Genomic DNA, 141,393 nt, shown 5'->3' on the forward strand with positions numbered 1-141,393 from the left:
CAAGCCTAGCTTAGTAGCCAGATCGTTCTCTACCCTCGTCAAGTCTGAACCCTCGTCTAGAAAAGCAAACGTTTCAATTGACACGTTGTTCCCGTGTAGCATCACAGGAATGATACGGGGAGGTTGAGTGGTGGTAAGCATGGTGATCTGGCATTTGAACCTTGGGAACCGACGAATCTCTCCTAGAGTGCAAAAGTTGATGATGCCGAAACTGACACCCTTCAATGTCGCAGGCTTTTCGTCCTCGACATGCCCGTCGTCCATGGTTGAATAAACAGTTTTGGCATAACTGTAGTGAACGAACACGCCTCCAGCGCTCGTCGACGCTCATTCTTGTGAAGGCTTCACAGTTACGAACTCGGTGTCCAATCTTATTACAGTGCAGGCAGTCGAGCTGCTTGGACGATTCTTTCAGCTCGCTCGAGGAACCTTTTGATTTTCCTGTTTTATCAATCGCATGAGTGTTCACGAATCCTCTAGCTTTTGGACGGTCACGAGTGGCAATTCTTTTCACTTCCGGTTTAAAGGTCACCACACTGGTTGCATCTTGTACAACTGACGCCATATAATCACCGAAAGTTTTCAGGTCGACGAACTGGAATCCTCTTTTGTATCCCGCACACATCATTCATTGATCTGCGGGGAGCTTTGTGGCGAGTTCTTGAAGAAGAGCCGGGTTGGATAAATGAGCGCGTTCATTCGCCGCTTCGATATGGTCACAATAAGCTTGTACAACCATTCCAAAGTCGATCAGTTCTTCCAATCTATCTGATTTCGGAGCCGGAGTCTTGATCTCTTGGGGAATCGAAGCTGGTAACACCAATCTGCTATGCACTGTTTCCAACGCTGGCCCAGTCAAACATCGCTGTAGGCGGAGCATGTTCTCCCCATTGGAATATCCGCAGGCCTCAGTTGTGTACCAGTAACTAGAAATGATAATTGGCCAGTCTGCAGGGTCGCCGGAAAAACGAGGTAATTCCTTAGCCAGGGACTGCCTTGCTGCTAGCTGCTGTTGTGTGGGAGCGCCGGGTGTTATTGAGGGAGGGACCACTTGGTTTGTGTGCACTTGTTTTGACAGACGAAGGGGCAGAGACGAATCAACCATACGCGATAAGTTTTCGAATCTTTGATTACCGATTGACTGAAATTCAGGTTGATATTTTGTCGAAAAAATCATGTCATTCGGGCGCGCGTTTGCTACTCGCTGCTACTCACGGAAATTAATAATAGGCATATTGTGTACACCCGGGCGCGCATCAATTCGCGTCTGCTCAAGGAAAATTGGTACTTCATTGGTCGTGGGGCAATTATATGAGATATATTCGTTTGTTATATTTATTAAAGGCTTAATGCTTACCTGTGACATTGTCGATATTCGGACGCATTTCAGACGTTGAGATTTCTTGACTTACCGAAACTGGACCTACTTGTCTTATCGGTTTCCTTAATGGCCATAGGTTATTACTCTGGATGGTTTCTTCCAATGTACCAACCCTACACCGCCGATTGGAATAAGGCGGTAAGGCTTGACTCTGCTTCGGTACTGATCCAGTTCGCTTCTCCAAGCGTGATTCGTTCGTCGCTGTCTTTGATTGCTGTACTCCCATCGGATCACTTACGCCTAGCTGATGAATTAGGCCACCAACTGCACCGCTGCACTGAAATGCATCTAGCATGCTTCGGCACGTCTCTAACTGGTCGTGTAGAGCCGTCAAATCTTCTGGGGTTAGAACGTTCTTAGAACGACTAGTCGATTTCATGCTACTGTGACCATCTGGGTAATCGCCAAGCACTTGATCAATAAGCCATTGTTGCTCGTCGAGATGGTGACGTTGTAGTGCTAGCGCTGCGCGAGCACGTTCAGCTTGCTGCCTCTCCATCAATTGGCTGAGACAAACTGAAAAAGCCGACGTTGAACTGGAACGGCTACTTCTGCTTCGAACGGAGATCACATCTTCTTTTTGCTGATGACTAGTGCACCCGACGCATACGTATGATCGGTTGACAATACTGTCGTCCACTCCGGCACATGTATACTGCCGCTAACCGCAAGTCGAGCACATCTGTATATGGGGCTCCATAAACAGATGTGCTCGACTTGCGGTTAGCGGCAGTATAGTGCTGCCACTTATCGCATCGGTCGCATTGGACCATACTTTCTGCCTGGTCCGGTCGTTGGCAGTTTTCCAATCTGCCTCTTCTCCATTCTCAGGTCCCATGGAAGCTTCAGTCACCCTTTTGTCCATTCCGTAAGTTCTTCGAGGAACTATTCCAACGAATTTTGAAGTTTGTTCGAAGAGTAGTAGGGTGGAAATTAGAACACCGCCGTTTTGATAGCGCAATATATTATGTTTGGCTTCAACTGCAAATAATTCACGGGTAAGTACATAGCGTTCAACTTACATACGCATTTAGCTCACAATTCGGTGGGCCTTCAGTTTTGGCGCACCCTACTGACTGACTTCACTGTCTTGTACTGTCAGCACCTAAATTCAAATTTAACTTCATTTTCATACTAATTGTAATTATCGATTCCTTACTTGGCTCTTATTCCAGGTATATGCAGGCGGATAGGACTCTTGTGGTAACCACTTCTCGGAAAACCGTTATAGCCTATTCAGATTGGGCTATTTATGACTTTGTTAAGTGAGAGGGTATCCAATTATTACGAGGTGTTCAGACTGCAGCAAGATAATATATCTTGACGTTTCCATGTTTCCTCATTTGCACGCTAATACAGGGTTGAATTCAAGGAGAGTTTTAAAATTTAATTTGCGAAATTAAGCATTTGTGTGGCGACAATCGAACTTTTTTTTCTGAATATGAATATGAATATATGAAAAGGGATTTTCGAAGAATATTTGAAGCTCTCATTAAGGATAATGAGCGAAGCTACATTCATTAGTTTTGTGCGCCATTCTTCGGGGAATCAGACTATTCCTCAATTTATGTTTAAGTTTAAAAAGTATTTTGATTCTGTACTATGATCGAACGGAGATTTGATAGAAAAATTTAGATACTTTTGGGAATTCTCACAAATAAATAAAAAAAGGACGATTGGACCAATTTTCAAGAAATATTATCGAACTAAAATGTATTTCCACCAGTATCTCCATGTATGAAGGGCAACTCAGCAATTTAATTTTTTTTCAAAAATTGAAACTGAACCATTGCGTTCTACTCGACAATCAATGATACAGCTTCTAACAAAATCGAATCGTGTGGATGTGATATAATTTAAACTGGATGTTGGATGAATTAATGCATTACCAATCCATGTTTTATTTAATGTTATTCTACTATTATATGTATATACCCATTCAAATCGTAAAGTTGTCCCACGTGAAAAATGTTGAAATCCAAAGTATATTAAGCCATTCAAGGAGCAGAATTGAAACAATTTATGAAATCATGTTTATCCATCAAATATATTCGTTTTACAACCATTCCTACGTTTTAAATTGTCTTCCGCATTGGCCCTTAAACTTAGAAAATTTATTCGATTTGTTCTATTAAATCTAGGTTTAAGTTAAATACTTCATGTTAATTCTAGAGAGCATCTGTTTTTTAAACAATTCATGCTGAATAAGTGGAGAATAAATAATTATCATCATTATTTTTCATCATATAAAATGCTTTCCACAAAACCATCACAATCCGAGTTATTCTTCAGCGCTCAGAAGATTTCCATCTAACATGCATTCGACCCTGGTGCGACAGAAAGAGCATGACTGTCAACTACGAAACGAAATGAAAACAGAGAGAATTTTCTCTCTGGCAAAGAGAGCGTGACGCTTGTCAGTTTTGTTTTGTTGAATTTCTCCCTGCACCCAGTTAGAACGAAAGCTCTCTCGTAATAATTGTTCGTAATAAATTCTTTTTAGAGGGTATCTTTTGACAGCGCAAAATGTATGGAATATTACGTAAATAATGACATCATAAAGCGTATTTACCCTGAAACGCCAATTATTATGTCATTAATGGCGTAATCTGAATAGGCTATTACTGTTAACTACAAACAACTTTAATACAATTGCATGTTTTTTAGCTGTGGAACAAATTGACCTGAACTAACCTCAATCAATAGAAACCCAGTCTCATGGGTTCTTACTAATTTAATTCCATACTGCATCAACTAAGCAAAGAACAATTTAGCGTCCGTACTCCGTGCAATATCTGACCACTTGCGAATAAAAATTACTAATAAATTTATTCGAATGTAATAACTAGACTGGCCCAGGAACCAAAAAGTTGTCGAATTTCACGGGGCACCCCCCAGGATTGTGTCTTTGGGTGAGAAAATCAATCTCTCAAAATTTCAGCTCAATCGCTTGTTGCATAAGCTGGCGCAATTGATTTGAAGTTTGTATGGGGATTTCAGTCAAAATATATAGGAAAATACACCTCCGTCACTCATTCGATCTGGAAATTGGTTCCGATTGCTCAATTGAGCTCAGAATTGCAAAAACGGCAGTTGGTATGCTACAGAACAACTTCGCAGAACATTGTATGATGATTAAATGAACTTCTGAAATCAATGTGAACTCGACTCGTGGAAAACTTATTCCAGGTTATCCGAGGCTTATGATAGACCCTTTGTCACAACGGACCTTTCCATCCACTGACTGGTATGCTTGAGCGTCCCGTCCTCTGCTTCAGACCCATAAGGGGTCCGAAACAGTTCAGTTTCAGGGTATTAAGCTTGTGAGAGAATAGAAGATAGAGGAGGAGAATGTGGAGCGGCTTGTTGTCCGCTTCCAGCTCTAGCGACTGCTATGGAACCTATTTGAACCGTTTGTTTGAGAAACTGCATATGTGACATTTTTGGCCAAAATGAGATTTTTATATATTCTGAATCCTCGTCCAAAAATACGTATTCTGGCAAAAAATACGAAAAAAAAAATTTTGTTCAGGAATGTATGAAATTTTTTTCGTTTGTTTGAGAAACTACATATGTCCACGTACTTTGAAGATCAATTGTGGAATACTGCTTAGATGTTTTGCACTGAAAATGCCCCAGGGTGTTGAGTTTTGCCAAAAACTATTGATCTGTATCGAAGAAATCGAAAGATTCGGTGCAAATTTGTTCAGAAAACTATTGTTGTTTTCTCGAAATAGTGTAAAATGGACTTACGCAGTTTCTCAAACAAATGATTCATTTATTAAAAAATTGTTTGTAGAGATAGAAACGGTTGTGTTTATATACATGATGGATGTTTAGACAGTTCGAGATCGCTACGGTAGAGTTCGTTATAGTTTAGAAACTTTTCAGATGATTTAGAAGGGAAGAGGTAGAAGGGAAATGATTGAAATCCGTTTTCTGGTGATTACCAAAGAAGCTGTGTAGATTGATATGATAGAGGTACGTGCAGTTTGGGATTAGTATAATCCTGTTGGTTTTAAATTAGTAAAATAAAATAGAACGGGGCAGGCTGGAGAGGTAATGAGTCCGGATTGAAGAATAGAGGAGAAAAGTGTGAACGGCTTGTTGTCCACTTCGGACTCTAGTGACTGCTATAGAACCCATTTATTAGAGAATAGTTGATTGTAGAAAGATAAACGGCTGTATTTGTAGACATAATAGATGGTCAGGCAGTTTGGAATTAATATGATAGAGTCTATAATTGTTTGGAAACTTTTGAGATGAGTTCGTGGTACGTGCAGTTTGGGATTAGTATGATCACGTTGGCCCTCCTTAGCCGTGCGGTAAGACGCGCGGCTACAAAGCAAGACCATGCTGAGGGTGGCTGGGTTCGAATCCCGGTGCCGGTCTAGACAATTTTCGGATTGGAAATTATCTCGACATCCCTGGGCATAAAAGTATCATCGTGTTAGCCTCATGATATACGAATGCAAAAATGGTATCTTGGCTTAGAAACCTTGCAGTTAATAACTGTGGAAGTGCTTAATGAACACTAAGCTGCGAGGCGGCTCTGTCCCAGTGTGGGGATGTAATGCCAATAAGAAGAAGAAGAAGAAGAAGAAGATCACGTTGGCTTAAGTTTGGAAACATGAAATAGAAAAGGAGGGAGCATGAGGGGTGGGGAAACAAATACCTACCTAACCATTTGACGCAGAAAAATTAAAATTATTAAACTGAATTAAAATAAATCAATGAAATTTTACACTTATGGTCAAACTTGAGTTAAAAGTGTGTTCCAAGCGTGCCTACCGAATTAAGTAATATTACGAGTACTGATCACCTATGCTACTAAGTATAGATCGTGATTAAAATGGAGGCTGCCATTGTTATTGCTCATCAAAATATAATATTATTCTAGATATTCTCTTAAGGTGAAGGTGGCTTGAGTACCAAAACAAAGCTTTGGAAGTATTGATACAATAAAAACTGTCATATACTGTAGTAGTATTGATGTCGTATTTATAAAAAAAAACATAAAATATTAGTAGGATGGTTAAAAAAACGACCCAGCTCCAACACGCTCACTCGATTCCGTCCCATGCTCCGAGTGTCCTTCAAAAACCGAATTGAACAAAAACTGGTAGAGCACAAGCCTGTTCAAATTTGTATGAAAACTAGTATGGGAAACTAAACCTTTCGTTACACTGGCTACAGCGCCTCCCCTCCAAACGCTGGCGAAAAGAGAACCCACATAGTTGAAAGCAACATTTCAGAGACTTCACTGGACGAAAATCGCACCGCAGGAAAGATCCATTGATTACGTAACGAAAAAATAACATTTTATACTCCGCTTACCCCCATGTCACACTTTTTGTATGAAGTATCTGCCCCTGGTGTGATAGATATCACAGACAAATTCTGGCTATTTTGTTGAATTACACGTTTCACTGATGCCTTCTGCGAAGAATTGTCATGCTAAATACTCGCAACCTCGATTAAAATCGACTTCCAGCTATTGGAACGACCATTCAATATGCATTGTCTATGGAGTTAAAGCTCTTGAATATATCATCCAGTGATATGGTCTCCCCCCTCGCCAGCGCCCAATGACGGAGTGCCACAATCAGAATAATGTAAAATTCAACCTCGCCATATCAACTGTCATACACACCTGAGACGACCTACGCACGATACGCCCTTATTCAAACTGACCCAAACCATCGGACGACACCCAAAATATGAAACATAATCGACTGAGCCTGGCGGAGCAAAATCATTTTTGAGCCACCCTAGTTATTAGTTTGCTGCTGTCGGTACCGGTGTTTACAAATATAGCAAAAATAGCAGTTTATATAAAGTTTTTGGTTCAAACAAGTGACTGATTTCAAAAAGTGATGTTTAATTTGCATTCCATCAACATTTCGGGCTGCTCATGTGCGGAGAAGTGAGTAAAAACTTGATTTTTCCAATGCCCTTTGAGAAGAAGTGAAGTGCAGTGATAACCCCACCAAATCGCGAACAGCTAATAAATTGGCACGAAACTGCTGATTTATGATATAATTCGAGCCGAAATACATAGGACATTTTGGAGAAACATGTTCGATATCACGGGAAGTGAGTAAATATGCTGTGAACAGGTTAGTAATTTGAATATTAAACTTTTGTTCGATGCTGTTCGATGCATTCGAATGTTGGTGGGAGAGGAGTGTGGGAGGTGTGGGGTTTACCCGTGGAAGGTCCGGCGCCATATTGACTACCATCGTGGTACTCTTCCAACTATGTCCTTAAGTATGAAAACTCAATCCTAAGGGTAAAATCAGCAGTGATTCAAATCGTTCGGGGCTGTCAGTTTGAATATGAATCTGAAACATTCATTTTCCCAGCAGCTGTTCTAGATTCATTTTTTATACCAGTCACATGTCAAAAAATTAAAACTGGTATAACGCTCCGTTCTATTTTCTGCAGATTTGAACCACGATTGAATCACGAGATTCAAATATTTTGCAATTGTTTTGGTGAATGAATGCGTCATTTTATCTACGGATCAATCCACTTTGCAATTACGGCGCCTTTCTGGCGCCAACATGATGATTTCATTTAATTGAAAATTTGAAAAACATGAATAGAACACTGCTGGGGAAACCAGCGAGTTTGGTCTATTTGACTCCAGATTCAAACTAGAATAGTGGACGAAAATTTGGAATGAAACTGAATCACTCCTGATTTCACTCTAATAGTAAAATCAGCAGTGATTCAAATCGTTCGGGGCTGTCATTTTGAATATGAATCTGAAACATTCATTTTCTCAGCAGCTGTTCTAGATTCATTTTTTATACCAGTCAAATGTCAAAAAAATAAAACTGGTTCTATTTTCTGCAGATTTGAACCACGAGATTCAAATATTTTTCAATTGTTTTGGTGTATGAATGCGTCATTTTATCTACGGATCAATCCACTTTGCAATTACAACGCCTTTCATGGCAGCAACATAATGATTTCATTTAATTGAAAATTTGAAAAACATGATTTCACTCTAACTGTCCCGAAACTGCTTTCACCATACTGCCGCCCCTGGCACAGCCGCCACTGCCACTCATAGGCAATGTCCTACCACCTTGACAGCCTCCAGAAGTATCTACCAAAAGACTTGTGAACTAGAATGAATTATGAACATGTCGAGCCTTTACATTTGGGCTTATTCTACGAGTGGAATGACGTGAGATTGCTCGAATGACGTGAGAAGAGTTGTATAGGCCCATTTGAATAACATGGTCACCTCACTTGAGAATTGCGAAAATCGACTCACCTCACGTCACTCGACTCGTAGAATAAGCCCAAAAATGATTTGTTCAAGCAAAGGCGTCATAGATGCGGGAACGACATCGCAATAAATGACACGGGACAACTATGCTCCACACGACAGTGCAACAATGCACCGAATCGGGGACCTCCTAAACTGTTCTATACAACGCAGAGTTTTTACCCTCTCTTGCATTATGTGATGCTGAAAATAAGCTCCTAATCATTTGATGGCAAAAAATAAAAATAAAATAAAAACAATCAAACAAAATTAAAATATTCAAGCCTAATTTACTATTTTGGTCGAGCATGGGTCAGCCGTCTGACACCCGCGTTGAAAAATGTGTTCCATGCGTGCCCCCCCACATAAAATAATAACGTGTCGATTGTTTAGCATAAGTAAGGAAACGATCTACGAATGTTTCGACCCTATGGGCGTTGTGGTTCTCTCAATTCGTGCTCTGGAAAAGACACTAGAAAAAGCACGTGGTTTCCAAGATGGCCGATTTGTGGCTTTGTTGTATAACCACCTTAACTCCTGCTGGCTATTTGTGCATATACCATAGCGCATGGATGTGACAGCGGCGGGTAGAAAATCAGCCACTGCCAATAATTCATTATTTGTTTTTACTTGTACAGTGCTCGACCGGCTTGGCCCTCCAACATCAATTTGATTTTTTTTGTTTACATTGCTATTTAAGTTTTAAGATATGATATAACATGACGGCCTTCAGGAGGCGCTAGCGTGTTTTTAAAATTTGATAACCTAACTACTATGTACACTAATATTTACAAAAAAAAATTATAACCTAGATTGGAACTAGCGCCCTAATTGGAGCCTGATCCGAATGCAAGCGACGGACCCTAAACTTTTCTTAACACTCACCAAAGCGTTCATGTAAGGTTTTTATTCCGGCCAGACGATGGACCTCGGATGTTCTTGTCCTGGGAGGGGTGTTGAGGATCATCCTCAGGAATTTGTTTTGGACCCGTTGAAGTTTGAGGTGGTGGGTTTCAGCGCAGCTCTCCCAGACCGGCATACCGTATTCGATCACAGGGAGAATGATTTGCTTGTAGACAGCAAGCTTATTTTTCAGGGTCAATGACGACCGGCGGTTGATCAAAGTGTACAGTAGTTTCAACAAAACGTTACACTTTGTAACCGTTTTGTCAATCTGTTGCCTGAAAATAAGCTTGCTGTCGAGGGTCAAACCAAGGTAGTCGGCTTCATTGGCCCATTCCACAGTCGTGCCATTGAGGATGATTTTACAGTCCCCAGGCGGAACAAGTTTAGGTGATTTAGAGTGGGGGAGAATGATGACCTGGGTCTTCGCCGCGTTTATACAGATCTTCCAGCTGGTGAGGTACTCTGTCAGGGCATCCAGGCCTCGTTGGAGTTTTGCCACTAGCGTTCACTCTACCGTTGTAGACGATGGAGGTGTCATCTGCGAACAGAGACAGAATGCCGCCTTCTGGAGGCTCTGACATGTCGGAGGTGAACAGATTGAAAAGCAGGGGCCCGAGGATCAGAACGTCGGCCGAGGATACTGCCCTGGGGGACGCCTGCGACGCTGTTGGGCGCATTGGAACTCGTTCCGCTGATTGAGACCCGGAATGTTCTTGCCGACAGGTAATTGTTGATGATTTTCACCAGGTAGCTGGGAAGATTGTAGCGTTGTAGTTTGTACATCAGGCCATCATGCCATACATTGTCAAATGCTTTCTCGACATCGAGTAAGGCCATGGCGGATGTTTTTGAGACAAACTTGTTCCGTCTGAGGACGTTGGTAACTCGAGTTCTGCAGGAGTTAACATGCGATCCTTAGAGCCATTATTGTCTAGTGGGATCAAAGGTGGAATGGGCCGAGGCTTGGATTTTAGAATTTTGGTCATTTTCCAGAACGGCTTAGCATAATCTGGGAAAGTGCTGATCTTATTCGAGAAGTCGTTATTTTTGAGGTCCACTATTCTGGCTTTGATAATTTTTGTGATTCGATTGCAGGGCTGGTAGCGATAAATGCCGTTCAAAATAGTGACTTAGTGACCAACGATGACGAAAAAAGTGACCAAATAGTGACTTTCAGAAGCAGAAAAAGTGACCAAATAGTGACTTTTGTATGAGCTGAGGTGCATTCGTATTGTCATTGTGTAACTCGTAGTAGATCGGAAACTAGGGATATCATGTTTTTTTTAATCCTTATTAGAATGCTATCAGAAATCAAGAAAAGACAAAAATTACAAAAGCATGAGGGATTACTACTGCTGGCCTTGTGCATCTTTACCGTAACTAGGGAGAGGATGGATCTTAGCAGTGAGCAACCGATTTGGCGACACCATCATAAATACCACGAAGCTGGATATTGAGGAAGGTATAAGTTGGGACATCCAGAGGCTAGCAATATGACCATGGTAAACCATATTCCGTAACACACCACATAATGGTATTTAGCCAGCGTCACGGGAAAAGCAAGTTCTACAGCATTGTGGTAATGAAGTTTAACATGAGCTCGAAGTTTTTCGTGAAACTGCAGTTTGTGTATGAAAAAGGCAGAATGAAATATAACAAATTTTGCGGTGTCTTTTTTAAAAACATTAACCAGAACTCATTTTTTTTCAGAAATTGTGCGGAAAATTCTTGTGAAAGCTTTCTCCAGGAGTTCAAACGGAAATTCCTACAGAAATCCGATGGCGAATATCAGCACAAAAACTTCCGGAATTTTTTTCATACCATAAATTTAAGGCAGAATATGTTGTAGACATTCCTGCTGTCTTTTAGGAATTTCCGCGGGAGCTGCAGGTTAATTATTGTAAAAACTTCTCCGCGAATCCCGGTAGAAATCCTTTTGGGAATTCTTGTAGATATTGTTTGATGAATTCCTAAGTAAAACCTTCCGAAAATTATTTACCAAATTCAAGGCGGAATTTTTACGTAATTTTACACAAAGATTTTTTAGAGAAATTACAGTGAAAATTCCTCCAATAGAAACAAAGTTAGGAAACTTTTTATAACGAAGGTGGATTTTTCTCCAGATACATGCAACATACCCAACATAGGAAGTAGTACGCTGGATTCGCCTAATAATGCGCTAAACAACACATCAATTAGTTTGGCAGATAAAACTTCGGAAGAAAGTTCTGTTCGGAAGTCCCGACTTCCGAATTCTAGTGTGCCGACAATATCATGCTGCGTGGTTCGTCGTAGAGGGGTTAATCAAACAGAAACTAAGAAATATCTCGGAATTATGTCAAAATTGACGTGAGAATAAATTGATAATCATAACCGATGAAAAATGACAGCAAGTGAAGTTCTTAGCCTTATAATGCTTGTTAAACTAGTGCTCAAGAGTATAATGCATTCAATGGCTTGGAAATATCCAAAAAATTGGGTAAGCATATCCATCAAATATGGAGTCCCTTCTCAACGACATTTTGCTATCGGAAACAAAAGCCTACGCTCCTTATTTATTAAATTTTCACCCAAAACTAAACCCGCGCGAAGCCTCAAAACCGTCATGTAAATCCGCGAAAACAGCAAAACCGCGAAAATCGCGCAATCCACGTAGTAGTAACAATCCTGCGCTTTATAAAAGGAGTTGCCTAAACGTAAGCCCAAGCTCTGCTGTGTGGTCTGCATACAGGCCTCTCGATCCCGAAGTCAATGGTTCGAACCCACTCTGCCTTTCATAAGACGGCGTTGGAGCAATTTCTCAAACTTTATATTTTTTGCTAACAGATTTATATTTGATTTGGTTGATGATAATGGTAGGTACATATGATTTTATTTTGGACCTTTTTTTTTTGCAAACGGTGGAGTGAAAATAGTGACTTTAGTGACCATTTTCCGAAAAATAGTGACTTTAGTGACTTTTGGATGCAAATAGTGACTTTTTAGTGACTAGGCTCAAAATAGTGACCAAGTCACTAAAAAGTGACTTGCTACCAGCCCTGCGATTGCAGCGTGCCTTAAGCTCAGGCAGTCCAGTACGCTGGAACTGCCTGCGAGTGACATTCCGCAATCGAATCAAATCTTTGGTGAGTGTATCGATGTTTAAGGAGTTGCTTACCTGCCGAGCGGTCGGGACATGCTGCTCTCTGGCCACCGAGTTTGCCTCTTCGATGGTGCACAGCTGGCGGTCGATACTTTCCGGCGTCTCCGGACGCACCTCGTAGAGTAGAGTGGGGCAAGAGTGCGCGTGGGGTAAGAGTACGTTTTCGATTTTTTGAAGTAATAAAAAAAAGATAAACTAGCAGCACTGCATCAGTTTGACAGGTATTCTGGCCAACTATTATCATGTGTAATTGTAAACGATTTGAATAAACAACAAGGGAGATATGGAGTTAGATAACTTTTTAGTCATTTTGCTAAAAATAATTGGATTTCCGCAACTAGTATTTCATTACCATATATACGTTCAATCAGGTGAACATTATACCATTTCGATAACCTATTGTATAGAGTACTTTATGGTACAGAACACCAATCCGGTTGGTTTTCCAAGAAGTCAAAACCATTGCTTGAATCATTTTTGGGACTGTGGGGTAAAAGTACGCAGGAACCGGTGGGGCAAGAGTACGCATATGAATCTTCAAGTTATGGTGTCAAACCCGTATCTCCGGGCGAAATAAGACTTCTTCCAAAGCGTAAAGATCCACAACTAAGAAAAAAGGGACAGAATTTGAAATTATCACAAGTTTCTAGGATAAGTTGAAGTAATTCGGTGTTAGAAAGGACTTAGCGAACAAAGCACTGAAGCGAAATAATGAAATTGTATTAGGACTTGTTGTACACCTAAACATAGTACAAAAACACAATTTCATCTAAATGATAATTTCATTTAATCAAAAGAAACATTCATAAAGTACGCAACGTTTAGCTGGGAGGGGTTGTGAGATGTGTGACGATCCATATAATTTTTAGAGATTCATACAAATAGTGTAAGATAGGAGGGAAGGGGTGATGAAATAGCCAAATTTTACGTTACGTGATTGGTGGACTTTCTTTAAGGAAAATGCCTTTGTATACGCCACGCTAAACGTGATATATATTTTTACCTCTGTAGTTTTTTGTATATATAAAAAACAATGGTTTTTCGTATGAAAGTGCACATTTTTAGGACCCCCTCCCCCTTTAAGAGTTACGTAATCTTTAAACATTCCCTAATATATGCTCTTTAAACATCAATTAAATGTTATTAACTCTTATTTGTGTTAATATATACTTAAAGCACATGATTGGATAAATGCGTACTCTTACCCCACCCGATGCGCACTTTTACCCCACCGGTGGGGTAAGAGTGCGTTTTTAACTTGTCTTGCAATAAGGGTTCTACTAAAACGAATCTCAATAATTTCAATATTTTTTCCACTGGGTAACATAAAGGAAGAGTATATGAATCATCGACACTGATTTGATATGCAGAAGCTTGCTTCATAAGCGCCACATGATCGATTGAAAACTAAGTGCGTACTCTTGCCCCACTCTACTCTAATCGACGGAGTTGTTGACGCACTGCTGGAACCGCTGCCAGTTCACTCGATGATAGTTTCGCCGGAACTGCTGGTGCCGATTGACCGAGGAGCCCACTTCCGCCACCACCGGATAGTGATCCGAGCTGAGCTCCTGGTAGACGACCGGCTGCGAGACGTGGTCGTTCATGTTTGTTATGTAGAGGTCGAGGGGTGCGTGGACACCGGAACGACTCAGCCGAGTGGGGGAATCCGGGCTCAAGATCGTGTAGTGACCTTCCTCCATGTATGTCGTTGCTCCAGATGGTGCCGTTTCGATTGCCGCGACTGTTGTCCCAGGCTTGATGTTTGGCATTTAGGTCGCCGGCAATGATATACTGACCTTGCCTCCGCGTAAGCTTGGCGATGTCCCTCCGAAGGGCAGCCGATGATCCATCGCCGGCTTTGGCTTGTGTTGTCAGTACGCCGCGATGAGCACGATTGTGCCGACAGAAGTGGTGATTTCGACACCGATGGCCTCGATGACACTGAGCTGGAAGCTTGGAAGCAGACGACAGTTGATGTTGTAGCGGAGAGCGATAGCCACACCGCCTCCCCTGGTCGGTCGGTCAAGTCGCACGATGCGGAAGTCCGGGATGTTGACGTTCACCTCCGGTTTTAGGTGCGTTTCGGTGATGAACGCCACGTCTATTTCCTTCTCCTCAAGGAAATCCTTCAGCTCAATTATTTTGCTCTTTAGCGAGCAAGCGTTCCAGTTGACCAGGCCCACCCTAATAGCCATTTTCATTGATGAACATGCCAAGAGTGAAGACCTGGTCGAAGCGGGTTTTGCAGCAGCGCAGCCGAGTGGCGAGCTGCGCGAAGGTCGGCATCAGTTGCACTTGTTGCAGCGTGGCTTCATGCGGCAGTTCATGGTGCCGTGCCCGAAATTGAAGCAGTTGGTGCATTGCGTGACATCGCGGTGCACTGGCCGATATCGCTCCCAGTCAACGACGGTGTAATTTATAACGCCAACCAGCTTCAGGTCCTTCCAGGTAGTGGAGCCGTGCTCCAGATGGATCAGGTAAAGCTGGTCGCGATATCTCCTCGCCTTGTCGTGACGAGCAATCTTGTGGACGGCTACTGGCTTCAGTCCGCAACTTTCAAGCTCTGCTTGGAGCTCTTCCTCCTTCATGTCGTGAAGTCCTCGCAGCAAAGCCTTGAGCGACTTCGTGCCGGGGTGGTCATGAGTGTAGTACTCATACTTGTGGACCTCGAGGTACTCCACGACGGATTGATGATGGTCCTTGTTTGCCGGCATCACTTTAACGCCCTCGCTGCAGAGCCGAAAAGTACATTTCAGCCCCTTAGCGATCAGCTGGCGAATTTTTGGGCGTAAATTCGGCGGATCGCCCTTCACAAACACGGGCGGGCACTTCTCCTTCCGCTCCGGTTGCACCTGCGGCAGCTGCGATTGCTGCTTCTTCCTCTTTTTCGGCGGATTGCCGGCGTCCTCAAGCGGCAACGGCGAAAACACGTTGCTCTGCAAAAGCTGCTTGGAGGGGTTACCCGCGCCTCCAAGAGCAGTGCGCTTAGGCACTTTTCCAGCGACCGAATCGGCCACCGAGTCTCCCATGACGAGTCCGGGAGAAAATAACGCCAACGCGACGAAGCGAAAACGTAAACAGCGAACGAACGAGGAAAAACTCTTGGAATAAATGCGCGAGCTAAAAACACGTCTGTACGTGCTGCTGTCTCGAGCTAGACTGGATGAGATGGATGACTGACTGGATGAGATGAATGGCCCAGAGTAGTTATACTCTTAGTTTTATATGTATGAAATTAAGAATGAAGGCTCCGCTCCTTTTAGAATGTTTCCCTATGCAAGGTGAATTTGTCGATGCAAGCGAACAAGATTGTTAAAAGAAGAAGAAGAAACATTGTTTAAAGAGACGACTTTCTAAATCAGAGGGATTTTCACTACCAATAAGTACAAGGCGATTTGATGGGCTTCTAATTGAACTATTTATTTAATTTTATCTTCCAATATCTACATATACCGCTCGTTATTACTACACTAATGATACTTAAAGGTTTAAATGGAATTAGGTATTGTTCCCGCTCATCATTTTAGCACCGCCAGGGGGAACTTGGCCGGTACCCACTGCACTTTTCTTTCCCTTTCTACAAACAATTACCATCATTTGTGATATTTCAACGGAATCTTATTGGGAATTTTGAAAAGGCAGACAATCAATGCAGTTAGATTGCCAGGTAATACGTGCACATCGTAACACTGGTGATGCATCACAATCGTGTATATAAAGGAGTATATGCACTTTATGATGACATTCACCGGAAGATTAGATAAGCACTCAACCCCCCCCCCCTTTAGCTCCTTGTATTCTTAGTATAAATTAGGTTAAGTTGGAAACATTGTAATTCCTATAAGGTTCAATTCAACCAGAGGAAAAATCTTAACTGCCAGAGGCAATTGAAATGTATTAATTATAACTAAAAATGTAGTATGGAGAAGATCGATGCGACTCTCCGGTATCAGCAGGCCGGATTCCGTGCCGGAAGATCATGTGTTGAGTATATTGTCACGCTCCGCATCATTCTGGAGCAGGTCAACGAATTCCAAGAGTCCCTTTACTTGGTATCCATTGACTACGAAAAAGCTTTCGACCGTCTCAATCACGAGAATATGTGGGGCGCCCTGAGACGCAAGGGTGTTCCTGAGAAAATCATCGGCCTCATCGAAGCACAGTACGAGGCCTTTTCGTGTAGAGTGCTGCGCAATGGGGTCCTGTCCGACCCTATCCGGGTCGTAGCTGGTGTGAGGCAAGGATGTATTCTATCACCGTTACTGTTCCTCAACGTAATCGACAAGATTCTGTTAGATGCGATTGACCGTGAACCAAACCACGGGATGTTATGGTAGCCTATAACCATGGAGCACCTAAACGACTTCGAATTGGCTGATGACGTTGCACTCCTCGCGCAACGGCGCTCTGATATGCAGAGTAAGCTCAACGACCTTGCCGAGCGCTCCTCTTCGGCAGGTTTAGTCATCAACGTCAACAAAACCAAATCGTTGGATGTAAACACGGTGACTCCTTCCAGTTTCACAGTAGCCGGGCAACCAGTGGAGAATGTTGAAAGCCTCCAATATCTTGGTAGCTAAATGGCGTCAGACGGCGGTACCAAGATCGACATAGGCGCACGGATCAAGAAAGCAAGGGCTGCTTTTGCGAGTTTAAGAAATATCTGGAAAAACAGGCAGATAAGTGAACGCACCAAAACACGAATTTTCAACTCTAACGTGAAATCTGTGCTGTTATACGCTAGCGAAACATGGTGTGTATCAGTGGAGAACACTCAACGGCTGCAGGTGTCCATAAATAGATGCCTGCGCTATATTATTCGGGCCTGGTGGCCTCACAACTGGATCTCAAACAACGAGCTCCATCGTCGTTGTCACCAGAGGCCGATAGCAACAGAAATTCGGGATCGGAAAAGGGGCTGGGTCGGCCACACTTTACGTAGGGGCGGAAACGAAATCTGTAAACAAGCATTAGACTGGAATCCAGCGGGACATCGCAGCAGAGGCAGACCCAGAGGCTCATGGCGGCGAAGATCCATAAAGTACGTCACGCAAAAGTTGGTGATTTTTGGACCCCCCTCCCCCCCTCGTCACACTTTTTGTATTAAACCTCTAAAATTTTTGTATGAGTCGTCACGCTGCTTGGAACCCCCCTCCCCCTAGGAGCATGACGTACTTTGTGGACGGCCCCTATAAAGAAATAAAAGAAGTTGACCGAAATCTAACCTGGCAACAGGTTAAAGCGATAGCCGGGCAATGCTCAGAATGGAGATTTTCAAGTCGGCCCTTTGCACCACCGGAGGTGTACAGGATCCATACAGGGGATGGACAAAATAATTAGGATAGGCAAATTTTAGGTAAAATTAGATGTGTTGTAACTACCTTAGTTATTATCCGATTTTGACAATTCAGGCATGCCTGAACTAGAAAATTAATGCAGTTTGACGGTATGTCCATGGAACCGACTATGGCCACCGGATTCCGGAGATATTCCGGGTTTTTCGGAGGTAGGTTCAAAACCGTAAATTTGAGGTGGATATTAGGAGAAGTTGTGGTTGAAAAATGAATAATATTAGTAACCACAAATGAAGTAGAACTTTTGCTGATTGGAACCATATATTGAGATTTGGAATCGGACCAGAATCAAGTGAGATATTGCCATTTCTTTAAAATCGGTTCCGATCGATACTTATCAAAGGGGTCAGGCCACAACTTCATTTGAATCTCGCTTTTTGATAGATTGTCCACTATGATTTTATTCTAGAAGGCCTCTAATGTGTCTAGAATGACAAGCCAATTGAATAAACGGATCCTGGAGTCGCTGAGATGTCCCCGGGGAACCTGTGAATGGGGACATTAAAGTTTTAGCACCAAAATCAGTCATTCGACGGCTCTTTTTTCATGGTTTTTGATCAGGAAGCGAAATATAAATATAAAATGGTCCATTGGCGGCTCTGACCGCTTCCAGGATCTACGGATTGGCCCCGGGGAACCTGTTGAAGGGGACATTTTAGTTTTACCACAAAAACCAGTCATTCGACGGCTCTTTTTTCATGGTTTTCGATCAGGAAGCGAAGCATGAATATAAAATAATCCATTGACGGCCCTGGCCGCTTTCAAGACCTACGGATTGGCCCCGGGGAACCTGTGGAAGGGGACATTTTAGTTTTACCACCAAGACCAGTCATTCGACGGCTCTTTTTTCATGGTTTTCGATCAGGAAGCGAAGTATGAATAAAAAATGGTCCATTGACGGCTCTGACCGCTTCCAGGATCTACGGATTGGCCCCGAGGAACCTGTGGAAGGGGACATTTTAGTTTTACCAAAAAAACAGTCGTTCGACGGCTCTTTTTTCATGGTTTTCGATCAGGAAGCGACGTATGAATATAAAATGGTCCATTGATGGCTCTGACCGCTTCCAGGACCTACGGATTGGCCCCAGGGAACCTGTGGAAGGAGTCATTTTAGTTTTAGCACCAAAACCAGTCATTCGAAGGCTCTTTTTTCATGGTTTTCGATCAGGAAGCGAAGTATGAATGAAAAATGGTCCATTGACGGCTCTGACCGCTTCCAGGATCTACGGATTGGCCCCGAGGAACCTGTGGAAGGGGACATTTTAGTTTTACCAAAAAAACAGTCGTTCGACGGCTCTTTTTTCATGGTTTTAGATCAGGAAGCGAAGTATAAATATAAAATGGTCCATTGACGGCTCTGACCGCTTCCAGGATCTACGGATTGGCCCCAGGGAACCTGTGGAAGGAGTCATTTTAGTTTTAGCACCAAAACCAGTCATTCGAAGGCTCTTTTTTCATGGTTTTCGATCAGGAAGCGAAGCATGAATATAAAATAATCCATTGACGGCCCTGGCCGCTTTCAAGACCTACGGATTGGCCCCGGGGAACCTGTGGAAGGGGACATTTTAGTTTTACCACCAAAACCAGTCATTTGACGGCTCTTTTTCATGGTTTTCGATCAGGAAGCGAAGTATGAATATAAAGTGGTCCATTGACGGCTCTGATTGCTTCCAGGACCTACGGATTGGCCCCGGGGAGCCTGTTGAAGGGGACATTTTAGTTTTAGTATCACACCCAGTCATTCGAAGGCTCTTTTTTCATGGATTTCGACCAGGAAGCGAAATATGAATTAAAAATGACCATTAACGGCTCTGACCGCTTCCAGGACCTACTGATTGCCTTCGAGGATTCTGTGAATGAGGACATTTAGCACTAAAACCAGTCATTCGATTTTTGATCAGGAAGCGAGGTTTGAATATAAAATGGTCCATTGACGGATCTGACCGCTTCCAAGACCCACGGATTGCTCCTGGAGAATCTGTGTAAGGGGACATCTTATTTTAAGCATCATAACCAGTCATTCGACGTCTCTTTTCATATTTTTATTTTTGTGTTACTTTTAGCTTATTACAAGGACAGTAAAAACTTGGTTTTGGAACGCATTTTACTTCGCCTTGCTGTTCAGGATGATACCGTCGTACTTCTGCTGGAACCACTTCATGGCATCCTCCTTAGTCAGGCGATGAATGAAACCGATCTTGCCGGTCTTACGCCGTCTCTGAGCAACGTTGTATCCTGGGCGTCCCAGCACAACATAGAAGTCCAGACCGTAAATACCGAATGAGGGATCGTACTTGATACCCAGATCGATGTGTTCCTGAATACCGAATCCGAAATTGCCGGTTTGGGAGAAGTTATCACGTCACAACTCGTATTCACGGACCTTCAAACCACGCTCCAAAATTTCCTCAGCCTTTGCACCGCGAACCGTGCAGTGAACGGCGATCTTTTCGTTACGGCGGATACCAAAGGACCGCACAGTATAACGAGCCTTCGAGTAGACTGGGGTCTGGCCAGTCAGCTGTTCCAACACCTTGGCAGCACGGGTCAGCCTGTCACCGGATTCACCGACGCAAATATTTAGGCAGAGTTTACGGATCCGCAGATCGCGCATAATATTCTTGGATTTATCCTTCGCAGCGGTTTTGGTGGCCATTTTGGAAATTGTCCGCAGAACGATGAAAATGTGTTCATCAAACAACACAAGTTACTTTTCTAGTGGTTTCGATTAGGAATCGAGTAATGAATATAAAAGGGACCATTGAGGGCTCTGACCGCTTTCTGGACCTACAGATTGGCCCAGGAAGCCAGTGGAAGGGGACATTTTAGTTTTAGCACCAAAACTAGTCATACAACGGCTCTGTTTTCATGGCTTTGGATCAGGAAGCGAAGTCCTGGATGCGGTCAGATCCATTAATGGTCCAATTTATACTCAATATTGGTTTTTGTGCTAAAAATTAAAATGTCCCCTTCCACAGGTTCCTCAGAGCCAATCCGTAGATCCTGGAAGCGGTCAGAGTCGTCAATGGACCATTTTATATTCATACTTCGCTTCCTGATCGAAAACCATGAAAAAAGAGCCGTCGAACGACCGGTTTTGGTTTTTGGTGGTAAAACTAAAATATCCCCTTCCACAGGTTCCCCGGGGGCAATCCTTGGGTCCTGGAAGCGGTCAGAGCCGTCTATGATCCATTTTATTTTCCTACTTCGCTTCCTGATCGATAACCATGAATGAAGAGCTGTCGAATGGCTGGTTTTGGTGCTAAAACTAAAATGTCCCCTTCCACAGGTTCCTCGGGGCCAATCCGTAGATCCTGGAATCGGTTAGAGCCGTCAATGGACTATTTCATATTCATACTTCGTTTCCTGATCGAAAACCATGAAAAAAGAGTCGTCGAACGACTGGTTTTGGTGATAAAACTAAAATGTCCCCTTCCACAGGTTCCCCAGGGCCAATCCGTAGCTCCTGAAAGCGGTCAGAGCCGCCAATGGACCATTTTATATTCATACTTCGCTTCCTGATCGAAAACCATGAAAAAAGAGCCGTCGAATGACTGATTTTGGTGCTAAAACTTTAATGTCCCCATTCACAGGTTCCCCGGGGACATCCCAGCGACTCCAGGATCCGTTTATTCAATTGGTTTTGCATTCTGGACACATGAGAGCCCTTCTAGAATAAAATCATAGTGGCCGATCTATCAAAAAGCGAGATTCAAATGAAGTTGTGGCCTGACCCCTTTGATAAGTATCGATCGGAACCGATTTTAAAGAAATGGCCATATCTCACTTGATTCTGGTCCGATTCCAAATCTCAATATATGGTTCCAATCAGCAAGAGCCCTACTTCATTTGTGATTACTAATATTATTCAATTTTTAACCACAACTTCTCCTAATATCCACCTCAAATTTACGGTTTTGAACCTACCTCCGAAAAACCCGGAATATTTCCGGAATCTGGTGGCCATAGTCGGTTCCATGGACATACCGTCAAACTGCATTAATTTTCTAGTTCAGGCATGCCTGAATTGTCAAAATCGGATGATAACTAAGATAGTTACAACACATCTAATTTTACCCAAAATTTGCCTATCCTAATTATTTTGTCCATCCCCTGTAAGTAAGTAAAAATGTAGTATAGCAAATAAGGATGACAGTTATAAGAAAACACGGAACACCTAGTCTAGAGATGAATGCATGCATTAGATAATAAGCTAAAAAAAAAAGAAAGACGAAGAAAGTGCACGCTTAGATGAACTTGATAGGATATTTAAAAAAGTGTTAAGTTTGATAGGGTTTTTCGGTGATTTTTTCCTAAAAGACGAAAGTGGCATGCCCCTTGGTATATCTAAATGTAACTTCCTATAACAGGATTTTCTCGGAATTTTCTTGTAATCTTGTAATCTTGTAATATTAACGCACCCTCTGACCATAGCCTATCTGCGTTGTATTTAAATACCGCTGAGCGATACGTCTACTGGGCAACACGGCCGGTGTGCACTGCACTAAGATCTCCTTAGATGCAACCGGACCGAGATCTTACTTAAGGCTCCGAAGGGTCCGTTTCGTTGTGATATGTTGCCATAAAATAGAAATATATGCACTTGCTTTTCTACTCTTCGGGAATATTTAAATTTACTAATGATATTGATTAGTGACAAGTAAATTCATTCATCGATCAGATTAGAACGAGCTCAGTGCAATTAAAATATAAACACAATACTTATCTGCAATTCACAGAAGATGTTGGGATTGTCCTTGAAGTAATCACGTTGTGAACACAGACTTCCTGTATTGACGGTGGTTGTTATGAATATGAATACCACTGCTGATACCGGAACTATGAGATTTTCTTCATCACTGGTCGTCTGGAAAGAGGTAGATAAAAGAATTGGGCCGCTTTCACTCGCCGGCCCGCAAAACATTAGTAAGTAATTAATCTTACTACAAAGACAAAAATATAGTTCTAATAATTCTGTCTTATTAATGGATATCACACATGCCCATCTGATACTCAACTTAACCAAAACATATCCTCAATACTTAATAAAACGATAACTGTATATAGTTTCTATTATTGTCCATATATACCTACTATTCAATCTAGGATTCCAAATCGGATAAATTAATTCAGTTCCTAACTAAAAGCTTATCCTCAACGCTTTGGCTGTCAATAGTCTCCACAATATGAACCTTGAAGGTTATAACTTTGTTCAATCCTACATCTGTTTATATTAAAACTCAATCCTAACTGCCCCGAAACCGCTTTCAACACATAACTGCCCCGAGCACAGCCACTACATGCGACCCACAGGATCCCAATCGAGGACGGCCTACACTATACCGTTGTGAGCTTACACCCTCTCCTGGGCTGTGCGACGCTGAAAACATGCTCCTAAAGTTTGATGCCTAAAAAATAAAAATAATTAAACTAATTACACTAAATCTTACACTTTTGATCGAACCCGGCTGACATTCGCGTTAAACAATGTGTTCCATGAGTGCTGATCACTCATGATAACGCCCCGAATCGGCGAATAAAATGCAGTTTAACGCAGAGTTTAAACCCTCTCTTGCGCTAAGTAATGCTGAAAACCTAACTTCTAGGAATTTGATTCGTAGAAACAAATTATACTGAAATTGGTGCGTGGCAAAATAAGTTATACTATTAGCTAATATTAAACCCTGACTACCCCACATTATACTGGCCCGTTTGGAGTCATCCAGTGGCACTTGGTCTTAGCATTCGTAACAGGATTTTCTCGGAATTTTCGGATCTATAATACTTGACATTTTGATTTATTTTGTTAAACCTATAATCTTACTTTATTTTAACATCAACACATGCATTCCTTCCAATAAGCACAGTTCTCATTTTTATTTTTTTTTTATTACAAAAAACTGAAGTGGAAACAGCTACTTTCCAATAAATTTCTAAATTCACACACATCTGTCCTGCATGCTCGTCATCATAACCTCTAATATTCACTCTTACCAGTTTTTATCAATTGAGTTGAATCGTTCGTTCGTTTCCAAGGCCCATTTTATCTTCATCCTACTTTACAAGTGTTTTTTCAATTTATCATATTTTTTTCATAGTAGATAAATACATTTTCTTGCTTTTAAAGAACTGTTAGCGGAATACGGTTATGAGAGAATACATATTCCAATAAGTATTTTGGTAATTTAGTGAATGGGAACGAACCCATTTCCTATACATATATTATCGTTTCAACGGACGACATTTTTTAAATTATTTACGACAACTAAATATGTATCTTCATAATCAATCGTCTTCTATTAATTGGCATATGAATAGTGATGATAGTTATTATGAATATTAATATGGAACATAAAAATCCAATAACACGATCTGCGAATATGCCAAAAGGAAGCGGAAGCTAATTTATCAGCTTATCAGCGTTTAGTCAATAAAGTCAATTAACATCCCTTCGGTAGAGGAATCATTCCGGAGCGACAATGAATAACGGCCACTAAGATTAAATGGACAGTCCAAACACCGACACGATGCAGTACATCGTCTTATTTTCCCAACGTACCGTGCAGGAGCCGTCCGTTTCGTTGTTCCAGAAGCAAGAGCTAGCCGTGTGCAGTCCAGCACCGTTTTTCTGCATGATCATACAGGTAACTACAGATGTTGCGAAACAGTATCAGCGAGATGGAAGAAAAAGAAAAGGTAGAATTGAAACAATTAGATCGATAATCGTATAGGCGTCCTTGGGGTTTTTGGACAGGGGAAGGCCACTTTACGTATATTTTTTAGTCTTACATTAGTGGGTTTGTGTTATTACGCGTGGGTTTCCGAAGACATTCAAATAAGAATATTATTAAGTAAATTATTTTGAGCTTTTTAATGGAATGTCTTCACTTGTCATAACACGAGTTTGTACCATCCCATTTAATTGCACTACTTAATTGTACCTTGACAGATACGTATTTCGACCTCAAGAGTAAGGTCGTCTTCAGTGTCTCGTACTTAACTCGACTTATCGAGTCAATACGAGACACCGAAGACAACCTTATTGTTGAGGTCGAAATACGTATCTGTCAAGGTACAATCAAGTGGTGGAATTAAATGGGATGGTACAAACTCGTCTTATGACAAGATGGACAGCTTTATCACTAAGTTAATTGCAATAACGATATGAATATTCATTAACCGTTGTCAGATTTCTGATAAAGTAGGATCACCGACAAACCGACGGACCTGTCTGATTCCAAAATTGACAAGAATTTTCAATGCCGTTTTACTTGCAGTGTAGCAACTCGTTCTGTCACTTCATGAACTTAACCACGAGCGTCTTCTTTTTTCACGATTCTTCTTCTTTTAGCTAAAAAAATACATCCGCTGCGGGCCGATGAACATTTGAGTGAATTCGGAGCTTTTACTTCACCGGATGTTCACGTTGATGTTCATTTTTTGTAGACTTTGCCCTCAGATGAGGTTTTCTTCTTACTGAAAATCGACGCGTGACGTCATCGTGGTTTAGTTCATACATAAGCGTTCATTTGACAAAAGAAGTCAAGAAAAAGGAAAGGAAAATGCGCGATAATCAACCAGCTGTTCGGTGTGAACATCATTTGCATGCTTTAAGTATTCTTCACAGCGATGTAAATGAAAATAAACCCTAAAAAATAGGGTAAAATGCCCAATAGTGGACCCCCTAGTGGCGAAATTTTGCTCTTTTTGTCATAAGGAGTAGAAATTTTCAACATATTAATTCTGCTTGACATCTAATACCAAGTTCTACATCTCCTCTTCACGATACATACATAAAACACCCAAATACACGTCGTTATTGTGGTTATTCGTTGAAATTAACATTTTAAAGTCTGACTGAATTCGCTCTATAGTAGACCCCCTGAGGGTCCATAATAGGAATTTGCTCCCCTATAGACCTGTGCAGGAGTTCATCAAATTCACTCACTCGATGGATTTTGACATTTGAGCGGGTCGTCTTCTCGAACAAAAGTTCATTTTGCGTTCATTATGCGACCCGCTCAAACGTCATAATTTCTTGGGGGAGTTCATTTTGCGTTAGTCTATAGTCGACACTTCATTTGATTTTTATGTTCCGTTTCGGGACGTTCTTCTTCCCTATTATGGACCCCCCAAAAGATTCCTATTATGGACACTCTCGTGTTTATTTTTTTTTATAAAATTGTTAAATAACATTTAATTTTACTTTCCATAGCATTTCCAATGCATGTAATCAAATCATAGGACTGTAAGGTAGGTTCTCCCGATGGAATTTTATAGCAAAATGTTTACATTGTGCAGTAATAATGCAAAAATGGCTGGAGGGTCCACTATTGGTTGGGGGTTCACTATAGGGCACTTTACCCTAGCTATAATAAAACTTATAGCTATAGCTTTACAAAACAATGAAAAACTCATTATCACTACATAAAGTGTTTTAACAAAAAATATAAATATAAATCAGATGAACAATAGCATAAAATTATTATTATTATTTTCGAGAGTTGACCAGTTGTAGTCTTAATAGTCTGTTATCAAGGCTGGGCTTTCCATGTGATACACAATACTAGCAGACGACTCAAGCTATGTGGCTCACTAGGTCATTGCGGCCGGGAGTTGTATTGTGATCATACCGATGTATTTCCCTTCCCACAGTCAGTCAGCTTTTACAGTCAGTCAGTTATAAACCGAACAAATAATGGAAGCTCAGCACGTACATAGATATTTTTAGGTAGTTAATTCATTGTTTCTTGTAGCCGACATTCAATACCTAATAGCAGTGGATGTTGACAACAGGTGGTACTGTACTGATGCCATGTCCAAGTAACACTTTTGAATGAAGATTTTTGTTTTACAATAAACTAATTCCAGTTACAGTACAATAAATCAACACATCAATCTAAGAGCTTTCCTTAATTTTTTGCAGTTGAGAACGGATGTCATCGAGTGAAAAGTATCCTATAGGTTTGATACGATCATGTCTAAACTTTCATTAGTTCAACAGTCCAGTTGTCTGCAATTTCGATTGTTATGGTCAAGTTCTTTTCAATTTTCATGGTATCCAATATTACTTGGATGATCAAGTTATTAGTCCTATAGAGAATAATGCGGCTGAGAGTCGTATTGTGATCATAATAGCCTATTCAGATTGGGCTATTTATGACTTTGTTAAGTGAGAGGGTATCCAATTATTACGAGGTGTTCTGACTGCAGCAAGATAAATAATATATCTTGACGTTTCCATGTTTCCTCATTTGCACGCTAATACAGGGTTGAATTCAAGGAGAGTTTTAAAATTTAATTTGCGAAATCAAGCATTTGTGTGGCGACAATCGAACATTTTTTTCTAAACAAAGTTTCTACGAAAAAAATATTTAAAAAAATATGAAAAGGGATTTTCGAAGAATATTTGAAGCTCTCATTAAGGATAATGAGCGAAGCTACATTCATTAGTTGGGTGCGCCGTTCTTCGGGGAATCAGACTATTCCTCAATTTATTTTTAAGTTTAAAAAGTATTTTTATTCTGTACTATGATCGAACGGAGATTTGATAGAAAAATTTAGATATTTTTGGGAATTCTCACAAATAAATAAAAAAGGACGATTGGACCAATTTTCAAGAAATATTATCGAACTAAAATGTATTTCCACCAGTATCTCCATGTATGAAGGGCAACTCAGCAATTTATTTTTTTTTCAAAAATGGAAACTGATCCATTGCGTTCTACTCGACAATCAATGATACAGCTTCTAACAAAATCGAATCGTGTGAATGTGATATAATTTAAACTGGATTTTGGATGATGCATTACCAATTCATGTTTTATTTAAGGTTATTCTACTTTATATATACATCCCATTCAAATCGTACAGTTGTCCCACGTGAAAAATGTTGAAATCCAAAGTATATTAAGCCATTCAAGGAGCAGAATTGAAACAATTTATGAAATCATGTTTATTCATCAAATATATTCGTTTTACAACCATTCCTACGTTTTAAATTATCTTCCGCATTGGCCCTTGAACTTTGAAAATTTATTCGATTTGTTCTATTAAATCTAGGTTTAAGTTAAATACTTCATGTTAATTCTAGAGAGCATCTGTTTTTTAAACAATTCATGTTGAATAAGTGGAGAATAAATAATTATCATCATTATTTTTCATCATATAAAATGCTTTCCACAAAACCATCACAATCCGAGTTATTCTTCAGCGCTCAGAAGATTTCCATCTAACATGCATTCGACCCTGCTGCGACAGAAAGAGCATGACTGTCAACTACGAAACGAAATGAAAACAGAGAGAATTTTCTCTCTGGCAAAGAGAGCGTGACGCTTGTCAGTTTTGTTTTGTTGAATTTCTCCCTGCATCCCAGTTAGAACAAAAGCTCTCTCGTAATAATTGTTCGTAATAAATTCTTTATGACTCTTTTTAGCGGATATCTTTTGACAGCGCAAAATGTATGGAATATTACGTAAGCTCTCTCGTAATAATTGTTCGTAATAAATTCTTAATGACTCTTTTTAGCGGGTATCTTTTGACAGCGCAAAATGTATGGAATATTACGTAAATAATGACATCATAAAGCGTATTTACCCTGAAACGCCAATTATTATGTCATTAATGGCGTAATCTGAATAGGCTATTAGTGTAGGTAAGGCGCCAGGACCGGATGGTATTCCGAACCTGGCCATCAAAGCGGCCATTGCTGAGGCTTCCGAGATGTTCAGATCTGTCACGCAGAGATGCCTGGACGAGGGAGTCTTCCCTGAAGCATGGAAAAGGCAGAGCTTGGTCCTATTGCTAAAGGCGGGAAAACCACCGGGGGATCCGTCGGCATATAGACCAATATGCCTGCTTGATACGGCGGGGAAGGTGCTCGAGAAGATCATCCTCAACAGGTTGTTGATACGCATGAAGGGTGCGGATGGTCTGCGAGTAACCAGTTTGGCTTCCGAAAGGGTAAGTCGACCGTAGACGCTATCTTGTCGGTTACCAAATCCGCGGAGATAGCTATCCAGCGTAAGAGGAGGGGAGTTCGCTATTGTGCAGTAGTGACTCTCGACGTGAGGAATGCTTTCAATAGTGCCCGTTGGGCAGCTATTGCAGATGCGCTCCTGCGTCTTGAATTCCAGTACCTGTACAAGATTCTCGGAAGCTACTTCCAAAATCGAGTACTGGTATACGACACGGAGGCGGGTCGGAAGTGCGTTGACATAACCTCAGGGGTTCCGCAAGGTTCCATATTGGGTCCGGTGTTATGGAACGTCATGTACGACGGTGTCTTGAGGTTGAAGTTCCCGGTGGGCGTGGTAATCGTCGGCTTCGCTAACGATATTACGCTGGAGGTCTACGGCGAATCGATCGAAGAGGTGGAGTTGACTGCAGCCCACTCGATCGCAATTGTGGAGGAGTGGATGGGTTCCAGGAAGTTAGAACTGGCTCACCACAAGACTGAGGTGGTTGTTGTTAACAACCGAAAGTCGGAGCAACAAGCGATGATAAGGGCAGGCAACTCCACAGGCCTCGGTGTGCGTATTATCGAACAAGTGGCCGCGTGAAGAACAGCATGGTATCGTCGCTTTCGCTTTCGCGGCGTCGGTCAATCGGGCGGGTTCCGAGCCCGAGGACGGAAAGGGGTCCTCGTCAAGGCTGGGGCAGGCGTAGGCACCGCGTCGGCAAGTCCCTCTGTGTGCTGGCGAATAGGCCCTATCGCAGAGAGGTCAACTTGGGATGCACGCGGCATCATCATTCTTGATACCAGTCGTGCAGAGGGAAGCAGGCGCGAAGTCGACCCTTCCCACCTTCCGAGGACATAGGGCGTGGTAAGGCAATGCGCTGGCACGATACCATGGTGTTCTTCTAAAAAAGCGAGTCACGATGTTCGATGCTGCAAGGACACGCAGCTAACCTCGAGGGTGCGTTATGCTCTGGCCCCCCTTTGAAGCATTACTTTCTGGTTGTACCGAAGGGACGATGGGCTTGGCGGCAATGGAAACGGTTTAGCGGGTCGGGGATGCAATCCTGCCTCCCTCGTTGGAGGTGGCCCCTAACCCCGCACTTCCTGGACAACCCAGGATGTCTGTTAAGCAGATTCCCCCTCCATTGCTTAGGAAGAAAAAGAAAACACACACACACAGACATCACCTCAATTCGTCGAGCTGAGTCGATCGGTATATAACACTATGGGTCTCCGGGCCTTCTATAAAAAGTTTGTTTTTGGAGCGATCATATAGCCTTTACGTATACATAGGGTCTGTCTTATTTGGAGAATTAAACTGAAATGAAACTCAAAAGTGACATTTCAATAATTATCGAATAACCCTGCTGACAGAGCAAGATTACTTTTGACAGATATCGAATCATTTTGCATCGATGTCTTATTGGAATTGCTGGGTAGCACCAGCCATTCTTATGAACGGGTTATTTGCTAATTTTCGAAACTGTCACTTTTAAGTTTGATTCTCCAAATGAGACAGACCCATAGTATACGAGAAAGGCAAAACACCTAAATAAAGAATAAAAAAAATACATGAACAAAATTTTTTTTACGTATTTTTTGCCAGGATACGTATTTTTGGACGAGGTTTCAGAATATATAAAAATCTCATTTTGGCCACAAATGTTACATAAGCAGTTTCTCAAACAATCGGTTCAATTACTCAAGTCGCTTTTACAGGGAAGGAACTTACAGGAAAAATCGACTGTTCTACTCTGCTAACTTAGCTAAAACCACACTAAAACTGTACGATTTAACTACGCACAGATTATGTTCTGCACGAGCTTATTCGTTCAATTAGCCATCAGCTAACCAAGTTTTCAACGGATTCCCTGTTTTTTACTTCCGCTGATCGTTCCTGTTAGGTTAAGTTTTATTCATACAGACATCAATTAAATATCACTTGGATTATAAGTGCTCTACCGCAGATTTTCTTTTTCTTTTGATTATTCGGATATGTTACAGATTTTCTAGACATCCCATTTTCTACAGATTCCATAGATTCTCCACAGATTCATCATGGAATGCGAGACGGATAATATTATTATCTCCTACAAAAACAAAGCTTTGTCGTTGGTTCTCTTTTGTCGCTTGTTTCGCATGCGCATTCCAGAAAAATTGATTCCCTGAAAATCAGTAAAATCGATGCGTATTATATAAAGTCGCGTGTGATTGTCATGTTGTATTAAAAAACTCTTTTTGTTTACTTTTGTTACATACGTCCTTATGAAAAATTATGCTTGATATAACTTCATCCACGCTTCAATGAATAATTATTTGTAAATGTTAACAAACTCTCGATGAGTTTTGAATAATTTGCGTGCAGATTGTTAATTGGAATAAACGTTGAAACATAAACAAATAAAAGTCCGTTTTCGTACTTCTACACGATTTCTAAGGGATGTTTCACCCAATACCCTGCGATGAAATGTGCCTTATCTCGAAATGGAACCATTTTTGAACCAGTTGCTGATAGGCTGATTTTGACTTTTGCGTACGTGCCCGTTTGTTTACTGAAGCTCGGAAGGGAAGCTTTTTCTAATATCGGCAGTGTTGTCAAGAATGATTATTGCGAGAAAAGAGAAAAATTCTATTTTTGCGGAGCAAAGAAGAAGAAGCAGACTGAGTGTCGGAAACTTCAAAATGGCATGCACTGTACGAAAAGTGTTGATATTTCTTGATATCAAGAATATTCGAGAAATCTAAAATGTTTCTAAATCACATAAATATATGACAAAACGCCTTCAAAGTATCATAAAACTTGTTTAAAAAATATAGCGGCATGTAACACTCGTTTAAAGTTGCATATTCCCGTTAATTTTAATAATCAACATTTACACCAAAAAATAAACCAAACATTTTTACCGTGCAACAAGTGATTTGACGTTTGCGGAACAGCTTTCCGACAGTCGACCGTCGGACCCCGGTTCGAATTTTTCAATCTTCTCGCAATATAGTTTCTGCACGATGAAAACATGGGGAAAACTAGGGACCCTACATTCAGAGATATGCGAAAGCGGCAATCTTGAGCCATTCGTGCATTGAAAGCTGTCAGAATCTGAGTCAAATAAACATTGTCATTATTGCGGATTGAGGGTTTGTCTCATTTGGAGAATTAAATTTAAAAGTGACAGTTCGAAAATTTAAAAATCGCCCCGTTATAATAATGGCTGGTGCTACCCAGCAATTCTAATAGAACATCGATGAAAAATGATTCGATATCTGTCAAAAGTAATCTTGATCTGCGAGCAGGGTTATTCGATAATTATAGAAATGTCACTTCTAAGTTTAATTTCAGTTTAATTATTCAATTGGGTCCTAAATCCCTACCTTGTTTATGGTTGCAAACGGTAGCGCATCGGTCAAGAATACTTGAACCGTTGTTATAAAAATTCTGGTAAAATTCTAAATCAGTAAAAATAATATTTTTGTGTTTAAGACATTTTAAGGCAAATTTTTGGCTGTGCAACATTTCAGAACGAATGAACCATCAGCCCAAAACGTCAGCCCCATATATTAACTGTCAAAGGTTGAGTCAAGTGCCCTGCGGTGTTTTGCTAGTGCGTTTGAATCCGTACGTCAAACAAGACCGAAAATGTCGAGGAAGCATTTTTCATCTAATTTTCAATTTCAAATTAAACAATGTTCTTTTCGATTTTTGAGTCGAAAGAAAAACTGACACGTTTAGGATGATTACAGTGAACGTTCGCTAATTGGGGTTTTTCTAGTTGGGGCGCTTTTTAGTTGGGGGTTCGCTAATTGGGGCGAAACCCAATTAAAAAGCAGCTAAACGTCAGAATGTGATGTCAAAAACGCGTTGACGTTTTGTTTCCGTGTTTGGCGGGATCGATATTTTCTGGCGCGTAAAATTTTCCTTTGTTCAATGCAAAAAGTAAACAACATTGACGCTTGTCAAAGCGCCCCAATTAGCGAACGGCATTCGCTAGTTGGGGTGAGGTCGTGCCCCAATTAGCGAACGATCACTGTACCTTCATCGTTCCCTGAAAGAAAATCGAATATCGATTCTTCATTTTAGGACCCAATTGGGACAGACCCTAATGCTACGTTTAGATAAGGCAAGTGAATTAATTCAATTCACTTGAACGAAAAGAAAGTTGAACATGTTGAACTTTTGGCAAGTCAATTTAATTCAACTGAGATGTTCAATTCACTTGCCCTGTCAAAACGTAGCATAAGAACGTCTTCAAAGTGTCAGTTCTTTAAGCTGACTAATTGAAATCTGATAGCTTGTTGTAGAGAACCCGAAAAACTGCTAAGCTGTTTTGTAACTTTAAGTGAAGTGACCGCATAACAGTAGGTAAATCATAAACTCGATTGTTATTGCTTTTTGCATTGAAACTTTTCGTTTCGTCACTGAAACCATTGACACTTGTCTTCAGCGACTGCTTCCGCGATAGAGCATTTGCACATTTGATACACTCATACATCTATATTGCTGTCAAAATGTGCATTTGACAATTAAATTTCCAGCTAAAAGCTCTATTTTTTGACACCGATGCATTCACACAACCAATCGACATCAGTTGTCAAAAAATCAGGAGTACCAACTTGACCACTATCTCCTTGTCGCCGAGTCTGGCGCTGAGTGCTCGGCGCGGAAACCCAAAGGTGGGAATACAATTTTGGGGCTTATGCGCAATACAAATAGATTCATTCAAGTTCAGATACAAAAGCTCAAAACTGTTATACACCTTTGTTCTTTTTCCTGCAGATTGAATCACGAGTCTTCAGACATCTGTCAAACTGTATAACTAATATCGATAAGGGTATCAGGTGGACTTGTGGACTTGCTATTGTGACAAAGACTGCGTGCTGATAGCTTTTATACAAAAGATATTTTAGTTACCAGATAAAGATTGTCGCTGTCGTCGCTTTCCGGAACATGTTTTGCTGGCGAGGATAGTGGAGCTTAATTGTCAAAGAAGGAAAATCCATACGATTTGATAGCTTGGTACCAAACATGTTCCGGACAGCAGAACAAAGGGAACCGAAGTGACCATCTTTATCCACGCGTACGAAACATGTGTATCTGAAATAAACGAATCAGTTATAGAGATAATTGCAAGGGTAATTGCAATAAAGTTTTAAAACATATTTTAAATGTTTTTTTGTTAAATATCTTGGCTGTGCATATGCACAGCACATGCTTCGAAATGGACTAATTGATATGGACAAATTGATATGAAATTTGCAAAAAAGAATCCACGTGTGTGTCTTGGAGGGACTCGAACCCTCAACCTCCTACTCTCTAGATAGGCGTGATAACCCCTACACAACAAGACCAGGTCGAAACATGTGCTGTACATATGCACAGCCAACATTTTTAACAAAAAAATGGTTTTCGTACGGCCGAGTTGCCGAATAATATGCAATTAATTGTAATCAAGTGTCGGTCTTCCACCGTCGTCTGAGTACACGCGACCGCATGCGTAAGGCAACCAAATTCATCAAATGCTTTAGCCAAGCAAGCCTTTGGCACAGCAGAGTGTGATTGATTCGCACTCTATACAAATCCGCCCAGCCCGTTGTTGGGGGCATGGAGTGCGATCCTCTCGTTTAATAAACAATGTGTACTCGCTCGACTGTGGATATAAGGGCCGTACACATATTACGTAAGCAATCTTTCTGGGTTTTTCGACCCCCCTCCCCCCATGTAAGATTTTTTCCATACAAAAGATTTTTTATTTATATGGCGCGTAAGATATTGACAGACCCCCCCTCCCCTCACAACTGCTTACGTAATATGTGTACGGCCCCATACAACAGTAAAGAGGCATTCCACGGGGGCATGTCAGTCGATCCTGAGCGACCATTTCGAAAATATTTGAAACTCTGCACAGTTTTTCAATTTAATCTAAATCGTCATTTTTCGATATCAAATCTTCATATTGAGTCACGACTAACTTTTCAAAAGGGTGTATGTGAAAATGGTTCAAAAATATTTAAAAAGCTGCACAGCAAAACGGAATGTTCGATTGTTATGATTTTTTCAGCAAAGTTAGACAACTAAATGGTGATTCTTAAGAAAATGTGCACAGTAAAAAAATTTGTTTTGCCTTTAAAAATATCATTTTTGTCACAAAAACTCAAATATCTCAAAACCCTATCTTTTTCGAACGTAATTTTTTTAGGGAAAACGGTCCATTATATTAGCTATCTACCATAAAAATTTGGTGATGGTAAACTAATAAACAAAAAAGTTATGACATTTCAAACATTTCACAATTTTCACATTCAGTAAAAAAATTTTTTTTTCTGTGTAAGTTATTTCGAGAATTGCAGTTTGATGCAGATTTTATTGTTAAGGGACGTGATTTAAACAAGTTGTTTTCATGATATTTTGATTTAATTATTCATAGCATCTATAAGAAACTTAGACACGATCCAGTGTTGTGATCAAAAGTATTGATAGTGTCATAATTTTCATTGCACGTGACTGGCGAAAAATTCTTTTAATAGTGTTGAAACCTGTTGATAATAACGTTGATAGAAACATATCAGAAATGTTATTTTTAAGACAAAAGCTGCAAAATCAAAGATTTATATACACGTGTACGTCTATAGTTTACCTGCAAAAAATATACCTCTTAGAGAATAGACTTTATGATCGGGAGGAAACGGGTATCTTCAACAACAACAAATGCATGATAGGTACATACCATGACAATGCTCACGAAAAAGCAAATTACTACTACTAAGGTTGTTAAAGATCTTATAGTAATTTTTTTCTTCAGTCAAGCAAATGACACCAAACTAGTCAGTAAAAACTTAAAAGTGATTTTGTTTATTGAAATATTACGAACAACATGAGTAGCCGCTTTCTCAACTGTTGTAGGCCGTTTGATGGAAAAAAGTGTTCAAAAGAGTTACGAAATCTCACCGAAAGCACCATAGATAAACTGAAAGCGACTGGTTATGCTCCAATGTCCACATTGAATACAAATTTACGCATTTGCACGTCCTGCCGTCTAAACGTTGACAAAAGAGCAATCTGTATATCATCGGTTGAGCAGAGCGCAGGAAGTTCGAAAACGACAGCAACTGAGGAATTGCCAGATGTATCGACAACAACTGAGGAATTACCAGAAGTATTAAGTGCTGAGAGCCTTGCCACCGTACCATCAGCGAAATCTGTTTCAACAAATCAATCGGAAGATGAGTGTATCCAAAAGGTCAACATCGAACGCTTTAACGAGGGCATAGCTGGGATAAAAGTGACTCCGATTAAATGGAGTAAGATGGACTACGTTTATTACCCGGAGAAAAATACCGTGAAATAAACGAAGCTGTACGAAGAAACCTCTTCAAATTAGGACCTGATGATGTGGAAAATACAGACTACGATGAGGTAATTATAAATATGAAGGAAAGGTTCTCGAATGCAGCCACGACAAGGAAAGAAAAATTATTGATTTTGTCGATGCTGCCAAGTTCGTGGTCTATTCAGGATGCCATTGATGCGTTCAAAACCAATAGAAATACAGTAAAAGAGGCAAAACAATTGAAGAATAACTGTCTTTCAACCAAAAATACTAGGTCTAGTACTGCATTAACAGATGAGACAAAAGAAATAGTAGTTCAATATTTTGAAGATGATGAAGTAAGTCGAGCTATGCCTGGTCAAAAGATTATGTATCAGTAAAAAAGATGGAAAGCGTCAAGCAATCCAAAACGATTAATGATGACGACTTTGAAAGAAGCGTACACACGCTTCAAGGAAATTCACGATAATATTAAAATAGGTTTTTCCTCATTTGCAAGCCTTCGGCCAAGGCAATGTAAGCTTCTTTCCAATTCAGGAACACATAATGTGTGTGTGCACAACCCATGAGAATATTAATCTTATTTTACATAGTTTGAAAAGAATCAATTTAACAAAGGATATTAAAATGTTAACTGGTAGTCTTTTGTGAAAATACAACATCAAATTGCTATCTACGATCTTGTTCGGATTGTCCAGATTCTTCATCATTGGAAAATACTTTATTCGCTGAGTTTGAAGAAAAATATATTGATCAGTTATCATTTGAGCAATGGGTGACCACGGATAGGTGTGACATAGAAACTATTGTAAAACCTGTAGATGAGTTTGTGTCATATTTTTGCTTGAAATTAGAAAGTTTAATCCCTCACGATTTCATTAAAACAGAACAATCCAGCTTTTAATACGAAAAATACATTACAAAATGGTGAATTTTAGTCATTTGTGATTTTTCTGAAAATTACAGCTTTGTATTGCAAGATGAAGTGCAGTCCCATCACTGGAACGTACAACAAGCTACAATTCATCCATTCGTTATTTATTTTAATGGAAGTACGCAAATTGAACACTTAAGTTTTATTATAATTTCCGAAGATTTAAGACACGATTCAGTATCCGTAAATTTGTTCATTGAAAAATGATTAACTTTTTACGCGTTGATAAGCATAAAGAAGTCAAATAGATATATTTCATGTCTGATGGAGCAGCGTCGCAGTACAAAAATCGTAAGAATTTTTCGAGCCTATGTCAATTTAAACCAATGTACGGAATTGATGCAGAATGGCACTTTTTTGCTACGTCAGATGGCAAAGGTCCTTGTGATGCTATTGGAGGAACAATAAAGCGCATGGCCACAAGAACAAGTTTAGCCAAAGAACGTGAGCATCCAATTAAAACTGCGAAAGAACTTTTGATTGGGCAAATCGTAGAAAAGAAAAGATTTAACCAAATTATCATTTTGTTTTACTACTACTGAAGAGTACGAAATAAAGGCTTCAGAGCTCAGCGAGCAATTTAATAACGCGAAAACGATCCAAGGAACCCAAAAATTTCACTGTTTCATTCCATTGTCGGAAAATAAAATTAAAGCAAAACTATACTCAAACTGTGCTGATAATAATTCAAAAGTGTTCGATATTTTAAAAAATTTGAATAAAAATAAATAAAAAATAAGTATTAATAAACTGTTTTCATGATATCATAACCCATACCAAAATTCAAACCCAAAACTCTTAGAGTTTCTATAACAACATTGTGTAACTGCCACATTTAATTTAATACTTAGGATAATATTAATTCATTTTTATTTATTTATACATATAATATTTATACATATAATATACATAATATCGATGAATACATAAATATGGAATATCATACAAACAACTTGTTTAACTCACGCAAGGCCCTTAACAATAAAATCAGCATCAAACTGCGATTCTTGAAAAAAAAATACACGGAAATTTTTTTGTTTACTATATGTGAAAATTGTGAAATGTTTGAAATGTCATAACTTTTTGTTTATTAGTTTACCATCACCAAATTTTTATGGTAGATAGCTAATATAATGGACCGTTTTCCTAAAAAAATACGTTCGAAAAAGATAGGGTTTTGAGATATTTGAGTTTTTGTGACAAAATGATATTTTAAAGGCAAAAAATTTTTTTTACTGTGCACATTTTCTTAAGAATCACCATTTAGTTGTCTAACTTTGCTGAAAAAATCATAACAATCGAACATTCCGTTTTTGCTGTGCAGCTTTTTAAATATTTTTGAACCATTTTCACATACACCCTTTTGAAAAGTTAGTCGTGACTCAATATGAAGATTTGATATCGAAAAATGACGATTTAGATGAAATTGAAAAACTGTGCAAAGTTTCAACTCAATAGAAAATCATGAATTAAAAATTTTCTTAAATTTTGATGCTGTTGCTTGGAATCGCTCTAAAGCACATGTGACATTGGACAAATCAAGCATCTGAAAGATATCCAATTTGCAAAAAGAGCTAACCGCGGTGGAGGTTGGTACTTGGATTCTGATGGCTTTTCCGCAAACGTGACCTTTAAGTGGTCTTGTTGTGTACTGCCGTTCTACCCATAATTGTCCCATGTTACCTTTGATGAAAAATCTCAAACTTGAGTCAATTTGTCCCACTGAAAAAAATAAGTTGTTGTTTGATGATAATAGAGACTGAAAACCGTTTGAATAAGTAGTGATTCATTTTATGTTCTGGAAAAGTGCTGCCTACGCTCATAACATCCCAAAAATATTTGTTAGATTTTAAGATGGGACAAATTGACTCGAGTTTGAATTTTTTCATCAAAAGTAACATGGGACAATTATGTGTATAACGGCAGTGTAGGGGTTATCACGCCTATCTAGAGAGTAGGAGGTTGAGGGTTCGAGTTCCTCCAAAACACGTGGATTCTTTTTCGCAAATTTCATATCAATTTGTCCATTTCGAAACATGTGCTGTGCATATGCACAGCCAAGGTATTTAACAAAAAAATGGTTTTCGTACGGCCGAGTTGCCGAAAAATATGCAATTCATTATATTTTAAATGGTGCGCTTTTTCTTTTAACAGCAACCAAAACTAAAAAAGTAAAAGTTTATTTTATTTTTATTCAAATTAAATCTGTCCCTGAGCGATATTGTCGCATGCGTCACTGTGTTCCGTGCTTAAAGCCACAGCGTGACAGCTAGCACCATGTTTTCGGCTTCAATCGCATTGTATGTAGATGACAGCCGTTTCAGGGGGTTGCTGCGAGCAGGGTTATTCGCTAATTATTGAAAAGTCACTTTTAAGTTTAATTCTCTAAATGAGACGTATCACTCTATTGTGGTGCACAAGCCAAAGTGCACACTATTTTTACCTCTACAACGTAACTGCAACTCAAGAATGACTAACACTATTGCACAGAACTGTTATGTACCTATACGTTAGCTTCAAAATTTAAAAAAACAGATTCTATAAAATCTTCAAAATGCTCAAAACTTCAACAAAAGTCCAAAAATCTGCTTGAAACATTCTCTGATAAAATTATACAAGAGACGGGACAGAAGCGACTAAAAGGTCTGCGGATTGTTAGACATAGACAATTTAGTGGTCTCTCCACGATATGTGACGAATGGTTTCTTTATCATTGCCCATGCGTCCACTCGAGTAGCTGAGTATGCAGGATTTGTTAGATTCTGTCATCTATATGCCATGGGGAGTGAATCATCTAACGACCAATCTATCAGGGGAAATGCCTTGTTGGATGTGCCGTCAGTCGTTCCCCCATGGAGTCTTAATAAATGTCACTGTAGGCCGAGCAAACAAAAAACGAGAAATGTTATGGAACTGCTATGTGGAATGTACCTCAGGTAGAAAATGAAACGGAAACGATTGAAACTAAAATACTAGTTCCAGATAGCCTCACCCCACGCGAATCTTGTTCACCGGTCGTTTGAGGCGAGTCGTTTGAGGTTAAAAATCGGTTATCACCCACAAAATTTAAAAAAAGGGGTCGTTTTCCCAAACGTAATCCTCATTTTGGAAATGAGCTCAATCTGACTGTGTGTAGATCGTCTATCGTGTAAACCAACCAACACCAAACCCGTAATTTAATGGTTATTTAAATGTACAGCGTTTTTGAATCTCAACGCATTGCTTATTCTTCATAAATTTATATAAAAGTAAAACATTAAAGTATTTTATTCATTCTAAACGCGAAAATTGCGAAATCCGCGACTGTTGTAACAGCCCTGAACATGAGAGAATCGGTTGAAAAACGACTGAGATATAGCCATTTAAAATTTAGTTGCAACGATTTTCTGAACTAATGAATCCTAGTGTTAATTTTGTTTTTACACTAATTTAAACATGCACTATTAATTTTTCCCTTTCCACTTACCCCACTGTACATTACTAAACTGCCTGTAATCGCATAATTGTCCCATATTTGCTGGGTTTTCTATTCATAAGGGACAGTTATGCGTTTACAGGCAGTAAAGGGGACCACACTAACTTGTGCCATGATAAGTGACACTCCACTGAAAAGCAATTCCTAATCAAATTTAATGGATCTAATGGACAGAACAAACGGGTGCATCTATAGCCCACACAATTATTCAGCAAAGCCGAGCAAAATTAATTAATTTGAAAGAAGATTTTATTTTCAATAGCTAACTAAAAGGTTTGAGATGTAAAAACGATTCTGTAGTATCATATATAGTAGGTCCTCATCCATAACCTAACTAAAGTGTCGATAAACGGAGGATATCGGCTTTGAAAAATGCTATTAAACTAAAATTCTTAGGCATGTAATTTCATTTATATTGTGTTTTATCTATGAGCATACAGAGCGAAAACTTGCTCAGCTATTGTAATGTTTACTTACCGATATATTTGTAGGGTTTTTGCAGTTTCGTCAGCACACTGAGGCACGTTTCCACCACCGACCCTGTCCAGTTGTTCACTTTGTCATTTTGATACGCATTGCCTCCGATGGTAGTCTCAATAGCTTCCTTGATAATTTTACTCACATCATCCACGACAAATTGATGCTGGTAAAGAACAAGCATAACTTTTATTAGTAATCTGGAAAGGCTTTTGGTGTTTTTCAATGAACAATGGAATTCGCGTAGTAATGTTATCTTTTAGTCTAATTGTGTCAATCGTGAAATCTACAACTTAACTGAAACGTTGTGTTTTGCCCATACGAATGAACAAACGACGTGTTAGCTATTCCATTGTAGCGCCTTGAGGAATGTGCTACAATCGCATAATTTTCCACTCGTCACGGAATACAAGTAAATCAACACACAGACGTTCCGTCAATTGCGTATTTTCTAGTTCCGACTGTTTTCCGATGAAAATCATTTATATCAACAATCATTTAAACGCAATGATGGAGAGAAAACTGTACCCTCGTATACCTAAAGCGATGGCAAAATAGACATGCAATCCAGTTGGTTCAGAAGGATGTCTAATGTATATAGATTCCGATTCAGGGCAAATAGCATTTTAGCGAAAGCTAACATAATCCAAAAGTGGCGGATATTTTAGGTTCTGTACAAAACAACTGTTTGTGACCGTCTAAGACGAGTTTAGTACTCTCCATTTAATTCCACCAATTATTTTGTTATCTTTGCAGATACGTATTTCGACCACACAGTTGTGGTCGAAATACGTATTTGTAAAGATAACAAAATAATTGGTGGAATTAAATGGAGAGTACTAAACTCGTCTTAGACGGTTCAATACATTCCACTAAAAAGCGCTTTAAATATTTTTTTCTGAACTGTTTGTGGAAAAATGGACACCTCTACATTACTTAGAACTGCTTATATAAAGCAACAGAAGTTACTATTACCTCAAACTGTAGTCAGGCAAACTAGCAATGTTTGATCGATGCAAGAAAAGTGCTAGTAAGCACCATTCTTGTCGGTCATCATAACTCCTAATGACGGACAACTTAGGTTATAAGCCTATACGCTATCAATACAACTCAAGTTTATGTTTAATTGTCTATGTACCTAGATCTTTCTGAATACCGTGGAACACCGAAATCCGTAAACCTAACCACTTCAATATCTATAACATATATTTGGCACGTCTTTTTGGTTTCATAAGATTGCTAATATAATTATTTTCACTTATCATGCTAAAATTTGTAGTTGTTGTTACTGAGGCGCATTTCTGAATTGGGCAACGGTACCAATAGTGGAGGTATTAGTTGACCGAAATTCATAGCCTTTTGTATCTTAGCCTTAGCCAATAGATAAACTAATATATTTGCTAACAAAAATGAGATTGATGTTATTTAACAGAAACAACTATACTAAATATTGTTTGCACCACTAATGGGTACACTGTTCCTTTAGTGGTGGTAAAAATTTATGTTAGTTCCCATAGTGGCACTATTTATTGATTTCTTATGAGACTCGCCACTATTGGTATAGTTGCTCCACTATTATAGGTACTATAATAGGTACAAGGGAGTTTATTATATTAAGGAAAATCATTGTTTTCAATAGTTTTTCGAGCTAAATTTTAGGGCAATTTAGATTTAACACCATGTTTAGAGCACGACGTATCGACTGAAACCATCGTCAAGTGTTTAATTATAAAATCTAAATTAATCCTTCTGGCATTGGTGGTGCGTTTCTCGCGTGTTATAAACATGAGAAAATAAGAGAGGTCAAATTTGCACTTTATGGGGATAGATTTTACTTTTCCTGCAATTTGTGTCTATTTGCGGTAATTTGTGTGTATCGCAGCGGTTTCTGTAGAATTTTTTTGTTCGATTTTAATTTTTTTTCCAAGGGGGCACTCCTTAGCAAAAAACAATATTTTTAGAAAAACTCTAGAACGCAAGGACCGATCGAACCAATTTTTAATAGGAAACAACTAGACAATTAGATCAAGCAAAAAAGCCTGCTTCGAGGGCCTGTGTCAAAGTGCCAACGCGAATCCATGGAGTGACGCCTATATAGGATCGTAATGGCCAAGACACGTGGGGCGATAGCCCCTACAGAGCTCACTTTGTGGAGCTACCAGGTGCCAGGGTGGCCGACGAGGGAAGAGTAACTGTGGCGGAACTTGCGGGGATTGCACAGTCCCTTAGTATAGGTAAGGCGCCAGGACCGGATGGTATTCCAAACCTGGCCATCGAAGTGGCCATTGCTGAGGCTCCCGAGATGTTCAGATCTGTCATGCAGAGATGCCTGGACGAGGGAGTCTTCCCTGAAGCATAGAAAAGGCAGAGCTTGGTCGAATTGCCAAAGGCGGGAAAACCACCGTGGGATCCGTCGGCATATAGACAATTTGCCTGCTTGATACGGCGGGGAAGGTGCTCGAGAAGATCATCCTTTACCAGTAGCCAGTTGGGCAGCTATTTCAGATGCGCTCCTGCGTCTTGGAATTCCCGAGTACCTGTACAAGATTCTCGGAAGCTACTTCCAGAATCGAGTACTGGTATACGACACGGAGGCGGGTCGGAAGTGCGTTGACATAACCTCAGGGGTTCCGCAAGGTTCCATACTGCGTCCGGTGTTATGGAACGTCATGTACGACGGTGTTTTGAGGTAGAAGTTCCCGGTGGGCATAGTAATCGTCGGCTTCGCTGATAATATTACGCTGGAGGTCTACGGCGAATCAATCGAAGAGGTGGAGTTGTCTGCAGCCCACTCGATCGCAATTGTCGAGAAGTGGATGAGTTCCAGGAAGTTATAACTGGCTCACCAAAAGACTGAGGTGGTTGTTGTTAACAACCGAAAGTCGGAGTAACAAGCGATGATAAGGGCAGGCAACTGCGCGGTCACCTCTGAACGCTCCATCAAACTCTTGGGGGTAATGATCGACGATAAGCTCACCTTTGGTAGCCACGTCAATTCAAATCCACAGCTATAGTGGCATTGTCCCGGATGATGTCCAATAGCTCTGCGGTTTATGCCAGTAAGCGCAAGCTTCTGGCTAGTGTCGCTCTGTCCATACTGAAATATGGGGGGCCAGCTTTTGGCACCGCCCTGCGTATTAACTGCTACAGAACGAAGTTAGAAAGTACGTATAGGCTCATTTGCCTAAGAGTAGCGAGCGCGTACCGTACCGTGTCGCACGACGCACTTTGTACGGGTTTTCGACTTTTCTGTTCGATTAGACCCAAGCAAGCATTTTTCAAGCTCAGGGTGAATCTGTTTCCTTGTTAATCCTGTGCTCTCGGGATTGAGGAAGCATTACGAACCCTGGTGATGTATATAAGTTTTAGACATTTGAAAAGGATGATAATAATAAAATTTTCAAATAATCAAGGGTGAACAACACTCTCAAGCAATCACAAATCCAAAATCATCAATTGATAAAAACTCGCTAGAGAGTAAGAATCGTTTAGTAATTGTATCTCGCTTCGAAGCATTGTTAAATGTTACTTTTGAACTTATTTTCCTACATAACACACAAATACACAATGCCAAACATCCGATCGAACTTCATTGTTGACATTAAATTGGTATTAGGTTTATTATCAATCGATTCCAAAATTTGAAAAGTCACGAACCATCACCGACGCAAACTGGTACAGTCGTCTAAACAAAAGATATTTTAGTTGCAAGATAAACATTGTCGCTGTCCGGAACAGCTTTTGCTGGAGACGATAGGGGATCTAAATGCCAATGAAGGAAAAATACATACGAGTTGACAGTTAGGTACCACACAAACCACATTTCGGACAGCAGAACAAAGGGAACCGAAGCGACAATCTTTATCTGGTAACTAGCGACGACAGCGACAATCTTTATCTAGTAACTAAAATATCTTTTGTCTAAACCCACGGTGGTTCATTACAGAAAAGCCCATCATGAAAGCTGGGCTGTCAACGGCGTTTGACGGTCATCTTAGGGCCAATGCCCACGTAGCGTTTTTTCAAGCTGTGTGCACGCCGCGTTCACGCAAGGTACCCAGCATCAAATGTAGTCGTGTACACGTTTACGTGTGCATTACTCCATTTGATGCTGGGTACCTTGCGTGAACGCGGCGTGCACGCAGTCAGAGTGTACGCCCGTAGAGCAGGAGCATGAGCATGAGCTTTATGACCGCACAATTTGTAGTTGCTACTCCGTGATTGACTGAACTTGCGAAATTGCACAGAGAACACAATAAATGGGGCTTGGGATTAGCTACCCATTCTCAATGTACACGTTTCGGGAGCTCAAATATTTAAAGTCAATAACGGCGCCGCCCACGACCTTACGGTCATATAGGAAGGGAAAAATTGTTAGTCCGACACTCGTTGCTACTAGAGACTAGGTACACACTTAACTCATTTCACCGTATTCGGTAAATTTTACCGAAATCTCAACAGCAGAACTGTTCGGTAATTTATTTTACAGTTTTTTGTAATTTTTTCCATTGTTCAACTGTCAAAATCACCGAAAATCAGTAAAATTATTTACCGAACAGTTCTGCTGTTGGAATTTCGGTAAAATTTTACCGAATTCGGCGATTTATTTTAAGTGTGTATACCTCTGCATCTCCACGATTGTCTTGGGATAGGATATCGTTTTAGTTACAAAGGATAATTAATCTGGATTCACTTCGGTAAGCGATGCGATCTATGGAATGGGAAATAATGCTAATACGTTGTTTTGTGACGAGTAAAAAGTTAAAACATGCACGCCCGGTGGCATATGAAAACTGAGGAGAATCGCGTTTTGGGGCGACCTAACGGAAGCGCAGCACTCTGTACTCACTTGCTCGATGGCTACTGGTATCACTTGAACTTTTTGCTTGCATGCTTGTAGTATTCCTAGTTTCTACGCGGAGCATATGAGCCGCGTAAATTAAAACAACGAAAAAAACCGCGTACATCCCAAAATATATGGGCAGCAGGGAGTCTTTTTCTTGAGAGGTACCCCTTCGAACTTTTGCATAAGTTGAGGTACCCCCTCTCGAAATAAGGCTTACAATCCTCTTGGAAGAATAATATATAGAATAAAAAATAAAGAATAATAGCCCTTTTAAAAGAAGCTCCTTTCAGCTTTTGAATCCCTTTAAAGTAGGCTTCCGTGCCTCTTAATTAGAGGCTTTTGAGCCTCTTGTAGAGAGGCTTCCGAGCCTCTTGAAGGCAGTTTTCGAACAACTTAAAAGAAGTCTTCCTTTGCATCTTAAAAGGACGCTTCCAAGCCTCTTAAAAAATAATTCCGAGCCTCTTGAAAGGAGGCTTCCGAACCACTTGAAAGGGGACTTCCGAGCCTCTTAAAAGGAGGCTTACGAGCCTTTTGTAATGAGGCAACCTAACCTCTTGAAAAGAGGCTTCCAAGCCTCACAAAAAGAGCCTTCCGAGCCTCTTGAAAGGAAGCTTCTGAGCCTCTTGAAAGGGGGCTTTGGAGCCTCTTGAAAGAAGCCTCATGAAAGGGTCTTGAAAGGAAGCTTCTGAGCCTCTTGAAAGCAGGCTTTTGAGCCTCTAGAAAAGAAGGCTTTTGCGCTTCTTGAAAGGAGGCTTCCGAGCCTCTTGAAAGGAGACTTACGAGCCTCTTGAAAGAAGGATTTCAAGCCTCTTGAAAGCAGCCTTCCGAGCCTTTTGAAAGGAGCCTTCCGAGGCTCTTGGAAGGAGGCTTTTGAACCTCTTGTAAGGAGGCTTCTGAGCCTGGAAGGAAGTTTTTGAGCCACTTAAAAGGAGTCTTTCTTTGCATCTTAAAAGGAGGCTTTTGAGCCTCTAGAAAAGAAGGCTTTTAAGCTTCTTGAAAGGAGGCTCCCGAGCCTCTTGAAAGGAGGAGGCTTCCGAGCCCCTTGAAAGTAGACTTCTGAGCCTCTTGAAAGGACGCTTCCGAGCCTTTTAGAAGGAGGCTTTCGAGCCTCTTGAAAGGATGCTTTTGAGTCTCTTGAAAGGAAACTTCACACTTAACTCATTTCACAGTATTCGGTAAATTTTACCGAAATCTCAACAGCAGAACTGTTCGGTAATTATTTTACAGATTTTTAGTATTTTTTTCCATTGTTCAACTGTCAAAATCACCAAAAATCAGTAAAATTATTTACCGAACAGTTCTGCTGTTGAGATTTCGGTAAAATTTTACCGAATTCGGTGATTTATTTTAAGTGTGTTCCGAGCCTCTTGAAAGGAGGCATCTGAGCCTGGAAGGCAGTTTTTGAGCCACTCTAAAGGAGTCTTCATTTTCATCTTAAAAGGACGCTTCCAAGCCTCTTCAATGAAGAATTCCGAACCTCTTGAATGGCGGCTTCCGAACCACTTGAAAGTAGACTTCTGAGCATCTTGAAAGAAGGCTTCCAAGCCTCTTAAAAGGAGGCTTACGAGCCTCTTGAAAGGAGGCAACCTACCCAGTCAACACAAAATCGTATATGATGCCTTATAAGATGCTAAAGTGGACGCAATATAGATACTTCCCCATACAACATGTACGTATATCGCCTCCACTTTAGCATTTTATCTTGCATTATTAACGATTTTGTGTTGAATGGGGAACCACTTGAAAGGAGGTTTCCGAACCTCTTGAAAAGAGGCTTCCGAACCTCTTGAAAGGGGGCTTCCGAGCCTCTTAAAAAAAGCCTTCCGAGCTTCTTGAAAATAGGCTTCCGAGCCTCTTGAGAGAAGGCTTCCGAGCCTCTTGAAAGGATCTTGAAAGGAGGCTACCGCGTCTTACGAGCCTCTTGAAAAGAAGCTTACGAGCCTCTTGAAAGGAGACAACCTATCCACTTGAAAGGAGGCTTCTAAAGTGCCCAGGAGGCTTCCGAGCCTCTTGAAAGGAGGCCTTCGAGCTGCTTGAAAGAAGGCTTCCAAGATGCGTAGAAGGGTGCTTCTCTTGCAACGAAGTAACCGAACACTATTGAAAAAAAATCATTTTGTTCATTCGACGATATTCATTCTTTCGATATTTTGTTCCGCAGCCTTTCATACATTGTGCTGGTTGTAGAAGACAGAATCCAATTGGAATTTATTGATCGCATTGCATATTATGTACAATATAATTTTTTGAAATAAAAATACACAATTCAGCACCAACATTTCAAAAAGGCGAAACTGATTTTGTAAACAAACGCTTGGTTAATTTGACCCCACCCACGTAATCCAACACCACTGATGTAAGCAGCGAATCCTTTTCTTTCATTCAATGGTGCTGTAATGCGTGGGTGGGCACAAATTAGCCTATCAGCGACGTGCAAACGTCTTGTTTACAAAAGCAGTTTCGCCCTTTTGAAATGTTGGTGCCGAATTATCAAAACTGTACCAATGAGTTTTGATTGAATTTTTGACCGAGGTACCCCCTAGGGCCAGCGAAGGTATCCCCAGGGGTACATGTACCCCAGGTTGAGAACCGCTGACCTAGGCGACGAATAAAAGATTACGATTGGAAGCTTGGAACATGGAACTGCAAGACGCTAGGCTTCGCAGGTTGCGACAGGATAATCTACGATGAATTACATTCCCGCAACTTCGACGTTCGGCGCTGCAAGAAATCTGCTGGACAGGACAAAAAGTGTGGAAAAGCGGGCATCGAGCGGCTACCTTCTACCAAAGCTGTGGTACCACCAATGAGCTGGGAACCGGCTTCATAGTGCTGGGAAAGATGCGCCAACGCGTAATTGAGTGGCAGCCAATCAACGCAAGGATGTGCGTGCTGAGGAAAAAAGGCAAATTCTTCAACTATAGCATCATCAACGTGCACAGCCCACACGAAGGGAGACCCGACGACGAGAAAGAAGCGTTCTATGCACAGCTGGAGCAGACACACGATGGATGCCCACTGCGGGACGACGAAAATCGTCATCGGTGACATGAACGCTCTGCTCAGGTAGGGAGGGAGGAAATGTACAGACCGGTCATCGGACCGGATAATCTGCATACCGTATCGAACAGCAGGGGCCAACGATGCATAAAGTTTGCATCCTCCCGCGGAATGGTAGTCCGAAGCACTTTCTTTCCCCGCAAAAATATCCACAAGGCCACATGGAAATCACCTAATCAAGTAACAGAAAACCAAATCGAAACAACAGTGGCGGTATGGTAATGAACCTAGGAGCACGCGCGCAGGACATACGACTTCCGGCTCCGAATCTCCCGGAAATCCATGAGGAGATCGGCCGGCTGAAAAATAATAAAGCCCCTGGAGTTGACCAACTACCAGGAGAACTGTTTAAACACGGTGGTGAGGCACTGGCTAGAGCGCTGCACTGGGTAATTAGGTGGATGAGGATGAGGTTCTGCCGTAGGAGTGGATGGAAGGTGTCGTGTGCCCCATCTACAAAAAGGGCGATAAGCTGGATTGTAGCAACTACCGCGCAATCACATTGTTGAACGCCGCCTACAAGGTATTCTCCCAAATTTTATGCCGCCGACTAACACCAATTGCAAGAGTTCATGGGGCAGTACCAAGCGGGATTTATGGGTGAACGCTCTACCACAGACCAGGTGTTCGCCGTACGTCAGGTATTGCAGAAATGCCGCGAATACAACGTGCCCACACATTTATCGACTTCAAAGCCGCATATGATACAATCGATCGGGACCAACTATGGCAGCTAATGCACGAAAACGGATTTACGGATAAACTGATACGGTTGATCAAGGCAACGATGGATCGGGTGATGTGCGTAGTTCGAGCTTCAGAGGCATTCTCGAGTCCCTTCGAAACGCGCAGAGGGTTACGTTATCGTGTCTGTTTATTCAACATCGCTTTGGAGGGAGTTATACGAAAGGCAGGGATTGACACGAGTGATACGATGTTCACGAAGTTCGTCCAGTTATTTGGTTTCGCCGACGACATTCATATCATGGCACGTAACTTCGAGAGGATGGAGGAAGCCTACACATTAGACTGAAAAGCGAAGCTAAACGGATTGGACTAGTCATCAACACGTCGTAGACGAAGTACATGATAGGAAGAGGCTCAAGAGAAGTCAATGTAAGCCACCCACCACGAGTTTCTATCGGTTGTGGCGAAATTGAGGTGGTTGAAGAATCGCTCCTGTCTAGCGAACTGGGGTCGTGAGTTCAAAGCTCACCGAAGGGGCGGTTACCCTCCAATACCTTTTCCGAACTGAATCTACCACATGTTGTACATATGCATAATCAAGTTTCAGACATAGTAATTAATTTCCACTCCGGGTGGTTTAATACCCGGCATATAGGCAATTAACTTTGAATGTACTGAACTCGAGTGGCGATCTCTCTTCGCTTGTATGGTCGGGTTGGGATCTGACGACCAACTGGCACAACCTCACACAACCCTACTTCATTGAGCGCCGTTGCTGATGAATCAAGTGTGTAGGAGCCGGACAATACTAAATACTCATACTACTTGGTTGGCATGTGTACAAAAATACATATGAGAGAGTTAGTTCTGAAAATGTATTGCGAGAGATCGGCTGGTACCTGATGCTGGGAATTTGTTTTCATCAGTACCCGCTAAGCTGCGGTGGACGACGGAGGTCCTTCGTAGCTTAGTAGGGAAAGCACCTGTCTAGCGAACTGGGGTCGTGAGATCAAAGCTCACCGAAGGGGCGGTTACCCTCCATTACCTTTTCCGAACTGAATCTACCACATGTTGTACATATGCATAATCAAGTTTCAGGCGTGGAAAGTAATTTAAGATCCCCATGGTAGTGATCACTTGCCTATCGAAATCTCAATCACCAATGGATCGTATCAGTCTGGCCAGATTGACGTTGCGTACGACCTCACGAAACACATTGACTCGGGAAGATACACCGAGGCGATCATCGTCGGTGAGCATTCGGTCGATATTCTTCCTCCGCTGAAAGAATACCAGTTTCTCTCCGGGCTAATCCTAGACAGCGCAGTTCAATCACAGCGTCGATCTATACCGGGATCTCAGATACGTCGCCGTCCGCCTTCTCCTCTTTGGTGGGATGAAGAGTCTATCGGCAAAAGTCCGACGCGTTCAAGGACTATCGAAAGCGTGGTACTCGAGATAATTACGATCGTTATGCCTCTCTTGAACGTAAGTTTAAGAGTCTCGCGAATGCTAAGAAACGCGGTTATTGGCCCCATTTTGTTGATGGTCTTTCGCGCGAAACGTCGATGAAAACACTTTGGGCCGTCGGGAGACGAATGCGTAACGCGTCATCGGTTAACGAAGATAGGGAAAGTTCCCCTCGATGGATCTTCGCTTTCGCCAAAGTGTGTCCGGATTCCGTCCCAATTCAACGGTTCGCACGCGAAGCAACCTCCGATCGACACGAGATGGACGCCCCATTTTCGATGGTTGGTTTCTCACTTGCTCTCCTTTCATGAAATAATACTGCTCCAGGAATGGATAGAATTAAATTCAACTTGCTTAAAAACCTCCCAGACGTCGCGAAGAGGCGCATGCTGAATTTATTTAATCAATTCGTGGAAAGCAACATTGTTCCGGATGAATTGAGACAAGTGAGGGTGATCGCTGTCAAAAAACCCGATAAACCCGCTTCGGATCATAACTCGTACCGTCCAATCGCGATGTTGTCGTGTATACGGAAGCTATTAGAGAAGATGATTCTCAATCGGCTCGACAGATGGGTCGAATCAAATGGCTTGCTATCAGATACTCAATTTGGATTCCGCAGAGGCAAGGGAACGAACGACTGTCTTGCGTTGCTTACTACAGAAATCCAACTGGCCTTTTCTCAAAAAGAACAAATGGGTTCAGTTTTCTTGGACATTAAGGGGGCTTTTGACTCAGTTTACGTTGACGTTCTTTCTGACAAACTCCACGAGTGTGGGCTTTCACCAATACTAAATAACTATTTGTACAACTTGTTGTCTGAGAAACATATGAGTTTTTCTCATGGAAACTCAACAACTTCAAGAATTAGTTACATGGGTCTCCCCCAGGGCTCATGTTTAAGTCCCCTTCTTTACAATTTTTAAAGACATCGATGGATGTCTTGTGGAAAATTGCTCGTTAAGACAGCTTGCAGATGACGCTGTTGTCTCCTTTACAGGAACAGGGGCGGGCGATCTGCGAGGACCATTGCAAGATACTCTGGACAATTTGTCTACTTGGGCTTTGAAGCTGGGTATCGAATTCTCTCCGGAGAAAACTGAGCTGATTGTCTTTTCTAGGAAGCATTCGCCAGCAAAATTAAAGCTTCATCTTAGGGGTAAGAAAATCTCTCAAGGCATTTTACATAAATACTTAGGGGTCTGGTTCGACTCGAAAGGCACCTGGGGAATGCACATTAGACATCTGTATCAGAAATGCCAACAAAGAATCAACTTCATGCGGACAGTTATCGGTAGAGTAGAGTGGGGCAAGAGTACGCACTTAGTTTTCAATCGATCATGTGGCCCTTATGAAGCAAGCTCCTGCATATCAAATCAGTGTCGATGATTCATATACACTGGATTTTGTTTTTACGCGATTTACATTTTCTCAATTTTCCACTCATCCTAAATGTTTAACGCATATTAATTATCATGTGATTTTTCTTTGATTTATTCTGGATTTTTTGATACATGTTGCGAAGAGTTTGGTGGCAAATTGAAGTCACACGATCAAAAATACGAGCGAAAAAAAATCGTGTAAAAACAAAATCCTGTGTACTCTTCCTTTATGTTACCCAGTGGAAAAAATATTGAAATTATTGAGATTCGTTTTAGTAGAACCCTTATTGCAAGACAAGTGAAAAACGCACTCTTACCCCACCGGTGGGGTAAAAGTGCGCATCGGGTGGGGTAAGAGTACGCATTTATCCAATCATGTGCTTTAAGTATATATTGACACAAATAAGAGTTAATAACATTGAATTGATGTTTAATGAACATATATTAGGGAATGTTTAAAGATTACGTAACGCTTAAAGGGGGAGGGGGTCCTAAAAATATACAATTTCATACGAAAAACCATAGTTTTTTTATATATACAAAAAACTACAGAGGTAAAAATATATATCAGGTTACGCGTGGCGTATACAAAAGCATTTTTCTTGAAGAAAGTCCACCAATCACGTAACGTAAAATTTGGCTATTTCATCACCCCTCCGCCCTTATCTTGCACTATTTGTATGAATCCTCTAAAAATTATATGGATCCTCACACATCTCGCAATCCCTCCCAGCTAAACGTTGCGTAATTTATGAATGTTTCTTTTGATTAAATGAAATTATCATTTAAATGTAATTGTGTTTTCGTACTATGTTTTGTTGTACAACAAGTCCTAATACAATTTCATTATTTCGCTTCAGTGCTTTGTTCGCTAAGTCCTTTCTAACACCGAATTACTTCAACTTAGCCTAAAAACTTGTGATAATTTCGAATTCTATCTCTTTTTTCTTAGTTGTGGATCTTTACGCTTTGGAAGAAGTCTTATTTCGGCCAGAGATACGGGTTTGACATCATAACTTGAAGATTCATATGCATACTCTTGCCCCACCGGTTCCTGCGTACTTTTACCCCACAGTCCCAAAAATTATTCAAGTAATGGTTTTGACTTCTTGGAAAACCAACCGGATTGGTGTTCTGTACCATAAAGTACTCTATACAATAGGTTATCGAAATGGTATAATGTTCGCCTGATTGAACGTATATATGGTAATGAAATACTAGTTGCGGAAATCCAATTATTTTTAGCAAAATGAACAAAAAGTTATCTAACTCCATATCTCCCTTGTTGTTTATTCAAATCGTTTACAATTACACATGATAATATTTGGCCAGAATACCTGTCAAACTGATGCAGTGCTGCTAGTTTATCTTTTTTTATTACTTCAAAAAATCGAAAACGTACTCTTACCCCACGCGCACTCTTGCCCCACTCTACTCTAGGCGGTGGGGAGCCCACCCGGAAAATCTGATAAAGCTTTATCGTACAACGATCTTGTCGGTTATCGAATACGGTAGTTTTTGTTTTCAAGCCGCCGCGAAAACTCATATATTGAAGCTCGAACGCATTCAATATCGTTGCCTCCGCATCGCGTTAGGCTGTATGAACTCGACTCATACAATGAGTTTGGAGGTACTCGCGGGAGTACTTCCTTTATCAGATCGCATCGCGGAAATATCGTTCAGATTCCTCATTCGGTGTGAGGTTTTAAATCCATTGGTAATTGAGAATTTGTAGAAGCTAATCGAACGAAACTTCCAATCAAAATTTATGACTGTTCTACTGGTACATGAGCCTGAAGATTGGCCCTTCTTCGAATGTTCCCCAAATCCTTGTTCCGTATATGTTGCAGAATTAGCAGCTATACACTACGCATTAGAGCGAATTACCTATCTTCCCTCTGATCAATACTTTATTTTTACGGATAGTCTCAGCTCAATAGAGGCTATACGTTCAATGAGGCCGGTACAGCACTCACCGTATTTCCTGAGCGAAATACGATCCATATTAAGTGCTCTATCGAATCGCTTTTACACTATCACTTTGGTATGGGTCCCTTCACATTGCTCGATCCCGGGTAATGAGAGAGCGGACTCACTTGCCAAGGTGGGCGCTATGGAAGGTGATATATACGAGCGTCAAATCACCTTTAACGATTTTTTTTTAATTTCTCACAGGCCTTGCTCAGTTGGCAACGGCAATCCATTCTCCCGCAGGTTTCGAAAAGACCTTGGTTCAAGGGGTTGGACCTTAGCCGAGACTTTATTAAGGTAATGTGTCGTCTAATGTCCAACCACTACTCACTAAACGCGCATTCCTATCGAGTAGGGCTCGCGGATCAATCACGTTGTCTGGAACTGTCCCGAATACGGTCCGATTTAGATGCATCCCTCTGGGCCCGAGGGAAACCAAAAAATGAGGACATTAGAGATGTGTTGGGAAAGCTTGATATTGACTACATGGCCCTTGTTCACAATTTTTTGAAGCGCATCAACGTCATTGTTTGATTCCCTCTTCCCCCATTCGTAGGGCCATGTCCACCTTGTATTCTCCCACTCCGCTCGGTAGAAACGTTTTGCTTGTATCATTGCAGTTTGTCCCTGTTCTGCACCACACCAATCATCATGATAAGACTGCATCAACGCTACCTACGGACACCAATATAATCCCAAGCCCAAATCCCATCCAATTTTTTTTGTATGTACTCCTTAACCTCGACCAAGCCGCGAGTTTTTCGGCTCCCCAAAACTAACATAAGAACATAAGAAGCAAAAGATGAAATTGTAATCAAATTTTAATTGACTTTCGGCTCCGTTATGCCTTCGAGCGCTTGAGCCTTCAAATAAACGCTAAGGGAAAAAAAAGCATCTTAATTTATTATCACACATGTTTCGTATATAGTTTACATTTATTTGAACAAGTTCACAGTAGACAACATGCTTGAAAACATTTTCTGAAGCTTCATACATCCTGTAGTGGTTCCTAAAGGCACCGAATTATCATCGTATGCATAGTATGGATGCTCAAATGTGTTCTTATGTTCCAGGTGATGTCTTATATGTGTTATTTTATCATTTCAATCATCACTATATGAATAGATATCATTTTTGGTAATGAAATATAAGTATATTTTCAAAATCGCATTTTTCTAAATCCGTTGCTTTACTTCCAGAGCTCTAGTGAAAAATTGAACACTCCTAGATACAATATTTTGCAATGTCCAGAAACTAGAAGAGATGGCTAAGATGTTGGTGAAAAAACTGAGATAAACGGTTGAAAAACCACAGAGATATAGTCATTTGAAAATTTAGTTACAACGATTTCCTGCACGAATGTATCCGCGTAAGTTTTTTTAGCGAATCAATCCTAGTGTTAATGATAGGAGTAAAGCTAAAACACTCAATCTGAACGTAATTTCAACATCTTTTAGGATCAAAGCAATAACAAACGATTTTGATCGACTTTGTTGTTTATCGAGAACTCGCCATATTGTTATTTGGCGGATTCGAGAATTTGTATTCAGATAAATTCCTTAATTATATGAATTTGGCATAGTTCATTTTGCTTCAATCAATGGCGCATGAATTTGGGAGAAGTAAAATGAAAAGTTCGCCGATGAACTATGAGTCGCATATAATGCGAGGGTTCGAAACAAATTTAAAGTTTGTGTCTTTTTCATTTAGTCAAGATGGTAATTATTATTTCATGCATGCATTTTTTATTCGTCGTTGTATATGGTTTGTTTCGTTGTTAATGTTGGTCAACATTTTTGTTTGGGTATTCAGTTTGACAGAACCATGTTGAGTGACGGTTATTGAAAACTTCCTTACTACTTAACTTTAGTCGTGTGAATGTGCAATCAAAAACTTGGTTGCTACTGAAAGATGTTGGAAATATCAACAATTTTTGCGCTGTTTAAGTCGTGTGAAAGTAATGAAACAAGTTTTTCTTACCAAAACATAACAAGCCTATTGAAAGAACAGGCTTGGTAGTCATATGGCTACTGCTTCTGCCTCATACGCAGGAGGTCGTGGGTTCAATCCCAGGTCCGTTCCATTCTCGTACTTTGTATCTTTCTCTATATTTCTCATATTCTAGCAATCGCTAGAACTGGAAATGGAACTTCCATACCGTTTCCATTGCTATTCCTACCTTCAACTTGAGTATTCTAGCAGTAATCTGCTAGAATTGGAAATGAACTATAAAAAAAAAGCTCGTTTCCTACATCCAATTAGAAAATCCATCAGTTGCTTTCTCCTATTTATCACATTGGCAGCTCGTTAACCAAGACGGACCTTTGCCTAACCCAAAAATTCCTAACCCTAACCCAAAAATTCCAACAGTTTCCGTATGAACTCGTGGCAAGTGCAGAGGTATATTCGGCTTGCAGTGGGCGAGTGATTGCATCAACATTTCCTCCCCCTTCCCTACATTGACTTGCATTCTGACGTGGCAGGCGCCAATATGACCTTACAAATGAGATCACCAGTACTTGTACATTGAAGATGTGTGCTAGTCCCAAGCAAACATCTGTTGGTTCCCTGTGCAAGAACAGCTGATCTGGCCATAATGGAGTAGCAACTACGAGCTTGATTGACAGCTAAAGCTCAAAACATAACAAGCCTATTGAAGGATGCATTTTTAACTCTCATACAACCAACTGTGTTACTTGGGATATTTCCCCTTGAAAAACACACAATCCCAATGTCGAAACGTCGGGTAAATAATAAACTCGTTATAAAAAATGTAAGACTGAGTACCCGTTCAATGCATATAAGGAAAGAACAAATTTTTGCTGTGCGTAACGCTCTTTTTAGATGTTGTTCTAGATTTGTTATTTTACTTGATGTTTGTACATTGGAATTTTACCTCAGTGGGTTAATACACTCTTGATCCGTTACCGTAGCCATCGTTGCGAATGATGACGACCACAACCGTTGCTGATACCGTGGACCCCCGATAATTTGAACGGTACCTCATTCAAATTAGCGGGGTTCATTTTTAATTTGAACTTCTGGTTACTCTATAAGCATCAGAAAAACTGGTTTCTGGCTGCTCTCTTTGCTGGTTTGTTTTGATTCTGCGTTCCATTTCACGATGTTCCATTTTTCTGTGCACAAACTGGAACAAAGAATCGCCCACCACGACACACTGGAGTCGGTTTTCACGCGAAGGATACGTGCCACCGTAATTAAAACAGGGTAAAAACCGCAGAAATCCCAAAACACGAATGAAAAAACGCGCAAGCGTAAGCGATTAGAGAAAAACCGCGTAAAACAACTTCATGGATGACCACTGCGGAACGTCAAATCGTCATCGATGACATGAACGCACAGGAAATGTATATACCGGTCATCGGACCGGATAGTCTGCATACCGTATCGAATGACAACGGCCAACGATGCATAAACGACGCAGCCTCCCGCGGAATGGTAGTCCGAAGCACCTTCTTTCCCCGCAAAAATATCCACAAGGCCACATGGAGATCACCTAACCAAGAAACGGAAAACCAAATCGACCACGTTCTAATCGATGGTAAATTCTTCTCCGACATCACGAACGTCCGCACTTACCGCAGTGGGAATATTGAATCCGAACACTACCTTGTTGCAGTATGTCTGCGCTCAAAACTCTCGACGGTGTACAACCCACGTCGAAGTCGGACGCCGAGGCTTAACATAGGGCGGCTACAAGACGGTAGACTAGCCCAAGGATACGCGCAGCAGCTGGAAGTGCCACTCCCAACGAAAGAGCAGCTAGGCGCAGCGTCTCTTGAAGATGGCTGGAGAGATATTCGATCCGCCATTGGTAGCACCGCAACCGCTGCACTTGGCACGGTGCCCACGGATCAGAGAAACGACTGGTATGACGATGTGAGCAGTTAGTGGAAGAGAAGAATGCAGCATGGGCGAGATTTCTGCAACACCGCACGAGGGCGAACGAGCCACGATATAAACGGGCGCGGAACAGACAAAACTCGATTTTCCGGAGGAAAAAGCGTCAGCAGGAAGATCGAGACCGTGAAGAGACGGAGCAACTGTACCGTGCACACGAAAGTTCTATGAGAAGTTGAACCGTTCACGTAAGGGCGACGTGCCACAGCCTGATATGCGTAAGGACATAAACGGGAACCTTCTTACGAACGAGTGTAAGGTGATCCAAAGGTGGCGGCAGCACTACGAAGAACACCTGAATGGCGATGTGGCAGACGAAGATGGCGGTATGGTGATGAAGAACCTGGGAGAACGCGAGCAGGACATAATTTTACAGACTCCGGATCTCCAGGAAATCCAGGAGGAGATTGGCCGGAAGAACAACAAAGCCACTGGGGTTGACTTACTACCAGGAGAGCTGTTTAAACACGGTGGTGAGGCACTGGCTAGAGCGCTGCACTGGGTCATTACCAAGATTTGGGAGGAGGAAGCTTTGCCGCAGGAGTGGATGGAAGGTGTCGTGTGTCCCATCTATGAAAAGGGCGATAAGCTGGATTCTAGCAACTACCGAGCAATCACATTGCTGAACGCCGCCTACAAGGTACTCTCCCAAATTTTATGCCATCGACTAGCACCAATTGCAAGGGAGTTCGTGAGGCAGTACCAGGCCGGTTCTATGGGCGAACGCTCCACCACGGACCAGGTGTTCGCCATCCTCCAAGTACTGCAGAAATGCCGCGAATACAACGAGCCCACAAATCATCTATTCATCATCTTCAAAGCCGCATATGATACAATCGATCGGGACCAGCTTTGGCAGCTGTACGAATGCACGAACACGGATTTCCGGATAAACTGACACGGTTGACCAAAGCGACGATGGATCGGGTGATGTGCGTAGTTCGAGTTTCAGGGGCATTCTCGAGTCCCTTCGAAACGCGCAGAGGATTACGGCAAGGTGATGGTCTTTCGGGTCTGCTATTCAACATCGCTTTGGAAGGGGTAATACGAAGAGCAGGGATTAATACGAGTGGTACAATTTTCAATAAGTCCGACCTGCTATTTGGCTTCGCCGACGACATAGATATTATGGCACGTAACTTTGAGAAGATGGAGGAAGCCTACGCTACATCAGACTGAAGAGGGAAGCTAAGCGGATCGGACTAGTCATCAACACGTCGAAGACGAAATATATGATAGGAAGGGGTTCTCGTGAAGACAATATGAGCCATCCACCGCGAGTTTGCATCGGTGGTGACGAAATCGAGGTGGTAGAAGATTTTGTGTACTTGGCCTCACTGGTGACAGCCGAAAATGATACTAGCAGAGAAATTCGGCCGGAAATCGTACGTACTTTGGACTCCGAAAGACGCTCCGATCGAATAGAGTTCGCCGTTGTACCAAACTGACAATCTACAAAACGCTCATTAGACTGGTAGTCCTCTACGGACACGAGACCTGGACGATGCTCGTGCTGGTCCTAGCGCACTTGGATTTTTCGCAAGGAATGTGCTGCGTACCATCTATGGTGGGGTGCAGATGGCGAACGGTACGTGGAGGAGGCGAATGTACCACGAGTTGCATGAGCTGCTGGGAGAACCATCCATCGTTCACACCGCAAAAGTCGGACGACTGCGGTGGGCCGGGCACGTAGCCAGAATGTCATACAGTAACCCGGTGAAAATGGTTCTCGACAACGATCCGACGGTCATATGAAGGCGAGGTGCGCAGCGGGCAAGGTGGATCAATCAGGGGGAAGATGAATTGCGGACCCTCCGTAGACTGCGTGGTGGGTGGCGTGTATCAGGCCAGTGGATTTTGAATTTCAAATTCCCGGTTATTTCCCGGTTTTCTCCCGGTATTATGAAAATTTTCCCGATACAAAAAATATATAACTATTAGAAAAAAAAAATGCAAATAACCTACGGATAAATACTAAAAATAGAAAAGGGTTTCCATATAAACAATTATACTGCAACTGCCAATTAAAATGTAGAAGAGTGATTTTTGCTCGCCTAAATAATACTATTTTTTTTAGCTTTATTAGTTTGATTTTTTTATTCAAGTAAGTATGAGCTCATGACAAATTATTACATTGCGATTCTGCAGAAAAATATCGCGGTTGAATTTTTCATGCAAAATGTAATTTGTATTATTATTGTATTATTATTATTGTATTATTTGTAAACATTCCACCAAATAATGTGATGTCCATGTTAGCCAGGTTCTGACTTTTTATAAAAACCACAGTATTAGGCGATGCGCGGAATTAGGGCAGGTCACGGTATCTCATTGCGAAATTTCTGGAAGGAATTGTAAGCAAGACCTTGCAAAGGTGCACTGCCATAATACGCATAATTGTCCCATGTTTGCTGAAATTTCCTATATACATGGGACAGTTATGCGTATAACGGCAGTGCAGACTAAATACGATTTTTACGTAAAATTTTTAAACATCGCCTCTATTCAAATCATTTATTCAAATCGCATTTATTCAAATCATTCGACAATTTGATAATAAACCTAATTTTCATAGAACATGTGTACAATGCTCTAATAATCGAAAATTCATATTCTTGTTAACGTTTGAAAGTGTAGTTCGTCAGTAAACAAGAATACGGATGAAATTTAAAAAAAAAACTTCTTTACCGAACCTAAACCTGATGTCTAAACTGTGATGTCACAAATTAATATAATGTGTAACTGTGAATAAAATTTCCATCGTCATAACTCTTTGATGCATCATGAGGATCGTGAAAGACAAACTTGTTTTTTTGTTGAATACAAGATTATTGTTGAAAACGTAGGTGTTTTTCACCTTTTTTATTGACTTTGGAAATTTTGCAATATTTGAAATAAAAGAGGAGGAATACCAAATATATTTAATTGGACAAATTGGAGAAATTAGAAGGAACCGATTGAAATAATTAAAAATTAGGGAAAGTTCAAATGAGATTTTAATAATCGGATAAAAAATCGGTGCATTCAAAGTTGATTGCTTATATTCCGGGTAGAAGTAACCAGGAGTGGTAAAATTAATTACTATGTCTGAAACTCAACTTTGGTGAGGATTGATCTTTGATTGAATCTAGGGTATATAAATTCAGGGTATCTACTATCTAGGTAGGTATCTGGGGTATATAATTTCATAAATACATGACCTGCTTTAGTAATTTGTAAAATTGTAAACTCTGAAATAGAATGGAATGTGCGAATGAGTCATGAGAGAATTGTCATGATGTTTTAGATTCATCGAGACGAGCCAGCCTTGGACTGAAAGTCTCGATAATAAAGACAAAAAAAATGTTTTAGATTACTGCATTATTTTTTACAAATAGACAAATGCAGATTTGAAAATTTTCCCGGTGGTTATTGAATTTCCCGCATATTTCCCGACATTTTCCCGGTTATTTTCAATTCCCGGTTATTTCCCGGTTCTCCCGGTTTTCCCGGTTCGCTGGTCACCATGGTGTATCCATGGACCGAGCCGAATGGAGAAGACTCTTATACTCTAGACCGCACAGGCCACTTCGGCCTTAGTCTGAATAAATAAATAATACAGTAAAAACACCCTAGTGCTCCTGCGGCTCTGGTTTGCATTTATTTTGACAGACTGATTGAAGTGATTCAAGTATCCCTCTATTAGTTGCACCTAAATGGATTAATAATAACTTATTTCAAACATACAGCCTTGAACTGAAGTATGTACATTAAAGTTATAACCAGGGGTCTACTACGAAAGGCCGAATCACGAATGGCCAAATTACAAAAAGCCGAAAGTAAAAAAGGCCGAATCACAAAAGGCCGAATGAAATCGGCAGACCAATAAAGTGGACCGGAGCGAGCGCGCGCTCCACTTTGTTAGTCTGCCGATTTCATCCAGACTTTTTTTTATTCAAATACTAACTTAATATAATTTGGAATATTCGAATTATTTTGTGATTTCTCAGTGAAGTCTTGTGAAGTCAGTTTCTCTTAAATTGGAAGAAAATGAAATACATTTAAGAACACCGCGTTACCGTAAGTTATACAGCTTTTAGTTAGAAGCATCATAATTGGAAAAGTCGATTTTGTTAAGCTTCTGATGTCGCAATTAGATCATGAATAGTGTGCATCATTAGCAAAACCATGCGTCATGAAGCGCACAACTCTTACATCGATGCAAATCGGCAACTCGATTCTGCATTCTTGAATTAGATTTGGGAATTTAACTTTTCCCAATACTACTGATAATGATTACTAACATCACCAAAGGAAGAAAAAAGAGAGCTCTTGGATTACTCCGTTACTTTAAAGTGCTAATATTTATACTATACACCTTTTGTGGCATGCTAGAACATTTTCGGCCTTTTGTGATTCGGCCTTCTGTGTTTCGGCCTTTTGTACACGTAAAAAAATAACCTTATATGTTATGACAAAAAACCATTCGAAAATACTTATACTCTTCATTATGCCAGCTAATGAATGATCCCACATCAAAAAGCTAATAGCATTCATAAGTTAATGAAAAGTATAAGTTTTGGAATGAATGTGGCTAATGCGATGTATAAGTTTTTGCCTTTCTCGTACAACTAAGTTGTACCGAAAGGCTATCATTTCACTCCAAAATCGAACTTTTGATAGAAGTCCCGGAGACCCATAGTGTTATATACCATTCGACTCAGCTCGATGAGCTGAACAAATGTCTGTCTGTCCGTGTGTGCGTGTGTGTGTGTGTGTGTGTGTGTGTGTGTGCACAAAATGCCATAAAAAACATTAGCCAAATTTTCACATAGAAACTCTTAATCGATTTTCTTGCAACAAGTTGCATCCGACAGAGACTAAAACGCTGTTGATCACTATTGAATTTCATAATAATTGCAAATTGCAAAAAATAGATAATATTAAAATAGTGATGAGACATAGTCACATAGAACAATAATGTGTTATGAAAAATGCCTTGCATCTATGAATATTTTATCCGTGGCTTCCCATTAAGAGTTTCATCGTACTATAAAGATGCTCATGTTGCACGCATTTAGGCGTAAGTATGCTCTTCGTTCAGTTTCATAGTACTATGAAATTGTCCGAAAGTCAAAATTCGAACATAGGAAATTCGAGAAACTTTTGGCAGCGCCATCTGTCGTCTACTAGTGTAAATTTTCTATCATAACATTAGACGGTGTAACTGTTTTGCCTTTCTTGTACATCATCGAGGTGTAAGCGTAAAGGCTACATTTATTACCTTTTTACGCGAGAAAGGCGCCATCACCGCTAGGTGGATTAATCTGGGTTTTCTTATACATATCATTAAGCGCCTGCTTTGGCAAAAAAGTATTAGAAATCTTAATAATACATAACATTGAATTTTTTTACGTGTACTGATCCCATAACCAGACCTGCTACTTTTACATAAAGAACTAACATATACTTTTGGAATAGCTGTAATTGAATATAAATTTGAAAAACCCAGATTAATCCACCTAGCGGTGATGGTGCCTTTCTCGTTCGTTCAAAAGGTTTGGAAAAATTTCAAATAACACCAATATGTGGATTGGTCTTATTTTTCATATTTGTTTATATGCATAAAAAAAAATCTCGCCAAACGCAATTTGTTGCAAACAAATCGGATGAGCATAAGAGCAAAAAATGGCATTTTATTTAGTAGTTTTAAAATAAGTATTTTCGCCATAACTTTTGACCCAATTGTACGATCCGGCCAAGTTTCTATAGGAAACAATGGGACAAGATTCTGCGTCGAATGCAATCTGTTGCAAAAGATCTGAGAAGCACACATATTGCACATCAATCACAGTAACTTATATATGACCGGATTCAGTCACAATATGGTTACTGCAACCAGATTTGTTGAAATTGTGTTGCTTGGGGAATAGATGAAGTCTAAATGCTAAGAAAGTGAGCTAGACTTTTTTTGAACTTTTTTTCACAATAAATAGTAATTTGACCATAACATCTAAGCCCATAGTCCGATCTGGTTAATTTTCAATAAAAAAATATGAGACATTCTGCGTCGAATGCAATTTAATGCGAGCAAATCGGTTGAGGAAAAGTGCCTGAAAAATGAGGGAAAATTTTTTGTATAGTCCATAGTTCGATCTGACCAATTTCAAATAGGAAACAATGGGACAAGATTCTGGGTCGAATGCAACTCGTTGCGAGCAAATCGGTTGAGGATAAGTGCCCGAAAAATGAGTGACATTTCTTACGCGATTTTTTCGTATGAATTTCGTATGAAAGTGCCTTTACCGTATACTTAGAATACGAGAAAGGCAAAATGGTATAATTTTCGATCCCATAGTCCGATCTGACCAATTTCAAATAGGAAACAATGGGACAGGATTCTGCGTCGAATGCAACTTGTTGCAAACATTTTTTACGCGATTTCAAATAGGAAACAATGGGACAGGATTCTGCGTCGAATGCAACTTGTTGCAAGCAAATCGGTTGCGAATAAGTGCCCGAAAAATGGCCATAACTTCTGATCCCATAGTCCGATCTGACCAATTTCAAATAGGAAACAATGGGACAAGATTCTGCGTCGAATGCAACTTGTTGCGAGCAAATCGGTTGAGGATAAGTGCCCGAAAAATGAGTGACATTTTTTACGCGATTTTTTCGTATGAATTTGTATTTTGGCATTAACTTCTGATCCCATAGTCCGATCTGACCAATTTCAAATAGGAAACAATGGGACAGGATTCTGCGTCGGATTCAACTTATTGCAAGCAAATCGGTTGAGGATAAGTGCCCGAAAAATGAGTGACATTTCTTACGCGATTTTTTCGTATGAATTTGTATTTTGGCCATAACTTTCGATCCCATAGTTCGATCTGGCCAATTTAAAATAGGAAATAATGGGACAGGATTCTTCATCGAATGCAACTTGTTGCAAACAAATCGGTTGAGGATAAGTGCCCGAAAAATGAGTGACATTTTTTACGCGATTTTTTCGTATGAATTTGTATTTTGGCCATAACTTCTGATCCCACAGTCCGATCTGACCAATTTCAAATAGGAAACAATGGGACAGGATTTTGCGTCGAATGCAACTTGTTGCAAACAAATCGGTTGAGGATAAGTGCCCGAAAAATGAGTGAAATTTTTAAGGCGATTTTTTCGTATGAATTTGTATTTTGGCCATAACTTCTGATCCCATAGTCCGATCTGACCAATCTCAAATAGGAAACAATGGGACAGGATTCTGCGTCGAATGCAACTTGTTGCAAGCAAATCGGTTGAGGATAAGTGCCCGAAAAATGAGTGACATTTTTTACGCGATTTTTTCGTATGAATTTGTATTTTGGCCATAACTTCTGATCCCATAGTCCGATCTGACCAATTTCAAATAGGAAACAATGGGACAGGATTCTGCGTCGAATGCATTTTGTTGCGAGCAAATCGGTTGAGTATAAGTGCCCGAAAAATGAGTGACATTTTTTGAGTAGTTTTGCGCACACACACACACACACACACACACACACACACACACACACACACACACACACACACACACACACACACACACACACACACACACACACACACACACACACACAGACATCACCTCGATTCGTCGAACTGAGTCGATTGGTATATAACACTATGGGTCTCCGGGCCTTCTATAAAAAGTTTGTTTTTGGAGCGATCATATAGCCTTTACCGTATACTTAGTATACGAGAAAGGCAAAAAATATAAATTTGCAATGATATGGAAATGCTAATATCATCTTCCAAACATAGACGTACATGTTCCACACTGATATTATTTCCTCCCCCTTCATACGGGAGCTGGGCAGAAGGAAGGTCATGAGATATGTGCCATCACAAATATTGCCCTCCGCTCGCTTTCAAATCGACTTCTATAAAAACATTCTTCATGCCTGCCGTATCCTAACGGAACTATCAATTCTATACTTTCGCCTCTAATTCTATCATGAACATGTACGTCTAAGTTTGGAAGATGATATTAGCATTTCCATATCATTGTAAATCGTTTAACTTCACGTAGAAGTAACACATACACAAAATCATTAATTTAATATAAATTTGGATAAAAAATCTCGGTAACTTCATCAAATTACCGGCATTTCCCGGTGATTTCAAATTTCCTTGTTATTCCTGGATTCCCGGGTGAGTGGACAGCCTGACTCAAATGGGTTGTATAAAATCCAATATAGCACTCATTTGGGTGCTATAATGAAAAACCGACATCAGAACAATAGTTTTATGGCTACATATTGCTGAATTAGCTACGATAAATGTACAAAAATAGTCCTATATTCTCTGCGTCGCATAATGTGCATAATAGTTTGATGGACATGACATCAAAATTCTACAAAGCCTACAAAGGCAGGTTCGCTTCATGGTATGTCAAGCTATGCAGTGCAGCACGATAACATTAAATCTGATTGTTCTCTGCAGCAACATGACTTATTAGAAAGAATGATCAAGTGAAGTGAATTAGATTGTACCCGATTGGTGTACAATTTTATCGTATTAGAGCCCTTTTTTCATTGCAAAAAAAAAAGCGTGTACAACTCGTTGCAAAACTCTTTTTTTAGCTCATAGTTTTGCAAACTACTATTATACTTTAGAATCAACTGGACAATCAGTCAAATTATTTGTATCGCTATTAAAACTATGAAGCTTAACCCTTTATAAGGCAAACGAATCTAAGCAATAAATTAACAAAAACAACAATAGGACACAATGTTGACATGGTATTAAACTCAAATGTATGTTTGTTATACATTAAACAGTTCAGAAACAATGAAAAATTGGTGGCAATATAGTTGCCACTGCCCGTCAAGCGGGATAACATTGGTGGCAATATAGTTACCACTGGCAAGCGGGAAAACAGGCAACAAAAAAATAAACAATATATTTTTAAAAATTAGGTTTTCCGTAAAACCAGTCAAAACAAGGCACGTTACTTTTTTTGGTGAAGATTCCTAGTTCGTCTACATATAAAGCTATATATGTAGATAAAGAATCAGAAGAAATATTTTTTGGCTGTTACGCCCTTTTTGAAATGTTGGTCTAGATATGTCCTTACCAACTGGACACAAGCGCAGCGAGCCTGCAGCAGTTGCTTCCAAATTGTATGGAAAATATTGAAATGTAATTCACACCTGCTTGAATGGACCTATGTTGGTTTTTTAATGTCAAGCGCATAAGGATTTGTAACCTTTTTATTGTGGGATTGATAAAATACTAATGAAGGGCAATTAAACGTCTTTGGTTAAGGTGGGGCGTATTGCCCAGGCACTTTTTAAAATTCATTTTTTCACGACTATTCAAAAAAGCTTTATTACGTGTTAACTGAAATATTTTTATATGAATACTCACGGGCAATGCATTTGCGACTTCTTGGACTACCAAATAACGCAAAGTTTGCATAAATTGCGTTGAAAAGTAAAAAGTTATCAAGGAGTTGCCTTAGGGGGGGCATATTATACCGTCTTACCCTACACAGCTTTTTGAAACGCTATATATTATCTGATATTTGTTTTTGGGACAAGGGTACAGATAAATATCTGATCGAATGGCGAAATTTTGCTCTGTGGATTGTTTTATTTGACGTGCCCGGAATGAATGATTAAAAATTGTTATTGTAATTGTTTATTTCTTTTTAACGATAACCAGTTAGTATATACATACTTTTTATCGGGTCAAGGAAGCAATGAGTCAATTAGCAATGGTCAAGGAATGACGCAAGCTTCGCTATTTCGATGATGGGAAGATACCCTCCGTTCATCCACACTAATCTACTAATCGTCAAATTAGGTACCCAATGAGCAGAAAAAAAAACTAGCTCTCAATCCGAACCTAGCTCTAATTATTTAACACCTACCTCTTCTCTTCCGTCATCCATAGTGGTTACTTCCGCCGGGCAAATGTAGGGCTTGCTGAATTGCCAAAACTGGACAGAATTCGCTTTGTTAGATACCGTAAACGCTGACCACCGCAGTGAAAAAAAAGTCTGAATTCTGAATGCCTCGATCTCTTTTCGGAAAACACTGCCAAGCCGTAACAACGAAAGAAAGCCAAAAAAAGTCTGCGAAAGCTTGACGTTTTAAATATACACGCTCGTTCAGCTGAACTCAAGTTTGAGTCAGATTAACTCAAAATCGGAAACACTGGCTCAAAACAAAATTGCAAGCAAAATGGAGTTATTTATTGTGTATTCGGAATAAATTTGTACCGCTTTTTATACCGAAGTTGGATTTTTCTCCAGATACAGGCAACTTTCCCAACTTCGGAAGTAGTGCGCTGGATTTGCCTAAAGATGCGCTAAACAACGCATCAAATAGTTTGACAAATAAAACTTCGGAAGAAAGTTCGGTTCGGAAGTCCCGACTTCCGAATTCTAACTTGGTGCTACGCCGACAATATATTAATGACACACTGGTGGTATAAAGGTGCGCTCAGACGTTCACGGACAGATAAATCAACCCAAACTTTGAGTTCAATATACGCACACTCAGCGAACTGGACTATCGAAATTCTTAACCGGCGCCTTATGAATATTCGACTGATTATTCCACCATCAGTGCTTCTTATACGCAGTTACCTCTTCGAATACCCAAGCGTCGATGGGCGTGTGGTCTACATACCGGCCTCCCGACCCCGACGTACGTGGTTCGAATCCAGTCTGCCGCACTTCACTTTTTTTTTAATGAAAATCATCATTCATAAGGCAACATATTGAAATTCATACCGATTCCTTGTGGCAAATTTCCATAAGGCGTTTTATTAAAAATCGTACGTCCATTTTCCTCAGTGCACTATTGAGAATATCGCAGAAAAAATTTACCCAAATTTGGGTAGTTTTCCCTTTCTTTCCCATGATTGCTATCAAAACTAGAGCAAGATGCAAACACCTCACCGAGGTTGCTCAGCCCAATAACCCAAATTTGAGTAAATTCAATATTCTCTATTTTGGGTTGATCAAGGTCCGCTTTGGATAAATTAAACTCAGCTTTGGGTAAATTGTTTACATGGGATTAAAGGCAAACTACCTAGTGCCAGAAAAGTCATTTTACTCAAATTTGGGTTATTGGCCCAAACCACGGTTTTGAGTGCAAACAACCCACTTTTGGGTAGTTTTGGTTTTCAGTGTTGCAAGCAAATCACTCACAATTTTGCTCGCAGAAAGTGACAACTGTCAAAAATTTGCCTGTCTGACTACACGCTTAGAAAAAAGTACCTAATATTAGGTACTTTTCACTCAAATCGGGGGTTCAGTGTGGGAACCCAAAATTAAGCAAGTTTTTCTTGAAATTAAGTAAATTTCACTTAATATTAAGTACAATAAACTTAATTTTAAATAGAAACTATCCAAAAGTTAGGTAAATTTCACTCAACTTTTGTAAACATGAGATTACTCAACGTTGGGTTCCCACACTTTAATGCTCTTGTTGAGTGGTTTTACTCTTCAGTTTATGACAACAAAGGGAAGCGGGAGGGAGATGCAAGAGAAAAAAAGTACCTAAAATTAGGTACTTTTTTCTAACCGTGTACACTGAAAGTGATTGCATGCAAACAAATGACAACTTGTAAGCAAACGCTCGCTTGCAATGTGTGACTGCTAAGCGTTAACAGTTTTCAACTCGCAGAAACGGAATTGCGCTTGCTAGTGCAGCACTAGCAAATTTTTCGCTCGCAATAGTGAAAACCAAGGGGCACGACACTTCCGCCTTTTTGGAAAAAATCGCCAAAAACCCTATCAAACTCTATCAAACTTACACTTTGTAAAATATCCTATCAAATTCGTCTAAGCGTGCACCTGAATTTTGCGGTTTTTTCGGGAGTAGGCAATAGAAGCTGCTGTAGACTTCGGTGGAAAAGTCTCGTAGTAGCTGTAGTAAACATGAATTTGACATTTTTGGAAATTTTGACAGTTTTGGGCATTCTGACCTGAGAGAGAGAAGACAGCTCGCTTTATTTAGAGCAAGATTACCGGTGGTGAGTTTAAGCCGTTTGGAAGCGCAGTATCATTACTTGACACTTTATCGGTCGCTACTAAATGCGCTGCTTTAACAGTAGCGCGACTGACAGGTGACCAAATTTGGTAGCGCGATAAGAGCGCTACTATTTGATGAACTGTCAACTGTCAAACGTCACCGGTACGGAATACAGCAACCAAATTGAGAGCCGAAAATAGTCACCGATACGGAAGTGAGCGACGAAACTAAAATGAATGCGCTGCGCGGGTGATTAAAATGCTCGCGACTGATAATGATGCTCTTAGACCTTTATTAGACCTTTCCCGTGAAAAATTATTATTTGCTTAAATGGTTCATTTTATTTTTCTGAGACACTTTCCCCAAGAAACCAGTATTTTTTTCCGCCAGGAACTATTGAAAAACAATCAAAAACTTTTTTTGGATTTTTTAACCCCTGTTTTCTCTATAACTTTTTTCTCCACAAAACCTCATTGAACCCAAATCTACCCTTCTCCATCCTGTCATTGTGTGGTGAATTAAAATTTTGTTTTGTTTTTCTTTTTTTTTTTGTTTTCCATTCATCAAATAAAAGAACACTTTGTTTCGATTTTTGCACCTGATTGAGCATAATTGAGTTCTTATTAAAAGTTGAAGTGCAACGCAATGGCTGACAATAGGACAACCACGGTCCAGCCGCTGGTCAAAATAGAGCATTACATCCTGGGAGCCACACCCTCGGAACGGGAATTTCGGGAAGTTCAAGATCGGCAAACATCAACTGACCAAACACAAAGATGGGAAAATTCGTCGGTAAATTCATAATCTGAAGTCATCCGCATATAATCAAGCTGTACCAGGTGATATCCAAACCAACCGATATTTTCATGATCATGGAATATGTTGGCGAGCTGTTTGATTACATCGTCAACAATGGAAAGCTGCAGGAATCGGAGGCAAGGCGGATTTTTTGCGTGTGGCTCACCGAACTAAGCAGCTCCGGAGGTTATATTATTTAGGTAAACTGTACGCTAGTCCAGAGGTAGACATCTGGTCGTGCGGAGTTATTTGGTAGGCTTTGCTTTGTGGGATCCTTCCGTGCGACGATAAACACGTTCCCTTGTTGTTTAGGAAAATTAAATCTGGAATATTCTCGATTACCGGAATATCTGAAGAACCAACTGGTGAATTTGCTCTATCAAATACTACAAGCTACTGTTGAGGCAGGAATGAATCTAATTTAAAAGCGTTGTTACATTGTTAAATGACTAATAAACCGATCGAAAGGCATCTCCGAAAATCGGAATAGCATCAGGTCCACTGGAATTCCACCATTTTCAGTGGCACCGTTTCGCAATTAACGTAAATCGATTGAGCCAACATCTGTTGGTGCACTGCGAGCACTAGAATTTGTTTCTTGGCGCGATCTTGATCGGTGGATCGTTGGTGATGGTGACCACCAGGAAGCTTATGACGATAGCTGCATAGTTCTTGTGTTCATCGACAAAGTCCATGATATTGCCGGGCATGGCGCTGATGGATACTGTACATGTAGTTCCAGTACTTTTGTTGGATTGCGGTTCCGGTGAGAACCATCGAGATCTGGCTGGTCAATTGGGACTATTACCTCCAGCATTGCAGCTTACGGCTCGGCTTACGGTTATTATTGAACAAAAAAGAAGATAAAGAAAAACGCATTTATAATACTTCAGAAAAATGCTTAAAATAAGAATAAAATAAATAAACGCCTAATTCGTAAAAAATAATTAAGCATTTCAGGTCCTGACATTCCATGTATTAAATTGTCGAACAAACTTCTTGTATGAAGCATATGAAAATTGTGTATGAGTCGTCACCTACCCTTCCCCCTCTAAACATTACGTAGTTTATGGATTTCCCCCCTTATACGAATACTTTTCAAAATATAATTGATACTTATCGAGCAGACCATGAAGGCAACAGGCCTAATCCTGTCTTCATCATTCATTACACGGACATAATACATTTTTTTTGTTTGCTTTATTTAGGTGCTTTTTTTTCATCTGACGGCAATGGACACTTTACAACCGATCAATTGTTTTCTAATACATGGTTAGTGTCTGTAGGCTTCTACTGGTGATATAAAGTTTAACCAATTCATAAATCCTACCCTGTACGATTAGGTCAGTTTCACCATCGGTTTTTACCCACGGCTGCAAAGCATGGGTTTTATTTCCTTTTGTACTCATCTGAGAAATGAAATGATACCGCTTTACCGGGCATAGTACGTTAACCCTCGATCTCGTATTCTCTCCCTCGCCAGTGGTGGCATACAGCTTGGCTATTATGGGTTGCACAACGTCGATGGCTTTCTCCATTTTGGCCGTATCATCATCGGTCACCTTGGCGCCCAGTTTTTCCTTGTCTTCGATTTGGTTCTTGAGACTGTAATCATAGTTTTTCAATTCCAATTATGCATCGACACGTTCCTTCAACTTCTTGTTGTTGTTGGCGAATCTTTCGGCGTCCTTGATAATCCGTTTGATGTCTTCAAGGGTCAGACGATTTTGGTCGTTAATAATGACAATTTTCACGGTTTCCGGTTCTCTTGTCCTCGACAGACACTTGCAAGATACCGTTGGCATCGATTTCAGGATGGGATGCCTCGTGATGCTGGTTACGGTGAGGTCAAATATTCCGAGTAAACGATTGTATTTGGACATTTGACTCCCACCTTCGTAGGAATGGTGACAGTATGTTGATTATCTGAAGCGGTGGAGAAGACGGTTCGATAGCGGATTGACGTCAAGCAATGGCTTCTATATCTTGTTCGCCGGAGGATACGCCAGTCTGGACAGCGGCTCTATATGCGACGGCTTCATCGGGGTTAATTCCACGGGATGCTTCCTTTCCATTCAATAATTCTTTGACCAACTGTAGAACCGTTCTGGAATACAAGTTAATCCTCCGACCAAGTTAATTTCATCCGCATCCTTTTTGTTCATATCAGCGTCTTCCAAAACATTTTGTACTGGTTTCATGGGCGATTGGTACAATTCCATGTTTAACTCCTCAAACTTACCGGTCAGGGCATCGATGAAGTCGTCACCTCCATAGAATGATTCAATCTCAATGCGTACCTAATGGGTGGGTGACAGAGCGCGTTAGATCTTTCCAACTTTGCAACGCAGTTTTTGGACGGCACGATTGTCCTTGCGGATATCTTTGCCCTTCTTCTTCTTCTTGCACAACTTGATGAAGTAATCCATGACGCGTCGATCGAAATCTTCATCTCCCAGGTAAGTTTCACAATGGGTAACAACGACCTTAAACACTCCATTATCAATGGCCAACAGAGACACTTCGAAGGTACCACCACCCAAATCGAACACCAAAACATTCTTCTCATCGTCCTTCTTGTCCAAACCGTAGGCAATAGCAGTTGGCTCGTTGATGATACGCATCACTTCAAACCAGCAATGACTCTGTTTCGGAACCATGTATAAAGTTCTCCGAACTGGTCCCTCCTCCTACAGGCTTTAGGCGTGAAACAAAAGCATGACACCGGAACACCGGAGCAGCAACCAAGCAGATTCTTCATTTGTCCTTGTTGTCGTTTCTGGCTCACTTAGGAGCATCTGCAAATATATAAATTAAATAGAACCCCAGATGATTCCTCCCGGAGCAAAAGATGGCATTACCTTGAATTAGCAATCATCATTAAATCGAGCTCCCATTTCGCTATTTGAATGTTTTCAGTTCCATCGACAATAATTGACAATTGAAAATCCACTTCGTGCTATTAAATATTTTGGATTGGCGTCAAAACGTTGCACTACCATGTCTGTTCTCCCCTGCGCGTCGGCTTTCTCGGGTGGGTTGGATTCTCGTGCATCAAGTTCTGGTTCTTGTGAAAGTAATAGTTTTTTGCCTCGTCCACAACATCACAAGCAAAAGATTCGATCCAAATGTTCAACCAGAAACTTGAGACTAAGCAGATGCATTCCGACGTTCTGCCACAAATGCGTTAAATTAATGGTGTGTACGTTCGGAAACATTGTATTATTTTCCACCAATCCATCACTGCGTTGAGCAGTTCCTTCTAAGAACTCACATTCAGCGGCCGCTAGAAGTAAAGTTTCCACTTTTGATTCCTCGACGACGACGACACACTTTATGACATTGACATTTAGCAAATTGTAAATAAACATGATTCATAGTTGCCAGAAAAACTAGTTTAACGATTTTCTCACCACTGTGAAGTGTTGCCAAAACTAGCATTATTCTTAGGATCAACATCGTCTGGCAGGAATTTTCACCTCATAAAACAGACAATGTTAAAATTTTGAAAAAATTGTAAGAAAATAACCGTTTCATACAAATAGCTAATTTTATGCGCAATGTTATCTAAACCCAAGGATGTTTTAGGAAAAAATACAAAACATAGGTGTTTGGTCGGACGGGAAAGTTTGTCACGGTCACGGACGATTGGAGCTCGAATTATTTGTTTCTTATCCGCTTGTTAATAGGTGGGTTTTGTTCTGTTATTTTTTCCCCAAAATTCTAACCAGTTTACCCCTTCCACAGATTTCAATCCTCATGATCTGGAATCTTTATTCAGATCCCGCCACGACAGCAGCGAAGAATAATGGCGAAAACCGGGTCGCGTGGCAGTGGGACACTTAATTTTGTACCTTCGGAGTTGTTCGGAGGTTTTGCCGTTGCCGGAGATAAACTTATCAGCGATCATGTTGGCGGCTAATTCATCCTTCAACGCGCCTCGATCAGTAACCGCAATCCACCACTGTGCTGTAATTGTATTCGATGGTGAAATCGAAGTGCAAGTGACCTATATGCGCCTATATATATCTCGCGCTTAGTTTCATAGGGGCGTAACTGTATTGATCGATTTATCTTAATCGATTTTATATTTTGTTAATAACTCAATTGTTTCAAAAGCTACAACCGTGATTATTGATTCTGGTGCAAGATACAATCATCCTTTATCACACCAAACCATTAAATCATCGGCAAACTAGCGCAATTCGGTATAATAATGAAAATGAAACATCGACGAAGATAAGTCGATCAATACAGTTACGCCCCTATGAAACTAAGCGCGAGATATGCGCTTTTTAATAAAAAGTACATAAATGGTCTCTGAAACAACATGCAGTTTTATTTCTACTTTTGAAACGTCAAATTGTTTGTTTTTAAAGAATAGTCTTTTTACTGAATTAATTAACTTTAATCATCGCTAGATAAAAAAAGTAATAATCATTTCAAAGATTAAATTAATAGTATTCACTCATAGCTTTACGCCGAATTATGCGAAGCAATGAGTGGATAGACCGAATATAGTTTTAGATTAGGATTTAATATTTTTAGCTTTCAAATTTTTATCCGTGCACATTGATCTCTCTTGAGCCTCTTCCTATCATGTACTTCGTCTTCGACGTGTTGATGACTAGTCCAATCCGTTTAGCTTCGCTTTTCAGTCTGATGTAGGCTTCCTCCATCCTCTCAAAGTTACGTGCCATGATATCAATGTCGTCGGCGAAACCAAATAACTGGACGGACTTCGAGAAAATCGTACCACTCGTGTCAATCCCTGCCCTTCGTATTACTCCCTACAAAGCGATGTTGAATAGCAGACACGAAAGACCATCACCTTGCCGTAACCCTCTACGGGTTTCGAAGGGACTCGAGAATGCCCCTGAAACTCGAACTACGCACATCACCCGATCCATCGTCGCCTTGATCAACCGTATCAGTTTATCCGGGAATCCGTTTTCGTGCATTAGCTGCCATAGCTGGTCCCGATCGATCGTATCATATGCGGCTTTGAAGTCGATAAATAGATGATGTGTGGGCACGTTGTATTCGCGGCATTTCTGCAATACCTGACGTATGGCGAACACCTGGTCTGTGGTAGAGCGTTCACCCATAAATCCCGCCTGGTACTGCCCCACGAACTCCCTTGCAAAATTTAGGAGAGTACACACTTAGAAAGAGTTCAAGAGTTCGGTAAATTAAACTACCGAAACTTTCCGGTAATTCTACAAATTACATATATTTCGGTGATTTGACCTGTGTTGACGTAGCATTTAGCTGAAGTTCGGTAAACGGCGTTATCTGTCATCATATTCACCGGAAATATGGTAAAACTAAAATAACACCGATTAATCGGTGAACAGAATAGCTGAACTTTCGGTAATGTAAAACGTCAAACTCAAAGTCCATCGTGATTCACATCCGCGTGCTTGCTGGTAGGAGACATTTTCACTTTTTGCATTCTTCCCCCCAGCTGTCCCAACAAACAACGACAAGCTACAAATAAGCATCTAAGTTGAATTATTGTTTATTTGTGATCTTCAAAGCTGAATAAAATGGATCCTGAATAATTCGCTAGACAGATTTCATTTCAGCATTTGATTCAACTAATATTCGACTTGGCCTATTTATTTGTTTTCCACCTTTATTTGAAGTCGAACTAACGTTTTAGTTTTATCACATTTCAGCACATTGGAGAAGTTTATCAATGTGCTGAACTAATGATTATCAAAATTCTTTGTTCGACTATGATGTGATGCTTTAAAAGGGTGGTCGAATTGAGTTTGAATAGTAGATTAATAAGCAAGCATTAGACATTCTTCTTAACCTTTGTCCTTCTTAACCATTGGATTTCACCTTTGTCGGATCTATCGCACAGTGGAAGAAAACATTATAAGTAATAGATTATGTTTTTTCCGTTTGAAAGAAAAACGCGATGGCTTGAATTGATGATATGTATTTGGATTGGAAAATAATGATTTATTTTCAAGACATTGTTGGATTCATTGTCAAGAACACTCAGTTTTTTTTATATTCGTGGGGCAATTCATAATTATTTCGTGATACCTAATTAATTCCTGATCTATGAAGGTGTTGGAGATTTTTTTTAATACTTTATTAGAGTGATTTTTAAGTTTTTTTTACAAAGTTCATTACTTAAGGTGTTGGAGATTATAACCAATAAAATTGCTGGAGCAATGATTCTTCATTTCAATTTATGCAGTTGTTTTAAAGTTGTGCGGAAACGAACACAAACAAATTCATATAAAATCTACCATATTGCATGTTTGTTACAGATTCCATATGTACTGGTTGTTTTTCTATATATGCGTAAATAAATTTCGATATGTGTAGTCATTTACTTGCTGCATGTGTGGTATTGATGGCACAATCATACCGGTTATTCAGAGATTTCAAGGTCGAAAATAAATCCATTAAATTTTCATGAACTCCATTAATATCATTGGGGACGAATTTTATTTTATCGTTTTGACATTATTTTCATATATTTTTTCCCAGTGTGCGATGGTTATGACTGGCTGAACAATGGTTGAAATAAAAATCTTGTACAGTTATTAACAAACTGTAGTTTGACAGATTGACTTGTTGAATAAGAGACCAATAATGATTCATATTCAGCCAAACGATTATTTATGTTATGCATCGAGTAGACCATAACTTACAAATCAAGGATGGCGCGGATGACAACGTTACCGGCGGATGATCAAATGTCAGCAGTTCGAGACCCGATTTAGGAAAATTTCAAAATGATTATATGAAAATAGCAATTTCTTCAACATACATTCAATGGAGATCTTGATGATGTTACACTCAATGCGTTATTATTTTCGAAATATTTACATGTAGCTGAATTAAGGCTAAGTAAAATGCTTATTAAAGGTTTAACAAATCAGATAATAAAGTTGTTTTTCAAAATAAGATGTTGTAGCTGTATAACTTCTCCAAAATTGTGTGAACAAAGCCTGAACAGAAGTTGCGATAAGAAATAGTACAGACATTATTCAACACAGTGCTGAATTGAATCATCACACTGATGTTTGTTAAACTAGTGAATGTTTGTTGGGGTTACTTGAGAAATTCGTGCTTTCAAATTAATGGAACCAGTAGTTTGGGTGAGTAAATTATTATTTCTAACGAAATAAAGACCATAAATTTTGTTCATGCCTTTTTTGCTTTCACCGTGCAGATAGCAGCTCATAGCAGCAAAAATGGCTTCCGTTGCTTCAGGTGGTTCTAGTTTACCGAATACATTCTGGCGGCTGGCGTCTGGCATCAAAAATGTCTATTCTTCCCTTGATTCTTCCGATCAAATAGATCTCGCCATGATCCCGGCGTTTGAAGGACTACGATGCCCCTCCGATAGCAGCTGGCGAGACTCTACATTCTGCTTTGTGTATTCCATTACAAACTAATTTCTACCAAGATGTGAATCCTTGCATGAAACTGTTTATAATAAAATAAATCATGATTGAAAGTCAAAGCATAAACAAAATAATGTGTTTTCTTGTTTCTATAATTTTTTTATTCATTCTTCACAACTAAAAAACAAAAAGCTATAATTTACAGTACTTCGGTAATACGTTACCGAATAATCGGTAAATTTGACATTCCAGCTCTTCGTTGCATTTTACAAATCGTTCGGCAATCTTTTGGTTAACCGAAGTCATTACCGAAAGTTCAGCTGTTGAGAATTCGGTAAATGAATCACCGAATTCGGTAACTTTTCCTAAGTGTGTACCTTGTAGGCGGCGTTCAGCAATGTGATTGCGCGGTAGTTGCTACAATCCAGCTTATCGCCCTTTTTGTAGATGGGACACACGACACCTTCCATCCACTCCTGCGGCAGAACCTCATCCTCCCAAACCTTGGAATTCACCCAGTGCAGCGCTCTAGCCAGTGCTTCACCACCGTGTTTAAACAGCTCTCCTGGTAGTTGGTCAACTCCAGGGGCTTTGTTGTTTTTCAGCCGGCCGATCTCCTCCTGGATTTCCTGGACATTCGGAGCCGGAAGTCGCATGTCCTGCGCGCGTGCTCCTAGGTTCATTACCATACCGCCACCGTTGTCTGCCATATCGCCATTCAGGTGCTCTTCGTAGTGCTGCCGCCACCTTTGGATCACCTCACGCTTGTTCGTAAGAAGGTTCCCGTTTATGTCCTTACACATATCGGACTGTGGCACGTGGCCCTTACGTGAACGGTTCAACTTCTCATAGAACTTTCGTGCGTTATTAGCGCGGTACAGTTCCTCCGTCTCTTCACGGTCTCGATCTTCCTGCTGGCGCTTTTTCCTCCGGAAAATCGAGTTTTGTCTGTTCCACGCCCGTTTGTATCGTGCCTCGTTCGCCCTCGTGCTTTGTTGCAGCAATCTCGCCCATGCTGCATTCTTCTCCTCAACTAACTGCTCACATTCGCCGTCATACCAGTCGTTTCTCTGATCCGGAGCCACCGTGCCTAGTGCAGCGGTTGCGGTGCTTCCAATGGCGGATCGAATATCTCTCCAGCCATCTTCAAGAGATGCTGCGCCTAGCTGCTCTTCCGTTGGGAGTGCCACTTCCAGCTGCTGCGCGTAGTCTTGGGCTAGTCTACCGTCTTGTAGCCGCCCAATGTTAAGCCGCGGCGGACGACTCCGACGCGTGTTGATCACCGTCGAGAGTTTTGAGCGCAGACATACTGCGACGAGGTAGTGGTCGGATTCAATATTCGCACTGCGGTAAGTGCGTACGTTCGTGATGTCGGAGAAGAATTTACCGTCGATTAGAACGTGGTCGATTTGATTTTCCGTTACTTGATTAGGTGATTTCCATGTGGCCTTGTGGATATTCTTGCGGGGGAAGAAAGTGCTTCGGACTACCATTCCGCGGGAGGCTGCAAAGTTTATGCATCGTTGGCCGTTGTCGTTCGATACGGTATGCAGACTATCCGGTCCGATGACCGGTCTATACATTTCCTCCCTTCCTACCTGAGCGTTCATGTCACCGATGACGATTTTGACGTCCCGCAGTGGGCATCCATCGTATGTCTGCTCCAGCTGCGCATAGAACGCTTCTTTCTCGTCGTCGGATCTCCCTTCGTGTGGGCAGTGCACGTTGATGATGCTATAGTTGAAGAAACGGCCTTTTATCCTCAGCTTGCACATCCTTGCGTTGATTGGCTGCCACCCAATCACGCGTTGGCGCATCTTTCCCAGCACTATGAAGCCGGTTCCCAGCTCGTTGGTGGTGCCACAGCTTTGGTAGAAGGTAGCCGCTCGATGCCCGCTTTTCCACACTTTCTGTCCTGTCCAGCAGTAATTCATCGTAGATTATCCTGTCGCAACCTGCGAAGCCTAGCGACTTGCAGTTCCATGTTCCAAGCTTCCAATCGTGATCCATTATTCGTCGCCTAGGTCGTTGCCGATTGTATCGAGTCGTATTATCTTCTATGTCGTTCGTAATAGTTGTTTTTAAAGGCGGCTTATTGGGCCTGCGCAAACCTCCTGTCTCGTCTGAGGGCCGTCGTGTCAGGGCTGTTTAGCGTCCCACCTAACACCAGGACTTGGGCTTGTGCGCTTTGAGCGGCACACGGTCGCTTTGGCGGAGCCTACTTGCGGATACATGCAGCTTTTTATAGAGGTTTAACAGGGCCCACTGTCAAACCCCACCACATCCTAGGCAGGCGCCACAACTCGCAGATGGCCATGTCATGTCATGTCATATAGTATTTCACAACCCAAGTAACACCAAGCATTACAATATTGCACGTATATCAATCACAAATCGGCATGCTAAATGCTAATTGCATTAGATCTGTTTTAACGATGTGTTGTTGCATTTATTTATCAACTGTCAGACAACGATACTCTAAATCAGCAGTACGAATGCAGCGATGCATTACTAGTGCTTTATTTCAACATGCCAAAGTAATGAACCATTATTTCGGTCTTATAATTGCCCTTTTCCACTTTAAGTCAACTTTTAGGGCTGTGTTTTTTACAAGCATATATAGCTTCATGGTTACTTGGGAAATCCTTCCTCTAGTCCGCATCCCCCGGCTCGCAATTGAGCAAAACATGAAGGGGAATAAGAACTATTGAGAACGCTCAAACTTCTGCTAACGCGCAATGCGTTTCAAAACACACAACATCGACTTCCAGGTGGCAACCTCAGCACCCGTCGATCTCAAGCCGTGATAGTGACGGTCTCTATCACCATGTCACTAATTTGAAATATGTATTTAACTCACCTTCGAGCACACCTGCAACAAACATACATACATATTCTCAATCAATCACGTACATCCAAGGCAGAGACTTCGGTGCCGATTATTGAACTTATTTGGCTTTGGCAAAAAAAATCTAGAGGTTATTGTATGTAACAGTATCAAAAGAAAACCATGGATATTATTTCCTCTTTGTTTGTCATTCTGACAGCATCTTGACAGAATCGTACACGAAAATATCCTAAAATATCCGTTTCTAAGCATTTCTAATCTCAGAAAAGATAGTCCAATTTGAGTTAATTTAAGTTAATTTCATCTAAGACACTGAAAGTAACGTTCGGAACAAATATTTCAAAAAATCCGATGAAAGGTATGGGAATTTTTTTGAGAATTGTCTTGTGTCGTGCCCCTTGGTTATGCACTACCACGACTTCCGTCTTGTGGTGTGCAAGGGATAACCGTCTCGAGTTGAGCCATTCCTCCACTCTGCCAATCGCGTATGAAGCCTTCATTCTAACTTCGTCGAGAGTGTCACCTGCTACTTCTAGCATTACGTCATCCGCGAAGCCTTCTATCTTCACTCCAGCCGGGAGACTTAAGCGCAATACTTCGTCGTACATAATATTCCACAGAACCGGTCCGAGGATCGATCCCTGTGGAACACCCGCGGACACTACGTTCGACTTTTGACCAGCATCAGTGTCGTATAACAGCACCCTATTCTGAAAATAGCTTTTCAGTATCCTGCACAGGTAATCCGGAACTCTCAATCGGTGCAGGGAGTCAGCAATTGCTGCCCAGCTAGCATTGTTAAACGCGTTTTTTACATCAAGTGTAATCAACGCGCAGTACCTAATACCTCTTCTGGTTAAACCTCTTGCTATCTTGGCCGTATCCGTTACCGCTCGAATTGCTTCGATGGTAGAACGGCCCTTACGGAAGCCATACTGATTGCTGGATAAGCCACCAGCACACTCTGTATAAGCCGACAATCTATTCAGAATGACCCTCTCTAGCAGCTTTCCTGCTGTGTCGAGTAGGCAAATTGGTCTGTATAGGCCAGTATCGACTTAAAAAGTAGAGAGGTTACGGAATTTTGTTCAATATTACCAAGAGGAATTTTGACAACTGATCAGCATATGGAGCAAATTGCCACTTTTACTTACGGAATAATCGAGCAGAACATTTTTCCGAAAGTAAAGTGACAGCTCCATTACTTTGCGTGGGAACCTTACAAATTCCAATTTTAGTTTTTGTTCTTTTCATGTGGATACTGTTATAAGAATTTTGTTTCGATTTTTTACTTTTCCGATTCAGTGAACGAAATCTAACATGTGATTGAGATAGAAAACGAAATTTCTTTTGAACACGATACCAACCTTATGCCGAAGGATCCCCCGGCTGTTTGCCATCAGGCTTCGGTAATAGCACCAATTTCTGCCGTTTCCATCGATCTGGGAAGTTTCCTTCGTCCATGCCTGAGACGAGACCTGCAAAGAGGAAAAAATGTAACTTCAGCTGCTGCCAGTCAACTGCTGTCACGAACTGTCAGGTGCAACCAGCAGCTTTTTGAGTGAAAGTATTGGTAAATATCTGAAGAACTCCAAATAAAATATTCCACATCATTTTTGTTTTACCAAGACTTTTTTACTTTAACGAGTATTCCAAACCTTCCGTTTAGCTTGTTAATAATCAGTAATAAACCTGTGTTTTGTTCCCGGTATAAAAATCCTTATGAAAATGAATTAACTATTTCGTGAATTGGATACACTTTTATTGTGCTCAGAAGGGTCCACCTGGGGCTTAGGTGAAACAGTCAAGTAAACAGTTGAAACTCGATGGTCAACTGTGATGAAAAGAAGAACAAGTGTCAAAACAAGAGAAAAGAAGCAGCGTCTTTGCAGGTCTCGTCTCAGGTCCATGCATCTCTGGAGGCAGCTCCTGAACATATCTGGATTGGCAATTGCCGTATACCGGTATACCGGAGAAAAACCCATCGAAATTTCAACGGGACCCGGATAAAAAATTTACAGTAACTTGTATGACATAACCCATTGAAATACAATAGATTGTGTGGCAAACAATAAAAACTATTGTATGCTTATTGAAAAATGTTCACGGTTGTAAAAGATCTTTATTGTACGTACATTAAAATAACAATATATTTAAATTTTTCCGATATATTCTATTATATGTTTATTGTTCGCTTATGTTTAGTATTGCTCATCCAAAAACTAAACAAATTTTAAAAGTATTCGGTTTGTATGATCTGGAAATCCGTCTAATGTTATTGAATTAATATATTTTGGAATATTTCATGGATTTATTATATTGATGAAATAACAATTGAAAACAATAAAATTACAATAGCTTTGTTTGTTAAACAAATAAAAATGTTATACCGATTCTCAAGTATATATTTTCATATTGCAGGTCTTGTTGCAGGTCTAGAAATGTTATGCAATACAAATTTGATTTCAAAAAAATGAAAGGGAACAAAAAACTTTTGCTTATCATTTTACTCGGAGAATGGCTGGATTCATTTGAGCGTGTACAGTTTTGTTTATAATTAGTGAAGAGATGAAAATAAGCCATTTTATAGAAAGCTCAAATGACAGGAGACCAAACACTAATATTTACATTTCACAAGGAACATTTGCGAAAATGAAATGATGATGATGATGACGAAATGATGATGATTTACATGCAAATTTATCAAAACAAAGACCGAGCCGTCCACTCAAAATTTCGATCAGCTGTTCGAATCTGTCTCATAAAATGGCTTATAATGAAACTGTATGGTGCAGAAAGTGTCTTTTTCATCACAATTTCTGCTGCTGGGCAAGCGGTAAATCACTATGGCTTCTGTACCGTGGTAAGTATCTGAAGTGTTGAAGCGCGTTAGAGCATACTGTACTGTCATTTTAGATTAGTCACTCTTTTTCGCATCGGTCACTATTTTCGGTTATCATTTTGGTGGCTGCATTCCGTATCGGTGACGTTCGACGTTTGATAGTTTATCAAATAGTAGCGCTGTTATTTGGTCAATTTGGTCGAGTTGAGTCAAGTACGAGACACTGAAGACGACCATACAAGTTAACAGACTAAATACTCACGCTCCTCTAATGTGGACGTGTACTATACATATATGGAAGTGTTGGCTTGACAAATGGATTACGAGTGATTTGACTATGCGTCCAATTGAGGAATCTCGAGCTCATTCAGTAGCCTCTAGGTTGCGAAGGCCGATGGAGGTCCTTCGTAGCTTAGTTGGTTAAAGCACTAGTCTAGCGTACTGTAGGGTCGTGGGTTCGAGTCCTACCGAAGGGAAAGTGGTTACCTCCAATACATTTTCAATTCATTATCTTCCACAAAATGTACATATTCACATATAAGTTTTCATAACATTGTAAATTAATTTATGTAGTAAATGCATTATTTTATGAAGTAAATGCATCGTTTTTCAGCAAATCAGTTAAATTGTTGAAACGTTCCAAAGTGGTGCATATATGCTTTTTCCGTTTACCGTTCTCGGAATAGGCGGTTTTCAGGGGGGAAGACACTTTAATCATTTTACAAATCATTCAAAAGATTTAAAAAAAAATCAAAAGATTTAAAATGATTCGGCGAGATTGAATCTTTTTTGACTATTTTCTCGCCTTATTAACGTTTTTGTTCAGTGTGGCGGGATTGATAATAAAAAAAAATTTAAAAAAATCAAAACATAAACAAAGACGGTATATTCGGAATCTTGTTCGGAATATTCGTGCCGGTCACATTTAGTTACACACCCCCGCAGGGTAGTAATAAATCCATAGACCAATGCAAGATCTTGATCTAACCTCACTTATTTGACAGTTCACAGAGCTTGTTTACAAGGTGTTAGAAGAAAAATCGATGAGGAGAAAATTAAAATTCATATTTTTAGTTTAAAATTGCTGCGATCCGAATATTTCAATGATATTCTTTGCATTCAGCATGAAATCAATCGCAAAGGACATCTACATGCGAATAAAATGACGAAACAATTTTATCGGAAGCTTCGCCAGAGGCTAAGTCCCAGTGAAAAAGCTCTGTGAACTGTCAACCTACGTCATCATGCACTGGTCTATTGGGAATAGCAGCAGTGCCGGCACCGCGACCAACAACTCCAGCAAACACCATCACCTGATTGCATCTTCTAGTCAAGCCTCTGGTGGGCTCCTGGGAAGCAGTGCTAATGGCGGCAGTTTGAACATGAACGGTGGCCACACCGTGGTGCTCTCGGATCTGGACTCGAGCGACGATAATCATCTGAGCTTCTTGGAACCAATAATCACGATAATCATCTGAGCAAAAATGGAACCGATATATTCGACTACGATTGTGATTACGATAACGAAGAGGAGTTCAACTATCAGGCCCGCGCTGCAGCTGCCGTACACTGAAAGAAGCGGCATGGTAATATCTACCGAATCGAGGGTAAAATTAAAAACATTTTACCACTTGATTTGTGCAGACTACATCTTATACTTAAATCGACCATGACTGCGGTTGATTTTACTATGGAGTCTTTTTGACACTTCTTGTCGAGTTTTACTATAATTTCAGTTGAAACTACTATGTGCAGCAGTAAACATTGCAGTTGATTTTACCATGCCCGTTTTCGATCCATAGTAGTATTAACAATGTATATGGTTATTCGTATTATGGTAAATGAATAGGTTTTTTTATTGATTGCATATTAAATTTATTGCCATTTATTAATAAAGATTCAAATTAAATAGAGCATTTGCACACTTGAAAAAATATTGGTGATAAACAAAAAAAATCCCTGGTCGTCATTCCACCGGTTCTCCGTCGTTTTCGGCAGCTACATGTACGTTTGCTAGTGAGCCACCAACGCCAGATCACTTTGATGTTCGCTTTCTTGAGGCCTTTGTACTGGTTAACCTGCAGAACCTATGACGAAAATACCGAGCCAGGGCAAATAGATGCAAACAATTTTCGAGATTGCAAAAAATCTGAAGCTGACATGGTGGCCGACGTATAGAACGATAGTCTGTAAGACAAAAATGCGTATCTATATCACCCACGAATTCTTTTCCATTGTCAGAATCTAAAACATTAAATACTTACCATCATGGTCCAGAGTATTGAATTGTGCAGATTAATGCCAAAATAACTTTTTGGCACCGGCACCAAAATAACGAAATTGATTTGCCACCGGCAGTATTCCAAACAGTACTCTTGGTGTTGGCCCGAAAATGGTGTTTACTTTGTGAATTTTCTTAACCACACATTGTTGTTCTTTGGACCATGCGTGTGGTAAAATTTACAACAGTGTTATTGTTATTTTAAATATGCTTCGTTTATATCAACAACAAACTGAAATAGTGATTTTAAGCGCTGCTCCATAGTTAGTATTACTATAACATTATTTTCAGTGTAGCAGCATCGACCAGTGCCACCAGCTTTTGCACTCCCGGTGGGGCAAATGCGGCTGGTTCTGCTGCTGTTCGCAGCGGTAGCAGCAATAGCAATAGCAGCAGCAAAAATCGCGTTTCGTTCGATGCCAATATGAGTGATTTCCAGCAAGTTCCTCTTATTGGAGACTTCGATATGGATGGAAGGGGCCTGCTGAAATCCTGAAGGTCCAACAGTCTTACCACGACGGTGAGCAGTGCATGCGGACTTTCGTTTGGCGAGCTGCATCAGCAAAAGCATAACAACGAATATTTATCAGCGGAAAATCTAGCTAACCTGCAGCTTCTGCAGAATAAACCAAGGAGTTTCTCCTAAACCATGGACAGTCCTCGTTCGTCGGTACAGTGTGCTACTGCGAATGAAATGATTAATGGTAAGTTTGATTAAATGGCATATATTATTCTCTTGCTGATTATTCATTGATTGTTTTCAAGGCTGACTACCAGGGCCTGACACAAGCTCCCTAAATTTCTGAGCGCCATGCCACCTAAATTTCCGGTAGACTATGCTGCGCGAATTTGGTTACAGTCCCTCGCTGGCACTCGGACGATGATCAGCTGCCCCTAACATAGGGAAAAAATGCTGTTGTGAGCCGTTTCTAACATGGAGAACAGACGCTCGTTCAGATTTGCACCCAAGAGATGAGCAAACTCCCTACTTTCCCTGTCACCGTACAACCATAGTTCCCACCGGGGTTGGTTACCCGATGCTCCCTAAGGCTGCTCGTTCCCGGCCAGCACCACGGGGAGGTAGGGATAGGCGTTGCTGAGAACCGCGAGATGGAGTCTATTTTGTTCCTTCAGGTACGCAAAGTACCAATGGTACAATGGTTTTAATTTATAATCAAATTTTCAATATAATGGATTGGAAATAATCTGTATAATTGACCGATTTTTTATAGTAACATAACTTAACAGGTTAGATTTCGGTCGACTTCTTTTATTTCTTTATTGAGGCTTCGCCGCCATGAGCCTCTGGGTCTGCCTCTGCTGCGATGTCCCGCTGGGTTCCAGTCTTATGCTTGTTTACAGATTTCGTTTCCGCCCTACGTAGAGTGTGGCCGACCCAGCTCCACTTCCGATCCCGAATTTCTGTTGCTATCGGCCTCTGGTGACAACGACGATGGAGCTCATTGTTTGAGATCCAGTTGTGAGGCCACCAGGCCCGAATTATATACCGTAGGCATCTGTTAATAAACACCTTCAGCCGTTGAGTGTTCTCCACTGATACACACCATGTTTCGCTAGCGTATAACAGCACAGATTTCACGTTAGAGTTGAAAATTCGTATTTTGGTGCGTTCACTTATCTGCCTGTTTTTCCAGATATTTCTTAAACTCGCAAAGGCAGCCCTTGCTTTCTTGATCCGTGCGCCTATGTCGATCTTGGTACCGCCGTCCGACGCCATTTGGCTACCAAGATATTGGAAGCTTTCAACATTCTCCACTGGTTGCCCGGCTACTGTGAAACTGGAAGGAGTCGCCGTGTTTACATCCAACGATTTGGTTTTGTTGACGTTGATGACTAAACCTGCCGAAGAGGAGCGCTCGGCAAGGTCGTTGAGCTTACTCTGCATATCAGAGCGCCGTTGCGCGAGGAGTGCAACGTCATCAGCCAATTCGAAGTCGTTTAGGCTGCCATAACAGCCCGCGGTTTGGTTCACGGTCAATCGCATCTACCAGAATCTCATCGATTACGATGAGGAACAGTAACGGTGATAGGATACATCCTTGCCTCACACCAGCTACGACCCGGATAGGGTCGGACAGGACCCCATTATGCAGCACTCTACACGAAAAGGCCTCGTACTGTGCTTCGATGAGGCCGATGATTTTCTCAGGAACTCCCTTGCGTCTCAGGGCGCCCCACATATTCCCGTGATTGAGACGGTCGAAAGCTTTTTCGTAGTCAATGAATACCAAGTAAAGGGACTCTTGGAATTCGTTGACCTGCTCCAGAATGATGCGGAGCGTGACAATATGGTCCACACAGGATCTTCCGGCACGGAATCCGGCTTGCTGCCGCCGTAGAGTCGCATCGATCTTCTCCTGAATCCGGGCTAGGATAATTTTGCACAGAACTTTGAGAACGGTACACAGCAACTTAATGCCTCGCCAGTTATCGCATACAGTCAGGTCACCATTTTTGGGCACCTTTACTAAGATACCTTGCATCCAGTCGACCGGGAAAGTTGCGGTGTCCCAGATATTATGAAATAAACGATGCAGTAGTTGAGCGGATGTCATGGGGTCAGCTTTGAGCATCTCGGCTGATATGCGGTCGACCCCTGGGGCTTTATTTGATTTCATGCTTTGGATGGCTGTTTGAATCTCTAGCAGTGATGGAGCTTCGGTATTGACGCGTGTTATACGTCAGATCCTAGGCAGATCATGCCGAGGTGGTGATGGCCTGGCTGGTACTTGAAAAAGTTGTTCGAAGTGCTCGAACCAGCGTTTCAGCTGGTCAGTTGGGTCGGTCAATAACTGATCATTCGCGTCTTTCACAGGCATCGTTGCATTCATCTTCGCCCCGCTTAAGCGTCGTGAGATATCGTAGAGGAGGCGAATGTCCCCGGATGGCTATTGTACAAACTACATACCTACATCAGGACAAAGCAGGTTCTATAGATGAGCGAACCAGGCCCATTAATTGAAGTCCGACCAGCGCCTATGCTTGATCGAGATGCAAATGAAAACCGACTAGCATATCGAACGAGAGCTGCGGATGTAACCGTTTGTTTGTATTATTATCCGGGTGTAACAAAGCAGCAAGGAAAAAGTTATTTGGGTCGCCTGCGTAGTTCGATTAAACTCGAGTAAGCTCATTTTTGTGATGTTTTATTTCCATGAAATTGTCGAAAAATGCGTTTCGAAAACTTGTCCGTGTTGATCGAATTGTTCTTGCTGCGGAAACTGATTCGATAAGCTTTCACTAATGAAATAACAATTTCATTCGCAACAGGGTACAGTAGTAAGGTAAGAAATTATGAAATAGAAATATGTAACAGTCTTTCAGTGAAAACAATATTTTATTTTAGATTTGAACGATTCGCCGCAATAACCTTCATCGTCCTAAAAAAGAATGCAAATGTGTTCCATTCAGCTCGATTTTTAGTTTTTTTTTTAATTTTAGAGAACAGAGCGATCGAAAGAGAGTTAACCGACATCCATCCATCGATCTATTCGGTCACCGTTGACGGCACACCGATCCAACAAGGTATGCAACGCTTTGGTTGTTGCGTCCCAACCCAACACGACAGTGTGTTGCGTTCCACCAAGAAACTCTTCCAGTTTTCCAGGCGTAATATTTTGTAGATACCTCATATCAATACAATTGAGGAAGAAAAAGCAAACAATGATAAAGCTTGATAAAGCTTAACCAGCTTAACGTATGTAATGAATATGCCTCAAGAATCCGAGGAATCTGAATATAATCCGTCTGAAATCCTTCGATTTCCCGTTAAATTCCAATGTAAGGAATGTCTTTGTAGCCGAAGGGATTTATTTTGAGATTACGAAGAAACTCCTTTTGAGATTTCGAAGGGAATTCGGAATTCTACTTGGATCCCGAAGGCCAAACTTTTGGGATTACGTAGGCAAACATTTATAGGGATTCCAAAGGCAACACCATTGGAATTCCGGAAGCAATCCTTTTGGGACTCTGAAAGCAAACCTCTTGGGATTTTGTAAAACGTCCTTCAGAGAATCCGAAAGAAATAATTTTGAGATTCTGGAGTGAATTTATTTTGATATTTCGATGAGAATCCTTTTGGGATTCCGAAGGGAATAACCGTTTTGGATTTCAGAGAAAATCTTGTTGGGATATCAAAGGGAATTCTTTTGCAATTGCGGAGGGAATACTTTTGGGATACTTGGTGGAATCTTATTGGGATCCCGAAGGAAATCCTTTTGGACATTCCGAAGGGAGTCCTTTTGAGATTCCGAGGGAAATATACTTTTTTGATACCGGAGAGAATACTTTTTGGACTACAAATGGAAAATTCTTTTGGGATTTTAAAGGAAGTTTTTTTTTAAATTCCGAAGAAAATCATTTTATTATTCCTTTTGTTTGGATTCGCCTGACTTGGCTAAAAGCTGTGCTCAGTAGTGGATAATTCTGGATGCTCGAGCCTATTATCTAGACCGACACAGGACTCTTGTAACGTATCTCATCGAAGACGTTGCTGAGCTAATAGCGCATTCGAGATCTACCTGAAAAAAAAACCAAATTTCAAATTTCGTGATAAGGTGCATTACGTTTGTAGTCATATCATGGCAAAACCAATAATCTGAGAAGAAAAGCATATTTGGGCCAAAGGAACTTCCAAAGCAATTCCTAGAGAAACTTTCAAAGAAATTCCTGGAGGAACTTCCGAAGAAATTCCAGGAAGAAATTCCGAACGGAATTCCTGGAGGAACTTTCGAAAGAAGGAGTTCCTTCGGAAATTTCTTCGGCAGTTCCTTCCGGAATTCCTTCGACAGTTTTTCCACGAATTCCTTCGGAAGTTCCTCCAGGTATTCCTTCACAAGTTCCTCCAGGAATTCCTTCGGACAAGTTGCTCCAGAAATTCCTTCGGAAGTTGCTCCAGGAATTCCTTCGGAAGTTCCTCCAGAAATTACTTCTTGAAGCTTCTTCATGAATTCCTTCGAATGTTCCTCCAGTTAATCATGGGAAGTTCCTCCAGGAATTCCTTCGGTCATTCTTATCGGACTTCCCCCAGAAAATATTTCGGAAGTACCTCAACGCAGGAATTACTTCGGAAGATCCTCCAGGAATTCATTCAGAAGTTCCTCCAGCAATTCCTTTTGAAGATCGTCCAAGATTTCCTTCCAAAGCTCCTCTAGCAAGTCCTTCGAAAGTTCCTCCGGGAATTCCTTCGGTAGCTCCTCCGGGAATTCCTACGGCAGTTCCTCCCGGAATTCCTTCGAAAGTTCCTCCAAGTATTCTTTCGAAAGTTCCTCCAGAAATTCCTTCGGACATTTCTTCTAGGCTTCCTCCAGAAAATCTTTCGGAAGTTCATCAATGAATTCTTTAGGAAGTTTCTCCGAGAATCCGTTCGGAAGTTCCTCTGGGAATTCCTTCAGACGTTCCTCCGGGAATTCCTTCGGAAGTTCCTCCGGGAATTCCCTCGGAAGTTCCTCCAGGAATTCCTTCGGAAGTTCCTCCAGGAATTCCTTCGGATGTACCTCCGGGAATTCCTTTGGAAGTTCGTCCGGGAATTCCTTCGGAAGTTCCACCGGGAATTCCTTCGAAAGTTCCTCCGGGAATTCCTTCGGAAGTTCCTTCGGGAATTCCTTCGGAATTTCCACCGGGAATTCCTTCAGAAGTTCCTCCGGGAATTCTCTCGAGGAACTTCCGAAGGAATTCCTGAAGGAACATCCGAAGGAATTCCCGGAGGTACTTCCGAAGGAATTTCTGGAGGAACTTCCGAAGGAATTCCTGGAGGAACTTCCGAAGGAATTCCCGGAGGAACTTCCGAAGGAATTCCCGGAGGAACTTCCGAAGGAATTCCCGGAGGAACTTCCGAAGGAATTCCCGGAGGAACTTCCGAAGGAATTCCTGGAGGAACTTCCGAAGAAATTCCTGTAGGAACTTCCGAAAGAATTCCTGGAGGAACTTTCGAAGGAAGGAGTTCCTTCGGAAATTTCTTCGGCAGTTCATTCCGGAATTCCTTCGAAAGTTTTTCCTCGAATTCTTCCTCCAGGTATTCCTTTAGAAGTTCCTCCAGGAATTCCTTCGGACAAATTCCTGCAGAAATTACTTCTTGAAGCTTCTTCATGAATTCCTTCGAATGTTCCTTCGGAAGTTCCTCCAGGTAATCATGAGATGTTCCTTCAGGAATTCCTTCGGTCATTCTTATCGGACTTCCCCCAGAAATATTTCGGAAGTTCCTCAACGCAGGAATTACTTTGGAAGATCCTCCAGGAATTCATTCAGAAGTTCCTCCAGCAATTCCTTTGGAAGTTCCTCCAAGATTTTCTTCCAAAGCTCCTCTAGCAAGTCCTTCGAAAGTTCCTCCGGGAATTCCTTCGGAAGCTCCTCCGGGAATTCCTACGGCAGTTCCTCCCGGAATTCCTTCGAAAGTTCCTCCAAGTATTCTTTCGAAAGTTCCTCCAGGAATTCCTTCGGACATTTCTTCGAGGCTTCCCCCAGAAAATCTTTCGGAAGTTCCTCTCGGAATTCGTTCGGAAGTTCCTCCGGGAATTCGTTCGGAAGTTCCTCCGGGAATTCCTTCGGAAGTTCTTCCGGGAATTTTTTCGAAAGTTCCTCCGGGAATTCCTTCGAAAGTTCCTCCGGGAATTCCTTCGGAAGTTCCTCCGGGAATTCCTTCGGAAGTTCCTCCGGGAATTCCGGGAATTCCTTCGGAAATTCCTCCGGGAATTCTTACGGAAGTTCCTCCAGGAATTCCTTCGGATGTACCTTCGGGAATTCCTTCGGATGTACCTCCGGGAATTCCTTCGGATGTACCTCCGGGAATTCCTTCGGATGTACCTCCGGGAATTTCTTCGGAAGTTCATCTGGGAATTCCTTCGGAAGTTCCTCCGGGAATTTCTTCGGAAGTTCCTCCGGGAATTCATTCGGAAGTTCCTCCGGGAATTCCTTCTGAAGTTCCTCCGGGAATTCTCTCGAGGAACTTCCGAATTAATTCTCGGAGGAACTTCCGAAGGAATTCCTGGAGGTATATCAGAAGGAATTCCCGGAGGTACTTCCGAAGGAATTCCCAAAGGAACTTCCGAAGGAATTCCCAAAGGAACTTCCGAAGGAATTCCCAAAGGAACTTCCGAAGGAATTCCCAAAGGAACTTCCGAAGGAATTCCCGGAGGAACTTCCGTAAGAATTCCCGGAGGAACTTCCGAAGGAATTCCCGGAGAAACTTCCGAAGGAATTCCCGGACGAACTTCCGAAGGAATTCCCAAAGAAACTTCCGAAGGAATTCCCGAAGGAACTTCCGAAGGAATTCCCGAAGGAACTTCCGAAGGAACTTCCGAAGGAATTCCCGAAGGAACTTCCGAAGGAATTCCCGAAGGAACTTCCGAAGGAATTCCCGGAGGAACTTCCAAATGGAATTCCCGGAGGAACTTCCAAATGGAATTCCCGGAGGAACTTCCAAATGGAATTCCCGGAGGAACTTCCGAAGGAATTCCCGGAGGAACTTTCGAAGGAATTCCCGGAGGAACTTCCGAAGGAATTCCCGGAGGAACTTCCGAAGGAAATCCCGGAGGAACTTCCGACGGAATTCCCGGAGGAACTTCCAAAGGAATTCCCGGAGGAACTTCCGGAGAAACTTCCGGAGGAACTTCCGGAGGAATTCCCGGAGGAATTCCCGGAGGAACTTCCGGAGGAACTTCCGAAGGAATTCCAGCAGGAACTTCTGAAGGAATTCCCGGAGGAACTTCCGAAAAGATTCATGGAGGAACTTCCGAAGGAATTCCCGGAGGAACTTCCGAAGAAATTCCCTGAGGAACTCGTTCGGAAGTTCCTCCGGGAATTCGTTCGGAAGTTCCTCCGGGAATTCGTTCGGAAGTTCCTCCGGGAATTCGTTCGGAAGTTCCTCCGGGAATTCGTTCGGAAGTTCCTCCGGGAATTCGTTTGGAAGTTCCTCCGGGAATTCCTTCGGAAGTTCCTCCAGTAATTCCTTCGGATATACCTCCGGGAATTTCATCTGAAGTTCCTCCGGGAATTCCTTCTGAAGTTCCTCCGGAAATTCCTTCGGAAGTTTCTCCGGGAATTCCCGGAATTCCTTTGGAATTTCCTCCGGGAATTCCTTTGGAATTTCCTCCGGGAATTCCTTCGGAAGTTCCTCCGGGAATTCTCTCGAGGAACTTCCGAATTAATTCTCGGAGGAACTTCCGAAGGAATTCCTGGAGGTACATCCGAAGGAATTCTCGGAGGTACTTCCGAAGGAATTCCCAAAGGAACTTCCGAAGGAATTCCCAAAGGAACTTCCGAAGGAATTCCTGGAGGAACTTCCGAAGGAATTCCTGGAGGAACTTCCGAATGAATTCCCGGAGGAACTTCCGTAAGAATTCTCGGAGGAACTTCCGAAGGAATTCCCGAAGGAACTTCCGAGGGAATTCCCGGAGGAACTTCCGAAGGAATTCCCTGAGAAACTTCCGAAGGAATTCCCGGACGAACTTCCGAAGGAATTCCCGGAGGAGCTTCCGAAGGAATTCCCGGAGGAACTTTAGAAGGAATTTCTGGATGAACCGCCGAAGGAATTCCCGGAGGAATTTCAGAACAAATTTCCGGAGGAACTTCCAAAGGAATTCCGATGGGATTCCCGGATGAACTTCCGAAGGAATTCCCGGGGGAACTTCCGAAGGAATTCCCGGAAGAGCTTCCGGAGGAATTCCCGGAGGAACTTCCGAAGGAATTCCCGGAGGAACTACCGAACGAAATCCCGGAGGAACTTCTGAAGGAATTCCCGGAGGAACTTCCGAAGGAATTCCCGGAGGAACTTCCGAAGGAATTCCCGGAGGAACTTCCGGAAGAATTCCTGGAGGAACTTCCGAAGGAATTCCTGGAGGAACTTCCGAAGGAATTCCTGGAGGAACTTCCGAAGGAATTCCCGGAGGAACTTCTGAAGGAACTTCCGGAGGAACTTCCGAAGGAATTCCAGCAGGAACTTCTGAAGGAATTCCCGGAGGAACTTCCGAAAAGATTCATGGAGGCACTTCCGAAGGTGGTTGACGAATTCGTCTACCTTGGATCCTTGCTAAAGGCTGATAATAGAGTAGAGTGGGGCAAGAGTTCGCACTTAGTTTTCAATCGATCATGTGGCCCTTATGAAGCAAGCTTCTGCATATCAAACCAGTGTCGATGATTCATATACTCTTCCTTTATGTTACCCAGTGGATAAAATATTGAAATAATTGAGATTCGTTCTAGTAGAACCCTTATTGCAAGACAAGTGAAAAACGCACTCTTACCCCACCGGTGGGGTAAGAGTACGCTTTTATCCAATGTGCTTTAAGTATACTTAATATATATATATATATATTAGAGTGGGGCGCAGTTGTATGGAAAAACGCAAACTTCGTCCGATCAAGTGAGATCAAGGTTTTTCTTAATCGTTTTGGGACCCCACTCAACTGTGCAAAATATGGGCTCGATTGGTTGCGAGCTCGCATGCCGCATCGCGTTTTTAATTTACATGGAGATTAGTATGGGAAAACTTACTTTTTCACATTTTTGCTATTAGCGGTTTCAATTTATCATCAATCACGTGACTCAATACGTTAGCATATAGTCTGGAAGATGCCGAAAGACTTTGCCGAAGAAGGTATGTAGCTGGAAGGTCTACAAAAAATGTTATTACGATTCGAAAATTGATTGTTCAAACCATATGCAAGAAATCAATGTTTCTGCCAGCACTACCGGACAACCTGTAATTGTCAGAAGGCAAAACCCATTTTCCTTCTAGTCGGAATTTTTACTTTGTGAAATCATTCCGAGTATCTCCCATTATCTCCGAAGTCCTATAAAATCAATAATTTTTAAATAACACTCAGTTAAATTATTGCTCCACGTAGTTCGGCAGTGGTGGCAGAATAAATGATTTTTTGCATATGGTTTGAACACTCAATCTTCGAAGCGTTATAACTTTTTTCGTGGACGTTCCAGCAACGTGCCTTCTTCAGCAAAGTTTTTCGGCATCCTTTGGGTTACACTTTAACGTAATGTGCCACTTGGTTTACGATGAACTGAAACCTCTAGTAGTAGAAATGCAAAAATATACGTTCTCCCATACTAATTTCCATACAAACTTTAAACGCGATGCGGAAAGCGAGGAAGCAACCAATCGGTCCCAAATTCTGCACAGTTGTTCAGGACCCAGAATGGCTTCGAAAAACCATTGATTTGAAAAAATGACCATGACGCCCCACTCTAATATATATATATATATATATATATATAATAAATCCATGAAATATTCCAAAATATATTAATTCAATAACATTAGACGGATTTCCAGATCATACAAACCGAATACTTTTAAAATTTGTTTAGTTTTTGGATGAGCAATACTAAACATAAGCGAACAATAAACATATAATAGAATATATCGGAAAAATTTAAATATATTGTTATTTTAATGTACGTACAATAAAGATCTTTTACAACCGTGAACATTTTTCAATAAGCATACAATAGTTTTTATTGTTTGCCACACAATCTATTGTATTTCAATGGGTTATGTCATACAAGTTACTGTAAATTTTTATCCGGGTCCCGTTGAAATTTCGATGGGTTTTTCTCCGGTATACCGGTATACGGCAATTGCCAATCCAGATATGTTCAGGAGCTGCCTCCAGAGATGCATGGACGAAGGAAACTTCCCAGATCGATGGAAACGGCAGAAATTGGTGCTATTACCGAAGCCTGATGGCAAACAGCCCGGGGATCCTTCGGCATAAGGTTGGTATCGTGTTCAAAAGAAATTCCGTTTTCTATCTCAATCACATGTTAAATTTCGTTCACTGAATCGGAAAAGTAAAGAATCGAAACAAAATTCTTACAACAGTATCCACATGAAAAGAACAAAAAACAAAATTGGCATTTGTAAGGTTCCCACGCAAAGTAATGGGAGCTGTCACTTTACTTTCGGAAAAATGTTCTGCTCGATTATTCCGTAAGTAAAAGTGGCAATTTGCTCCATATGCTGATCAGTTGTCAAAATTCCTCTTGGTAATATTGAACAAAATTCCGTAACCTCTCTACTTTTTAAGTCGATACTGGCCTATACAGACCAATTTGCCTACTCGACACAGCAGGAAAGCTGCTAGAGAGGGTCATTCTGAATAGATTGTCGGCTTATACAGAGTGTGCTGGTGGCTTATCCAGCAACCAGTATGGCTTCCGTAAGGGCCGTTCTACCATCGAAGCAATTCGAGCGGTAACGGATACGGCCAAGATAGCAAGAGGTTTAACCAGAAGAGGTATTAGGTACTGCGCGTTGATTACACTTGATGTAAAAAACGCGTTTAACAATGCTAGCTGGGCAGCAATTGCTGACTCCCTGCACCGATTGAGAGTTCCGGATTACCTGTGCAGGATACTGAAAAGCTATTTTCAGAATAGGATGCTGTTATACGACACTGATGCTGGTCAAAAGTCGATCGTAGTGTCCGCGGGTGTTCCACAGGGATCGATCCTCGGACCGGTTCTGTGGAATATTATGTACGACGAAGTATTGCGCTTAAGTCTCCCGGCTGGAGTGAAGATAGAAGGCTTCGCGGATGACGTAATGCTAGAAGTAGCAGGTGACACTCTCGACGAAGTTAGAATGAAGGCTTCATACGCGATTGGCAGAGTGGAGGAATGGCTCAACTCGAGACGGTTATCCCTTGCACACCACAAGACGGAAGTCGTGGTAGTGCATAACCAAGGGGCACGACACAAGACAATTCTCAAAAAAATTCCCATACCTTTCATCGGATTTTTTGAAATATTTGTGAAAGTTATAGCAGTTACAAATTTAATGATTTTTGCGTGTGATATCTCACTAATATGCAACCAGATATATTGTGAATTTCCTCCTGATTACATCCAAATAAATTATCATCAAATATGCAATTTTCAATCTCAATCAACTATAACCTAAAACCTATTCTTTGAATAAAAGAAAAAAAAATAGCAAAGAATGTTAGAGATAACATTGTACAAATATCGATGGCAAAATAGACAATACAACCAAAATGCAGTATTCAGAATTATTGCACTTCAATCTCCTAATCATACCAAAGTGTGAATATTGTCTATGACAGACAAGTAACTACACTATGTATGATGATTCTGCTTTTATTAAATAGGATAATAGTTGGTAACATAGAATACCGCGCTGAAACAATTTTGTCTTTCATGGGTACTGGGTAGTTAGTAAGACTAGTAACCAACATTTAAACAACAATGTGCATCATTTGTTGTCAGTTATACAACCATCATCCAGTGTGATTCAAGCAGTGGTACGAAAACGAGTTCCATTTGGAAAAAAATGGGAAAGGCTAGATCACCAGAGGAAAACCGCCTATTCCGAGAACGGTAAACGGAAAAAGCATATATACACCACTTTGGAACGTTTCAACAATTTAACTGATTTGCTGAAAAACGATGCATTTACTTCATAAAATAATGCATTTACTACATAAATTAATTTACAATGTTATGAAAACTTATATGTGAATATGTACATTTTGTGGAAGATAATGAATTGAAAATGTATTGGAGGTAACCACTTTCCCTTCGGTAGGACTCGAACCCACGACCCTACAGTACGCTAGACTAGTGCTTTAACCAACTAAGCTACGAAGGACCTCCATCGGCCTTCGCAACCTAGAGGCTACTGAATGAGCTCGAGATTCCTCAATTGGACGCATAGTCAAATCACTCGTAATCCATTTGTCAAGCCAACACTTCCATATATGTATAGTACACGTCCACATTAGAGGAGCGTGAGTATTTAGTCTGTTGACTTGTAAGGTCGTCTTCAGTGTCTCGACTTGAGTCGAGTCAAGTACGAGACACTGAAGACGACCATACAGTTGAGGTCGAAATACGATATGTAATATGATATGGTGGAATTAAATGGAATTGTACTGAAATCGTCTCATGACAGTGAAATATTTCTTAAATAGTTTCAGTCTTTTGAAATCTCTCATTTTCTTACCTGGCTTCATGGAAATGCGATGGTTTCCATCTTCTAGTCGGATACTAGTATTCCCTGTGTCAGTTAATTTATGTAGTAAATGCATTATTTTATGAAGTAAATGCATCGTTTTTCAGCAAATCAGTTAAATTGTTGAAACGTTCCAAAGTGGTGCATATATGCTTTTTCCGTCTACCGTTCTCGGAAAAGGCGATTTTCCTCGAGTGATCTAGCCTTTCCCATTTTTTTCCAAATGGAGCTCGTTTTCGTACCACTGCTTGAATAGAACTGGATGATGGTTGTATAACTGACAACAAATGATGTACATTGTTGTTTAAATGTTGGTTACTAGTCTTACTAACTACCCAGTACCCATGAAAGACAAAATTGTTTCAGCGCGGTATTCTATGTTACCAACTATTATCATATTTAATAAAAGCAGAATCATCATACAGAGTGTAGTTACTTGTCTGTCATAGACAATATTCACACTTTGGTATGATTAGGAGATTGAAGTGCAATAATTCTGTAATTTGAATACTGTATTTTGGTTGTATTGTCTATTTTACCATCGATATTTGTACAATGTTATCTCTAACATCCTTTGCAATTTTTTTTCTATTATTCAAAGAATAGGTTTTAGGTTTTAGTTGATTGAGGTTGAAAATTGCATATTTGATGATAATTTATTTGGATGTAATCAGGAGGAAATTCACGGTATATATGGTTGTATATTAGTGAGATATCGAACGCAAAAATCATTAAATTTGTAACTGCTATAACTTTCGATTCCCTATACACACAAAGAACAAAAATGGTTTTATAGAATATTATGCACTTTTCTTTTGAAAAGTGCTTTATTTTCCTAGAATTAAGAGTAAAATTATTCTCATTCAAAATTATTTTTTTATTTAAAAGTTGTTTCGATCCTTCTCCAAAAGTAACATCTAAAGTCCTTTCTATCAACCTAAAAGTTGATAAACTTTTAAAGCATGTCAAACGAGCCATTGGTGAAAAGAAAAGGAAAATATCGTAAATATTTCTCATCTCTCTTTTCCTCTCAGTGTCTATATATGACAGAGCGAAAATATTCAACGAAATCTTGAGCCGAAGAAATAGAAGGGATACAGGCCATTTGCAGGTAAGTCAATTTCGATTTCTTTAATCGTAAACGTATAAAGTACCGGTGTGATCTAATGCCTCTTAGCAATGCCCAATTTCCATGATTCAATGGCGTAGTGTAAATCTATACTTATGCGAGATCTTCAATTAAATTTTCTACAGGTAATCTGTTTGTTTCGGCATTTCTGACCGAGAAAAAACCGTGGCGCAATGACCAAATGTCCAACGACCAAAGAGCTGGACAGAGCTGGATTATTCGGATTAAGTTGGTTGTTCGGGCGCTCTGGCGAGTTTTTTTTTTTGATCAAAACTATTAAACTAAAATAAACATGCTCAAACTGTATACTCTGATTTCATTTTGAATTTCAAGAGAAAAAATAAGAATGAGGAATAAGGGTGAAGGGAGCTTTTTTGGGATTTTTTAATAAAATGTTGCACTATATCTTCTACAATGTCACCATTTTTATTTAACAGTGATACAATTTTATTTTGAAAGTATAAACTTTTATTGTCGGGCCGGCACCAAACCGGACCGCGCGATTGAGCACTCGCGCTGCGACGCGAGTCGCGACAATTTGAAATATTTCATTAGTAGTGCGCATCATGTACGCATGGATGTACTATCATGCGCACTAATCAGAAATGAGTTGCGACGTCTGATAACTGCAGATATTTCATTTTGTTGAAAACAAATTTTCGATTTTCTACTATACACGGAATATTTTCAGAGCGGCGACCAATTTTTGATCCCTTGCTGTATTAAAAGTTTGGGTACTTTTGATTTGAAGACATGCAACTCTCTACGAAAAAGAACCAACGAAACTTTTTATTTTAACCAACGATTTTTTTAATTTGATTAATGATTTTTCTTTCTGTGTAGATGAAAGATTTTGAAATTTTCATAGCAGACGCCTGGATATTATATCTTTCGAAAGGCGAGTTCAGAATGGATGGACATTTTTTTTCGTTAATAATGGTCACAGACACACCGTGTTTTTAAACCGATGTTGGATTTTTCTCCAGATACAGACAACCCACTCAACTTTGGAAGTAGTGCGCTGGATTCGTCTAAAGATATGCTAAACAACCGAAGGAAAATAAAATAATTTGTAAAACAATTAATTGTATTGTATTTTTATTGTAATATTGGAGTATAATGTATTCTAAATCCTGTTGTATTTCTATTGTAAAACAATAGAAACAGTAATTGAAAACATTTAAAACACAATGTTTTCTATTGTTTTGTCGCTCGAAATCATCCCATTGAAGAACCGTAAAATCAATTGTTTTGCTCCGAATTTTGTATGGAAAATTTTCGATTTTTTTATTGTAAAGATACATAACAACCCCCTTTTTAATTGTAAAAGTCTCATTTACCATTCATTTTATCGTGGAAAACCATTATTTCTCATGTGATTTTATTGTCAAAATTCCATTATATTCAATGGTAAAAATTATGTTTTAAATGGTGTTGTAACAATAAAATTTATGATTTTTTATGATACTTTTTATCCGGGGAGCCCTTTTTGAATTTCGACAAGAATCTTTTCGTTATTCACGGACAGAAATTTGTTACTATTGAACCAATAATAATGATTGTTACATTCAAATGAATGAAATCATTTGAATTTATGTCAATTATTATTGTTTCTATAATAAACGTTAATTTAAATCCAAAATGAAATTATGTTTGATTCAATCTGTTCCAATAAGCTAACTTCAAAAATAAATATTGTAGAAACAATAAGAACTATATTTATTCCAATAAGAGTTATGTTTGTTTTTACTCGAAGTTACTTTTCTTTATCCTAGACAATAACCTATGTAACATAGGGTAATGCTAGTCTGACACTATCTTCACATCGAAAAACCAAAACAACAACACGAAGGCATTTTTGCTCCCACATTAGTTCCTAGTGAAATATTCTATAATATTTTAATAATAAGGTAAGTAAACTTTCAATTATTTGAAATTTTGTAGTAGATATTTATAGTGAAAAAATGATTAGACACGACTCTTGTTTTATTTTCTACTACAGGCAGCGGTAAGCATCCGCCAAAAACATCATCGGAGAGTTTACCCTGCTGGTTATGGGGAGGTTGATCTGACCTTCGGATTCTTTTCCATGTAATGAAATTCCATTCGGAAATGTAATTCTGCTACTAATTCTGGGAAAAAAGTTCCTGGCTATTCACTAGGTAAGCTATAGTCTTGACAATTTAAAATATCTTTTTGATAGAAGTTTTTCACGCAGGTATATAGTGAAATGTAAGTACTACTTTTCAACCCTGAGTTGGTCCCATCGATGATTGGCAACAATAATGTGCTAAACATTCGGTTTGAAGATGATTTCACTCACCCAAGATTCAAAATTGCGCAGTTCTGAAGAAACAAGATGAGTCTACGTGGGAAACTTCTGGGAAGCGTAGGAAGCGTAGGATGTATCCGATGTATACGTGGCGATTCTTGAGATATGTTTCACATTGGATTTCATATTGACTGGAGATTTATGGCAAAAAAAATGTATGCATGTGAATGAATAATAGAGAAATTGATTATAAGAACATTATTAGGTGTAAACTGTTTTAAACAAACTAATTTGAAAGAAAAAGTTTAATAAGAATAAATCATAAAAATTATAAAAGTGATGATTGAAACAAAAATATTTTGACGCTATTTTTAATTACAATGATGATTAAAACAATGAAAAAAAATATTGTTGAAACAACAATATTATTATTATTCAAATTACGAACGTTACTGCGTTATACGTTTCAGCTAATATCCGAACCATGAAATACGACAATGTTTGCTGTCAAAGCTACTGTAAAAACAACAATAATGTATTATTGAAATAATAATATTTCTTATTACCGCCAAAACAATGTGAAATTCTTATTGAATTTAGATCAAATATTATTGTATTTACGAGAGATTTTTCTGCGTGTTCCAACAAGAATCTTCTCAGAATTACAAGAATCCTTCCCGGATTTTGACACAAATCTTTTTGTATAGACTAACGCAAAATAAACTCCCCCAAGAAATTATGACGTTTGAGCGGGTCGCATAATGAACGCAAAATGAACTTTTGTTCGAGAAGACGACCCGCTCAAATGTCAAAATCCATCAGGTGAGTGAATTTGATGAACTCCTGCACAAGTCTATTCCGACAAAAATCTTTTCAGGATTTCAGTAAAAATCTTTTCGTGATTCCGACGGGAGGCCTTCCGCGATTCCCACGGTAAGCCATTCGGGATTCCGACGGGAATCCCGAAAGTTCCAATTGTCACGGTTGGCACAAAAATACTCAAAATACACCCATTAATGGGTAAAATCTTTTAACTTCCAAATGAGGTAAAAGTACACATTATAAAAAATTTCAAAGTACCCATTATTTTGACAGCTTCATATATCATGAAGAAATGGGTCTTTTCAACTCTTTAATGGGTATTGCCGAGTTTACAGTGTATAGTAAACAAAGGTTCCATTTCGCGTGAGAGTCTCAGATTTCGCAGATCTTTTATTATAGTTTTAGATATTTATTCAATTTTACAATAATTATTTAACAATTATTTTACAATTTAAGATCAACATATAAAGTAACATTTTAAACATTGAATTTTAAGTAAAAATTATTGGTAAAAAAGCCACATTAGTAAAAGCCACATCGTAGCAATGGTTAAGCTCTCCGAAGCACAACCCCATGCATTTTTCCTCAAAGATTGTCACGTTTATGAAACGGAAACCACCAAACTGGAAAAGACTATTGATCAAATGGTGGATTTTGCTTGGGATGATGAAAAAGAAGCTGATGTGTTGCTTGTAAGTATGCTATTTATATGCCCTGAATATTGTCAAAACTACCACAGTATTATAGTTGCTGAATGAATTACAAAATTTGTTTTTTTTTTTAATATAATAATTATATATAATATAATAATATATATAAATATAATAATTATATATAATATAATAATTTGTATTTAATATAATAATTAAATGCAAGGCGCCCACCACCTAATACACATAATGCATTTAAAATTTCAGGCACACTTCATCAAACGATTAAAAACAGGCAACTATGTCTACCCGGAAGACGATTTGCGTGACATTCTTAAAAACACTGCTGCATTATCACCTAGCTGTATACGTGGTTACAAAGAAAAGAATCTCCATTGCCAAGAAATAAGGAATCGACTCTCAATATTGTTGAATTATGGCCTAGCGGAGCTGCAATGTAATAAGAAGCCCAATGAACAGCAAATGTTCACAATTCTAAATCAATTGGAGCCATTTGTGGAGATATTTGCAACCGATCCAACTTGGAATATATTCTTCCAGGGCTTATGGGATTTCAGCATCAATGCGGGGAAAAGTAAATTAACTGCGAAAATGGTTACGGTTTACCCAGGTAAAATTAATCAATCTTTGGAAGCTCTTTTAAAGTCAAAGCCCACGGATGTTAATTCACTTCTAGATAATGAGAATTTCATTGGTGTTGCTTCCATTATTACAATACCAGAAGTATTCCAACATGTATTCATGTACTTAGCACGACAAGACACTATTTATCCAGCTGAAGCACACATTTTACAGACTTCCTTCCATAAAACTTTGAAATCAAATTTACCTAAAAGTAAATTATTGGCTTTGTATCCCCACACTATCCGATCGTTTGCCACTATATTATATGAGACCAATGATCCCAATGACCAATTTATTTCAGCTTTACTTCAGCAAATCAAAAAGCAAAATATTCTTGACTTTATTATTCTTGTGACACACTTTCCCTTGTTTATACATTTGAAGTAAATAAATGCGTAAACACCACTCTACATAAAATATTCATTTTGCAGTTTTTTGTTTATACATTTTAATCTTAGATTACATCCGATCAGTTCCCTGGCTTCAATTACCCGTTCGCAATCATGTACATCGAGATACGGAATGTAGTTCAATTTCATTGATCTCCGCGTCTCACACAAAATTCTAATTAAGTCAACATTATTAAAATTACTCGTCTCCATGTTTTTTATCAGGTCGCTGAGGTAGCTCGCTAGATCCCGGGAATTCATGTGAGGAGAATTGTGAGGGCCATATAACAGTATTGTGCCATACACTCGAACGGTACAATTGCGGGGAACTAGTCCGCGGAAGTTATTGAAGTTCAATCGTATGCTGCAAGTAGCGTCTGGTAGTTGCATTTCTCTATAGACAGAAGTTTTTTTTGCACTTAAAACGTTTCTTGGAATTTTATTTTATTCTACTCACATAGGTAAGCTCGGTATCATTAGAGATTCAAGATAGTTGCTTCGTTGTTTCAGGTATCCAATGAGAACACATTTTCCGTGGTGAAGCAAATAAGGGTGATATTCAAGTCCGATTTCTTCAACCAGAAGTGGTTGATAATGCTCACAGAACATTGGAATACTGATGTCACAATAGCTTTTTGTCCTTTTTGAGCCATTTTGAAATGTCATTGCCAGAAATTTGAATAATACTGCACAATTTTTTTCAGCCCTATGCTAAGAGCTCATGTTTAGCGTAGCCAACACCAACACCAACGCCGAGCAACGTACGTCAAATCTTAAGAAGCTCAACATCATAAAACATCCAAATTCAGCTTTCTTCAATATTCAACTTTAATCGGGAATATTAATTAAATATGACTAATGAGTTTAATTGATTCAAAACTTATCTACATGATCAATTTTGATTTTACTTACATGGAGAACAACAATTTTCCTTTTATTTCACCGTGAAAAGCTTGAGCAGAATTTAAAAATTAATCCTGCTCTTTTATTGTTGTGGATATTTTTAATTATCAAGCTACAATCATTGGTGTTGTTGACGATTGTTGACATCTCATGCAACTGACAGCGGTCTACACGCTTAGTTCAGTTCACCTAAATATGGGTGAACTATACCTATAATCTCGAAAAAGTGCACATACGTATTTATGGGTGAATTGACATTTACTCATATTTGAGTACAATCGGTTCATGGAAATATTGGTAAAGTTCACCTATTTTTGGGTACTTTATTATAGGTTAAATTGACTCATATATGGGTGATTTTTTTTTGTTTTGGATTTTAAAATCTTTTTGCTTAAAATTATTATTTTACGAATCAAATACAAAATACATCAAATATTTTATTGCTTTAACTCGGGTTTTATTACAAGCTCTATAGAGATAATACATTTCAGCAGTTTTCCTTTAACATTTATGTTGCCGAATAGCCGAATACATGAACTGAAACTTATTTCACAGAAAAAAATATTCGTACCTTTCGTACGAATGGTCATCGACACATCCCAATGATGTGGTTGAATCCTTTCTTATTCAAAGAGACCGAAGCCCATGACGTCGTCCTCTGGTTCCGACTCTTCCTTCTTCTCTTCAGCAGGAGCGGCAGCGGCACCATCAGCAGGAGCATCAGCATCAGCAGCCGGAGCGGTTCAAACAGCAGCATCAGCAGCGGTTCAAACAGCTGGCATCGACGACAGCTTCTTGTGACCGGAGGCAATCAGTTCCTCCACCGACTTGCCATTGAGCTCGTTGACCACCTTGGTGACGCGGGTCGAATCGGCCTCGATACCAACCGAGCCTAGGATCTTCTCGATGTCGGCATCCGATGGGCTGGCGTTTCCGCCGAGGACAGCCAGGAGGTATGCAGCCACGTATCGCATTTTTGAAGACCTTCCGACACGAAACGAGAGCGGCACAAAATTGAAACTTAGCCCACTTGTTTGGACGTTTTAACTACAAAAGAATTCCGGGCAGTATTTCTCCAACGATGGTTCCATTGCGTGACTGACCGGAGCAAACGATCCTAGTGGCTTAACTGTTACCAGCCGTCTGAGGGCCGAGGACATTTCGAAGGCCAGGAAAATTGTAGCCGCAGCTGTTGGAGTACACAAGTGGCAGATATTGCATCCCAGTTATCACAGCAAATGCCCAGAAAATATCATTATCGTCTCGTTCCGGAAATCGCAAGCGAACTTGAGGATCGGGTGGCGTAAGGTCCCACGAAGTTTAAAAAAAATGATTTCTATAAGAGAGACCGAGATGTATAACTGTAAAAGTTAAGGGCGCGAATCAAGGGGTGTCTCACTGCTAACGATGGCAGCGAATTTCAATCGAAATAAAGTCGATTTGTATTGATTTTATCAGAAGGTGCTATTTGATCAATATTGCAACACACCTTCTACGACACTGAACTGTAATTTTTGTCTAAGCAATCATGAATTTTTCACGTTACCCATGACATCAAGTGAGTTGTTTATTTTTATATCAACAAATCATTGGGCATGATTCCTGAAGTTACCTATAGTTTGCACCAACAATTGAAGATCTGTTTCTCTTTTTTAGGTGTTGGCTGCTAAAGTATGCTTCGAAACGACACTATCGCTATAGATTGGTTGATTTGTTAGGAAACATACGGAAACTGAAATTGAATATTTTATTGCATACAAAAATGTTCTTGAGAACTTAACTTCTACAATCGGTGACGACAACTGTAATATTTTATTATTATCGTACTCTCAGTCCTCAGATATTGAATTTCTGGATTCTGAGTCTTAATCAATAGTCATGTCTAACGAGCAGATTGAAGTCGATCGAAGTTTCTCCCATGCTGCTCGATCTTTTTGTCAACAAAATAACACGAGCAGGATAAGAATAAATCATATTTTCATGGGTCGTTTGTCTACAGTTCAGTTCCGTCTGGGAACAATGTGGAACATGTATTCAAGATTCAATAAATGCTGCACCATGTCAGGGACTAGACAAAATTGCTCAAGAGTACCTAAGAGTACTACAGCGTCCACTGAGGTTTTATCACTCCTACAGCACCGATTTTTTGAGGACTTTAGATAAGAGGAGAAAATACGATCGATCGATACACGGTGAACGATTGCGTTGAGACATTTTCAGCCCGAATCTAATGTTGTCTAAACTCTCTGCCGCTCATTCCATTACATGAAGGTAAACCATCGATGCACCGCGTACTTGTCCACTTTGCAATTTAGAATCAAAATCAACGTACTTTATCATGCAAAACATGCCGGATAGTCTTCTTTCGGTACCAACTTCATATTGAAGTCGAGCGATGGTGTATTTTGGTAATCCCACTTTTCGATTTGACAGATGCTTTATTCGCGGCGTTGCTAAAATCAGCAATGTGTCCTGAAACAATTTCGATTTACATCGAAATAAAGTCGCTTCGGTTGCTTGGTTCGTTTCCAGCAAATATATTTAATTAATTCTATGTGAGACACCCCTTGGCGCGAATCATCATTCAAACTTACCGTTTTAGGGGGTTTCGTTGAAAGGTTGCTGATTAGGTGAATACCGCTGTTTTCCACATCAGGTGGACCGCATCTATTTATTCAGTATTCCACCGCTGTTGGCATTCCTCAACTGTCCCGGTTGTTGTATGTTTTTCTCGCAGCGGCAACCAGAGTGATGTGGAGGTTTCTTGTTCTTTAGTATTCGTTCCTACAAAGATGATGAAAATGAAATGTTACTGTGTACTGCTAGTGTAGTTTGTATGCGCTTTTAAAATAGATAGTGCTAATACCATGTTTAAGAATTGAATAAAAAAACATCTAGCGCGAAGTTTCCACTTTCAGTCGAGCTTGTAATATTATCTACTTACCAGTGGTCACTAGTTCGGCTTGACGAAGGTATTCTGGGCAACAAATTGGACACCAATTTGAAGGCAAAATGAATGGTCCACGGGAAACACGACAGTTGCCAAAGATTGTAGCAGCTTGGAACGCTTGGAACAATCGTTCTGTGTCCGAACATCTTTTGGTGTTCGAAGTTGCGAGCGCCATTTCCGTTGTCATCATCATCAAAAGTCACGATTCTTAAGGAATGACCGGCGTTGCACATATTATGTTCCTATAACACTTAATGATGAGATTGAGCCTCGCATACAACGGAAACCTTCGAAATGACGATTGATGCTACCGAGCATCGCCGCAAATGGGATGAACATTCTGCAAGATCAAATTTAATTGAATATTTGAGAACTGTAAAATTTGTATACTACTTACATTGTTTATATAAAAATATCGCAACACCAATCAATATTATCGTATAAAACCATAAGATTGATTTATTGTTTAGCGGCAACGGCGGCTACATTGAATTTAATAGGAAAAATCTCCGGGAGATCCGAACCTCCATGTTGAGAAGAATTGTTACACAAGATTATTTTTTCACCCAAATATTGGTAAACTTGATCACCCAAATATAGGTAAGACAAACTTTTTAATAATATGAGTGAAATTCACCGTTTTTATGAGTGAATTTTGCTCATAATGTCAGTAAATTTGCTTTTACCCATATATGGGTGAAAGGATTACGTATTTATGGGTAAACTAAGCTAAGCGTGTATCTGCACACTGCACACACGGTTACTGGCTAAAACCCATTAATGGGTAAAAAAGTATACATTTTTTGATGATCTATGAAACCCACTCGGAAACGTCTTCTAGAAATCTCCCGTGATATCTCTGAGACAAAAAAATGAGTCTCCTACCCGCTCGGAAAGATCTCCTAGATGTCTCCCGTGATATCTCTGAGACAAAAAAATTAGTCTCCTAGATATTTTTCTTCGATGTCTAGAACCTGTCAGACCTCAAATCCGCCTCAAATGCAACAACCGTTTCTACCTCAAATTTTCGGCGAATAAACCGTTTGAACCGATAGAGATTTGACAGATAGAATCTCTTCGATACTTCTTAGACATCTCTTAGACCATGGTACCACCATTCTAGTAGATTTATGCTAGATATAATGGCGACTTGGGTACCTGAATTGATACTTCTTCTTCCTATCATTCTTTTTTGGAATTTTCGGTTTGTTGACATCTAAAATTTAAAAAGCAAAAAAAAAGTTCAGAGTACTTTTATATTTTACATTTTTATGTTTATTAATAATAAAATAATGGTATGAACTAGTTCAAAGATGGACAAAGATGTGCTGCGGCGTGCTTCTGATGCTGCACGAAGTGTGTATCGTTTTTAGTTTGGCGACACCGGGTATGATCTCTCCCGATAGGAACATTGGGCCCAGCAGGAGTTTGCCCGACTTCTCTTTGTTATGCGGCATGCAGGTGCGTCTGGCGGATCATCGTAGTCATGCAGCCCAGGAATAGACATGCTGTCCAATTGGTCGTTTTAGCTACATACAAGAAAATACTTAAACATACGAATGGAATCCAACAAACTTCTTACCTTTACCGTCTCCATCATTCTTCAATACCGGCTCTTGATTAAAATGTAAATCTTCACCTTCTAAGAGGTTCTGATGGAAGCTTATTTCAACTGGGATTTGCTGCGTGAAACCTGCATCCTGTCTATACTAATTACAATCACCGTGAACGCTTCATTAGCGCCGGTGAAACATTTCTGGACTTCACATACCTCAGGTGGCGAAGTGCAGTGATTAAATGGAGTTTTCGAAACGGGTGAATGATCGTGCTACTGGGTGAATGATATTTCTATCGAAAAAAAATAACCGTTAAATGGGAGGTGTACACTACAGAAGAAAAATTACTTACCTTTTCGATCTTCTGAAATTCAGCTTGTGAAACATCTCTGACCCCCTCGCTCTCATGTATGTGTGTAATCCATGCTGATGTTGCTAATCCAAGTATCGAGAAATTAACAAAGGCACCACTTCGTCCTTTCGATTTGCATCCTCAACACAACAGACAAACCCAGACCGATGTAAGCATTCAGCTCTGGGATTCTGGATTCATTCCCAGATTCAGCCCCACTTGATGAGCATGATAGAGATGCGTCTGAAAACGATCAGAATTGGAAATTGAGTTTATTTGAAAGGGTTTATCCCTTACTTACAGATGTACCATTACCATCAGAGAGAGAGTCGTTTTCCGACGGAATCTGCCAGTTTTCATTAGTTTTTCGTTCATGGATTCCGCTGCAGCAAAATATGTTTATTCAGAGGTATATTAGCCATGCAGGCTAATGCTATTTTCAAGAAAAAAAAGGAAATCTAGCAAATTTTCCGCATAAATTGAGAAAAAAAACAGCAAGGTAAAGCTTTAACCGTACCACCCAACACTCGACTCGGTGAAAAAATGACGACGAAAAAAAGCGCGAGGTTTTATGACAGTTGAACCGCTTAATTTATTTGGCGGTATAAGTGTACCGGTTACACATACATGCCCAATCATTCTAAAAAGGCGCATGGGTTAAGCGCTGGATAAAATTGTGGCTTTGCTAAAGTGGTTTGCGTCCTATCCAGGTAGATTCCTGTTCGCTTTTAGACATCCTTCCATGCGGGTAGATATTTTTGGTCGATTTCTAGAACCTGTCAGACCTCAAAGCCGCCTCAAATGCAACAACCGTTTAAACCGGTGTCTACTTCAAATTTTAGACGAGTAGACCGTTTGAACCGGAAGGAATTTGACATATCGATTCTCTTAGATAACGCAGAGATATCTAATAGACAAGGGTACCACAGTTCTTCTAGATTTTTGCTAGATGTGGTAGAGACATGGGTACCTAGTGATTCTTCTTCTTTTTGTTCTTGTTTTTTTTCGGTTTGTTTACTTTGGAAACTATTTAATCATTTTATTATAAATTTTATTATGAATATCTATTTTATTAGTATTTTTTTACATTTTTGCGAGAGCTGTTAACTTTGACTGCATGTCATGAGGCGCAGCAGACAGAACCCCTCGACGGTAAATAGGCGATGGCGCCGTCGTTAAAACTGGCCACTCCAAGGTACGGCTACGGGAAATTGGCCCATAAGAAGGATCCTATTCAAATGGAAGAAAGGATTATATTAACGGGCTAGAAGAGAATATGCCAGGAAGGACATGGCTATGAATGTAAGTACGTTGACGGCAACAAACCATTGTCGTATACGCTCACAAAGTTGTCGATTCTCATCGTTCGTGAGCCCTTCCGGAGAACATCTAGATTGTTCACATCGACGTTATTTCACTCAGCATTCCGGTGTCGAAAATCAGCTTGTCCAGCATGCGGCACTCGGGGTATTCTTCCGCCACGTATGCTGTCATCAAGCAGGAGCTTCATCGGGTCCTTCTTTCTCTGATGGTTCTCGTTCGTTGACTGGCCATAATTTTTCAAGATATTTTCCAGAGATATCGTCAAGTATTTTGTTCATATTTATCACTACCGTCGAAAGTAATAAGGATGCAATTTATGTTCAGTGTATTATTGAAGCTTTCACTAATCGAGTTATCCCTCGGCTCACGAGCAGTGCTGACAACCTAAATGTCAAATGTGCACTCTGAGAAAAATAAATACCAAATAGGTTAAAAGTCATACTAACTGGCTATTCGCCTGGTTGACCCCGGATTAGTTTAAGTTCGCACTATACCGCGTTAGTATAACTTGGATTTATGAGGAGTAATGTATATGTTGGCTTTAATCAACATTAGATTTACTTCATTTGGTTTGCATTTTAGCTGGATTCTGCATTGAACATATGCTTTGTTTTGTTCGTAAAATAATGGAAATAAAAATATGATCGTTAATATAAGTTTTTATTTCGCGATTACATAATTTTGAACATATCTTAAAACTAAATAATTGATATCAGGCTCAACACATCTTTTCGGTCCCCTTCAATTTCGCTTGAAAGTTCGTGCAATACGGCATTATCTGCTGCGTCCCGATTTCATAAGATCTAAATCAATCCTGCCGCATCATATCGTATAGTTCAACTTGTTTCAGGAAACCGTGATTCGATTCTGGTTTTCGGGGTTTTCGAAGGCAGCTCCGGCATTGCCTACAAAGATACATTTGGAACTTATGTTCCGTAAACGCAAAAGAAAACTTAGACTGGTGTTATTTTTGTTCTGCACAACTTACCTTTCACGCAAGCAATGTGTTTAATATCACCCTCGCTATCGCCATGCAGTTTTTAAACTTTAAAATAAGTTTTACTTTGAATTTAACTAATTTAAATAATTTGATCGAGGTTCTGCCAAACCGCACCTGGCCATAATGAGCGTTTATTTCACAACTTGAAAACAACTGTCAACCCAAATATGTACACTAAATAAAATACTTCCGCACAAATCCTCGGTAGTTTAATTTGTATGCTACGGTAGTATACAATTAAAACTAAGCAATAAATAAATCTCATTAATACTAAAAAAGTATAGATTTTATCATATAAATGGTTTCTTTAATTTCTGAGTGTGTATTTTTCTGTTTCCTTGATTCCACATGATTTGTTGTTTGAAAAAGTTCGATGAATAAACACACGTTTTTATAAGTTTAAAATCCAAACCCGCTTTTTCCTATCCGAAATCTCGTTCCGTCCTTAGGTTATGGGCCTAGGATCGCTTCCGAGTCGCGAAACGGTCGTATCAAGTGGATTCCAGTCGTAGTGTCGCGAAAATAGTGAAAATGGGGGAACACGAGAAAGAGGAGTTCTACCGCGTTGCGCTGTTCGACGGGGTGAATTTTCCGGCGTGGAAGTTTCGGATGCTCACGCTGCTGGATGAGCACGATCTAGTGGAGTGCGTGGAGACCGAAATAGATGATTTTCCGGAATTCAAAGTCGAAGCAGGGGACGCGGCAGCAGTGGTTCAGAAGAAGGAAAAGGCTTTAGAAAAGCGGCAGAAGAAAGATAAAAAGTGTAAAACGATGATTGTGTCGCGGATTCATGATGATCAATTGGAACATTTGCAGGGGCGGAATACCCCAAAGGAAATGTGGGATTCGTTAGTGAAAATATTTGAGCGAAAAAGTGTTGCAAAACGGCTGCATTTGAATCGTCAGCTACATGAGCTGAGATACATGGGTGGTAGTCTGCAAGAACATTTTGTGCAATTTGATCGTTTGATTCGACTTTTCCGTAGTGCCGGTGGTGTGATGGATGACATTGACGTAGTGTGTCGGTTGCTTCTTTCGTTGGGCTCGGAATACGATGCAGTAGTCACATCAATTGAGTCGCAACCGGAAGAACAGCTAACAATGGATTTTGTGAAGAGCAGGCTTCTTGATGAAGAAATAAAGAGAAGAAGCACAGTGTCTGGTACAAATTCAACAAGAAGTGAATCGACCGCGTTTGCCGGTACGGGCAACAAGCAAACGAAGAAAAAGAAAATCTTTAAATGCTTTGGTTGCCAAAAGGAAGGGCACAAAATGGCTGAATGCCCTGAGAAGAAAAAGAAGAACGATGCGAAATCGTTTACCAAATCGTCTGCGCACGTCGCGAGTGAAAAGAGAGGGAGTGATTTTCATGGTTGCTGGGAAAACAAAATTTGGTGAACAAAACAAAATTCGGTGGTACATTGACTCGGGTGCGACCGAGCATATATGCAACGATAAACGATTATTCGACAATCTAGTGCAGATGGCACAGCCAATGGACATTGCTGTAGCCAAAAGTGGTGAATGGGTGACAGCCAAGTGGGCTGGTGATGTATCAGTGATTTCGATGCTGGGAGACAAATCTGTCGAGGCAAAAGTGTCGGATGTAGTATACATTCCAGAAGCAAGGGCGAACTTGTTTTCGATAAGCAAGGTGGAGTCAGCAGGAATGCGAGTGGTATTCGAAGGCGGTCGTGTCGAGATTATGAAAGACTCGGTGGTGGTGGCCACTGGGCGGCGGCGGGACAAGCTATATGAGCTCAACTTCTACTCACCTAAAGGTATGTGCGAATCCTTATTATTTTCTGGGCAAATAAATAAGGCGAATGAGCTTTGGCATCGCCGTTTTGGCCATCTGGGAGAGAGAAATCTGACAAGTTTGCTATCGGGAAAGGTGGTAAACGGAATAAAAGCGATGTCAGACGAAAAGCAGATGGCAATCTGTGAATCATGCGTGTCCGCAAAGCAGACGAGAAATCCGTTTGCACTGCGACAGGAGAGACGGTCAAACCGTGTTTTGGAGCTGGTGCATTCTGACGTTTGCGGGCCAGTGACACCTGTAAGCTGGAGCGGAGAGAAATATTTCGTCACCTTTATAGATGATTGGTCAAGATTCACTGTGGTGTATTTGATCAAGTCGAAGAGTGAAGTGACCAACTGTTTTAAGGATTACGAGGCGCAAACTACAGCTAAGTTTGGGTGCAAGATTTCTCGCCTTCGCTCCGACAATGGTGGGGAGTACGTCGGCAAGGAGATGCGTTTGTTTTGTCGTCAGCGAGGAATCAAAATGGAGTTTACCGTCCCTTACTCACCCGAGCAAAACGGGGTCAGTGAACGGATGAATCGGACGTTGGTAGAGAAAGCCCGTTCGATGCTGTTTGATTCTGGTATCAATAGATGTTTTTGGGGAGAAGCAGTTGAAACAGCGGCGTTTGTAACAAATAGGAGCCCGGCTCACGCAATTGGAGAAAATGTCACACCTGCGGAGATGTGGAATGGTAAGAGGCCAGACGTTTCAAAACTGAGAGTTTTCGGCTCCCTGCGTATTGCCACATTCCGAAAGAGACCCGTAAAAAGCTGGATGAGAAAAGCTGGAGAGGGATTTTCATAGGATACGGAGTAAACGGGTATCGTGTCTGGAGCCCCAAACAACGAAAGATGGTTACGGTCCGGGATATCATTATTGATGAGAATTCCAAAGCAGAATCCAGCGTGATTGTCGGCGAGACGGCGCAGTCGAAGACGGTGATTGCTCGTGTATCAAGTGAAGTGAATACAAATGAAACCACAGAGGAAGAAATCACGGAGAACGAAAATGAAATTTCAGCGGATTCGGATCAGGATGATGGCACGGAAGCTGAAGACTTCGATAGTTGTGTGGATACAACGCTTGAAGAGGAGAATGACAAAGAGGATCGTGCGGATTCAACTAGTGCAACTAGTGAAGCTGGAAGCCGTTTCAGAAAGCCTCCTGCATGGCAGAAGGATTACGACATGACGTTCGCAGGGTTTGCTTTCGGCGCAATTGAGTATGTTGACAACCTACCTTGCACCGTAGCAGAGTTAAAGCAGAGGAGTGATTGGCCACAATGGGAAGCAGCCATACAAGCGGAGCTGGATTCTTTGAGCAGAAACACCACATGGGAACTAGTGCGTCTTCCGGCTGGACGAAAGGCTGTGTCCTGTAAATGGGTGTTTAAGATCAAACCAGGAAATGAAGGTAAACCAGACAAGTATAAGGCGCGGTTGGTTGCACGTGGTTTTAGTCAGCAACGTGGTTTCGACTATAATGAAACATATTCTCCTGTTGCTAAAGTGGACACGTTAAGAACCCTATTAGCTGTGGCGAACAAAGAACGGATGCTGATTCATCAGATGGATGTTCAATCGGCTTTCCTCAACGGTGAACTTACCGAGGAAATATATATGTCACAGCCGGAGGGCTACGAAGTAGGAAATGGATTAGTGTGCCGTTTGAAAAAGGCACTATATGGCCTTAAACAGGCATCTAGAGTTTGGAATGAAAAATTCGATAGTTTCATTACAAAACTTGGATTCCAACGAAGTCAAAATGATGCGTGTCTTTACTTCAGAAGTCGAGGTGGCAAGAAAGTATTCTTGTTACTATATGTAGATGACATATTGATAATTGGCCATGACTTGAAGGAAATCAAAGGTCATCAAGAGTTGTTTGTCTCAGGAGTTTAGAATGACGGATTCGAATGAGGTTTCATGTTTTCTTGGAATGAAAATAGAGAGGGACATCGACAAGAGAATCATGCGAATCAGCCAGCGTAGATATTTGGAGACACTATTGGAAAGATTTAACATGCTCGAGTGCAAACCATCATCTGTTCCAATGGAGTGCCGTTTACAACTGCAGAAAGGTAATGAATCTACGCGTACCACCAAGCCGTATAGAGAATTAGTCGGATGTTTAATGTATGTAACTCTCACCACTCGGCCTGATTTGTGTGCAGCAGTGAACTACTACAGCCAATTTCAAAGTTGTCCAACCGATGAACATTGGGTGCATTTGAAGCGCATATTGCGGTACATCAAGGGTTCGCTGGATATTGGGCTGAAGTTTGAAGCTGTCAACGAGGAACCGGTGCTTGCTGCATTTTGCGATGCGGACTGGGCGAATAACGTAGTGGATCGACGCTCGGTGACGGGATATGTGTTTAAGGTGTTCGGGTGCACTGTTGCATGGGGCACGAGAAAGCAGCCAACAATATCGTTGTCGTCAACAGAGGCAGAGTTGATTGCGTTGTGCGTAGCTGTGTGTGAAGGAATGTGGCTCAAGCGGTTGATAGAAGAACTGGGCCACAACATAAGTACAGTTCCGTATTATGAAGACAACCAAAGCACGATTAAAGTTGTTTGTGAACCGAAGGCTAGAAGCAGATTAAAGCATATCGACGTCAAACATCGATTCGTTAGTGATTTGGTTCAGCAGGGGCAAATAGAAGTGCGATACGTATCAACGGATCATCAGGAAGCAGATATAATGACGAAAGGTCTTCCTGCAGGGCAGTTTCGTCGGCTACGCGAGAGACTGAATCTACTAGACAAAAATTGAGCAGGGGTAATAAGGATGCAATTTATGTTCAGTGTATTATTGAAGCTTTCACTAATCGAGTTATCCCTCGGCTCACGAGCAGTGCTGACAACCTAAATGTCAAATGTGTATTTTTCTGTTTCCTTGATTCCACATGTTTTGTTGTTTGAAAAAGTTCGATGAATAAACACACGTTTTTATAAGTTTAAAATCCAAACCCGCTTTTTCCTATCCGAAATCTCGTTCCGTCCTTAGAAAGTGTATTAAAATAGCAATTTTCCGAGGAATATCGCGTTATTTTCGAGAAAAAGGTTTTTTTTCCGTCGCGCGTAGCTTCTTTTTCACTGAGAAAACCGGTTGTGAAAAATGCTGATGAGAAAGCGCGCGCGAGACGGCTTAACCGATCCGACTGCCGCTATGGTATGTGAATGTGTGGTAAACCGTAAACAAACAAATACACTCGCAAAATTCGTTGGTCGAAATGCACTTGGTTCGTGTTCAAGATGAAGATGAAGCTCGACTAGGGTGGTTTGCGTCTTATTGAGGTAGATTCCTGGTCGCTGTTAGATATGGTTCCAAGTGGGAACTGTCTAAAAAGGGGTAATTTTAAAAGTTGTTCAATGGGTAAAAAAATACCCATGTTCAAAATTAGAAAGAAGTTTAAAAATGTGCATTTTTTTACCCATTAATGGGTGAAAAAATAGTTGCGAATATTTTCAAATTGTTTTTCTGTTTTCTCCCGGTTGAAAAATTCAATCAATGAGCCCTCGTATGGACGTAAGTAAATAAACTACTTTAATTTTATTTATCTAATATTAACTATACTAATGATAAAACCATATAAAACTGCTCAATTATACTCATAGGTCATCGAAAGTATGGAGTTCCAGAGGAAAATAGTTCCTTCCAGGCTGTCTCAGGTTTTTGCCAGCCTGAACCAAAATCACAACAGGTTTCCGATTTCACAACAGGTGTAACAGTAAGTATTTGAAATAAATCATTAGAATTATGCTTTAAACTGGTTGATGAATCTGAACTAGGAACGCGCGACCGGCAGAAAACGCGGATCATCGTCCGGAGACAAACCATCGCAATCATGGACAAGATTATCACCTGTCATAAGCATCCGGACTCCGGATCAAGCCTGAAGCAGTCATCATAACTTTTTGGATTTTTAATAGTGACTTAACTTGTTTGTGCTCTTATATTAACAAGAAGATTAATAAAAATGTGTTTTTTTTACTGATTTTTAATTTTACTGCAAAAAATCCGCAAAATTCCGAAATTCCGGTGGTAAAATTCATTCTGAAAAACCCAGATTAATCCACCTAGCAGTGATGATGCCTTTCTCGTGCATTATAAAATATATTGAAAAAATCACATTAGAAAGGTCAAAAAAGCTCTTTGGGGGAATAGATCACATTTTTTCGATCATTTTTAATATTTTTGCCTTGCCACCATTCAAAAAAAATTGTTCTTTAAATTTTCAAGGGGGACCTTTGGGGAAAAACAATGTTTTTTCAATAATTCCGAAAAGCAATGATCGGGCCCATTTCCAATAGCAAACAATTCCCCGTCGAATGCAACTTGTTGCGAGTAAATCGGATAATTGGGTTGTTTAGGGGTATATATGTTTTTACATATTCTAAATCTGCATAAAAAACTGAGCCTAACCTCAACAATTTTTAATTTGGATTTTAAATTTATATGGGACTAATAATTTGTTCTTATGCTGCATGGGCCAACTGTCATTCTATGAATGTTAGTGTCATTCTATCGATTGAAATGGCTTATTGTTTGCTGTATAAAAATGTTAACAAAAGGTTTACAAACAAAATAAAAATATGTTGGAGATCAGCAAAGCATGATCTTTATGTTGAACTACAAAAAACCTCATATTTTTCTTTGCTAAACAACCCAATTCTAAGTTCTAAAAAGTGTGCCTACAAAATTTGTACACATACACATACACATACACAAAAAAAACAGACGTCACCTCAGTTTGTCGAGCTGAGTCGATCGGTATATAACACTATGGGTCTCCGGGCCTTCTATCAAGTTTTTTTAGCAATCATATAGCCTTTCGGTACAACTTTGTTGTATACGAGAAAGGAAAAAATGCATATGTTATAAATATGCGATCGTGCGGTAGTACAATGATTAGCGATAGTAAATACAATGATTAGCGCAACGGCGCGTTTTGAAAAATACATATGGATTAAAATTCGATATGTTTCCAACTTTCCTGATTCCCACGTAGTGTTTTTTCACCAATGTAATATTAAAGTTCAATAATACTACATAGTTGTATGTCATACATTGATTTTGCATCCCTTTGTGTAATAATTGTACAAGTACATTTGTGAAAATGAAACCAACAATTCACATAAATATAAATGAAAAAAAGCCGCGTAATATGGAAATAAGGAGGTGTATGAAAACGAATGTTATGTTCAAATCACCCATATGCCCAAACTACACCATCATTCCACCCAAACCAGCCAAACCACCCAAACCAAAAAGCAGTTAGCCTTAATGACACGCCTCTTCTTTCCTTCCAAAGCATGAAACAAAATGGCAGCAAACGTAACGAGCGCACGAGAAAGCATGTACGTAGGTATGCGATTTTTATTTCCAACGACGAAACTTTTACAGCTGTGTTGAGGCGGATGAAGTCATCGGCTTCGGGTCTCTAGCGCGTGTGTGTTCGTCCATTAGTTTTCGTGTTCCACATTTGAAGCTTTGGAAAACTTTGCTTGAGAGGTTAGCATCATCAATAAAGCACGAAAGAAGCAACACAAACATTCATGCTGTCAGTTATATACACGGTGCGAAATTTATTCACCGCATGCAGAAATGCTACACCCTTAATTTGTTTTACTCAATATTGTGCGGTTACTTGCTAAGTTTTTTTAAACTTTATTAAGTGTTATTTTAATCTCCAGATTATGTTCAACACCGTACTTGCTAAATGGACACGGTCGGTTAAAGTAGCTGTTCCTTAAATAGTTCGTTAAAGTAGTCGCTAGATTATTCGCTGTTGGTTTGAGCGAGACAGAGTATATGTCAAAAAAAAAAAATAACCAGTAATCTGCGGTGTATTGTTCGAAATGAACGTTTATCAGCAATGGACTTTCTGCTGTACTATAGATCTCGCATAATTTATCAAAAGGACCTAAGTAACATTTTTTTCATGAATTAATTTGAGTACTGCAATCAACAGAACAACATGAAAGCTATTGCGATTCTTTTCTAAAATTAGCATACTGGCTCACCAGTTACGCGCCGGGTCCCATGCGCCGAGTTGTGCGCCATGCAAAAGTAAATAAACCAATGTCAAATAGATGTGAGCTTTCGGTAAGCTTTTCCACATTCGCTTGTAAGGTATGTAGCATATTGTCGTCCCTTTACGAAAAAGATATTTTTAAGTGAAATTGTTCGAGGTTTAGTAGTTTTTGCTTTTCTTTCGCCTGTGTTGCGTTCGGGATATTGTTTAAGTGGATATTAGTAGTGCAATTATGTTTAATTTGTGATGTAATATTCTACACTTAAATTGAGTAAAGTACCATAATATGACACAATACCTTAGCGGCGCACAACTAAGCGAGGCAGAGGTGAATGAGCAAAATGCTATAATATCTCGAGAATCACAATATTGATTGCAGTATTCAAATTAATTCATGAAAAAAAATGTTACTTACGTCCTTTTGAAAAGTTAAGCGAGAATTCATGAAAAAAATTTACTTAGGTCCTTTTGAAAAGTTATGTGGGAAATGTAATAAAATGCGTAAAGCCAAAATAGAACTTTTTGGGAACTTGCAAGTGTTCTGATTGTTTAAGTTGACTTTTTGTAAATTTATTGGTCAACGTTTAAGAAGTGCAGTTAAAAGAAAAGTGCATACTTAGGCTGTGAACCATTCCACCGATTCGTTTAACTTTTAGTTAAAATTTGACACTCCGATGGTTATTTTCCCATCGTGGTTAAAATTTTACTCCGAAGCCGACCCATTTGAGTTTTGACAGATTGATAGTTATTCGGAACGAAATGGATTTGGCGCCAATTTTCTCGCGAACAAAGTTTAACTATCGAACTGTCAAATCTAACCATGCTCCGGAGGAGGTTTATTTTTAACCACGGCGAAATAACCATCGAACTGTCAAATTTTAACTAAAAGTTAAACGAATCGGTGGAATGGTTCACAGCCTTAGTTTATTCAAATTTGATTCAGACTATCTTTTGAAAAGGGTCAAACTTGTTTTTACTGATTTTTTCAAATGGATATAATCGAAAAACGACCCTTCCTACAAAAAAGTGTTGTATGGGTGACTATCGCAAAATCAGTCAAACTTTCTCATAAAACTTTTTGAAAAACTCAAAATTGAACCCTACACTAAAAAAAATTGATTTAAAAAATTAAAAGTCGATTTGCAAAAAAACGCCCTTTTCGATTTGGACGAAATTTTGTCTCAAGATAGGTGATTATGTTCCCTACCAACCGTCCATACATCGCAAGCTGGGCACTTTGAAGGGAAAAAAATTTTCTAACAAAAACTTTTTCTTGACGGAATTGATTTTTTCAGTGTCTTTAAGGGGTGGATTTAACATATGTATGCATAATAAACTCATATTAAGTATTCCTGTACAGTCAGGCAGAGTACAATGTTTTGGTCGTAACTGGTCGCAACTAAAGAAGCTAATAATGGAATATAATATTTTTTTTGAAGGTATAAACCCCTTCTTAATATTACTCTTAATTTAAAAACAAACTATATTTAGTGACTAAATTAGACAATGTATCATAAAAATAGATTTGCTTGGGGTTCTATAACGATGGCTTTCATTGGTTTAATTTCAGATGAAAATACACTGAAAATAATTCCGACAAGAAAAGTTTTTGTTAGAAAAACTTTTTTTCCTTAAGAGTGCCCAGCTTGCGATGTATGGACGGTTGGTAGGGAACATAATCACCTATCTTGAGACAAAATTTCATTTAAATAAAAAAGGGCGTTTTTCGCAAATCGACTTTAAAATTTTTAAACTGATTTTTTTCAGTGTAGGGCTCAATTTGGATTGTTTCCGATATTTTCACTAGAAAGTTTGACTGATTTTGCGATGGTCACCCATACAACACTTTTTTGTGGGATGCGTCGTTTTTCTATTATATCCATTTGAAAATATTAGCAAAAAAATTTCAGCTATTTTCAAAGGATAGTCTAGATTAAATTTGGAAAAACATTTTTGTTTTCATTTCGGATCATCTGGTGATTTTTCATTTCTCATTTTTCATTTCTTATTTCTTACTTTTCACTCCTCACTCCGCACTTCTCACGTCTCACTTTTCACTTCTCACTGCTCACATCGGCCCATAGGGGAAAGAAATGGCAGAAATGACGCTTAACTTTTAAAAGAACATATGTCACCTTTTATTCATGAATTAATTTGTGTACTGCAATCAAAAGCTATCATATTGGTCTGTTGATCGCAATATTAAAATTCATTCATGAAAATATGTTTCTTAGGTCATTTTGAAAAAATAAACGAGAATTTTCAGTGTATACATGAAATCTTAAAATAGGTACTTTTTAACTCATTAATGAGTTTCTATGTTTCTTTGTGAAGTTTTTTCTTCCGTGTAAGCTGTGTATTCTATGCTGTCAGTGTGCCGGTTTCGAATAAATTGTGTCTTGGGAGAACATAACCTACACCCAGAAAAATATCATCGTAAGGTTTACGTGAAAACCACCATGGATTTTTTCCACAGCACTTTTCACGTAAATGCTACAGGACGAGAACATAAAGCAAAACATGTCAAACGTCAAGTAGTTTCATGGTATGATTAGATAAATATTACGTGAAGGTCCCCTTCAATTGACTATATTTCCAAATGAAGAATAATAGATTTTTGCGTAGATATCATTATGTAATTCATTCTATTGTATTATACTGAAAAATACTTTGAAATACGTGATAGGTATAATGGTAAATACGGAAAATTCACGATCATTTTTGTTTAAAAAATATACAAAATAACAAACATATTTATTAAAAGATTCTTTTATACAGAATTGTATTTGCAGAATGGATGCACATGGCTGTGGTGAATGCGGATTGTTATGATCCGATCTGCATGGCAAATATTGGGCTCTTCAATACAAAAGCGGATCGAGCAGCGCTGAGAACGGCTAATGTGGAGTAGCTTGACGGGGGTGTGGTTGATGCGGTCGACGGAAATGAGTGTAGCTGCTGGTTTGATTATTCGACTGCAGTCTTGTGTGACTAACATAACCAGAACCGTTACTGTCGCATTTCCAGGCATTCTGTTTGACTTTTCGATGGAGCGATTGCTATATCCGCTTTCGCCTTGGCTTCTTGTGCATGATCACTTCATCAGCACGACAACCATTCCTTTTACAAACTATAAGAACAAAAATTCAATTAAAAACAGTTCAACAGGTTGGTAGATTTTTTCTTACGCTTGAAAATCTCCCACAGATATCGAGAACGGTTGAAGAATCCTAATCTAGAGTACAGTTCAGCCATGTTGACTTTTCACTATACTTTTTCACAAAGGAAAATCACGTACTTTTGACAGCTATTGTGATACGTGCATATTCACGTAGTATTAATATGACATTTAGGTAGAATGCAATAAAATATTGCATAGATGGCATATGATGTGCTGTGATTTACATCTGACGCACATAAACTAGAGGAATATGAATAGGTTTCCTATTTAAGTACGCATTCACGTATATTTAACGTTAGAATATTTTTGAGTGTAGAAAATCGATAGCTTATTTGTTACGAAATAAGGATGTCTCATAACTCTTTGAATATTTTCTATTTTTTGAGAAGTGCCATCATTATGAAACTCAATAGTGAACAAGAAGAAAACATTCCCCATCGAATGCAACTTGTTGTAGCAAAATCGATTCAGGTTTAGTACTAGAAAAAATGGCTAATGTTTCAATGTGCACACACATACGCACACACACACACGGACACACACACGGACAGACAGACATTTGCTCAGTTTGTCGAGCTGAATCGAATGGTATATAATACTATGGGTCTACAAGCGCTCTATAAAAAGTACGTTTTGGGAGTGAAATGAAAGCCTTTCTGGTACAACTTTGTTGTACGAGAAAGGCAAAAATGGGTATTTATTTACCCATTATGCAAAGAAACAGTTTTGGCATGATGGGTAAAATTATACCCATCTTTTGACAGAAAGTCGATTTACCCATTAATGAGTAAACCGGTTTTACTCATTAAATGAGAGTGGCGGTTTTGCCGAAAATGGGTACCATAGTACCCATTAATGGGTTCTAGCCAGTTACCGTGCACTGTAAACTCGACAATACAAAAGATATTTTAGTTACTAGATAAAGATTGTCGCTGTCGTCGCTGTCCGGAACATCTTTTGCTGGCGAGGATAGGGGAGCTAAATGTCAAAGATGGAAAATCCATACGATTTGACAGGCATGTACCACACATGTTTCGGACAGCAGAACAAAGGGAACAGTAGCGACAATCTTTATCTAGTAACTAAAATATCTTTTGACAATACCCATTAGAGTGTTGAAAAGACCCATTTTTTGATGATGTATTGAACTGTCAAAATAATGGGTACTTTGAAATTTCTGATAATGTGTACTTTCACCCCATTTCGAAGTTAAAAGTTTCTACCCATTAATGGGTGAAAATCCACTTGAAAATTGTTGCGACAACCGATCAAGGAGAAGCAGAGATAATTTCGTGTGGATTAATAGTAAGTATTGTTTTGCTCAATTTAGTTTGTTAACATTATTAAAATTATGACAATCATGTAATTATTGCAGCTATCGCCTTCTCCATTTATTTTGTCGTCGGGGAACATGAAAAAACCATATCTACCAACAAACAGGATGATACTCCGCATCTGCAACTGTTGGGGCTACATGTCTCAGGGCTACACACGTAGCTGAGCTGTTTACAGTGGACGCCGTATAATACCCGTGAACCGCTGAATCTTCCGATGAAAAAGGAACCGGGTTGATGGGATTTTTGCTCCCTGGGACGGTATACGCTTTGTAATAGTGAACGAGTTCCTCTGGTCAAAAAACAGAATCGCCGTTTTGGACGGATATCTGCCGCTGTTGAAGCTATGCTGGGTTTGTTTTGGTGAAAATAATGGACAATCCTGTACTCCCGGATCCACCGACGGAAAAGGAACCGCTTTATCTCAACGTTTTCTTCCCAAAATAATATACGATTGGAAGATGATTGAGTTCTCAATCCACCGGTCCAGAAACAGGACTGACATGTGTCGGGATTTCTTTCATATTTAATTAGCACTAAACACTTATCAATAGGGTTCACACATTCTTTTCTATTCATTTCTTTTTTTTCATTTTTTTTTTGGTTACACTTCACACAACCGTCAGCAACTACGTTCGTCACAAAACTGAGCTTTCCTAATCGATCTTGTGCATTCATGTCCTCTACGAGCGGCATTTTCCGCTTCATGCTCAATCACATGACTCTCTCTCTCTCACGCAAGTCGTCACCATTGAATGTGTCTCGCTGACACTCTCACAACTTTGTCCATCCAACACGGCACATAACGCGACTTATGCTCCAATTAAACAGTTCCTGACTGCATCAATTTTATTATATTTAGTATTATTCTATTATTTCCTACATCCTCCTTTACCTCTACTCTAAATTATAAAATTCAGAAAACAAATAAAATATATATAAACAATAAAATAAAATATGAATTGGTTATTATCTAAACGGAAGATACAACAGTTGAAGTAGAATTATTCTGGAAAGAAATATAAGGGTATTATCATAATACAGTGATCGTTCGCTAATTGGGGCACGACCTCACCCCAACTAGCGAATGCCGTTCGCTAATTGGGGCGCTTTGACAAGCGTCAATGTTGTTTACTTTTTGCATTGAACAAAGGAAAATTTTACGCGCCAGAAAATATCGATCCCGCCAAACACGGAAACAAAACGTCAACGCGTTTTTGACATCACATTCTGACGTTTAGCTGCTTTTTAATTGGGTTTCGCCCCAATTAGCGAACCCCCAACTAAAAAGCGCCCCAACTAGAAAAACCCCAATTAGCGAACGTTCACTGTAATTATACTAATGATATGAAACGATACTTACCAAAACCCAATTTGTAACTCATTTGAAAACCAATTATTAATATAATGTAAACGGTGAATTCAATACCATTTATTGCAAAAGTTTGCTTTCTCGTAGTGAAAATCAACCTTTCTTCAAAACCAGAAATATTCCATCAATACTTTCAGTTCATCTCAGCTTACACTTTCTAACACTATACCATCACAACAGCTGATCTTGTTTATGCAATCATTGGTAGAGCTTACCAGGCCCTTTTAAAATCAATCTTGCTTCAAAACCAGAAATATTCCAACAATACTTTCAGTTCATCTCAGTTTACCCTTTCTAACACTATACCATCACAACAGTTGATCTTGTTTATGCAATCATGGGTAGAGCTTACCAGGCCCTTTTAAAATCAATCTTGCATCAAAATCAGAAATATTCCATCAATACTTTCAGTTCATCTTAGTTTACACTTTCTAACACTATACCATCGCAACAGCTGATCTTTTTAATGAAGGCATGGGTAGAGCTTACCAGGCCCTTGAAAATCAATCTTGCATAAAAACCAGAAATATTCCAACAATACTTTCAGTTCATCTCAGTTTTCGTTTTCTAACACTTGACACATGGCATCAGCTGAACTTGTTTATACAGTCATGGGTAGAGCTTACCAGGCTCTTAAAAATCAATCTTGCATCAAAACCAGAAATATTCCATCAATACTTTCAGTTCATCTTAGTTTACACTTTCTAACACTATACCATCGCAACAGCTGATCTTGTTTATGCAATCATGGGTAGAGCTTACCAGGCCCTTTTAAAATCAATCTTGCATCAAAACCAGAAATATTCCAACAATACTTTTAGTTCATCTTAGTTTACACTTTCTAACACTATACCATCACAACAGCTGATCTTATTTATGCAATCATTGATAGAGCTTACCAGGCTCTTAAAAATCAATCTTGCATCAAAACCAGAAATATTCCATCAATACTTTCAGTTCATCTTAGTTTACACTTTCTAACACTATACCATCGCAACAGCTGATCTTTTTAATGAAGGCATGGGTAGAGCTTACCAGGCCCTTGAAAATCAATCTTGCATCAACACCAGAAATATTTCAACAATACTTTCAGTTCATCTCAGTTTTTCTTTTTTAACACTAGACACATGGCAACAGCTGATCTTGTTTATGCAGTCATGGGTACAGCTTACCAGGCTCTTAAAAATCAATCTTGCATCAAAACCAGAAATATTCCATCAATACACTCAAATTAATTGAATGATATATTCTATGTGCGAAACTCACATAGAACATTCGTCTGAGGATCTTTCCACGTTTTAAGTGCTCATCTTAAAAATTATGTGCAGACCTTTTTAAACACATTACTGATTTGCATAGTTTATGAGTGCAATGGCTGTCATTATTAGACTATTATCCAACGCACATACATTTTAAAATAAAGCAAATAAAACATACAAAACAACAACTCGCGGGGGAAAAAAGCAAAAACCTCTGATCTCAATCGACGAAGATTTTAGTAACTAAATGTAAGTAAAAAATAAAATAAAGTCAACAATTTAGCATGCATTTAAAGAATATATTTCTTCAGCAGCGATATTATTCTGTTCTTCTTCCAATCGAAGAAAAGGTGCTGAAAGCTGGAAGGAGCAGATGTTTGCCAATGGTATTAACGAAGTGACCTACGAAATGGTTCAGGAAATTTCTCAAACGATTCTCAAACATTATTCTTTCTCTTCGTTTTTACAGGCAGCTCTAGAAACTTCGCAGATGGCTATCAATTTTCATCACCGGCAACATTGAATTCACATAAACATAGTCCATCCGCAAAAAAAAAGTTAGAGATCCGGCAGATATTTCTGTATGTTTGCAGCATTGGCCCCAAATTAAGATATGCCCTAATGACCGACCGAAAAACCAAACTATTGACATGCTATGATGTTCTACGTACTTAGTAATAAATGTAGTGCCCTTTTCGGACTACGAGCTAAACTTGATGGCAAAGGTTACACACAATTACAATTTTTGCTGAGCGAGAAAGCTCGTAGTTCGAATAAGCTATATGTATTTTCAATTAAGTATAAGAAAATTACTATTATTTATTTAAATCCAATCACAAATAGGAATCAGATAGTTGAACTTTTAAAAAATATGTGTATTACTAATACACATTTGATTTTCAAAGCTTTTAAATTTTATGTGCAAAAATATTGAAAAATCCAATACATTTGCACATAAGATTTATGATAATTGAATCGACAACAAACTATAAGCAGCGCACATATTTTAGAAATGCGAAAGCAACTGGTCATAATCTATGTGCACTGCAGTTACTTATAATGTGTGCTTTTTTCTGAGTGTACTTTCAGTTCATTTTAGTTTACGTTTCAGTTCATTTTAGTTTACACTTTCTAACACTAGACACATGGCATCAGCTGATCTTGTTTATGCAGTCATAGGTAGAGCTTACCAGGCTCTTCAAAATCCATCTTGCATCAAAACCAGAAATATTCCAACAATACTTCCAGTTCATCTCAGTTCACACTTTCTAAAACTAGACGCATGGCATCAGCTGATCTTGTTTATGCAGTCATGAGTAGAGCTTACCAGGCTCTTAAAAATCCATCTTGCATCAAAACCAGAAATATTCCATCAATACTTTCAGTTCATTTTAGTTTACACTTTCTAAAACTAGACGCATGGCATCAGCTGATCTTGTTTATGCAGTCATGGGTAGAGCTTACCAGGCTCTTGAAAATCAATCTTGCATCAAAACCAGAAATATTCCAACAATACTTTCATTTCATCTCAGTTTACACTTTCTAACACTATATCATCACAACAGCTGATCTTATTTATGCAATCATGAGTAGAGCTTACCAGGCCCTTTTAAAATCAATCTTGCATCAAAACCAGAAATATTCCATCAATACGTTCAGTTCATCTTAGTTTACACTTTCTAACACTATACCATCGCAACAGCTGATCTTTTTAATGAAGGCATGGGTAGAGCTTACCAGGCCCTTGAAAATCAATCTTGCATCAAAACCAGAAATATTCCAACAATACTTTCAGTTCATCTCAGTTTTCGTTTTCTAACACTAGACACATGGCAACAGCTGATCTTGTTTATGCAGTCATGGGTAGAGCTTACCAAGCTCTTAAAAGTCAATCTTGCATCAAAACCAGAAATATTCCATCAATACTTTCAGTTCATTTTAGTTTACACTTTCTAACACTAGACACATGGCATCAGCTGATCTTGTTTATGCAGTCATGGGTAGAGCTTACCAGGCTCTTCAAAATCCATCTTGCATCAAAACCAGAAATATTCCAACAATACTTTCAGTTCATTTTAGTTTACGTTTCAGTTCATTTTAGTTTACACTTTCTAACACTAGACACATGGCATCAGCTGATCTTGTTTATGCAGTCATAGGTAGAGCTTACCAGGCTCTTCAAAATCCATCTTGCATCAAAACCAGAAATATTCCAACAATACTTTCAGTTCATCTCAGTTTACACTTTCTAACACTATATCATCACAACAGCTGATCTTATTTATGCAATCATGGGTAGAGCTTACCAGGCCCTTTTAAAATCAATCTTGCATCAAAACCAGAAATATTCCATCAATACGTTCAGTTCATCGTAGTTTACACTTTCTAACACTATACCATCGCAACAGCTGATCTTTTTAATGAAGGCATGGGTAGAGCTTACCAGGCCCTTGAAAATCAATCTTGCATCAAAACCAGAAATATTCCAACAATACTTTCATTTCATCTCAGTTTACACTTTCTAACACTACATCATCACAACAGCTGATCTTATTTATGCAATCATGGGTAGAGCTTACCAGGCCCTTGAAAATCAATCTTGCATAAAAACCAGAAATATTCCAACAATACTTTCAGTTCATCTCAGTTTTCGTTTTCTAACACTTGACACATGGCATCAGCTGAACTTGTTTATACAGTCATGGGTAGAGCTTACCAGGCTCTTAAAAATCAATCTTGCATCAAAACCAGAAATATTCCAACAATACTTTCAGTTCATTTTAGTTTACACTTTCTAACACTAGACACATGGCATCAGCTGATCTTGTTTATGCAGTCATGGGTAGAGCTTACCAGAAATATTCCAACATTACTTTCAGTTCATTTTAGTTTACACTTTCTAACACTAGACACATGGCATCAGCTGATCTTGTTTATGCAGTCATGGGTAGAGCTTACCAGGCTCTTGAAAATCAATCTTGCATCAAAACCAGAAATATTCCAACAATACTTTCATTTCATCTCAGTTTACACTTTCTAACACTATACCATCACAACAGTTGATCTTGTTTATGCAATCATGGGTAGAGCTTACCAGGCCCTTTTAAAATCAATCTTGCATCAAAATCAGAAATATTCCATCAATACTTTCAGTTCATTTTAGTTTACGTTTCAGTTCATTTTAGTTTACACTTTCTAAAACTAGACACATGGCATCAGCTGATCTTGTTTATGCAGTCATGAGTAGAGCTTACCAGGCTCTTAAAAATCCATCTTGTATCAAAACCAGAAATATTCCAACAATACTTTCAGTTCATTTTAGTTTACACTTTCTAACACTAGACACATGGCATCAGCTGATCTTGTTTATGCAGTCATGGGTAGAGCTTACCAGGCTCTTAAAAATCCATCTTGCATCAAAACCAGAAATATTTCAACAATACTTTCAGTTCATCTTAGTTTACACTTTCTAACAATATACCATCGCAACAGCTGATCTTTTTAATGAAGTCATGGGTAGAGCGCACCAGGCCCTTGAAAATCAATCTTGTATCAAAACCAGAAATATTCCAACAATACTTCAGTTCATCTCAGTTTTCGTTTTCTAACACTAGACACATGGCAACAGCTGATCTTGTTTATGCAGTCATGGGTAGAGCTTACCAGAAATATTCCAACAATACTTCCAGTTCATTTTAGTTTACACTTTCTAACACTAGACACATGGCATCAGCTGATCTTGTTTATGCAGTCATGGGTAGAGTTTACCAGGCCCTTGAAAATCAATCTTGCATCAAAACCAGAAATATTCCAACAATACTTTCAGTTCATCTCAGTTTACACTTTCTAACACTATACCATCACAACAGCTGATCTTGTTTATGCAATCATGGGTAGAGCTTACCAGGCTCTTAAAAATCAATCTTGCATCAAAACCAGAAATATTTCAACAATACTTTCAGTTCATCTTAGTTTACACTTTCTAACAATATACCATCGCAACAGCTGATCTTTTAAATGAAGTCATGGGTAGAGCTTACCAGGCCCTTGAAAATCAATCTTGTATCAAAACCAGAAATATTCCAACAATACTTTCAGTTCATCTCAGTTTTCGTTTTCTAACACTAGACACATGGCATCAGTTGATCTTGTTTATGCAATCATGGGTAGAGCATACCAGGCCCTTTTAAAATCAATCTTGCATCATCATCTAATTCTAAACAAAAGCATCCGTTGATGTTTGTCTCTCGGTAGATTTACTCTCAATTGTTTCACATCGTTTTAACCATTTCAAGGATTTGATTTACTCTCAACCGATCCACCCGGATCAAACGTCTACACGCATGAAGAAGACATCGGAGACGTACCAACCCACTCGGAAATTGGTTTTGCTTTCAATTGGTCCACACCATTCCAACCTATTCGAAGATTGGATTTACTCTCAACTGATCCGCCCGGATCAAACGCCTACTCGCATGTAGAAGACATCGGAGACGTACCAACCCGCTCGGAAGTTGGATTTGCTTTCAATTGGTCCACACCGTTCCAACCTATTCGAAGATTGGATTTACTCTCAACTGATCCACCCGGATCAAACGCCTACTCGCATGTAGAAGACATCGGAGACGTACCAACCCGCTCGGAAGTTGGATTTGCTTTTAATTGGTCCACACCGTTCCAACCTATTCGAAGATTAGATTAACTCTCAACTGATCCACCCGGATCAAACGCCTACTCGCATGTAGATGACATCGGAGACGTACCAACCCGCTCGGAAGTTGGATTTGCTTTTAATTGGTCCACACCGTTCCAACCTATTCGAAGATTGGATTTACTCTCAACTGATCCACCCGGATCAAACGCCTACTCGCATGTAGAAGACATCGGAGACGTACCAACCCGCTCGGAAGTTGGATTTGCTTTTAATTGGTCCACACCATTCCAACCTATTCGAAGATTGGATTTACTCTCAACTGATCCACCCGGATCAAACGCCTACTCGCATGTAGAAGACATCGGAGACGTACCAACCCGCTCGGAAGTTGGATTTGCTTTTAATTGGTCCACACCGTTCCAACCTATTCGAAGATTGGATTAACTCTCAACTGCTCCACCCGGATCAAACGCCTACTCGCATGTAGAAGACATCGGAGACGTACCAACCCGCTCGGAAGTTGGATTTGCTTTTAATTGGTCCACACCGTTCCAACCTATTCGAAGATTGGATTTACTCTCAACTGATCCACCCGGATCAAACGCCTACTCGCATGTAGAAGACATCGGAGACGTACCAACGCACTCAGATACTGGATTTACTTTCATTTGATCCACCCGAATCGAACGTCTACTCGCATATAGAAGACACCGGAGACGTACCAACTCGCTTGGAAGTTGGATTTGCTTTCAAATGTTCCACATCGTTCCAGCCCATCCGAAGTCTGGATTAACTGTCAACTTTTCCACTAATATTAAACTAATCTCCAATACAACGTTTTCATCCCTCCAAGCATGCAAGTTGTCATAGATGTCAACTTTTAATTTCCGAAATATCTTGCCAAGACGATGTTTTTATACACACTAGCGCCACCAAGTGGGTGAATTCAAAACCCAACTTATCTTCAAATCGACGTTTTCGACTGTCCGAACAACTTTGTCAAAGATGTTCACTTTCAAAATCGCACAATTTCCGAAACATCTTACCAAAACGGTGTTTCCATACACACTAGTGCCACCAAGTGGCTGAATTTAAAACCAAACTGATTTTCAATTCAACGTTTTCGACTGCCCGAACAACTTTGTCAAAGTTGACTACTTTCAAAAACTCATCATTTCCGAGATATCTTACCAAAACTGCGTTTCCATACACACTAGCCCCACCAAGTGGCTAAATTCAAAACCAACTTTATCTTCAATTCAACGTTTTCGACTGCCCGAACAACTTTGTCAAAGATGTCAACTTTCAAAAACTCATAATTTCCGAGATTTATTACCAAAACGGTGTTCCCATACACCCATACATACAAGTGGCTGAATTCAAAACCAAACTTATCTTCAATTCAACGTTTTCGACTATTTGAACAACTTTGTCAAAGATGTCAACTTTCAAAAACTCATAATTTCCGAGATATCTTACCAAAACAGTGTTTCCATTCACACTAGCGCCATCAAGTGGATGATTTCAAAACCAAATTTATCTTCAATTCGACGCTTTAGACTGTCCAAACAACTTTGTCAAAGATGTCAACTTTCAAAAACTTATATTTTCCGAGATATCTTACCAAAACAGTGTTCCATACACACTAGCGCCACCAAGTGGCTAAATTCAAAACCAAACTTATCTTCAATTCAACGTTTTCGACTATCCGAACAACTTTGTCAAAGATGTCAACTTTCAAAAACTCATAATTTCCGAGATATCTTACCAAAACAGTGTTTCCATACACACTAGCGCCACCAAGTGGCTAAATTCAAAACCAACTTTATCTTCAATTCGACGTTTTCGACTGCCCGAACAACTTTGTCAAAGATGTCAACTTTCAAAAACTCATAATTTCAGAGATATATTACCAAAACGGTGTTCCCATACACACTAGCGCCACCAAGTGGCTGAATTCAAAACCAAACTTATCTTCAATTCAACGTTTTCGACTATTTGAACAACTTTGTCAAAGATGTCAACTTTAAAAAACTCATAATTTCCGAGATATCTTACCAAAACGGTGTTCCCATACACACTAGCGCCACCAAGTGGCTGAATTCAAAACCAAACTTATCTTCAATTCAACGTTTTCGACTATCCGAACAACTTTGTCAAAGATGTCAACTTTAAAAAACTCATAATTTCCGAGATATCTTACCAAAACAGTGTTTCCATACACACTAGCGCCACCAAGTGGGTGAATTCAAAACCAAACTTATCTTCAATTCGACGTTTTCGACTGTCCGAACAACTTTGTCAAAGATGTCAACTTTAAAAAACTCATAATTTCCGACATATCTTACCAAAACGGTGTTGTCATACACACTAGCGCCACCAAGTGGCTGAATTCAAAATTGAACTTATCTTCAATTAGACGTTTTCGACTGTCCGAACAACTTGTCAAAGATGTCAACTTTCAAAATCGCATCCTTTCCGAGATAGGGTAACCGGCGGTAATGTTGGCCCTGGATGTAACATTGGCTCTTCACGCAAATTAATCAATATTTCAGCGATAATACGTCGATTTGTAGGGAGATATTAACCACTGCTTCTATAGAAAAGTGTATCAAACATATATCTGCTTCATAACTCTAGATTTATACACTTCTTAAACTATTCCAAGCATTTATCTTGCGTGAAAAATCACTTTGACTCGGTTTTTTAGCAGCCATGTTTCGTTGACTTATGCAGGCTGGCTGTACTAGAGTTTTTCTTTTGCCCAATAAAGAAAATTTTCTGAATGAACATACCTGCTTTCGCACATCAGATGAATGGATAACAACCACACTATGTCAGCTATCATTTTTATTTCACAATTTCCATTAGTAAAGCGACATAATTAACCAAAACTTTTTTGGACAATACTGGGGGCACCCGTAGCCAAATGGTGGCATGTGCTTTCGATTTGTAGCACTACGTTAGTATAGGTGAAACTCTAAAATCAAAACATTCTCACCAATAACCCGTACTGGAGAAAATAACCGAAAGCTGCAGATAGAATATCCGATGCTTTCGATTAGGTTGCTGACAATTTTTGTAAAAACAGGTTAATCCACTCAGCGGTTAAGTTTCATTCGCAAATTACATAACGCTAAACTCAACCCATACCAAGCCTCTAGTAATGCTTCATGTATGGTAGGATTCTGAAATTTATAAAGTCCTTAACGCTCAGACAAGTACCCTCCCACAACCTGAAACATCATGAAGTTTGTATATGGGCCCTCATGATGCTTTTCTCGAATCACGATATAATCGCTTTCATTCGCAGAACATACCAAAAATAATTGCCTACCTTACGGCTTCCAAACACGATTCAAGCAAAAGCGATTCAAGCATCAACCTTTCGTGGTTCGATACACCATTTTCTTCATAATTTAGCAAATAAATGATTAAATTAGTGTAAGAATATTGCGCAGATTCCGCCTTATTAGATCCCTGCGCGAAAATTATTTGCGTGAATATTTTTCCCGTATCACACACACAAATGAATTGACACTGTTTATTGTTTATTTGAGTAAACAAAAACATGTGTGTTCGATAAATAACAACAACAAAAACAATTACGAAGATAGTTTGAATGTATTGGTGTGCACGCTAAAAATTCGAACCAAAACGAAGTTGCGCCAGAGTCTAAAAATTGATGCAACGGGCAATATTTAGTTTTATCATCTTTCGCACGAATCCTACAAACATTTTCTCAAATCATAATGGAAAGATACAATGGATCGTATGTTTCATTAGATAAACTTTCAACGTCATTTCATGTGACTAATTTCAAGTCAAATTACTTGACAAATACATTCATCATAATTTAGATTTATTATTGCTTGCAAAAAGTATTTTGATCTGTAAAATGATACCGAAAAGTATTCTTTCAACTCGGGAAGTTGAAACACGTGAGAGTTTTGAGAGGATTCACAGCAGCTGATCGATATAGAGAGGAGTGGAATCAAACGCACGTACCAATCATAAAACTTCAATGCAGGCAGAGTTAAAAACAAGCATCCAAAAATTTTATTTATGAATAATTGTGTAATAATATCAGGTAGTTGGCACAGTTATAACTGTTTATGCACAGTACAAAGCAAGGAATTGCCTAGAATAAGTTTTACAATTGGCTTTCTTTAGTACACAGGATTTTGTTTTTACACGATTTTTTTTTTGTTCGTATTTTTGATCGTGTGACTTCAATTTACCACCAAACTCTTCGCAACATGTTTCAAAAAATCCAGAATAAATCGAAGAAAAATCACGTGATAATTAATATGCGTTAAACATTTAGGATGAGTGGAAAATTGAGAAAATGTAAATCGCGTAAAAACAAAATCCAGTGTAGTGCGTTATGCACCATCCCCACCTAAAGCGTTGTTTACGTTTTGGAAAAAAATTTCTTGGAGAGTATCGCAAGAGCGAGAGCAACACAACTGCCGTGGTTTCAACTAGCAGTAAATCTCAAAATTATGCGGCAGTCAATAATTAACGTATGCAATTTGTTTGAAGGTACAACATGAGGGCTAGAACATGTAGCCTTTTTGAAAATGCAGTTTTTAATACAGTTTTCATTTTTTTAAACTTCTACACTTGCAAATATGGTAAATATTTGGGAAATAAACAATTCATATAATAGTATTTTTGTTAGCATGTCCTTGGTAAGCGTGCTATTGGGGGAATCTGAAACCTCTGAAACGCACTCGCACAGTCAGTGTGGTAGTATTTTACATGCAACCAATTAGAATTCACGCTCAATAAGATGATTTGATTTTCTCTATTTGTTTGCATGCTGCCTTTATTTAACGCAAGCAAAATGACTGGTACTTTAAACATCTTCCATCTTTATCTCTCGTATGTTCGAAATCAACACTCACTCGTCCCAAGTGGGCTGAAAAAATATCCACATGATAGGGACAAGGATGCCGACCTTTTGTCCATTTCTCTCGAGACTTTCGCTGGTTTAAATGAGATATTGCGGACATTTATCGTCGGCTTTTGCTCTTTGGCGTCAAAACCAAATGTAAGACGATCCCCACCAGTGCGTAAATAAAGCCAAAATAGCAACCTCCATCATGACGCGAACTCGCACCGGTCGTTGGTAAACGGGTTTGGGAAATGTAAACGCAACCTTCGGTGAATAGCGAGTTGGCAAATTTGGCGACCCGCTCCAACCGTTGCCAAACCATCACACGGAAATATAGAGTAACGCATAAATAAAAAATGTGCCGCATTCTGAAAAATTGTTCGGTTATTCATCATCAAAACCATTGTGATGGAGGTCAGTTTAGTTTGGATTTCAACTGATTGGCGGCGCTAGTGCATATGAAATAACCTGATAGGTTAGATATCTCGAAATCTGGAATTTTTAGAATATTGGCGTCTTCTACAAAGTTGTTCGGGTGGTCAAAACCATCATGACGAAAACAAGTTTAATTTGAAATACAACCGCTTGGCGGCGCTAGTGAAGCTATAAGGTTAGATATTTCGATAGTTGAAATCTTAAGAATATTGCCGTCTTCTACAAAATTGTTCGGATGATTAAAACCATCATGACGAAAGCAAGTTTAGTTAATAATACAACCGCTTGGCGGCGCTAGTGTATTGGAAATAACCTGAAATGTCAGGTATCTCAAAATATGTAATTTTTAGAATATTGCCGCCTTCTAAAAAGTTGTTCGGGTGGTCAAACGCAGGTTTAGATTAAGATATAACCGCTTGGTGGCGCTAGTGTATAAGAAATAACCTGCTAGGTTAGATATTTCGAAAACTGAAATTTTTTGGATATTGCCGTATTCCAAAAAGTTGTTCGGGTGGTGAAAACCATCATGATGCAAGCAAGTTTAGTTTTAAACACAATCGCTTAGCGGCGCTAGTGTATAAGAAATAAACTGATAGGTTAAATATCTCAAAATCTGGAATTTTCAGAATATTGCCGTATTCTACAAAGTAACTTGCCATAAGACGAGTTCGTACAATTCCATTTAATTCCACCACTTGGTTGTACCTTTGACAGATACTACAGTAAGACCATCTTCAGTGTCTCGTACTTAAATCGATTCGACTCAGCTCGAGCGCCAATGAGTATTGCGGTTTCAAACTAAACTTCTGGTTTTGACTACCCTTTTAAATCTTACATAATAACCAACCTAACAGATAATTCGGATAACTTTGTAGAAGATGGCGGATTTAGAAATATTTAACCTAACAGGTTATTTCTCATACACTAGCGCCACTATGCGTATGAATTCCAAACTAAACTAGTCTCCATCATATATGTTATGGCTAACCGAACAACTTTGTAGAAGACAAAATCATTATAAGTCTTATAGATCTCGAGATATCCACCTCACTAAATTATTGCATATAAGCTAGCGCCACCTAGCAGATGTGTGTCTAGCTAATCTGATAATCACAAAATGCATTACGCACATATTTATATTACAAAAATTGGAGCGCGTTCTGAAAGATTTGAAAATAAATAATATTTTTTTCCTGATTTTATTTATTTCCGTGTTTGCCTCAATAGCAACCGGATATTCACCACCGGTGCGAAGCATGATTGCACTTCAACAACCTTGATAGAAACAACCGGCGCGAGAACAAGTGCATAAATAAAATATGAACGCATTTCGTTCCTATATTCCGTGTATACACAGAGAAAAAAAAAGTTGTGATTTCAATATTTTCTAATTTCATTTTGAAAGAAGGAGGAAATTGGTATGTTTGAATGCCAAAATATTTAATTAAAAAGTAAAATGTTTGATTTGACAGTGTTTTTCTCAGTGTAAAATTGTTATTTTTACAGTGAAAGCACTCAGAACAAAATTTGTGAAACATTCATTCTAAATTTCATATTGCTCATTTCTGGCAACACAGACAACCAAAAATAATGCCCGCGATTAGCTGTCAAAACTGAATTAGGAAAGAAAGAAAAGTTATTTTATCGAACACCGAAGACAAAGTAAGTTTTAATTTGCAGTTTTATAAATAAATAGAATTATGGAGATTTATGTTCTTTTTCAGATGACTACAAAGCACGATAGACTACATAGGACGGGATCGAGCTCTTTCAACAACATCAGGTGGAAACTTCCACAACACCCAGTCATCGCAACGATCATATGCGGCGGTACCCACCGAGAAGAAATCGAAATTAGGCCAAGTCAAGCCAAGGGAGAATTCTGCGGTGCAAAGTTGGCCGATTGCCTCGATGCCATAACAGCAAGGTAGAACGATACGCCCATAACCGAGTCCATACCGCACCGTGCCGTCGAACGGAACAGTACACGGATTCGTTTCCGGTGTGTAAAGCCATGGAGCCGGGGTGATGTAATTTCAACGTGAAAAGAACGCTGGAACACGGAGTCGCGGTCACGGACATCCAGTGCGCTGACCTTTCGAAAAGCATTAAATTTTCAATAAATATGTAAACAAAAAATTTGGCGTTTTATTGAAATCAAAAGCACACAATTCTTGTTGTTTTGAAACTATCGCAGTTAATTCCAATGTAAAAAACACATTTAGTTTTAAGAGAAAAATGTTATTTTAAAAGTTAAATTCACATTTAGTTTTGAAAGGAAAATGTTAGTTTGAAAAGTCGGCTCTTGTAATGTTGTTACCGAAGTAACATTTTTCCAATTGTAAATTCAACAGTTGTATACTTTCTACTGAAAATCACTAACTAATTTTCTTAATTTTACCAACGTTTCTCTTAATTTTACCAACGATTTTTTTTTGTGTGTAGTACAAAATCGAAAATTTGTTTTCAATAAAATGAAATATCTGCAGTTATCAGACGTCGCAACTCATTTCTGATTAGTGCGCATGATAGTACATCCATGCGTGCATGATGCGCACTACTAATGAAATATTTCAAATTGTCGCGACTCGCGTCGCAGCGCGAGTGCTCAATCGCGCGGTCCGGTTTGGTGGCGGCCCGACAATACTAGACACTCATTTGGATACACATCGGTGGGGATCGTCTAAGCAAGCT

At 39.8% G+C, this 141,393-nt stretch overlaps 5 protein-coding genes, 5 long non-coding RNA genes and 2 pseudogenes across 11 annotated transcripts; 5 read left to right on the forward strand and 7 right to left on the reverse strand.

The window, feature by feature from the left end:
• Positions 1-20,099: 20,099 nt before the first annotated feature.
• LOC134227206 (large ribosomal subunit protein uL5-like) lies at positions 20,100-20,778 on the reverse strand (annotated as a pseudogene).
• Positions 20,779-23,859: 3,081 nt separating this feature from the next.
• On the reverse strand, positions 23,860-68,673 carry LOC134226754 (dynein light chain Tctex-type). Its single transcript, XM_062707725.1, has 3 exons — positions 68,463-68,673; positions 41,237-41,402; positions 23,860-24,716 (listed from the first exon to the last, which is right to left on the reverse strand). The coding sequence occupies exons 1-3, from the start codon at positions 68,481-68,483 to the stop codon at positions 24,568-24,570; spliced, it is 336 nt and encodes a 111-aa protein (XP_062563709.1). The 5' UTR covers positions 68,484-68,673; the 3' UTR covers positions 23,860-24,567.
• Positions 68,674-70,583: 1,910 nt separating this feature from the next.
• On the reverse strand, positions 70,584-74,625 carry LOC134220286 (endoplasmic reticulum chaperone BiP-like; annotated as a pseudogene).
• An 8,231-nt stretch (positions 74,626-82,856) lies between these two features.
• On the reverse strand, positions 82,857-107,868 carry LOC134228085 (large ribosomal subunit protein P2-like). The gene is given in 2 exon segments (XM_062709863.1): positions 82,857-83,075; positions 106,546-107,868. A coding segment is annotated over 1 exon segment (351 nt). The 5' UTR covers positions 107,511-107,868; the 3' UTR covers positions 82,857-83,075; positions 106,546-107,159.
• Positions 84,313-101,161, forward strand: LOC134228087 (uncharacterized). 2 transcript variants are annotated; one of them, XR_009983830.1, is made up of 3 exons: positions 84,313-84,460; positions 100,761-100,837; positions 100,981-101,161. It is a non-coding gene; the product is annotated as an uncharacterized LOC134228087 (long non-coding RNA). The 2 variants fall into 2 exon arrangements; XR_009983831.1 differs by lacking the exons at positions 100,761-100,837; positions 100,981-101,161 and adding exons at positions 87,012-87,424; positions 87,486-87,813.
• LOC134228086 (uncharacterized) lies at positions 101,345-103,476 on the forward strand. The gene is made up of 3 exons (XR_009983829.1): positions 101,345-102,765; positions 102,858-103,017; positions 103,074-103,476. It is a non-coding gene; the product is annotated as an uncharacterized LOC134228086 (long non-coding RNA).
• On the forward strand, positions 104,270-105,663 carry LOC134228083 (uncharacterized). Its single transcript, XM_062709861.1, has 2 exons — positions 104,270-104,641; positions 104,867-105,663. Exons 1-2 carry the CDS (start codon positions 104,495-104,497, stop codon positions 105,629-105,631), a joined length of 912 nt encoding a protein of 303 aa, XP_062565845.1. The 5' UTR covers positions 104,270-104,494; the 3' UTR covers positions 105,632-105,663.
• On the reverse strand, positions 105,547-106,554 carry LOC134228084 (uncharacterized). The gene is made up of 2 exons (XM_062709862.1): positions 106,091-106,554; positions 105,547-106,027 (listed from the first exon to the last, which is right to left on the reverse strand). Exons 1-2 carry the CDS (start codon positions 106,297-106,299, stop codon positions 105,652-105,654), a joined length of 585 nt encoding a protein of 194 aa, XP_062565846.1. The 5' UTR covers positions 106,300-106,554; the 3' UTR covers positions 105,547-105,651.
• A 1,274-nt stretch (positions 107,869-109,142) lies between the features above and the next one.
• LOC134224910 (uncharacterized) lies at positions 109,143-110,276 on the reverse strand. Its single transcript, XR_009983105.1, has 3 exons — positions 109,884-110,276; positions 109,481-109,826; positions 109,143-109,320 (listed from the first exon to the last, which is right to left on the reverse strand). It is a non-coding gene; the product is annotated as an uncharacterized LOC134224910 (long non-coding RNA).
• Positions 110,277-110,736: 460 nt separating this feature from the next.
• On the reverse strand, positions 110,737-111,923 carry LOC134223891 (uncharacterized). The gene is made up of 4 exons (XR_009982762.1): positions 111,710-111,923; positions 111,395-111,637; positions 111,069-111,334; positions 110,737-111,015 (listed from the first exon to the last, which is right to left on the reverse strand). It is a non-coding gene; the product is annotated as an uncharacterized LOC134223891 (long non-coding RNA).
• A 5,623-nt stretch (positions 111,924-117,546) lies between these two features.
• On the forward strand, positions 117,547-118,299 carry LOC134222040 (uncharacterized). The gene has a single exon (XM_062701189.1). It carries the CDS (start codon positions 117,547-117,549, stop codon positions 118,297-118,299), a length of 753 nt encoding a protein of 250 aa, XP_062557173.1.
• A 650-nt stretch (positions 118,300-118,949) lies between these two features.
• LOC134220652 (uncharacterized) lies at positions 118,950-119,432 on the forward strand. Its single transcript, XR_009981993.1, has 3 exons — positions 118,950-119,055; positions 119,145-119,257; positions 119,319-119,432. It is a non-coding gene; the product is annotated as an uncharacterized LOC134220652 (long non-coding RNA).
• The last annotated feature ends 21,961 nt before the right edge of the window (positions 119,433-141,393 follow it).

This window comes from Armigeres subalbatus, chromosome 3 (genome assembly GCF_024139115.2).
Source record: "Armigeres subalbatus isolate Guangzhou_Male chromosome 3, GZ_Asu_2, whole genome shotgun sequence".
NCBI classification, from domain to species: Eukaryota; Metazoa; Arthropoda; class Insecta; order Diptera; family Culicidae; genus Armigeres; species Armigeres subalbatus.

Bases quoted from the DNA above. Each gene is read 5' to 3' on its own strand.
- LOC134226754 (XM_062707725.1), bottom strand. From the start codon at position 68,483: ATGGATGACGGAAGAGAAGAG. The intron at 41,403-68,462 runs GTAGGTGTTAAA...GTTCTTTACCAG, and splicing joins TGGATGACGGAAGAGAAGAG to CATCAATTTGTCGTGGATGA. The intron at 24,717-41,236 runs GTAAGTAAACAT...CAACATCTGTAG, and splicing joins AAAACCCTACAAATATATCG to TTACCTGTATGATCATGCAG.
- LOC134228083 (XM_062709861.1), top strand. From the start codon at position 104,495: ATGGTTAAGCTCTCCGAAGCACAACCCCATGCATTTTTCCTCAAAGAT. The intron at 104,642-104,866 runs GTAAGTATGCTA...TTAAAATTTCAG, and splicing joins AAGAAGCTGATGTGTTGCTT to GCACACTTCATCAAACGATT.
- LOC134228084 (XM_062709862.1), bottom strand. From the start codon at position 106,299: ATGACATTTCAAAATGGCTCAAAAAGGACAAAAAGCTATTGTGACATC. The intron at 106,028-106,090 runs GTGAGTAGAATA...TTCTGTCTATAG, and splicing joins ATGATACCGAGCTTACCTAT to AGAAATGCAACTACCAGACG.
- LOC134222040 (XM_062701189.1), top strand. From the start codon at position 117,547: ATGCTCGAGTGCAAACCATCATCTGTTCCAATGGAGTGCCGTTTACAA.